Consider the following 108,749-nt stretch of genomic DNA (forward strand, 5'->3'; position numbering starts at 1 on the left):
AACTCTGAAATGCAGGACATATGCTGTGGCACAAAACCATCACTCCTACTAGTTACTAAGTCATACTTTGAGGAGATGATGATTCATTTCCAAATGAGGAAGCAATAAGTGGTATTTCTACGCACAGATGAGCAGTAAGGTGTGATTTCCAGAGTGACTGCAAATTTCTAAGTTCCTTTCAAAGTTCCAGTTGAGGCAATATAGTTGTCATCTGTAGTTCCACATTCATCCCTGGCCACTGGAGCAAGAGGAGGACAAAAACTCAATACTGCTGGTATTATCCTTTAACCCAGATTCCTGCTGGTTTCATGCTTCAGCAGGCAAAAGCTTGGTAACTGCTGTCATATGGAGCGGATGATGGGATGAATGTTTGCCACTGTGCTCACCACTACCTGCCTCTAAGTGGTGACTCCATCACCTGTCACATCTGTTAACTCCTTAATACAGCCACTGGAAGGACAAGGCTCTCACATGCTGAGCTGTGCAGGCCCACTTGGAGTCGCAAACAACCGACGTGCAGCTGAGTAAGTGAAGGCGTGCACTTTGTGTATTGTTACACATGAACAATGTGTTGTTATTCAGTAATCCTGCCTCCTTAACATCATCCCACTTTCTGCCAAAGATTGCTGAGTAAAAACACTCAAGACCCAGTTTGTATCCGACCGTAGCCAAGCAGAAGTAGAAAAGAGAGCCAGTCTATTTAAAGGACTTAAGAACGTCGTCCAGATGCTGAACTTTGTGGTATTCCATTTATTCCCAGTACTCAATGTCCTGGCCAATGATATCTGAGTAACATCCGGTGAGCTGGGGAAATCCTGGGACTCAGTGCTGGCAGTCCTGCCAAGATCAGGCTGGCTGCCATGAACCTTGATGTCAGATAGCAGAAATGAAATGCTGCCTCTTAGACCAGAGACCATAACAACACACTGGATCAATATTCACTTATCTTTACAGTTTTACTGGCGTTTTATTGGGGATTACGTTGACTGGGTGGTATCAGATTTTCAGTGATATGATATTATATGTCATCATGTCACAAATATCTATTGCTGTGTGGCTTCCTCGAGAGAGATGAAAGACACAAACTGTTCTGTGTGGGCATTTAAAAATAACTTGGACTGCACTTATTTTTAAGTATAATCCTTTTCACACACATCTTTTTGGGTCTATTTGTTCTGGTTGTTCTGAGGTTTCAAAAGTTTTTGGATTTTGTAGACATACACTACAGTTCAAAAGTTTGGGGTCACTTAGAAATGTCCTTATTTTTGAAAGAAAAGCATTTTTTTTCAATAAAGATTAAATTAATCAGAAATGCAGTCTAGACATTGTTAATGTGGTAAATGACTATTGTAGCTGGAAACGACAGATTTTTAATGGAATATCTCCATAGGGGTACAGAGGAACATTTCCAGCAACCATCACTCCTGTGTTCTAATGCTACATTGTGTTAGCTAATGGTGTTGAAAAGCTAATTGAGGATTAGAAAACCCTTGTTTATTTATGTTAGCATGAATACAAGTGTGAGTTTTCATGGAAAAAATGAAATTGTCTGGGTGACCCCAAACTTTTGAACGGTAGTGTAGATGTCTATTTTTTTTTCAACTGAATATTGTTTTGCAAATGCTACGGCTTTTATTTATACCTTCAATTTAATGTATCTCAGTCCAAGACTAGAAGGTGTATTGGGTGTAAAAAATATCATGTAGTGAAAAAGTTAGTTTGTATGTAAATAAATTCAAAAATGACTCTGCTGTGAAAACAGTGAAGAAAAACATTTCTCCCTTCCGACACACTAAATTGTGTTTAACATTTCATTCGTGTAACGGTACAATTTGTGGCAAATAACTAAATCCAATCTCATTAAAGTTTGCATTCACATTGTAGTCCACATGGTAGACATTGTTTGAAAAACCTACTGTGATGGTAAAACTGATTTTCCATTTTATCCCTACAACTCAAAACAGCTGGGATTAAAATAAACATGACGTTTGTACTGAAGCCTCTGAGGTTCCCCTTGGCACTATAGCAGAATTTTTCCTGACCACTTTCAAAAATAAGACAAGCCTCTTAAATTCTGCATTTCCTTTTGTTTTATACAATATTCCAATTTTTCAATAAAAAGACTTTGTTTTCTATAATTATGGAACCAAAAAGGGTTACATTGTATAAAAACAAACAGAAAGAACGAGAAATGAATGTATGCTTTACAGAGAGGAAAAAATGCCTGCAGCAGTGAAAGTAAATGCATCATATACATATAATGTTCTTTCCTCCAGGCACACAGGAGGCCTTTACATACACCCACATTTCCCAGAGAGAACCCCACCTTTACATCAAATTTCATAGACATTTGTGTTATTATACTGTATAAATTACATGGCTCTTTAAATAACCTGCAGGCGGACCTCTGCTGGAGCTCGCCTGGTGCCTTTGAGATCATCGAGATGGGACTAAAGCGCCTCTCAGGACAGCAAGGTCTGAACCTGCTGAGGGGATCTGGGTAACAGGTTTTCAGGGTCCTTGTAGGTGTTTGCTGGGCTGGTCAGAGCAGTGTAAACCTCCCCATATGCTCTGCAAACCAGCTCTGTCGACTGACGGAAAATCTGCTCCCTGTACAAACAGACAAAACCCTTTAAAATTCATGCTTGCTAAAGAAAGTCGCAGTGATGAATAAGCCTTTAAAACATTTCTAAATCAGACAAGTAGAGTTTTTTTTTGGTAATTAATCACTAATCAAGAGCTGAAATGCCTTGAGTGAGAATTCACTTATTTTTGCTCAGTGACCACTGTGTGCCCCTGCAGTATGAAAACAAAGAATGACAGTATGTGGTGCACACTGCCATCTATGGATACATATTACAGCAATGAGGCAAAAGAATGAGCAAATTTCCACAACACCACATACTGATAGTGTAAAAAAATATGACTCAAATAAGAGAAGTTTACTCCCTTTAATCACATTAGCAATGATTTTTAAACTATCTTTATAAAAAGCGCCTGTGTATACTGAATTTTATGGGTTTCTGTGATGGGTTATAGATGTTTTCACTCCATAATCAAGATAAGTCTTTGTCTTTTATCAGCATTTCTGTAGCTTTCTTTGAGAGCAGCCACAATTTATTGATTTATAGACTAGTCAATTGAAAGGAAATATACTAGGTACTAATTTGGTAATTGTTTAAGTGACACATGGTAATTTGCTGCCTTGCTTGGTCTTACAATTCAGTAAACAAAATTTTGGACTGTTGGTTAAATGGCACATGATGTCTGAAGATGCAAATTGGACTCTAGGATATTGTGATGGTCACTTTTATGGCGTTTTTAGACCAAACTATTAGTCAATTAAAAGAAAAAAATGCTCAGATTTTCTTTTAGAAGCAACATAATTTTCTTGTTTACATCTCTCTATATAACTATCTTAATATGCATTGATATATATGTACTATGAGTAAAGTGAAGAACATAATGTGACTATTTCCTGCAGTGGAGTACAAGTGGAGGATACATCACTTGGACTGAAGAGCCCAGTGAGAGGCCTCGAGGACACAGTGGGAGCACCTCAGTTGTATCCCACTCAGGCTCTTGAGAATCCATATTTTTAATTGGCCCGCAGAGAACATGGTACCTCCGTGCCGTGTACAACACCTTACTCCACACCAAGTGCACTAACACGAAATGTGAAACGAAGGGAGTCTAAAATCACATTCCCATTATTTGTGTGCACCAGGAGTGTTTTCAGAGTGCTGGAGGGTGTTTTTGTGTATTTAGGTGAGCAGAGATGCAGACGTGGGAGACAGCGGGAGAGAGAGGGAGAAAGACAAAGAGGAGGAATGATTTCAGGGAAAGAGTGTGAGTGAGAAATGGACCAGAAGCTAATTAATGGCGTCCTGCCCATCAGTCCTCCCATGTCCATTAATAGAGAACATTAACCTGAGGTACAAAGTGCTCCTCAAGCCTGCTGCACTTCCCAGTAAACGTAACTCATAGAAAGAGCCCTCCGCTGTAGCTGCAGGATTTAGCTAAAAGCATGTGCATTTTCTGATCAGTAAGACAAATACAGGCAGTCGTGCAGAGCTGACCGTGCTCTCAATGTGTTGGTGGGCTTGGCAATTTAGCATCCAAACTCCTCGCGCATTTAGTCGAGTGTTTTGTTTAGAATGCGGTAATGATCACATTACATCTGGGAAACTAATTAATGTCAGACATTATTGGGTGGATGTTCCAGTGCTATTTTTAATCACTCTGAATACGCTCTCAAGCCCGTTATTACACCCACAATAAGGTAAACATTTAGCTACAAGCCTGAGTATTGCATGTATCCTGATCTTCACATGAACAGAAAACACCACAGTCAACTCACTTGATGGCTGCACTCAGCAGGAAGTTGAGCTGCGGCATCACAAGTGCGTCAGGTGACGACAAGTATCGATCAAACTGGACCTGTTGTTTGTGTGAGAGGGACAACAGCAGCATTAGTCAGGTATCTGCAGATAAATTAGCTCTATTAATACCAGTACTGTAACTCACCATTGCTGCTTTCACAGAGGAGCTGTCCATGCTGGGGAGGAGCGACAGAGGACCCTGAGAAAAGAAAAGAGAACATCAGTTTAGATTACAACTCAAGGCCACAGCATCTGAACAGCAGTGATGTTGAATATCAGGTGGTTAATTCATGTCGCCATATAGCATGGAAAAGTTTATTCCTTCTTTTTGTCCACATTTCCTCAAGCAGCTGCTAAAAATAGATGCAGGTAGGGACAAACTGATGCCTGATTGAATGACATTACCTCTGGACAAAACTCTAAAGCTTTAAGAAAAAAAAAAGGTATCTTAATTGTGCATGTCTCTCTTACTTCTTCCAGTTCTTAAAAGAAAACAGATGATTTACACTCTGGCTATACGATATAATCTAAGCTCTGTATCATAATAAAATGTCACATTTATCTAACTAGATATAACTATCGCATGATAGCCTATTTTTAAATGACTAATTGGGTTGTTGTGGCTATTCTATGTTTAAAATAAGATTCAGACAAGTCATGTACTGAAAACAAACCAAATTTAAGTCAATACGACCTAAATTTGATAAGTCTGGTTCACCATTTAGTGCTAATTTATAGCACTAAAGTGATTTATTGACAAAATATATCAATGTAATCCACCTTTTTGAGAATAGCTGAACTTAGACGTGCGTTTCGGTTTGTGAATAAGAGAAATCTCCTCCCTAAATCCTGCCGTTAACTTGACAGAGTAAATACACGTCTGACTTTGTGTACACAACAGCATGTACCTTTAAGGCAATTAGCTGTCACTGATTATCCAGAATGGTAACATTAAGACAAGCTTAAATGCCTAAATTGCCAACATTAAAACCAGCAAATAGAAGGCAGTGCAAGGTTCAACGCAGCAGTGCAGCACCTTGAGTGGTTTTATAGGGATATGGGCACATTAACAAACATACTATGAGGCAACAAACTCATCTGCAAGCTACTAACACTGTGAACAGCATCATTTTAATGCCTGTTTTCTTGGTCATCTAACAGAAAAATACAGAATGAAATGTTACACAAATAGTGGACGTAAACTGAAAAAGTCTTAGACAAACTCCAGAATTTTTGTCAGTCACTGACATCTGGGATGCCGTCAAGCGTAGAAGGATAGACTTAATCTTTTCAAATAGACACAGCCATTTCAAGAAAACCAAAGACAGGCCACCCGGGGAGAGAGTCAGTCTGCAGAAAAATGACAGTTTGTGATTGAGCTTTGTGTTGAGCTGCAGCAGCAGGGTGTGGTGTGTCCTGACATGAACCAGAGTCAAGACTCGCATGCTAAACCACAACTATGGGTCTCAGTCAGCCCAGTGGCAAAGTGTGTTATAAAGAGGGAGGAAGGCTCTGGGGCATCAGCTCTTATCTGCACAGGACAATTCTGCTGAAGCCAATATATTTTAATAGAGCATGATACAATCTGTCTTTCTCTGTCCCTTTCTCATCTGAAAATCTGATAGAAATGCTATTATGCCCTAACAAAGACATTGGTCATGTGGTAACCATAGCAATAGTAGAGCCTACAAATACTGGTCAAAGCCCAAAGAGGTAGTGTAAACAATACTGTTAGGGCCTGGATGATCTAAAAAAGAACAGCATTAACAGGAGAGATGTGGGAAAAAAAAAAACAAAACACACAGTTTTTCAACTTCATGAGTGAGTGCATGCGAACATGTGTTTAAGTGCTCCATGTGAGACCTGTTCAGCACTGTGCTGCTGGACACAGCTGTAAATGTAACTCAGTCCGGCTCTGGTCAGCACGTAGGACGCCTGTTCGTTGATTAGGGTGTCAAGGTGAGCCTCGATCTGAAAAATGTGGGAGAGAGGGGCTTAAAATGGAGTCCAAGCCTGCATTGTGAACCAGTGGTACTTGTGGCTAATGGATGATCACTGTGCTTTTGATAATGAAACTTCTACAGGAGCTCTTGTGGTGCTCAATTACAAAAGACGAGCTAAAAATAGAGGGATAGATGGTGCGTTACAGCATGAACAACAATATATGACGCACACCCTTTTCATTAGAGAGCAAATTAAATATTTTTAATAAAAGATTTGGGCTCTATGGGTTTCAATAGAAGGGGCAAGAACAATTCACTATTATTAATGAACAATTCAGACAATGTGGTGACTAAATTGAGCCTTTAAGTGTTTCATTATGTAATCTGTCTTGTTCTACTATGGTTTATTTATTATTTCATAGCTTTGACTAATTATTCAAATGTAAATAGATGCCTGAAAATAAAAAAAGAATGCTTTATTCGCTATTAATTTGTTGATAATTATGTATAATTAGTGCAGACCTGGAACTCGAGCATCTCAAGCCTCTTGTCAGTGAACTCAAAGAGAGCCAGCGTAGTTTTCATGACATACAGCGAGTTGACCATGTAGGTAGCCATGTCAGCTGTGCCGAGGTTGCTAGCAGACACAGTACACAGCTGTAGGAGGGGATCCAAGATGCAAGAGAGAACCTGGGAGAGAGACAGAGCCTTAAGCGATGAGTGAAATAGCATTGGGTTGTATGAACAGATAGAAACATCCTGCGTGTTCTCATCTTCCATTATTTGATAGAAAAGTGTGTTTACCTGAGCAAAGTCAGCCTGGCGGGCATCCAGAGGAACGACGGAAGAGTCATGGGAAGCCAGCACCTCCCTGAGGAGAGACAGGGTCTGAGTGAGGGAGGCTGTAGGTCCCAGATCTGCAGGTGGCAGCTCCACCTGCCAGACAGACAAGGCCACAAGATGAGATATAGGAGGCCATGCAAACAAGGAAAGTTTCACAGAAGTTAGTTGTGTGTGACAGCATCATCAAAGCAAACATCCCTAACAAGCAGCATGATGAACCAAGTACTCAACTACTACCTGCTGTTACTCTGAGCCTCGGTCAGTGGAGCTTTTGTAATGAAGAGAGTTTTGATTTCATTGGCCTCTGGACACACAATGCAGAACTGAGCACGGACACCTTTGTCCACCTAATAGAGCAAATTATGAGAAGGCTGTGTTCCTGACATTAGCTGGAATTGACACCAAAACCCCGAGGGCCTCCAATCTGATTAACACTGAGCTACAGGGATAATTCTTGTAACTGCTATTGATCGGGACACAGCCAGCCTGTAATGTGGAAGAGCTCGTGCTCGTGCTGATGTATATTTGGATGCCAATTTAACTAAATGGTAACAAGTCTGGTGTTTGTTGGCAGCTAGCGCCATTTTGATGCTGTGGCCAGCAGGCCGAAACTGTTTACAAGAGTAAGGGCTTCAGAAATAGCCTTGTTGTCTTTGAGGGTTTAGACGTAGAGCTGAAATACACAATGTGTGTCCACAGGGAGCAACACCGAACTATGCTGCACTGTCATTTAAGCATTTTTATGAAAGAACATTGCGAACTGTCCGTGCTATAAAAGCAGGCTTCTTACTTTTATCGCTTTCTTTAGACAAGTATGTTGTTTTTAGCAGTCACTTTCTCACATTCACACAAGAGAAAACAATATGGTGAAGTATACAAATAAAAAGCATCCTGGTCACACGCACCTTGTCCATGAGTCTACTTGCATGAAGGCTCAGGCTGTTGAAGAACATCTTTTTGCTGAGGAAGTGCATTTCCTCAATAGTGACGAGCAAGGAGGCGACACTGGTCCCAATGACAGAGCTGAACAAAGATCAGATACATATATAAGTCAACTAAGGACTTATTCATTACTACGGGATCAATTATCTTAGTTCACAATCCATCAAGAAATGCATAAAACTTAAAAATGTAAACAAAAAGTTTATACTAGCTTATATTACTTTATACCAGCAGCAAATTCCAACATTTGCAAAGATAGAACAAAACCATATTTTGTTCTAGAAATGACTTATATGATTATTCAGTTCTCAAAACTGTTGTTTATTAACCCTCTGAAAACCCAAAGTCTGTCAGTAAGTTTGAAAGGCAATTATTTAAAAAAATCCCATTTATCAGAGCCAGAAAGTGTAAAAACAGACTTTAGGCTTCAATGTCCTTGAACTAATCATCTATGATGATTAGAAAATTTATCAAACCTAAGTCTAAAATGACTATATTTCATCAAAATCCATTTATTCTATACCTTCACCAAAAACAAAAAAATCCTGCACTGCTTGTTGTAACAATAAAGCCATTAGTGACTAAGCTATGCTGAACAGTTGTGACAGAGATTGAGGGATTGAGCTGCAAGCTGTGTTTAGACAGAGCAGAGAGCATGGAACCAAAAAAATAACATCTGTGGGCACTTGGAAAAACCTTGTACAAGTTGTTTCAAGGATTTTTCAGTTTATCTAAAATAAATAATCAAACAAATTAAACTTTTGTGCTTTCTTTTTTTGTGATTATGGCATTATATATTTATAACTTTATTATACTGCACGATAGACATTTTTGATTTCTCTCTACCATTGTTGTGCTGTTTACAATGAGGTGCAGGACTTTCATGCAGTGAAAAATAAGCCCACAGTGACTAAACATGTGACAGAAGCAAAAACCACCCCAAAACTGCTTATGTTTCAGAGGGTTAAGTTTTTGTTTATGATTAAACAATCAGTTATTTCGGATCTAAAGTCACTGGTGAATTATTATGTGGAGTAAAATCTGAAATACCTGATGGTGTGGTGGTAGAACTTCAGCAGGTTGGACAGCTTGTACAGTAGGACGGCACCTGGTTCTGCCACAATGACCTGTTCTATCCGAACCTGAGGAACACACAGAGTGAGTCCATGAAATAGCTATTCAGTCTTACATAGTTTTTAAAAATAAATTTGGTAGCTTACTTTCAGCGGCCTGCAGACTCCCTCAGTGATGTGTCCGACAACTTCCTGCATGTTCTCCTCCACACCTAATGTAAGTGGAAGAGCCACAAAGAGCACAGTCAGGGTTATTTGAAATTAAAATCATTATCTATTTGTCTGAGGACATTAAGTGTATAAGCACGATACTAACACATACAGACAAACAAGTACAAATTTATCCAGATAAACATCGATCAACAGTAGCACATTCACTGACTATAGCTTAGAGATGTATGATTCCTAATACATTCCTGTAAGGTAGGTGACAGTATTGGCATGAAAATTGAATTGTGAATCTGCATGAAACACAATACAACCATACAATTACATCCCTAAAAATGCAGGGATTTTCCACATGATTTGTAAGTAGTGAGATGACAATGAAAATAAATTTAAAAAAACACTGAACCAGATGATGATGGACAAATGTGTGTAATGCATCACACCTTGTAGAGTGACTTGTCTCAGCAGAGCTTCTAGATGCTCCTTCTCTGATGCAGTAGCTTGGTGCAGCCAGGCTAACATGTCCCCAACATACCTGACAGAGCAGCAAAACAGCCTGTAGTAAACAGTATGTCATTCTGGGGCCAAGCCGAGGGGCTCATCTCACCATGCTGCGCCCACAGGGACATCGAGGCATTGGTTGTTGTGTTTAATTCCCCTCACACACAAACATACACATGACTTTAGCCATTACATAATGGTGGAAAACAGCAAGGTTAAACTGAAATTATTGTGTGTCAGCGTGTGTGTGTCAGCGTGTGTGTGTTTGTGAGTGAGTGCGAGGATACGGGGAGGTGAGAAAGAACTTGATGTTCTCAGAACTGCTGATGCCTTCTATAAAAGTGGAGGTGATTTTGTGTTAAACACATGGCTGGTATTCTGAGAAAATCTCCCATTTGGCTCCTGGGCACAGGAGGAAGAGGGAGGGCGGTACAACAGGAAACACAGGCAACACTCTGGACACTGTGATGAGTAGACATTTAACATCTTCCTGAATTGGATTTTAAAGTTAAAACTCTGTGGCGATGGGAACAAATCGGATCTATTTATACACCAGGGACAAAGCACAATCATAGATAAAAGAGATACAATTGAAAACGCATGCAACTTTAATACTAATTACTTGTGTTTTTAAGGAACAGCAGTGCATTTCCTGCAACATATCCAATTATACAACCCAAATGTGTCTGTGTAAACTGAATGCGTGGGTAATAGTTACTTTAGTCGAGGGAAACTCTTTCTCATGATCATAAAGTAGGATTTCGATTAGAATTGTTTTCTCAAGATCAAACTAAATTACAATAGCAGCAAAACAGCCTGGCACTTCTTTTTATTTACATTTTTTTTGTACAGTGTATACCATATTGTGCAAATGTTTTAGTAGCATTAGACTGATGGCTATTATGTAATTAAACCAGGGAGCATGACAGCAGGCCCAAAACATACAGCCAGAGTGATGAAGCACCAACTCCTGTGACAAGAACAACAAGGAGTTCTGCAGCATATGGTATCGTCCCCAAAGAACCTTAAACATCATCAGTCAGACACTAAGACAGTCTAAATCCACAGAACTGAAGCAAGGTCTGAGATTTATGAAACATACTGGCTGCCTAATACTGTGAAAAATGTGTGCAAGTGTACCTGTGTATGAGAATTTGTTTTAAAAACAAAGGGTGGTCCCAGCCAATACTGATTTTTTTTTTAAAATCTTGGAATTCTTTTCAAAAGCATTCTTTTAGTGGCTTAAACATTTACATTCTACTCTATACTATGTATTCACTGGCTGTTGTTGTGCACACATGTAAAGAGGAAACAATTTTAAGGCTTGATATAATCTAGTTTCTTTGAAAATAATTGCAATAATGACTGTATAATTACATGTATTTGTGTTTAGGTATATAGAAGGTACTATTTTTAACAGCGAGTTTTCTTTATATTTTACAGCCATCGGTTTGTTGAGCTAAGTTATACTAACCTCGTTATTCAGTACTCTTTCACATCTAATGCACAGACACAAAAGAAATGTCCATGAGTTTATCCAGCTCTAAATATGTGCAAAAATAGCTACAAGTTTTCTTTTGGCACTGCATGATTCAGCTCTTACATGAGGTCCAAGAACAGAGAAATGTCATTACAATGGGATTAGAGATGTACCTCATAGGGTCATGTGAATGCATCTCTATGGGGCGTGGGGTTCCTCCTGGCCCACCTCGAGTGAGGGCGTCGATGAAGCCTCGTACCACAGCACACCTGCGTGCCGTCCCAAACTCATCCAGGGTGTACCTAACCAGACAAAGGAGAAACACGGCAATGTTCAACACCCAAACCTCATGAGAAAAGCCAGCGGCTACAGTGTTGCTGTGTGGACTGTGTGTTGTGGTCAGTTGCTATGTTCAACACTGTAGGCAGCTTTTCCAAATGGAAAGAGTTTGAGGTTGTTCTGATGACTTGGCGGTGGCAGGCACTGTGACAGACTAAACAAAAGATAGTGCTGAATTAAGATTCCAAGAACGGTGGCATCCACTCTCCCAGCCTCAACATACCCAGCCAGAGCCAGAACATGACCTTGGACGATTTTGTCGGCACAGAAACAGGTGCATTTCCGAGAATGCAGGACAGACAGAGGGAAACATATCAGCGTGTGAAACTTTCATTTGTGTTGAAAACCTGAGTCCTGTGTAATTATTTGTTCTATTTTAGAATGAATTACCTTCTCCTGTACAAAAAGCTACAGATTATTTATAGAGACAGACACTGGCATTCAGTGCTTTTGAAATTCTGTTTATCCATTTTCTTTGCATTTCCTGTTTCAGTCTGTACCTCAAAATAACTGTGAGTAATGGGCATTAGTGTTATTGACTCATACAGTCTGGATCATAAGTGTTTGGGCAGTTACACTAGTTTTCGCACTCCAGCCTTTGTGCTTTAAGGCATTCAATTTGAAATGAAATAATCAGTGTATGTAAAAATACTAAGGACTTAGCTTTAATTTCATTTTTATCAACTGTGTGGGAGACAGTGTTCAAAGTTTAGGGGTTTTAATTTATTTGGACATACACATGTAGAAAAATCGTATTCAATATTTTGTTAAAAATCCCTGCAGTCAACTATTACCCAAGGTCTTTGACTCAGACATCACCAGATGCCTTGTATGTATTTGGTTTAATCTGAGCACACAGAATGCTGCTGTTGCATCAATCCTGTTGTTTCTGTCAGCAGCAAAGTCCTCAATAAATCCCTCTGTGCCAGTTCTATTGGCAGTCTTACAGATGAAAATGTGTAAATGTCTAAAAATGTCAGTCTCAACTATGTATTTCAGAAATCTGAAAGCACTTCAACACTTTCAAGACTCGGTAGAACATAATGTATGTCATGATTGTCAGAATGATTAGTTTATCAACAAAAACTTTGAATTAAAAGAGGCAAATGAGAATTCCAAATAGACGAGGTAAATTCAGGATAAAATCACCCACGCAAAGCTTCACAATAAGCTAATTCTGTTACCTAAATATGAATATGGAGAGTAATACTTTGACCAGTGTGCTCACATGTTATTTGTAGCTTGTGCTCCACCAGCATGTCACAGGCATGAAGTATTAATGTTACACTGACTTCAACAAGGAGCAATGAAAGAGAAGCAGCAAAATCCAATGCAGTTTTGATAAGCTTCAAGAATACATACAATGAACTCCGGAGAGGGGCACTGAGTGTAAACAAAACTGTGTGGGTACCATGTAAATAAGTAAATAATAAAACATACTACACAACGGCTTTACTTAATGTAATCATAATTATTTGAATCTTTTTGAATGTTGCTTTTTTTTAAACCTAAAAGTGACTAGATTGGTAATAATTCATGTAACATATCCACTTGATTTGTATGACTAATACAAGGTTTATGAGAAATGTATAAACACTAGATAGTGTTTTTTTTCCCCTTTACCACATCTGCTCTTTTCTCCTCTACTGGCTGTATAGTGGTGACATTTTCTGTTGCTTCAGGCTGTTTGCTCTGTTGTTTTATAACCAAGAACCTCTTTGCTTCTCTCTCCAAGAACACAGGGACAAGAATGCCCCCAGCTCTCACTGTTCACCTGTGAAAGCCCAAAGAGGACTGTGGCACAGTGAAACAGGGGAGCCTCGCAATAACTGGATAAACAACAACTTCGTTTCAAATTTATCACACATCTGCTCCTGTAATGAATGCTTGTAGCTATTTGGAAAAGGCGTAACAAAGCAAATAGTTCAAAAACATTTTAGGACCTGTGTACCTGCTATTAAATTCCCACAATATCTCAGCCACATTGATCCTTTGTTTCTGCACGCATAAAAACATTCATCACTACAAACAAGTCGACATAAAGAAAAAACGAAATAAAGAGGCAGACAAAATGATAAAAGGGAGCCAGTGTTTTGTTCAGATAAATATGTTTGTGTTTGTGCGTTGATATGTTACTTGTAAAGGACGGGTCGGTCCTGTAAGGCTTCCATGGCTTCAGTCAACACAGGGCTGATATCACATGTCTCCTGGGTCAGTCCTCTGCATTCATCTAAGCAGGAAGAAGGAAAACAGGAACCAAAATTTATCTCAAGGAGCATCATCCGACTGATTTAATAGCTTGAGCCTTTCTAGTAACTATGCCTGTGTTATTCTGAATGTTTTGGACCATGATAACGGTGTTGGCGACAAGCAAATCAGAGCGCCAAGGATGTCTTACAATCACATTTTCCCATGAGCTTTCACCAAGAAGTCAGTCAGTTTGCTTATGTTTCGTACAACACAAACAATGGATACAGTGAGGCCAATCTTCCAGACAGTGGCGAAAATGGATAAACACACTTCGCTGTTGGCATTCTTACCTAATGCTGGAAATAAATGTCTACTTTAAAAGATGTGCAATGCTATTTTTGAAAATTCAGTTGTCCCTTTTAAACAACTGCCAGATTCATAAAATAAAGACCCTCCGCAATGTGCATTAACTTTCACTACATGAAAAGAAATGATCAAACACTATAACTTACAACTCTTCTATTTTTCCATTACAAAATTTTCACTTGAAAATGTCTGGACTTCTGTCTTTGGGTAAATCTAAACTACAGCAAAACCAGTGTCTGTAGAGCAACTCATATTTTAGTAAATGGTTTAGAGTTTGGTATTGCATAATTACCCAGATGAGGTTTCTGTGATCTAAATGGTTTATTTCCATTTTGATTTCAATGACAAAAACCATGTCTAAGCTGTGGAAAAGTTTGTTTTCTGGCATTCTTTTGGCAAAAACAGTCAGAGGATGTGAGTCACATGAGTGCTTAAATGTGTCCTATACACGCAATTACTCTCACTTGAAATAACAAAGCTTTGTATTTAAATGAAAAAAAATTAAAACAACTAACAAATCATCATCAGAGACAAAACTGGAAACTGACTCAGAGCCCACAGGAGGAAAGTACAGTTTTCATTCATTTTTGACAAGATGCAGTGTTTTGTCCAGAGACTCACAGTGGGTCTGCAGTGTGCTGGTGATTGTAAATCTGTGTATGGTACTCACTCTGAGCCCAGCGGTAGAGCTGCTCATATGATGTCTCCTGTAACACTGCCATCTGCTCCATGATCTCTAACCTGAAACAAGCACACAAGCCAAGACCACACATTACATACTCATGACCTGCAGAATAGCGTCAGATCCCCGACATGAATACTAATCCTGGATGTTATTTTCCATTTGTCTCCTCCACCTTTTCGGCTCCCAATAAATGGCATGAATTTAGGAAAGAGAATACAATTGCTGTTAGAGAGACTCTCCCACTTTCGCTGGAAGTGGAGCGCAGAGTAACACTTACCCTGCAGTTTGCTGGTTGGTTCGCAGGAGGATTTTTACATCCTCGTGGATGTGTTTCACCCGGCTGAGAGCTTTGAAGAAATCCTGGGAAATTTAACAAAACACAAATTACTATTTTACATGCAAAACTGGTAGCAAAATTGCAGAAGCCAATGTAATTTTTTCCAGAAATCCAAATAAAGTTACAGCATCAGTAAGACAATGTTTTTAAATCGATTATATGCAGATGTAAAACATAACCTTGATTTGAAGGTGAGAGATGTGTGTCACTTTACCTGCCAAATTTCTCACCATAAATATTCACGAAGTTCAAGATGATAGATATTTATATTTGCACACTGACAAATGTATAGTATCTATAAGCATACAAGTATAAAGTAATGGGAAAGATGGCATGAAGAAGCAATTTCAACACTGATTTTAACATTTAATTAATAGACTTAACAGGAATGAACTGCAGGTTGTTTACATAGAGCAGAAAGAAGACAAATATAAAACAAATAAAAATATAAGTAGTAAAATATTTATACATGGTAGAGTCACAACCTGCTGTACATTCCAGGGTTTTTCAGTTAGTGTAAAATGAATCATCAAAGAAATTCAGCTTTTGTTTATGATGCTTATACATCACAAAATGCATTTCTGGGTTCTCTTTACTTCTAGTCATGGTTTTGCTATTTCAAAGAGGTGCAGGACTTTATATTTCAGTAAAAACAACACCCGGAAACTGCTCGGACTTCAAAGGGTTAATATCCTGATGCTAAAACACATTAAATGTAATAGAAGCTGTGGTGGAGTTGTGATCACTGAGGGTTTGTCAGAAAATTGTAGATAAATGATACCTATTGATCAGCAAAGCAATTATCCGTGCTTGATACTGTATCCTCCCATTCTGTGGGCACCAATAGGAGGATTCTTCACATGATTGACTTCATTAATATACATGCTAATAGAGATTACCTCAGAAATGGGTGCATCCCGAGTCCCTCGCAGCGTGGCCATCTCCTCATTAGACAGCTGGAACTTGGCAAGGAAAGCCTGAGCTACCTGAGCTCTCACCTCCAGGCGTTGACTGAGGAGGAAGAGATTAATGTTACACAACGCTTGTCCTTGTTGCACTTTAATACATTTTCTAAAGAGCTATTTTCTCCTTTTACTGCTTTTTAATTTAGTTTGTGTTCAGTTAGGCAGTTCTTGTCATCATGATTTGTTCTCTCTTGAAAACCCTTGTGGATCTTTAACTCAGAAAAAGTATATTTTCTTCAGTCTTCCATCATTAAGTTTTATCACTGTAAGTGTGAAGCCTTGCATGGTTTCATTTAACAAAAAAAAATAGTGCAGGCTGTCAACAAGATGTAATGTTCAAATATCTACAGCAGATGGCAATCATACTCCTCACACACACACACTGAGCGAGCTGAGAATGAGACAACAGGGTGGGACACAGAGTGAAGATATCGTGTGCTGCAGTCAGAAAATTAATATCAGAGGAAGACAAGGGAGACAAAAAGAAAACAGAGCCAGATACTGGCCAGGTTTTGTCACTATCAATAACAGCCGAGCGATCATTATCCATGTCACTATAAGTGTCTCAGCACAATAGTGACCATGGCAACCGCCCCAGTCAAACAGGGAACTCTGTCACGGGATAGCAGAACAACAGCGAGTCCTCCCTCCGTTCCCTTCATTCCATCCAAACCACCTCGCCGATATTCTCTTCCTCACAGCGAAGGCGAGGCATGGATCAGTAAATCACTAGGTTATTTTGGTAGAGCAGAAGAACTCAACATTACACAACCATTGTCTCTCACATGGCTATTACCAGTGCTCAGCCAGCTGAAAGTAAGGGGTTGTAAAACTGTTACAGGAGCCTGTGATTCAGTATTTCTCTGTACGACTCACACACACAGGACCTCAAGGTTTCTTTGCCCTTTTGCGATTTCATGTGTTGAGATTTTGCTCCACACACAAAGATGCTTGCGGAGCATATTTCAAAAGATGACTTCATTACAGTTACCTAGCTACAGCATCAAAATTGTAAGAGGTGACAATAATGGCAGTATCTTATCACCGCCCAACCCTGCACATGTGTAAAATCTTCAAAAACACAAATGAAAAAATGGAATCAGAACTGATTGGAGTCGGTGGGAAACCATCACGCTACGGCGAGATGACAAATTAAAACAAGAGGCACTCAAACATCCCGATATCCCACCACAACTACAATGATATATAAAAAACAACACGCTATACTAATGAGGTCATTAATTTAACTGAACAATGAATAAATTTAAGAAACTATTTCCATGTGAACATGCTTGTCTTCACACAATACATGAGCAATATTAATACGAAATCTGCAAACTCCTGTCGAGTGCCGTCTGAAGAAAAGCAATTTTATCACTAATATGCAAATTTATGCAGCAAGCATTTACCGACAACTAATTGAATCATCTGTTCCATAGTCTAGAATAAACATGGAATTTGCATCATTAAAGGTTGTTGAGTTATTATCTTCACAAGAGGAGAAAAGAAAGAGAAAAAAAGATGCACACATGGCATCTGGGACAAGCAAATACAAAAAAAGCAAACAAACTCATTAGCAAATTATGGAAAGAAAACAAGGAAACTTCCATGTTTATTGTCACTCATCTTGCAATGTAGTTCTTATGGGTAAACCACTAAGTGTATGATTTACTCAATTTGACATGTCAAATACAATCTAGCTTAATGCATCTCATTTTAAGACAGCACTCGCTCCCAGTTGTTCCTAGTTTATTTTCTGTGTATGGACACGTTCGACTTCAGAGACCTGGGAGAAACTGGCAGAGAAAGCGCTGCTCGCACGTCGAACTTGCAACAGATTCACCTCTAGAAGAAAAGAAATACTATTTCTATTCTCACATCCAGGCCAAGAGTGACAGACCTGTTCCTCCAGGATATAAATCACAACAAAGAGACAGGCTGCACACGCCTGTACAAGGTGAGGAGAGGGGGATTGTGGGAGCTTCCCTTGCAGAACAAGCAAGAGCAACAGCAACGGTGGAGCAGCAGGATCATTTCCTACAGCGCTGTCAGGACATGACACATTCTACTCCACACTGCAATCACTGAATACCAGAGAGAGGCAACATACTTGAGTGAATCTGCAACATCACACTGGAAAACGGCAACATTTAGAGACAGTGAACTAGTGGTTCAGAGAAACAATGAAGTCAATGATGTAAGATTTTCTCGAAGTGTCCCCAGCAAGTGCAGAAGTTAATTTAGATCCGGGTTACATGACGGGGTAAAAACAAGTCACAGAGTGTGTTAACAGTCTGTTTCTTAGTGTGTGTGTGTCTGTGCTCAGATTTCTCAAGTAGGCCAATTGATTTTGTCTGTTCAAGCACAGAAATCGTTTCAGCAATATAACACAGCACAAGCTCATAAACAGCTCTGTCAAAGTGAAACACTGAAATTACCAGCGCCTACTTAATTATCTACCAGAGCCAAGCTGATAAATCAACACCAACTTTATAAAAACCGAAAGCTTTATTACAGAGTAGCATTTATTGACCTCGCTAGCTTTTAAACAAAGTGACTTAATACTTCTATGAAAAGATTTCACAGGACTTTTACTTTGGTTTCTTGTTCGACTGATTAGCATGCAGAAGTAACAGTGAGCAACTGCACCTAATGCTCAAATGTCCAATGGTCTCAGGAGTTGTAAACCATATGGGTCGATTATCCATTAGAATCTATCAGGGGGGCCCTTTCAAAGAACTGCATGGAGATTTGGCATTCACAAAGCTGCTGGTTAGCCACGCGTCACTGATCATAGAGTGCATGCAGTTCCATCAGACTGCACAAAAGGCACACTCACAGCCATATCCTCATTAGCCGCTAGCTGATAACGCTCAAGTGTAATTTTACACAGGTTGTCATTCACACTCCCTGATTGTTCTCTCAAGGGTTTCAGCACGCTTGATTTATTAATGACCTACACAGAAGTCATACTATCCATCCATCCATTATCTATACACCGCTTATTCCTCACTAGGGTCGCGGGGGGTGCTGGAGCCTATCCCAGCTGACTCGGGCGAAGGCAGGGGACACCCTGGACAGGTCGCCAGTCTGTCGCAGGGCTACATATATAGACAAACAATCACTCACACATTCACACCTACGGGCAATTTAGAGTAATCAATTAACCTCAGCATATTTTTGGACTGTGGGAGGAAGCCGGAGTACCCGGAGAGAACCCACGCATGCACAGGGAGAACATGCAAACTCCATGCAGAAAGATCCCGGGAAAGCCGGGACGCGAACCAGGGATCTTCTCGCTGCAAGGCGAAAGTGCTAACCACGCCACTGTGCAGCCCAGAAGTCATACTAAAATAACTTTATTTTCATCAAAAAAATAGTCTCCATGACGCACTGGGCTCCATGTGCACTGATTCATTACCTGCTGTAAGAATTTCTGTGGGAAACATGTAGCTACCACAGACCAAATGCAGCTAAATCTTAGTTGTGGTTACTAAATTTATCTGAATCGCACTTTGGCAGGCAGCCAAGTAGGCCTACTATAGCTGCATGAGTGATTTAGTAATAAGTGGAAAACCAGTCCAACAGTCCCTCCCCTTCAGCTTTTATGCAGTCAACAGAAGCATCCGTTTGTGAGGTGTCTCAACATGTTCAACATGATGTCATGTCACGCTAATGCACAGATTACACAGATGAGAACAGGTGGGCTGCACTACATTTCATTATGAAACAATGCACAACACCAATTTAGTGCTGTTGTTGACAGTGTCTTTGAACAGGACAAGCCCAACACAAAGGAACAGCACGTCTGAAAGCCAGCGGACAAACACAGGTCGCCTGCACCCAGCGGCTCACCTCTTCTCCCTTTGCTTCTGCAAACTGTAAGTAATCTGCTGCTACTTTCCGATTCATTAGAGGTGACAAATGACAGTGCCGCTGGCAGATAAGACAACAAACAGTTGCGGACAGGCCTCCTCTGCCAGGTAAATACAAATCAGGAGCATCTGCAGAGCTTTGAAAAGCTCAGAGTGTCCTCTCTCAGCAGAGCTGCCCTATAAACACAACTTGTGAGATTATGCTGTAAATGTTGCACTGCTATAATAAGTGTCAACAGGACAAAAACGTTAAAAAAAAAAAAAAAAAAAAAAAAAAAGAGTGTCTTGGGACTGCAGAGGCTTGTGTGACCTGAAATAGATGTAACCAAGAGGACTGGAGTGGGGAGGTGCAGCGGCCGAACTGGTGGGCGGCTGAAAGAGGACAGCTTGACTGCACACTTCCACTGGCAGCTCTTCTGAGACAAAAATCGCTAAAGACAAGGTCAAAGCCCAGTGTGCACACACCATCCAATCTGGCTGTGGGGTCATTGTGGTTCTGTGCATGAAAATGTCACACAGACGGACAGCAGGTCCCAGTGGGACCACTATGCAAAGAAAGAGACAAGGCAAGAGGGCCACTCAGAAGGGCATTCGTGTAAAACCTCTGACCGCCTCTCTTCAGCGAGACCTCCTTTCACAAAGCGATACATTGTTTTAATTCATTGCCTGCATGCACTCACTGGTGGTTTTATTCCCACTGCTGTCTTTCAGATTCAGAACTCATCTCCTTCCTCTTCAATCTCCCTGCCTCCCCTCTGATGTCACCTTTTAGTCAAGGAGGTCCTGAAGCTCTGCCAGTGGAGCATGGAATTGCGGCTGTACATCACAGCTGTCAGCAATGTCTTTTGCCAGAAATCTACATTATGTGTACCCGTGGCCCTGCCTCCATGTCAACTCACAAGGTCGCTAAGCACTGAGGTCACATCTGCCACAAATGCTAATGAACCCCACCCCGACCTCGAGCTGTCAGCAAACACGAGCAGGTGTTTTATTTTCATATTGCTGTCAACACTCTGGTGGACAAATTCATACATTAATGATACCCAGATTAATTTTATTGGAAGGCTTTCAACCAAAAAATATCAGTAGTCTCAGCGATGTGGATGGATGAGTACCCAAGATACACTGTCTGTCTGCACTTTGACTCAGTGTCATGATGAGCTGAATATATCAAATCTGCATATCCGATGGCGCTTAATATGTGTTGTCAGCAAATCTCAATGCACACGCTCACATACAAGAACGTACTCTTGAGCTGCTCTCCAGCTGCAATAGTCGGGCTTCAATAAGACCAGGGAGTGGTGCTGTGTAAACAGAAACTACTTTGATGTATAACTCAAGGCCAAACATCACAGGACAAGACTAATAAAATAAATAAAGCTCTATTAATGATGATTGCTGCCCTCCTTATGCAAATAGACAACTGCAGAAGAAATATTAATCAACCTCGTGAATCATTTATTCCTCCTCATCAAAAATAAAGGCATGCTTGCCAGGATCTCCTGCCCTGAACTAAAACTCTTCAACTTTAACAGATTGGACTGCAGCCTTGAGCTAATAAGTGTTTTAACCTTAAGTGTCATATCCATTTGTAAAAACATTTTATATGATCAATACATATTTTTTATTTTCCCTAATTATCTGATTCTATTAAATATGAAAATCCCCTTTGATAGATAAAAGGTCGAGGCGAATCCTGGAAAACAAGGAAGTGTGAGCACATTCAGCCAAGTCTTTTCTTTCAAACAACATGTGAGCAATAAAAGCTTATCACTTTCAAAGTGGACCATGATATTCCTGCTGCGGAGTTTGACTCAAGTGCTACTTATCTGGAAACTTGCCCAAATGGAAACTTGACTAAATGGAGTCTCATTTCTGTCAAAATGAGACTCAGGCGAGAGTGAAATGATGGTGTCTCGCTTTGGACTGATGAAGATGCCTATCAGCGATAAATGCGACATGTTTCCAAAATGACTTTGCTTCAGGGAAGATAAGAGGAGAAATAACGGGTTGAGATTTCTTTGAAATTTCTGCAGATAATTTAGAATAAATTGGCAATCCTATCTCCATGATTTCCCCTGGCAGAAATTTCTGTCTGAAATGTCAGTTTAAAAGCTGACAATAATCGACAATTGCCGTATGGTCCTATTTTATATTTTAGTCAGACCTCAGTTACAATCACATCCTGATTAATTTTCATCCCAACACTTTTACGAGAGCCACCAATGCTGAATTCAACATGTGTTCAATGTGATCCATAACAAAACCCTTACAACAAACAACACCTGATGTAAAAGGTTTGCCGTGCATTATGTGTACATGTAGTAAGTGTGAATTTTGTTCCCCTTATATATGGAGCCAAATAAAAGAAACGATTATTATATTTTGTTATTTATTGTACCTTAAATAATGTAATCCAATACAAAAATACCAAATTTCAACCTCAAAGGTTACAGTAGAGCTGAATTAACTTGTAAGTGAAAGATTGCATGCTGCTGTTACCCAATTCAAATATTAAGTTTCCTATGGCAGATAATAATTACTGCACACTGAATTAAATTAGATTGTCCAAGACTTTCTACCTTCCTACACATTCATGTAATTGCAAACCACCGTTATAAAACATATACCATGAAATGTAAAATACATTTATTGTGGAAATGTCTGCGATAATATAAAGACTGTCAGTCAGCAGAATTTTTGGACTATAGCTGCAAAGGTAACTGGATTTACTATTTTATCCTTAAAAGCATTTTCCCATTGATTGCTGACTGCAATCTTATTCGAAACATAAATGTATACATCAAGTAACAAAGTTAACATCCACACACATCCAGCCACACACCCATCTGGAATCAACTTACTTTTCTCCCTGCAGCTTGTTGGTTTTTACAATGAGGTCCTGAGTTTGCTCTTTGGCAGCCTGTTAAGGAGAAGTTATCACATTTTTAAAAGATGGTTTTCAAACAATATATTTTCAAAATAAACTCTATAAATCATCCAACTCAAATGATACACCTCCTATTTGATTCAAGTGTTTGATGCAACCCTCGACTGAATACTCGGCATGGCTCAAGTAATCCATTGCAGGATAATTTTCCAACGATACGTGCAGCTGAATTCTTTACCTTTAATCTACTGGTCATTTCTTCACAACATGTACTCATTGCCTGGACATCTTCATGAACACTTTCAAGCTCCTGTGGAGAATGTAAAACACAGTTACAACAGCAGTGATGCAAATGTATTCCTGTCTAAACAAACAAAATCAACAAGAGGTGTAGCAGCCAGTCTTAATCTTGTGTGTGTTTGTAGATTTGATATAATATTAATAATAATAATGACTATGTTTATGAATAATAATGGCATCGCATGTAACTGGAACTTTGTCATGAATGAACATGTGGTTGTAGTACACTATTAATGTTCAAATAAATATTCACAGTCTGCTCGAATCCCAAGTCGTCGGGTTCTCCTGTACACCCTTTGGTCTTGTGACTATTGCTGTTAACAAATTCTCAAAAAGTTTATGTGGCAGGTGACAAAAAAAACAGGGTGGTGCATCAGTTGGTGAGGATTTGCAAATATCAGGCTACCAGCAGAAGGAGCATAGAGCGAGATGTTCCTGGCCAGTGCATTGAGGCAGATGCACACCTCATTCTACACTACTGTGTAGTGGAATGTAATTGACGTATTTCTGACCTGTTTTTGTGTGGGGTTTAAGCCAGCTGGTAGTCAGTAAGAGGCAGTTTTTATCATGCAATCTGTATGTATTTTAATCAGATGTTTTAAGATTGTTAACAATTTCTTCTGCAGAATATCTCTGGTTCATTTACTGCTCTTGCCGTGGAACCGCTTTTTGTTTTTTGGGAGGGGTAATTCTTTTGTCTAGTCGCCCCAAACAAGTGAGCTGATGGTGGGCAAACATATGTGGGCATTGTCTTGGAGGCTGACTAGTTTTCTTTGCTTTATTTATGCTTCTTTGTTTTTGATGGTAATCTGCTTCCTCCACTAATTACTGTCTGTGCCATGTCGAATCCCAGTCAGGCTGTTAGGGGAAGCTCAAGAGGGTGATTGTTACTGGCTGTGACAGTAATTATGTGTGGAATTTTAGAGTTCAAATTTTGTGGGTAAGGTTTAGAGATCAGAGTGTGCACTGGTGTGATGGTTGGACTTATCCCATGCTGTGTTAGCAAGAGCTGGTATGTAGAAAATTGGCATTAAGGTGGGTGACTATACATTTCTTCAAGAACTATCTATTCCTTACTGCTACCTGCTAGTGACTGGGGAGTTATACATCCATGTGGACATTAAAATACTGAGTGTTTCGGTTAATCTAGTAAGAAAAGACTTGGGTACCACTTTGTAAAATACAATTCAAAAGTGAACCGACAACAATAACTGCACAGATGTGTTGCCTTGTTATACAGAGACAGGTCTGAGTGCTGCTTGTGGGTAACAAACACTACTTTAATTCAAAACTGTGCATTACCTCTTTTACTTCTTTAAATATTCGTGCAAACTCTTCGTTGATGGCCAGACTTCGCCTCTCTATGTCACCACGAAGATTTCTCCTGGTGCGCAAACTGTTCTCAGTGAAGAACACTGACAGCGCCTTGAGAGCCTCCAGCATCTCCTGGAAGAACAAAAAGAACAGCACGATGACAGTGAATGGGGTTGTTGTGACAAGTACAGCATCGCAGAGAAATTAGTCCCTTTGCACACAAGCCACTGCACTCCACACTTAATGGGAAATGAAACTGAGGCATGCTATCTTTCCCATTTGCATCACATGCTTCCTTTTATTAACGTGAGTGACAATACCGGTGTCAGGGGACACTCCAGAGACCTAATACCCCATTACACACAAAGCACAAGGAAAGGCTGCAGCAACATGCTAACCGCTAACCTGCTAAATATCGGGCATTTTTGACATTATTCTTATTATCGGGTTTTAGCACAGCCAATGCGGACCCCTTGACTTCTCTAAAGGATTACCTCTGTCTAAGTTACAGTGCTACAATTACAATAACGCACAGCTGAAACGCGATTTACAGCTTCCAGGTGTAGCGACTGTTAGCCTGCTAGCATCAAGCTAACCTCCTCCGGCTTACTTTGTCGTTGTCAAGCCTCGTCTCCAGTATTTTGTTAAGTTTCCTTGAAAGCGGATTATTGGGCTGAGATGATGCATTTGAATTCTGTATTACTGTGGAGCTGTCAGTTGAAATTTCTACTTTAGTGTCAGCCATTGTACACAATTTGGCGTCCACGTCAACTTTCGGAAAGATGTTTTGGTCCGTTTGGAAATAAGGTCCGGGCGGAGTCGAGATTCCTGGATGAAAACGATACATAGTTCCGCTAAGTAGTTAATTATTTCTCTTTAGGGAAGTTGTTGCTTTTATTGAATGGGAGGGAACCACAGATGACTGATGGTAAATGATAATAGTAATAAGACAGTAATGATACTACAAAAACATAGCATTCCTTTTCTCGTTGGGCTCCTCAGTCCTTCAAACAGATGCCAAGACCTTGATAACATAGAATTTTTGGGATTTATTGGGTTTCTTCTAATAAAATAATATTGTTAGGTCTTGATCTTATATTATGAAGTACCCCGTGGTCACCTATATTGTGAACTGGTGCTATTTATTTAACATTTAATGTAATTTAATTGAAAAACATTAACATTGTGTTACTCCATTTAGTTCTTATAATTGTCCTACTGTGTGTCACTGAATAACAAGAGTCTTGAAATATTCATAAGTTTAAAGGATATATGATTTACAAGGAGGAGAAAACTGGCTCAAGTAGTTCCTATATTTCCATTTTACTGGGTCAAAATCTGTGTCAGATTAACTTTTTAAAAGAGCGACAAGACAAAATTTTAATGAGATCTTCAAATCAAAGCTTCCTCAGTACAGTCTGAAGAACTTTCTCCATCTTGTTCTGCCTTCCCACACTCACACAGACAGGAAACATATCAGGAATAACTCTGATAACAACGCTGCATTCAAGTACTGCGGGTAATATTGTGCATTTAAAGTGTCCCAGCAGTAACTTGAAGCATGTCTTAGAAATCAGTGCTAAATAAATTAAAACAAGCAAAAAACAACAATGCACACGATTAGTCGCAGTAAAGCAGCAACTTTCCATCTGCAACTTTTTTCCCGTCTAAAATTAGAATTGCCTTTTTCTGTATCATTGAATGAAGCAGTTTTTGTGTGATCCTTCAGTTCTGCACAAACAAGAGGGTGGGATAATCTTGTGGCTTACTTGGTGGTTTCACAGCTGGACTAAGCTGAGCTAAGAATCCATATGGCTATAAATTACCTGTCTGAGCATTAAAGATAAACAACTAACCCACTGACTGTGCACACCAAAAAAAAAGGTGCATATGGAGAAACTGAAATCCAATTAACTTGATTTTTTTTCTAAAAACTTCAGAAACGTTTTTAGAACGCTTTTCACCCAACATTCAGGTTTGCTAAATTAAGAATATGATGAATACAATCACAAATACACAGATTATAGTGGGTTTTTGGATCTGTTAGCTTCAGTTTTTCAAATGCAGAAACAATGACAACTTTTAGAATTAACACTATAACACATTAAGACCACAAATAACTGATAATGTATCCAAGTTCAGCTAAAGAAAACTAATACATTTACTTAAATACTGTATTGTTGTAAATCACAAATATTCAGCCAATTTCTGACTATTTCTTATTTTCCTGCAGTTGTAGCAACTTCTGTTTCACTAATATTTGCCACAACCACCATTTCTCATGCCATTTCACAGTACTAGGTTGTTCATTTAATTAACATTTTGTGCAGGGTTTTGTCTGGACAGTATACATAATAATACACTGGGGTATGCAGAGTGGTTAAAGTATTTGGTTGCACCGTACAGTCAACAGATCCTTTAATTGTGGTTATTTGTAATTGCACAAAACAAACCTAATCCAAGAGATGTCATATTATTTCCAGATGAGATGTTCAAAACAAATGCAGTTAACATACACAGATAAGTGCATGATCATAAACCATGGAAATGCAACAATACAACCATTCCAACACCTTTTTTTGTGTGAAATAAACTAATTAATATAGTTTAATGGTGTGGCATATAAGAGATCTCTTAAAATTAAAAAATATAAAGCACAACATAGAGCTGAAAATTCCATTTTTTAAATTTGAATGTGAGTGAGACTAATTTTTTCAGCCAGTCAAGTAACACATTCAAGTCCCTGATACTTTTTTATACACATTCTTTATTTAAAATTTATTCAATAATAATAATAATAAGATGAAGAAGAATTAGTAGTAGTAATAAAAATACTTTATTTAAATAGCACAGTTGTAAACATTAGGAGACAAGGCAGAGCAGCCAAATAAAATGCATAGTAAAAATAATAAGTTAAATGAATAATTAGCTTGATTAGCATGCACATCAAACAAGGGAATGAGGCAATTTAAAAAATTGAAGAATACGATTGAAGATTAAAAGTGAGAAATTAAAAATAAAAAAATAGAGCAACAGGGAATTAAAGATCACCTCAAAGAACGAGGCAGCTAAAATTAAAATAAAGCAAAAGAAGACATAAAATAAACAGGAAACTAGTACATAAATACAGAAGCGAATGCTTAAACTAATTAAAGCTAAAACCAAACTTCACATAAAAGCAAGTCTATAAAAGTGGCTTAAAAGAAGTTACTGACTCTGCAAGCCTCATCTCCTCAGGCAGGTCGTATTTACTTTTAAATATGTTTTTCATATCTTGCTTGTATGTTGATTTCTTTTTAATTAGTATTTTTAATATGATTGTGACTAAATGGGCTGCTGCATCCTGAGAGTTTCATCACTTGTCGGCTACACAGCTGGTTTCTCGGTTGTCGGAGGCGTCCGTGAACGCAGCAGCAGCTTGTAGGAATGATAGTAGCTGTGAGTCCAGCCCCTGGGTGGGGATTTGTGTGATTGATGGTCACCTCCCGAGAGTGCTTCACGGACCCTCCTCTCCTCTCCTCTCCCCGCCTCTCTCTCTCTCTCTCTCTCTCTCTCTCTCTCCTCTCTCTCTCTCTCTCTCTCTCAGAGCAGGAATGTGGAAACCGAAGTCCAGTCAGTCAGAGCCGCACGTTTCTGCACCGCACCGGAGTGAATAATTGATCAGTGCCTCGCTTTAAATGCACTGATGAGGAGGAAGTGATTTGTGAGCGGAGATCCTGCAGTGACTTTTTGTTAGGATTATTTTTTCACATTCTCAGGTCGAAGGTATTGCTTCTTTTTTTTTTTTTTTTTTTTTTTTACTCTGTGTTTTCCTCGACTGAAGGAGAAAAGTTTGCTTTGAGAGCCAACACAGCTGGAGTCCGCGGATGGAAATACCCTCTGAGTGCACACCGAGCGCACCTCTCCCAACATGTAAGCTGCCTTCTCTGCGCTTCTTTGCCTTGTTTTCCATTATTTTCATTCCGACAGTGTAGCACTGCGATAATAGGCTGTAGTGTTGCTCCTTGAGGTCACCCCTAACGAAAAGAGGGGGGGAAAAAAATCCCTGTATATTCCTGAAGTGGCTGCTCCTACAGAGTAAGTCTTCTCAATTTCCTCCTCAATTTCCACTGGTTTTGTAGGCAGTTTTTTTTTTAGTCATTTCAAAGTTCATTATATGCATGATATTGCTGTTTTTGTGAAGGAGTTAATATTGTCATTAAAATAAAATGAAAATCCTCAGCAACTATGCTCAATTACAACTAATTGTTCCAATAACAGGGCACCTAATGGGAATGGTTATTATGCATATCCACTGCTGCCTCAAGTGTGAACTAATAATTGGGATTTTTTTTCTTTTTTCAGTTCTTTCTCAACATTTTTATGTCATAATCAAAAGAAAAGCCTTCAAAAATAATGGAAGATGGAGAAAAGAAGTTGCTCTTCCAGCTTGAATTGATTATTTTCTGGCCTTAGTTTGTGGTTATAATTAAAATTTATTCATAACATAATTACAGTGAATCTATATTGGAATGCTTTGTCATTCTGGAATGCTTTTTACAGAAAACAAAACAGGACTAACTAATCAATAATCTGCCCCAAAACTTGATTAAGCCATATTTAACTGATGGATCTCTATTTTCACATCTGTGCTTCTTGTTATTGTGGGTTTTTTGTCTGTGTTAATCATGCATTTATAATGACTAGGGAACAGATTTCTTGTTTTCAACCCACCAAACTGATTTTTCTTGCCATTTCCAAAGCCAACAACTTGTTTGCACAGATGATGTGTCTGTCAATGCTCAGTCTGGATGTTTCTCTTCCTCCTGACAGGGACCCGGAGTCACTGACAAGGTGAAGACTGCTGGTGTTAAATGCTCACTGCGAGGCTTCCTGCAACACAGCAACTGCTCGTATAACTGCTGTTAGTTCAGTGACTGTGCGAACCGTTCTCCAGGCTGTTTACTATGGCGTCTAGTCTGACATGTACGGGTGTTATCTGGGCCCTGCTGTCCCTGCTGTGCGCCGCTGCTTCCTGCGTTGGCTTCTTCATGCCCTATTGGCTGCTGGGAACGCAGATGGACAAGCCAGTGTCCTTTGGCACGTTTCGCCGCTGCTCCTACCCGGTGAGGGACGAGGAGAGGCAGGCCACGGTGATGCTGGAGCAGTGCGGCCGCTACGCCTCCTTCCACGGCATCCCGAGTCTGGAGTGGAGGATCTGCACCGTGGTGACGGGCGTGGGATGTGGCCTCCTCCTGCTGGTGGCGCTCACAGCTCTCATGGGCTGCTGCATCTCCGACCTCATCTCGCGTACCATCGGTCGCGTGGCCGGCGGCATCCAGTTTGTCGGAGGTGAGTTTTCTTCTCCCAACTTCAGAATGTGGTGCTTCTGTTCTGATTGTGCAGTGCAGAAGCCCTGGTTGCAATTACAGTAAAAAAGATGTGGGAGTTAACAGTCAGATCACTCATTCATTATGGTTTGCTTTTCATCTACACACTACAGATTCTCTGTAACTCCAGAGATATAGATGTTTAAACAGATTATGGGGGATTTAATAGCTGTAATCATCCTCTCATCAAATTTGTTCACTGAAACAAGATGTGAAACAAAATCACACTGCCGAGAAAACAAGGATGTGCAGAAATCTTGACACTTCTCTTGGCCGACAAACCTTCCACCAGCCGCTGTTTCCACAGATACTCACTGCACAGGAAATGAAAAGTCTCCCAGGGAGATACTGGTGTTCTCTTAATGAAGTCGGGTCATTTTTACATTGTTCACTGTAAAGTTTAAGAGCAACATTCACTCTATTGCTCATTGCTGGATGGAAGTGAATTGATGTGTTTTATAAGGTGGTTTTAAAAAGTTGAACATAACAAACCGGATTGTTAATTTCACATAAAGTGTGTTGGCGCATGAGCTGTTTGTCAACATTATGTGCTCATTCTGAGGGGGTTTTTGCTGTGTGCGACTGTAGTCCCATTTGAGAGAGCTTGGAATGGGCTCGCATATTGTAAATATGGTGGAACGTATAATTTGATGAAGGAAAAAAAAATCTTCAGAGCTTGGTTGAGTTTTATAATACTTTCCTGTGTTTTACTCGGACCAATCGTTTTCCCTTCGCTCCCTCTTGGATGCAGCAGATGTTTGGCATCAATTCAAATCTTTTGTTTGTAGTTTGACTGCTGAAATGATGAAAAATCATTTGTGCTGTAAACATGCCCACAAAATGTCAGTGCGACTCTCTGCTGTGCGTTTGATGCAGAATTCACCCTGTAGTTTCAACGAATCTCGCAGCCTTTTGTCGTTGTTTTGATAAGCCCGGTCAGAGCTGCAGCTTCGGCCCCTGAAAACGCCCTTTTATTTGCTTGTTTGCGTACAGTAAGTGGACACAGTTCCGCACAGCAGCTTTTGTTTATGTGTCCTGTTAGTTTTGCACATGTGCATCTCCCGGGACGTGAGGTCTCAGGGAAGACTTCCATTGAAGCTGCAAATTTTCTGTGCCCTAGTTTAAGAAGCTGCGGCGCTCCAGCCCTCTCATTAACTGAGAAACATTCGCTCGCATACTGTGGCTCACCACTCGGGCTGTTTACAATCCCCCATCACTTGAGTTTGGCTTTAAAAAGTGATGTGACAGAAAAGCAGGTTGCAGGCAGATTTGACGGAGCTGCCAGGTTTTCCAGAAGGATAAATCTACAGAGAACCACCACAACGCACCATGTCCTAGTTCTAAAAGGCTTAGCTACTTATGAACATCGATATTAATGATGTATAATATGGGGGATGATTAAGGTGAAGCCTGGCTGGTTTATTCAGAAATGTGCACTTTTATGTAAGGAAAGCCTCCTTTTAAGCTCACACAGCAGCAGCAGCAGCAGCAGCAGCAGAAGCAGCAGCAGCCCCGTACATGCAGTGTTACAGCAAGCTGCTATTTTTGGTTATAGGATTAAAAAAATTCCTGTCTGTCTTTCTTGCGATTCCTCTCTTTCTTGAACTCATAAATCCGGACACGCATGACTTTAGATGGTGGGACAGTAAAGGAGGGCAGCGAACAACACAAAAGGACGCCGTTCAGATCTTTTTAAGTTGAATGCTGGTGAGCCAAAGGGCAGAGATGTCTGAGGAGGGCTAATTGGAAGTGACACAACTGGGAAGCTCAGTGGGCTGTTCCTTGTTTTGTCTTCTGTCACTTTGAAAAAGCGTGAGCCAAAATGTCGAGGAAGGCAGGGGAAGAAGTTCAGAGAGAGAGAGAGAGAGAGAGGATAAAAGAATACCTGATGAGGGAAACAATCACGTCTTGTTAACTGAGCTGCTTGCTGAGAAATAAAGATGTGCTGCGGAACAAGTGAAATGGATGCTGAGAAGTGTGATCAAATCTGAGTAATTAGCAGGAACAGGGAGAGGAAGTAAATGCGGCGATGGCGAGGTGAGCCTCACTGTTCAACGTCTGCTCTCGGTGTCATCCTCCTTTTGTGTTTTCGCTGCTCCTATTGTGGGCCACTAATGAAGAGCATCTTGCCAGAGAGGCCGGGGTCTCTGGGCTGCCACAAGTAAAACATCCACTTCACATCGTCCTGTAATTTATCTCACTCCCATGAAACAGATTAGAGCTGAAAGGATTTATCAGTGCTTTATCTCGTCACCAGCAACCCCGGCTCCAAAAGATTTGTAACAGTAACTATTATTGTGGCTCGTGTTGTTGTTGTTTACCTCTTGTAATGCAGTTTTCTTCCCAATTCACAAAAGGTGAGGTTGTTCCAAAGCTTGTTAATTGCTAATGGCACAGGCCCAGATTTCCTCTAGGACACAGAGTTGGAGTCGGAGTATGAGCGTGTTCTGGCACAATAATCAAAGGTCTGAGAGCTGCAGACTCGCATGAAACAAATGCCTTCGCTGGAGTTTCTTGTGTTGGTTATGCAGCGGTGCGGACTCTAAACGACTGTTGCGCAGATGAGAGGCTCAGACATTTAAAGATTCTTGACTTGGATTTGGTTGTTAGGGATTTTGTGTCTCCCTCCTGCTGAGCGTTGCCTTGTCTTTTTGGGTGCCTCAAGCAGAGATGCTCACAGCGGGAAGAAAGCTATTTAATGTTTGTTTTCAACATCCACGCTTTAAGCGCTCCTTTTACCTTCTTATATACCTCGTATTTAGCCTCAGCGCAGTAACCTCCATTTAAATCGTGCTTTTGTATCCAAGCTGTGATTGGATAACTGCTCTGCTCCATTGGCATTTAAATATTAGGGAGAGTGATGGGAGCCTGGGGCCAGGTCAGCTTCTAATGAGCTTTTTCATAATGAGATGCCCCTTTCCCTGCTTAATACTTTTGATTGGCAGGGCTTTATAAAACTGACACCTGATTTTTCTCATGGGATGGGTCGGGAGGTCTCCGGGATATCTGTTAAGACAAATCGCTGCGGTGGAGTTGCGGCTTGAAAAACAAGACTAGATCACTCCCAGGAGCTGAGAAGGAGACAATAAGGGCTCCATGTCACATTTGAAAGAGAGAGTGGCTGGGAAATGCAGATTGCAGTGGCCAGAGATAAATTATAAAGCCCCTCTAAGATAGCTATAACTAGACTGTGCTCTGTTTGATGCTCTCATTATATATATTTTATGGCAGAGTTAAAACTATCCCATAACCTTGAATCTGCTTACATGAAGTTTTTACCTTTTTCTTTGATGGATTTTCTTGCCCTCTCATCAGATGCGTTGGTTATTGTTCTCCAAACCTGCCTTATGTGTCAATGTCACGCTACACAAGCGCTGCAGGGTCCAAACTGAAGAATATGTTTGAAAATCTGCAGATGTCTGAAAGTTCTCTATCCCCGGCTCAGGCTTTCTCTCAGAAACAGATTGAACTTTGAGATTTCAGTGACCGCCATGTGCTCTGAATTGGCCTCCGACGTCAAGGATTTTGTCTCAGATCTCCAACCCTTGTCTGAGACGGTTTAATTCACGCATTGTGTGACTGGCTTTAAGGGATTAATGGGCTTGTGATATATCCAGATGCCAGACCCGACCATAGCTATAAAAAAAAAAAAAAAACTCCAAATCATTTCAAAACTGGGAGGAAAACATTGCAAAGTTGCCAAAAGTAGAGTAGCGTGACCCAATTTTCAGCACACCTGATGAAAAATCACGGCGTTCTATTTTCAAAGAAAACAAAAGACTAATTAGTGTTTTTGTTGTTTGCAAAGCAAGAAAAGATCAAGGAAGCTGTTTCTGCACCACCACATACAGAAGAGACAAGTTTTAGAAGTACCTTTGTTGTAGAATAAATGTTAGAAAATGTCAAAGACAAAGAATGTTGTTTTGGGAATCAGCTTTTCAGGTCAAAACATGGTTTGCTGATGTCCATTTAAATAGCCTAAAATGCAAATGTGGACCCACTGTGTGTCACAGAAAACCCTGTAGGTATTTTTTGATCCAAAAAACTAAAGGTTTTGATTTTCACCATTGAACTTTGCCGGTCATATTAGAAGAGGCAGTGATAAATTATTGTTCCAAACCACCGTTCCCAAAAACCTCTCCCAATATTGCCTTGACCTGCAGAGAATGTCAGCTGGATTGAAATCATTTGAACTCTTGATAAAAATGTCAAGAGATATAACTGCTTCAGGCTGGAGGGTGTTGAAGCTATATTTTATTGAGAAAAGTGTTGAGTCCTTAAAACTCAAGGTGAAATAACAAGACAAACAATGCGATGCGTGACGGGCTGCACTTGTCCTTTTTTTGAGAGTTTGCTGGGGCGGTATGTATGTAGGGTACAAGACTTCAGATGGGCTTCTGCTGTTTCAGAGGAGGTGCAGGCCTGTGAGGTGTAACGTCCCCCAGGGAGGTAAAACAAGTTTGAAATAGCTCAACGCAGCATTTTCACCGCGATAAGAGAAGGTAGTGGTCAGCAAGGAATCCATAGTCTGATTTTGCAGAAGTGCAGAGCGCTCTTCGCAGTTTTTTGTAGGAAAATCCAATGTCATCCACGTGGGACAAGCTAAAAGCATTCATTATTGATTAGAGACATTTAATGTCGATTCCATTAAATATTAGCTCTGCGTTCTGACAGATCTTTGATGAAATGAGATCATAAAAATGTGAGTTTTCACATGCCTCTCTGCTTTGTGCTCCCCTGTGAGGCCTCTGAGAGTTGGATGACAGACTTGTAATTTATTTGACGTATATTTATCTTTTGACCGCTTACTTTGAGGCTGGATGTTTTATTTCTTCAAAGTAGATTTAAAAGAAGCGCCTCCAAATAGACTGAAAGTACAGACAGAATTTAATACAAGTGGATGAAACCATATTAGGCCGATTTGTCTGAGCAAAAGGACGTTTGAGGGGGGGAAACAAAGCGGCGCTCTGGATCTCGCCTCGGCGGTTTGCACAGGCTTTGTGGCCGCGCTGGTTGAATACTTCCCACAGCAGCCTCCACTGAAGCTGCAGTTGATCTGAAATATCAAATAATTGGCTGTGTTGCCGTCCGGGAAAGCTTCTCCATTTCGTTTTCTGGTTGATTGACTGTGTTTACACCTCTGTGCCAGCAACTTGTTCGCCCACACTGGTGTGGAATGTTAGTAAATGAACGATATGAAGCCGCACCAGGGATGAAATTTGCTTGTTTCTGCTAAGTTTGCCAACAACAGTGTATCACTTCCTTGAGTAGCTTCGTTGTTCCTTTGCAGAGGTGACCGGTCGCACACAACATGTAATACAGTATCCCGGTCATGTTTCGCTTAGCCCAGATGAAATTAATTTCAACACGTCTGTCAGCACTACCTCTCAGCTCAAAGGGTACTTGAAGGGCACGAGCACGAGCGAGAAATTTAAAGACATGTAAATAAATTACAGATGGGCGGCCCTTGTGGCTTCCATAATGTTGCCAAGGGCTATTTGGCACAGTCTTGTGTTGTCCTGTTTCAGAGCCATACCAGCGCAGCCAGGAGCTTTGTCCTTGTGTCGGCTTTGTGAGTTCTTGCCAGCTGGATCGGGCCCAGTCCCAGAATGTGCGCTTCCACTCCCCTCTCAGCACTAGCACTCATTTTCAAGAGGTACAACAAAATGAAATCACAGCCATATGAGGGTGGCTTCTGGATGAAGAGCTCATCTTTCTAAGGGAGGGGGATGGACGTACTGTCTGGAACAGAGTCTCTTGACAGTCATTGTTTAATGGTGTCGGATCACGAGACATTTCCGGGGCAATGGGTAAATACATCCTGACGTGCCGTGTTATCCTTTTACTTCCAAAACTGATCTGTATTCCTTGCTCCTCATAGGCCTGCCAGTTGGGTGTGATGATGATGGACTACACTGTCTCACGTGTCATGTAGGCATTGCATAAAACTAATGAGATAGCACCAGCGCATATGTTTGAGAGGAGAAAGCCAGGAGTTCTCACCGTGGACAGGAACCTTGTGTAATGGTGTTTAGAGCGCTGCCTTGCTCTTCATTGCTTACGTTTCCGGCCTCTGATGGTTATAAAGTGGATGCATCTTCCTGCGGGCTGATTGATCACCTAAAGTACAGACCGCTGTAATACTGTAAGATGCTCGTTCGGCCCAGCAGCTATTTTTTTTTCTCAACGTGCACTTCCTTTAAACCCACCACCAACCCCACCGAGAGGGAGTCAGAAAGCAGCGAAATGTAGCCCGAGCGCCACAGGCAGTCTATTCTCGCCAGCACTCGGGTCTATCTTTCTCCTTCACCCTTCGCTCTTTCCCACTCCTCCCTCCCTGCCCTTCCCCTTACGGGTTACTCCAGTATTATTTCCAGTGCTCTCTGTCTTTAACTCTCTATTTCAGGCTTGTTTCACCTTTCCCCTATTTCTGCTTTCTGTCCACCCATCTGAGTCCTTCCCCTCTTTTTTCCTCCATCTCTCTTTCTCTCGCTCTCCTCCTCCTCCTCCTCCTCCTCCTCCTCCTCCTCCTCCTCCTCCTCCTCTTCGCAGTGGTTGAGCAGATTTCTGTGAGCTGCAAACAGGAAAAAAAAATGGATTGGGCCAGTACCTAGTGACCCGAAGAGCGGACCTGGGCTCAGCCAGAAAGACAGATAGAGAGAACGAATGCAAAAAAAAAAGAAAACAAGAGTGAGACAGAAACAGAGAGAGAATAGGGCGGAAAGCCCAGCATCAACAGGGATTTAGTTTTGTCAAACAGGAAGTCTGGGGAACCAAAGGACAGACAGAAGGGTTATTTCTGTCTATTCCTCTGTTAAGTCATTGTTTTCGCTGCTATAGGAGCAGACATGCTGCATATCAGGTTGCTTTGTGTCACTGGGAACAGAACTGTTCCAGAAAACGTGCCTGGTGTGTCTGCAGTCGTGTCTGGCATTAATGTAGCTGTGAAAACAGGCAGCAGGGGAGCCTGGCTGTACAGGGGAATGAATGGATTCAGGCAATGAATTTGGTAGTGATTAAACTATTAGTTGAATGAATGACTTTTTTTGTGATCAGTTATTTCATTAATTTATCAGAAATGTACTAAGCAAACAATCAAAAACTGTCCGAGCTACTCAAAGCTCTGCTTTTTGCTAATTGCAAATTAAGTGGATTTAGGATTTAGGCTGTTGATTGGACAAAGCAAGTAATTTGGCTGTGGCCTGTAGGAATTTGAGATGAGCATTTTCTTACCGTTTTATAGATGAACTAATTAATTAATTATACAGACTAACTCAGGCACAGCAGTGCTTTGAGTCACCATCCTGACATGCTCATAAGGACGATATAATAAGATACTTGGCACGTGAAAGGTTTGCCAGCTTCATTATCCTACTTCAGTGCAGTAACATGTTAACATTTGCTTGTTAGCACAAACATACCAGGGATATACAATGATATGGGCACATAAAGGCCTAAAAATGAACATTGACAGGCAGGAAAGATGGTGCTGGCAAACACTGTGTAGCTGAAGTTGACAGTTTTGTCTGAAAAAGTCACCTAAAAATAAATATGGCATCTTGAAGTAGTTTTTTGTTTCTATGTTGCCCAGTGAATGTGTATATTGACTTGACGTTATCTGCATTTTGGTGGATATGTGCTGTCGCTGGCAGTGAGTCAGAAAGTAGTGACAAATTGGATTTTGGTGAAAATCCAATATTGCGCATCCCATCTAAACACAGCATAAATATAGCTAAATTGATGGGATGGTCATTAGTTATGCAGTTAGTGACCAAACCAAAGTATTGAACAAGTTAAAAATTTGCCCTAATGATGGCATTTGATAAAAAGTCAAGAGATAACTGAAGTCATACATCTTCTTCAGAATATTTCATGGAAATTCATTCAGTATTTCAGTCTGGACCAAAGTGGCTGGCCGACCTACCAACTCTGCCTCCCTTGACCCATATAACAGACATATTCATCGCTAATGTATATAGATTATGTAATAATTGTGAGGTGTGTACAAGAATTCAAGAACCTTATTGGTGTCTTTGTGAAGTTTTCTGGGATTTTCTCCTCTGCTTTACCAGAAAAAGGGCAAAGCAGACAGAGAGGTAATTGTTAACACACATCACATCTTTGCCACTGACACTTAAAACAGTGAATATGTGTGATTGGATGAGTCATTGGTTAGACAGATGTTTAACAGATGGTGGAGGCTTCGCTTCTGGTGACACACACCGAGGAGGGCATGTTTGATGTCAGTGCCGCGGCCTGCACCTACAGTGAGCAACACTTTAGTCACAAGAATAAACTGCTTTCATTGGAAACGCAAATGGAGAGCACGGGAAAGAAGAAAAAAAAAACTACCTGTATCACCACATGTTATGTCTGATTAGGTTTGAAGAAGACGGAAAGCCCATGTTGGACCCGTTAGACATCTCGTAGGGAGTCTGAGGCCATGAGTTAGCTGAATAAATGAATAAGTATGGATTGCATGGATTGGGTTTGAGCCCTGTGGGATAAAACAGTTTGCTCAGTATTCATACCCTGTTTTACAGTCTCAGAGGCACCGTGCCTTTAACACTACAGTTAATTATACCCTGTTTCTCCTAGTGAGGGGAATGTGGGGTCAATACTTCTTTTGTGCTGCCCTCTTGTAGGTCAAATAGCAGGCCAGTTGAAAAAATAGAATATGAGCTGGATGTATGGAGGCAGATCCTCGACTAAAATGGCAGCAGAGAAAAGAGAGAAGTCTGCTTTTGGTAAAGAGATATCTCTGTAATGCGTTTCTTTAGTGCCTTTTCCGTGAAACTGCAGACACATATATGCATTGTATTGCAAAGTTCCATTATCCTAAAAGGCATTGCGAACACCCACTCAGGAGTGAGTCATTTTCTCCTTTGACTTGTGGACGTCTCATTTAAATTGTGTCCAAGTATCTCTCGCATCTCAGCCCCTGAAAGGCCAGGAATAGCATTAGGAGCGTGGAGGGCTGGAGCTCTCGTGGTAGGTAATGTGTGGAAGAGAGTCTCCTCTGTCTCCGGGAGAATTAGATCAGGGTCGGTGTACAGCTCGGGGAGAGAGAGGCCCTGCGAGCTCAGTGGGTCACACGTGTGGCCGAGCCGCCAGACGCCGAGGACAGGTGAAGACGGCATAAAAGACGGCAGCTGAAGATCAGATCAGAGCAGCACCGAGATCAGCTGTGCCTGGACATTCGTCTGTCAAGTGGGGCCTCCGCTCTGTTAAAGACCCGCTGACAGTATCTGCATGTGTGAAAGGGACATGTGCTCTTTTTAGGTGTGAATTTGCAGCTTCTTGTACCTCTATGTTTTCCAGCGAGTGCCTGCAGATTAGTTTTTTGCGTGTGGCTGAGTGTATTAATGTCCTGTCTGCTGACGCCTGGGCCTGCACATTGCTGTCTGCCTTGAGGAATGCTGGGAATTTAGGGTAAATATATTCTGCTGCCCACCCCACCCCACCCCACTACGATTTTAATTTTACAGGCTATTAATGAACGCACTTGCAGAAGGGAAAGCGTTGGCTAAAATTCACAACTCTCCTTTCGTGGTCTGTTATTATTAACGATAACAGAGTCAAGAATTGTGCCATTAAAAATTAAGCTTATATAAATTAGAGATGCAAGACCCTCAAGACTGTTTGTGTGTGTTTACTGATCAACACAAATAATTCTGAAGGAGCGAAATGTGCATTTTTTTCAGAAGCCTTGCAGAAAAGAAACACCAAAGGCACCTTGGTGTCGTAATAAGCAAAATGTCACTCCCATCATTATCATAAAATGACAACCCTGTAATTGTGCCGCATGAAATTATGTCTCAGGGAAAAAAAAAAAGTGCATGCCTCAGTTTTTCAGAAGGCTGACACAAGCTGGAGAATAATCTGCATTTTGTGGCCCACAGCTTCACTTGTTGGGAGGTTTGTGCAAGTCTGAGTGGAAGTTCGTTTTGTTTTGCTTCCCAGACTCTCATTCCAAGCTGGTCAGCAGTAGTTGGGTGGGCCTTCTTCCCATTACGGGATCTGGTTTCCACAGCAGCAGGGGGTGCAGACCCAGAGGAAAGACAGCGAGAGGGTCAACATTTGGAGAAATCCCCAGAGTCTCGTCGTTAGGGGTCTGCTGGTTAAGATAAACAAGGTGAAGCTACAAGTCGCCTTCAGATTCGTGAAGCAACACTCCACCATATCTGCTAATCGTCGGCTCCCAAAGTCTATTTTTACCCTCCGCGGGCAGATTGTTACCAAGCCTCAACAGTTAAATGGCACCTTGTTGACTGGCCTTCAGGTGAACCCGATAGAGAGAGGGAAAAAAAATCAGCAACAACAGCGAGGAATAAACAAAACCCAGCATGAAAGAGTCGAAGTCAGGCATTTATCCTCTCTGGCTAATAGACAAAAGGCGGTGAGAGTGCTGCGGAATAAGAGGCCCCAAGACGGGACTCCCATTCAGTTGAGAGTGGCTGGTTGTATTTTGAGCCACCCGGTCCAAAATGCAGCCTTGAGAAAGGATAACACAAGATCTCTGGAATGCACAAAGTAAGCTTCATCTCAAGGAGAGCTAGAGGAGGCTATAAACAGGGCAGAAGATGTCGGCTCTACCCATATTTGTATGTTTATGAAGATCAGCCAGAGCAGATGGCCATATATAGGATTGCTATGGAAAAAACAGCTTTGAAGAAGAGCTGTATGGAGCTCTTAGAAGGCTATTATATAAAGTGTCATAGAGAAACAGTTGTTATAATAAATAAACCAGCATTAGAAGCTAAATCAAGCACCTGACGTGTTGGGTCAGGTGCAGCTTACAAATAGCTGTGTGGTTGGTGGGGGAGATACTGATATCAGCAGCGATACCTTATCTCATTCCTCACCTGTTATATGAGCAGAGAACATTAGCAAGACTGTCTGCCCTCCATGCCCACTCCGCCTCCTCCTGCCACTTGCATGCACTTTTATTACCATTACTCACTTATTCTCTTTTCCACTTACTTCTTTTGCTTCACTCATGTCTGTGTTCCTCTCGCTTGAACAGAAACAAAATGTCACGGAAAGTGAAAGCTGAGAGTTCTGCTCCTTTCCAAAGGGGGAAACAGGGGAACAAAGGTAGTCTTTGATCCGGCAGAGCGACTTTGCCGTCTGCTCTCTAATTCTGGGACCGGACCAGTCTGATTCCCCTGTTGGTGTTGCGCTCCCATTACTGCCAGCCAACTACACCCGGTTCCTGGCCCACTGGCTCTCTGTTGGGTTCCCCATAGCAACAGCGACCTGGCTCCAGTTACATCAGAATACTACAGAAAGTTTTTCCTGGGTGTGATTTAGAATCGTACTGTGACTGAACCCAACGTTTTTTTAATCACGTATTCCCGCTATTGCGCGAGCTGGCGCGTGACTTGACGTCTCTAGTGGGAGATGGTGTGGATGAATCGAAATGATTTAGTAGGAGTTATTCTCGGGCTTTATAGACTGGCCAACATAATGAAAACACCAATCTTCACTGAATAGCTCCAAGATAATACAAACACTGACCACTGTCGTTTATCTCCTTTGTGTTGCGCCTTTCATTTTAAATAAAGCCTCACAAGGCGGAGTAATCTAAATCCATTCTAAAGCGAAAATAGGATCAAAGTTTTTATTTTATTTCTGGCAGTGTCTGCTCTGTTCTAGTAGTGAACATATGCACCAAGTATAGATTTTCCTTAAATGAAACACATGAACCCCATTACACCCCGACTGTACCTGTGTGTAACCACCGTTACAGCACCAAATTAGAAGGAAACCAGAAAGCTTTTAACAGAGACAACTAAAGACAAGGGTGTCAGCTGTTAAGGTGAAGCAGAATGGAGTGTTTGTAATTATAGAGTCATTATATGTGGAACCAAGCCTTTGGGAGTGGAACAGCATTGCTCCACTGCCAGTGATATCCCTCACATCTCCTTATCTCCTGCACCACCAGCTAAGACTTGATCATTGCTGAATGTGTCGCTATCACGACTGTCCTGATAGTGCTACTCTAAAGCCCCTTTCAGATGTGTGCTGGTTTCTGTGAATCTGATGGCATCTGAACTTTTGAATGAGCTCCCTGGTAACTTTTCTATAAAATTCAAGATAGCAGTCTTACTAGGCTCGACCTTGTAACATTTCTGCAACACTTTCAACACAGCACAAGTGTGAACATTAGTGGATTGGCACACACCAGCGATGTACTCCCAAGTTGTGTGAAGCAATTTCAGGAAGGCTATTTCCACATTTCAGAACCAATATTGGTCCAAAAACATCACAGTGAGACCACTAAAAGTAAAATTTGTATGCCAGAATCACAAAGCATCATCCTTGTTCACAGTTACAAACAGAAATGTCCACTGAATATACGATTTTACTGCGATGAAGACAGAACAAATCAGATTAATGAGACCCACCAAACATATATGTAATCCAGGTTTTGATGAAACCTTAACAGCAGCTGAAGTTAAGTTTATTGCTTCCGGCTGTTAATCTGACAACATGAGTGTTTGAATGAGCACCCTGGTAACTTTTCTGTAAAAGTCAAGACTGCAATCTTACTAGCTCAGATCTTGAAACATTTCTGCAACACTTTCAACACAGTTTAAGTCTGAACATTAGCAGATAGGCACACACCTGAGATGTACACTATAATGCCAAAAGTATTCACTCACCTGCTTTGACTCACATATGAACGTAAGTGACATCCCATTCCTAATCCATAGGGTTCAATATGACGTCAGTCCACCCTTTGCAGCTATAACAGCTTCAAGTCTTCTGGGAAGGCTGTCCACAAGGTTTAGGAGTGTATTTATGGGAATTTTTGACCATTCTTCCAGAAGTGCATTTGTGAGGTCACACACTGATGTTGGACGAGAAGGCCTGGCTCTCAGTCTCCGCTCTAATTCATCCCAAAGGTGTTCTATCGGGTTGAGGTCAGGACTCTGTGCAGGCCAGTCAAGTTCATCCACACCAGACTCTGTCATCCATGTCTTTATGGACCTTGCTTTGTGCACTGGTGCACAGTCATGTTGGAAGAGGAAGGGACCAGCTCCAAACTGTTCCCACAAAGTTGGGAGCATGGAATTGTCCAAAATGTCTTGATATGCTGAAGCATTCAGAGTTCCTTTCACTGGAACTAAGGGGCCAAGCCCAGCTCCTGAAAAACAACCCCACACCATAATCCCCCCTCCACCAAACTTTACACTTGGCACAATGCAGTCCGACAAGTATGGTTCTCCTGGCAACCGCCAAACCCAGACTGGTCCATCAGATTGCCAGATGGAGAAGCGCGATTCGTCACTCCAGAGAACACATCTCCACTGCTCTAGAGTCCAGTGGTGGCTGCTTTACACCACTGCATCCGACGCTTTGCATTGCACTTGGTGATGTATGGCTTGGATGCAGCTGCTCGGCCATGGAAACTCATTCCATGAAGCTCTCTGCTGAAGCACTGTTCTTGAGCTAATCTGAAGGCCACATGAAGTTTGAAGGTCTGTAGTGATTGACTCTGCAGAAAGTTGGTGACCTCTTGGCACTATGCACCTCAGCATCCGCTGACCCCACTCCGTCAGTTTACGTGGCCTACCACTTGGTGGCTGAGTTGCTGTTGTTCCCACACACTTCCACTTTGTTATAATACAGCTGACAGTTGACTGTGGAATATTTAGGAGCGAGGAAATGTCACGACTGGATTTGTTGCACAGGTGGCATCCTATCACAGTTCCACACTGGAATTCACTGAGCTCCTGAGAGCGACCCATTCTTTCACAAATGTTTGTAAAAGCAGTCTGCATGCCTAGGTGCTTGATTTTATACACCTGTGCCCATGGAAGTGATTGGAACACCTGATTCTGATGATTTGGATGGGTGAGCAAATACTTTTGGCAATATAGTGTAGTTTCAGGTTATGTGAAGCAATTTTGAGAAAGGGTTTTTCCACATTTCAGCACCAATATTGGTCCAAAAACATCACGAAGAGACCACTAAAGACAACATTTGTATGCCAAATCACAAAACACCTCCCATGTTCACTTGGCTGTACAATTTCACATCCGTTACAAACTGAAATGTCTATGAAAATGAAACTTTACTGCAGTAAAGACAAGTTAGATTAGAGACTTGCCAATAGCAAATGTAATTAAGGTTTTGGTAAAAAGTAACAGCAGCTGAAGTTTGGTTTGTTGCTTCCAGTTGTTTGTAGGAATCTTTCCTCTAAGTTTTAGTCTGCAGCAGCAGGATCCATGAGAGAGCTGTGTGCATTTACACACATGAAACAACAGTAGAATAATTATTAATATTATAAATCTAAATTATTCCCAACATACAGACGATCAGACAGGAAATATTGGTATCAGCTGCAGTTGAATCATTCGTTACATAGCAGTTGTCCTCGGATTAAATCACAAGCTCCATCCCAGCTGTCGTGATATTTTTATTTTACTGTCGGCAAAGTTAGATTATTATCATATTCAGGAAATCATACACAAGCTGTTATTTATTTGGACAGTTTAATAAGCTTGCCGTTAGTTTAGATTTAGTCTTATTATTGCATTATTATGCATTATACATGACTTGATGTGTTCTCTAATCTGGCATGAATCACAAATACCCATCACTGTGGTGAGTACTTCTGAATAAAACCATTAAGAACATTAATGTAAAAGTGACTTATGTCTGAATGACAGAATGTCTTCATTTTAACAGATCGATGAAGCAACAATGTTACATATCCCATGTCTAAAAAGACTGTAATGCTATCCCTTTATTAGCATTCCTCTCAGGACATCTCACATTTCTTCCTTCTGCTGCCTCCTTTCTTTGCTAGACAATGTCATTTGCAGGAAAACTTAAGATATGTTCTAAAATGAAATTCACCTCATTCACAAGGCACACGTCTGATTGGATTATTTCAGGGTTAAATTACACAAATAAAAGATTCAGATGCTTGTTTGTCTTCACAAGACAGTTACAGCGACCTGCTAAACTGTTCCTACAAAGGGATAGCAGGTGAGAAGTCAATGTTATTTTTCCTAACATCGCTGAATCTTTGTGAGAGCTGCTGGATCAGGGATTGAAATCCTCCAAAGCCGTTCTGCTCAACATGTTTCAGCTTGACCGTGATGTGCTTCACCATCTGACATTTGAAGATAACCACAGAGTAAGCGGCTGGACAGAGCGTGGGTGTTTTTTTTTTTTTTGTTTTTTTCCCTCCTCCCTCAACAGAGCACTCAGCCTCACTCACGATGGATGCCGAACAGCTCGTCATGTGCAAAAAGGGAGATAATAGGAGCTGAGGAGTCACAGGCGCTTTGGCCTGCTGATAACACAGTGCAGGCTGCCAATCACACACTGGAGTGGACAAAGTGTAGGTTGTACTGTTTTGATTGCCAGCTTGATATCTGGTTTTTGATCTGGTGCTACACCGACATCTTTCTCTCACTCGGCCGGAAATGAGATGTTGCTTTGTGTTGTCTTTTCTGCCTCTGTATTTGCATAAACTCTCCAAAGTGGCAAAGTGGTGGGTCTCATCAAGGTTGGCGAGTGTGACATCAGTCATTCTGTAGTGACATTGAACATCGCCAGTGGACAGCGGTGACATTGAGGTAATTCTCTAAGACATCTGGTAAACTGACTCGGGCTGCATGCACAAAATGTCAATAAAAGCGGAGGCAGCCGTGTGGTACAGAGAGACCCTGCAATATCCCGCTGGGTCCTAGCTAGTAAGTGTCCATTATTATCTCAGCATCTTCTCCTGCAGCCTCCGATGTGTCTGGAGCTCTGCGATCGTTTAGCTTCCACATTCCCAGGCGCTGCAGTTGGAGGCGAGTTAGACGTCGTTTTGGCCGTTAAAAAGCAGAGAAGCAGCTGAAAAGCATATGGACTCTCTGGCTGCTGATCTGTGTTGGAAATGTCCTCTAGGATATGAGCAAGACTTTATTATGTATCTTGGCAGATGCTTCCTGTATGATTAGACCAACTTTTGGATCAGACTGCACAGGGCTGCAATTCTTGATGAAAATCAGGTGGCTTGACAGACTGCTTTGTTGAAGAAGCTGGGATGCCTGTCTGTCTGATTGTTAACGTGGGTGCAAAATGTAGAGATACAAACCCTTGATCTTACTTTTTTGCCTGCAACAAAGACTCAATGTTTGCTACGGATGCAAACACTACAGAAGACGTTTCATCGCAGCACTGGATATATCTTGACATGTGGCTGGCCGGTTATCTGCAGAAATTAAAAGATGCACCACCTGAACTGACCTGAAGATAGTGGAGTTTCTCTTTTAAAGTTGCCAGCATGCTTATAGCTGTGTGAAGTATTAATGTGACTACTTTTATCATGAATTTCGGGGGTTTTAAAAAATGTGGTTTAACATGACAGGAAAAACTGTAGAGACAAACGGTGTGGAATGAAATGTCAAAGGTTTCTAAGGAAATCTGACGGCTTATTATTTTAAAGGATTGCGTTCCCGTGGGTTCGGAGCTTTCATGTGCTGGTGTGAATCTCACACTCCCTGCCTCTTCTTCACACTTTCAACCCAAAGGGAAAAAAGCTCGTACTAAAGGAAAAGCTGGCAAATATATGGTTGCTGGTCAATCCACAGCTTTGTTCTCTATCCTTTAGAGACGCTCACTGGGAAAGACTCAAGAGTAGCTGAGCACTTTTTCTTGGGCAGTTGTTGAATGGCTACTGGCAACTGGTGCGTGCAGATCTCCCCCAGCGGCATGCATTCACTTTGAAGAGACACATTCATACTACACATACGCCACTCCAAACGTCAAACGGAAAAGGCACTGGAGTTTTACAATTACACTGAGTGCAGTTGCTGTGCATTTTCATTTGCTGGAATGTGATGCTAGTCAAAGTTAAAAAAAAAAAAAAAAACTGTGTGGTTTCATAAAACAAGAAAACAGATACACAAGTGGGACAAACTAACTTGGGTGTGGTTGCGATAAACTTCTTTGGGTTGTTTGATTTCCTATCTGAAATCTAGTCTGAAGCTCCCGTGGGTTTTCACAAGCATCCTCTTTTTCTTGGAAGCCAACTGAACAAAACAACAATTCAAAGCAGACAGCTTGTATGCACGTATCAGAGGTTTAAAGAGTTTGTTGTCATTGAAGGCGCAGCATTCACACAGTCATTCTTCCCACTGCTTATTGATGGGCTCTCAGCAGGGTGTTTGCTGACTCAGGAAGACACCTGCCCTGAACCACAGCAATCTGTAATCATGATCAAAGCTCAGTTCTGTCAGCTGGGAACCCACTAGTGTCCTTGCTCTAAGCTTTGTTGTTCTGAGCTCGCTCTGCTCCCCTCGGCAAGCCCCGTGGGCAGCTACACAGGAGGTGAATGGGAGTTGTGGGAACAGTGGAGGGTGGAGACACGAGCAGGAGCCAGGCCCGAGCATGTGACAGCCAGGACTTATTGATCTGTGAAAAGAGGGCTACATCCTCTCCTGAGCTATCAGCACGCCACTACTTGACATTTTGTGGTGGTGAGCAACTCCTTGCCGCCTCGCTCTGCCCTCCAGATGTGCTTTACATTGCTTTCTCGCAGTGCTTTTTCCAGGCAATCTCGATTCCTCACGTGCAGGATTCCGTTGATCTCTTCCTCTGCTCTCCAGCTATCAAGCTTCTTTTGTATTCCGTCTTAAAAACCCACCAAATGATTGATCCTGTGCTGCACATCTGGCAATTAAGGAGCCTCCATTCACACCTCGGTTAAACATATCATCCTCTAACACGCTCCTCTGTCTCAGCTCTTTGTGATAATTACCCCGTTGTTAGACCTTGAGCTTGAGAAGTAACACCTATCCAAGGGCAATGTGTCGTGTGCAGAGCGGGCCCTTGATTCATTGGCATGTATATGGCTGGCTATATATCTTCTCGGGGGAAGTAATAGGTGGGGGTGGTGGAGGGAACATGGAAAAATGGGCTTCTGTCACTTGAGTGGCTGCTAATGTGGTCTTTCCCGTGATAATATGAAGCGGTTGGGAAGGCGATCTGTTATTATTATGTTCTAATGGCCTAAACAATACAAATGAAACGCCTACAGCTCTGCATCGGTTTCTCATGATCGGTATTGATATGTGCAGGGATGAAACTCATTTCCCCTACACAAGGTGATGTCCAACAGTCCATTACCAGAAGAGATTCCATTTACAGTGATATGAAGCAGACAAACATCCTTGCAATGAAATAGCTCCTTAATAACCTCAACAATTTATTTTAAATCATCTGTTGATTGAGTGATTGATTATTTGCCCAGCAGTCGATAAGTTTATCCTTGACAGAATGGATATAAACATCTCAAACATAGAGTCACATGGCGGCTGTGTAAAAAGTAGTGGAGGAAAATGCATCACTCTCTCTCTCCACCATCCTCCAATTGCTCTCTGCTGTGGCATGTCAGCTGCGATCCAGACCTAATCTACCAACCCAATAGTGAGGCACCTACAGGGAGCCCGGGGGCCCCCAGGCCCTGCACCACTGCCTCATTCGTCTTCAAGACAGGCTACAGGCAGAAAACAGTCTCACGCCTCTCCTGTTGTGCCTGCATATGCAGAACTACGTGGGGACGCTGAACCCCGAAGCCTTCATCTGGTCACCAGGTGTGCACCGGAGCAGTGGCCTGTCTCTTCCCCTACACGCTCTGTCAGTGAGCATGGATATGAAAATCAGTGAAGATGGCCTTTTTTTCTGCCCGTGGGGAGCGTCCAGCCGCCTCAGAGGCAACCAGCAGGCGTGACCGAGCTTGCACACTGAGGTGACGATGTGCAAACAGCATGGAAAAGTTTGACTTGCCGTGCTGTTTGTGCAGTTTCCTGTTTTTTGGTTGGTTTTTTTTCCCACATCCGTCTGGTTTGTTTGGGAAGCTGCTCACGTATCACCCATAAATGTTTGCTGAAACAGCATTTAATATTTTTGTTTTCTTCCTGTTGTAAATGTCAGTCAAAAGCTCTGTCACGTTGGCGGGTTCCGAGCAAACAGTCGGTGTTGCGGTTATACAAACACATGCACATGGTGCAGCAGCCAAAGATGCTCAGCATCAGTGTGTTTACTCTCCATTACGCAAAGTTTTAGGAAGACAAAGAACTGTTTGCAAGTCATTTGTGTGCTTGTTTGCTTGTGTTTTGTCACACAATGCACTTATTGGACTTTAGTTTAGAGGCATTACAGTCTGTTTTAGCAGCATTGTGTGAATCTAAATCTATGCAAAGCGGTAGATGAACAATTTTGCATGGAGTCCAACCACATTCAAATTAAACAGCTCTTTTTTTCAAATTCACATTTCGAAGAAATCCAAATGTTAGAAATGGAGTCAAAACCAAACCCAATCCTGCCCAAACTGTGCATAATACAACAATAAAGTTTACTGCAGCAGACAGACAGTCAGCCTTATGTTGAGTTGTTTACTCTGGCAAGTACACTCAGAAAGTCTTGCAATTGTGGCAAAATGAATGACATGTCGCGCCTGACAAAGCTGCTCGAGGCTCTGCTCTTTGTTTGTTCCTTTCGAGAGGAAGTCAAACACAGCTTCAGCAAACTCCATCCCTAAATGCTGCAGTGAAGGAGTCAAACAGCCGGTCAGAGCTGAGGCCAGATGCCGATTAAATATCAGATTAGAAATGATCCAATTTGAGCTTTTTTTCTGCAGAAAAATAACCCATGAAATGAGGCATTTGTGATAGTAGCTCAACTTCAACCATGCCTTCCCTCATCTCTCTCCCCACTTCTCTCTGCACCAGCACACTGAGTAAAGAATACATTAGAGGGTAATGAAATAAGGACATTTAAAGATTTGAATTGAGTGTCAGTCATGGGTAGACGATCACATTACCAGTTGTCCATTGCAATGACTTTCCTTCCCATTAAGAGGTATTATGATCTCCTCTAAAATGTAATTATCGTGGAAATGGGCTCATGTCTGTGCATCAGGAGTGGTCAGAGAATTTTATTTTTCTGTTCTTTTTCCTGTTTTTGGTGCATGTGTGTCTGTATTTGGAGATTATGTCAGGAAATGATCTTTTCGCAGCTCAATTTTCCCATCCTATGAATTTTAGTGCATTTGCATGAAGGAAATTACTCGTTCTTGGGTACAAATCCTTGAAAACCACGCTGCACATTTTATTATTGAGCTAACTGGAGATTCAGATGTTGAAGTCAGAGGGTAAAGATGGTTTTTAATGTGCTGCTTCCTCTTCTACGCCCCAAACCTCAGCTCTGTTACCTCCACTCGTTTCCCCCTCCCCGTTCAGGGGCTTGCTGAAGGTTGATGGGAGCTGAAGCTGGGGGAGGGTTGCGCTGTGCAAGAAGGAAGGGGCTGTGGAGGCCGCCTGTGGAATCTTTGCATACCACCAGAGAAAGTGGGAGTTTTTTTTTTTTTTAACCCCCCTCCCTATTTTTTTTTCTAGCAACCGGCATCATAAACTGTGCAGCAGCAGCTGGTGTCAGGGAGAAAGACGGAAAGAGAGGAGCGACGCCCTGCTATCTCACTTACCATCTTCTTTAAATAAAAGCCAGTAAGCATAGAAGTGGTGGTGGGGGGTGGGGAGGGGTGGGGAGATTACACAGAAGAGACGGAAGATGTGGCACCCATCCTACAGCAAATCACCAGATGGAGCAGATCTAAATCAAGTTTCCCCCCTGCTATAAATACAATGGAAAACAAGCAGACACGGGGAATAATAAGCAGCGGCATATGCCGTGGTCAACCTCTGTGGGTAGAAACGAGTGCTGTTCTTCCATGCTTTGCATTTCTCCTCTGAATTCATCCATGAAGGCATTCAGTTTAGCACAGCACTGGCAGCAGGACATGCCAGTCAGACCAGTGGCCCCTTTTACGTTAACTGCACAGAGGAAAAACAAGTTATACCCAATGAAAATTAACTTCAGCAATATAACGCTGCATTCACCTTTATGGTCCAGCGACTGCTCAATATTACAACCGGGCCTTATATTTCTGTAATTAAATGTTGAACAAGAGGCCTGGTTGGGTTAAAAGCTGCTGTGGTGAGGTTTTTTTTTTTCTTTCCGCGTTCCTATTGGGTGTCATAATCCTTGAATGGGTGGAGGAGGGTTTCGTTTGTTGGCCCACAAGGATCAATTAAGCCATCAGGAGGCCGAGATGGTAATAAGATCTGTAATGGAAGGTCCTCCTTCCTTGGGGAACACTGTTAAATTCATCACCACCTCATGTTCACACATTTATCACTGGCACATTACAACTTGTAATCAGTCACAGATGTCAGGGTTGGTGCTGATTCTCGATCACTCCTTCACACTAGTATTAGTTACTACATAATGCATTTAATATGTGTTCCCTCAAGCTGTGGAGTCCTATAGGAGGATCTCACACGGGCAGATTGAATTAATTAGATAGTGTTGCAACGTGTAATTTTCTAATAATAAGGTTGTCACAACAAACTGGAGAAAACATCAGTTCTGTTTCCCGACAGCACACCTGTGCAGAGGAGAAACGCAGCGGTGACACCTTTCCATTTGAACCGAGCTTCCAGTCGAGAGCACACTCGACGCATGAAGTGTGATCGCGGGGCAAAAAATGTTTCATCTTCACATTATAACACATATTCCACATGCCTGTCTGGCCAGCAGGGTTGGGTAAATCTATTTGCAGCAGAGTTGGTTTCACACTTCCTTCCTTCCTCAAGCTGGTTTCATTCCTACGGCTGCTGGTACCAAAATGGCACAAAGCTATTTGTCAGAATAAGCTTAAGGGCAAAAATATACATTTATTAACTGGGAATGTTTGATGTTCCTTCCAGCTAATCTTAAGTCAGCTCAGCTCCCCAACCTGAAGACATGACGAGCAACTGTTGTGTTGCTAAGGTGAAGTGCCAAAAAACAGTTTGAGTCCAGCAGTTCAATACGTACTGACCAAAAATACTGCACCTTGTAATTTCTGTGTTTTGGAATAAATGGTTTTGCAGCCACTGCCAAGCCACAGCTTTCAGTTTGCTCATTGTGGCCTGGCAGCTCTTTCAAACACAACGTACAAGAGCTGACTGACAGTCACTCGTATATCAGTACAAAAGCTGCATGCACCTGACTGGACGAACACACCACTCAGCTGGCTGTCATTAGTGTCTCTCTACCTGATTTCCAACTGAACTTAAAACCGGGAAAAACACACTGCAATTATTGTGCAGCGTTGTCAGCTCTGTCTTACATTTGCCTGCAAAGCTGGACAGAAATGAGATATACGGCTGCAGGTTCACTCTTCATTTTATATCCATAACGCTGAAGAAGTTATTCACCAGATTCGAAAGTTATGAGTTACGTCATCTAAACTTCTCCCCGTAGTTCAGAGATGGGTTTGCCAGCTGTCAGTTTATAAGCGGTGTAGTAGCGTGTAAGGGAAGGAGGTAGTAGCCTTTCAGGGAAACTTTTACCTCTTAAAAACCAAAAGATCTTTAAAGATGACTTCATTATACTATATAGAATCACAAAGCAAGCCCACCTTTGGAATCCATGTCTTCAAAATAAGTCATACTTTGGTATATTTTTTCCAACTCATACAACATATTTTTTTCAGCAGAAAGCAAAAATTTTGTGAAAATTGGGCTCAATATAGGCATATATTTAATTTTTCATCTAATATGCACATTTTCTAAAGCATGCTTGTGTAATTTTAGAAGGATTTTACAGAGTGTGCCAAGACTTAAGAGACGCTCTTACCTGCAAACCCTCCTGAGGTTATAGAAGCTGAGACCAACATCACATGTGCACACCTTATCTAATAAGTGTATATAAATTCTCATCTCTTCTTACAAGTCCCTGCCTTGCTGTGGTCAGATATCTGTATTTGTGATGCACAGTCATAAGTCCCACTGTACTGGAATCTTGGAAAAATAATAATAATAAAAAAAACACACATGGGGAATGGAGACGCTGTTAGAGCCCTGCCTGCCTAGTTGGCCTTGCCATATGGTGCTGGTGGAGGAGCCAGCGCCTGGGGAGGATGCAGCCGTATGGGAGCAGGAAATACACAAACACAGCAGTAAAGGAAAACAAGACAGTGGAGGAGAGCAGGTCTCCTTTCTGCAATTCACCCAGCAGACATAACATGAGTACATGCAGCATGACAGAGACGAATGAACGAGAAGATGGGAATGGAAAGGGTCAACAATGACCTTCAAACCGAATTAAAATGTGCACAGGCATTCGTTTGTTCTCTGTGAGAATTGATGTCTTTTATGCATCCCTCCGCATCTGCATCTTTTTTCCCTTCTTGTTAAGCATCTTAACAAAGGAGCTCTGATAAAATCTGTTTTCCTCTGAAGTGCCACGCGCTTCTCACCGAATTCAGCCTTTGCCACGATCTCATCAATGACACTGCGAGCCAGGGCCGGCGTCGTTTGACATTTTAAAGGCATTTCTGTTCCTGTCTCTGTTCCACACTTGAAAAGAGTGATTGTGGAGCATTCAGAGGATTGATGAGGGACTAAAAGCCCAAGCACAAGGCAGCCTGAGGAATCTGTTAGTAGCGGTGAATGGGTGGGTGAGTAGATGGGGGTGGCTCTCTTGTGTTTTGTGCGACCTTTTCAGAACGGCTCGGAGGATTTTGGTGCCATCTGTGCCCTCCGGGTACCACTAATCCCATTGCTGCTACACTCAGCAGTAATGGGTACCTTAAACCTTTGCAACATGCCCCTGATCTCACTCACACACTCTCACAGGAACACACACTTCTCTTTGTGCAGCTTCAACTGAATCTCATATCTCAGCTGCAGAATTCTTTTACTTCTTGCTTTTGTGAGTGATGGTTAATGCCTGACCTCTGATCTGCAGTTATTCTGTCAGAACAGGGTTTTTTTTTTTTCATGAAAGGATTTGCAATAAATGAGACAAATTACTTTTCTATTCAGTTATGCTCGCTGGTGGAAATTCACTACCACAATTTTGACATTTCAACAGCTTTTTCCTCATTTTGACCCGAGCTTGAATGCACTACAGATGTGTTTATTGTTGCTATTGTTGCCCCCGTATCACTTTCTCGCCATCTCGAAATACATTTTCAGTCAGCGCAGGCTCCTCTTTATTCCTCTGTATTTTTACTTGACCACGCAGGCTGAACTTTGAAGTCCTCCCTCCTTCCTAAATGAAAGTGCGCTGCCTGGGTATGTTTATTGACTTGCTTGCGCTGTCACGTTTGTGCTTATGTGTCTTTCATGCCTGGGTCTCTGCAAGAAAAAAGGCATCTTTGGAGACAGAATACTCTGGTCCCTGCTGAGAGGAAGTCTATTTTAGCTTTGGCTCGGTAACAAAAACTGAACACGTTACACAAAAGAATTTCAATCCTATTCTGAACAAAGGAGCCACAAATAATGATTTATGAATTAATTTTCACTTGTGAAGTGATACCTCGTAAGCACACACACCACTCCAAAGTCAGCATTATTCTTGATGTCGGTGATCTATCCTTGGCATTCTCTCTCTCTGTGGCAACTTAATTTCCACTCATGTCATGACAATCCACAGACCGTGTGGTGTGTCAGAAGGATTTTTAGCAATTTGTTTTGTTTGACACTTGCTTCAGAGCTTTACTTTCCTGTCAAGGGGGTTGCAGCTTGCCGGAGGTTCACCGCTTCTCTTTTCATGACTGTTCACCTCATTTTCTTCTACTCTGCATTCCCCTGTGTGGAAAACCCAACTCTTATGCCCAGACTCTGTTTTCCTCTCCTCCTGTTAAGTGAGATACAGTGGATGATCAAAGCTTTTCTTCCTCGTTGTAGTGCAAAAAAAAAAAAAAAAACAAATGGAAAGAAGCTTCGGGATATGACACAGATTTCTCTCTGGGATCCATAAATTGTGGCCTTCCACAACACTACTTCATAATATTCTGTGTTTTTTTTTAATGGTAATTAGTTTTACTGTGAACACGTTCAAGTTGGTGCAGGCTAAAAAATCTTTAGTCAGCCATCAAGAGACCACTTGAAGTGAAACACAGAAGCACAAATTGTGATATTAAGCCCTGGGGATATGTTTGTGCCTTGTGTTTGATAATTCTCTTATAATTTGAAATCATTTTCTGAGATAAGAGGTGATGACGACGAGATATGTGCTGCGAGTCGAAATGGTAACAACGGGATGAAAGAAACACGAGATTGACAGTCCGGCAGTGAGCGGAGAGCCGAGCCAAAACGCTACTGGATTTGTGCAGCGTGGCTGTATGCAGCGCCTGTGATTTATTATTGTGAAGCTTTCATGCGGGACAGGATTTTTGGGTGTTTTTTATTAAACTGGCTCAAGTGTGTAAGTGCTTCCCTGAGGAATGATTCATCACTGGGTTGCCAGGATGCAACCAAAGCTCGCCTCCCTAATGTATGAGCCATTGGAGCAGCCGGAAGAGTTTGTCTACCCGGTGTCCCCCTGCTTCCTGCTGTTCATTCATCTTTACATTGATTTTAATAGTCAGGAAAATGGGGGTGGGGGTGCAGCTTTGAGGGATGGATGGTGTGCAAGTTACAGAGTCTGATCTCATTTATATTTTGTTGTAGCTTACAAAAGGGAAACACTGTATTATAACTAGAACACTCCCTCCTGCATGATGAATCGTCGTCCACTTTGGGGACAATCAAGCCAAAAGACTCACACTTACCTTTTTTTTTTTTCAGCTAGCGCAGATGTTTGCATGCAGGCAACAACACAGCATGTGCAAATAAAGATCTTAACGCCGAACCTCCCTAACTGCTGTGGGACTCTGATCATCAGATCTCTGGTGGAGTGAGGACGTGGTGACCTTCAGGCTTGGGGGATGGGGTGGGTTTTCCGCTCTGTAGGGACTTACCCAGTGAGCTGAACTCAACCTCTCCTCCATCAAGAGTTCCCATGTTCCCAGACACCAGCGATTGTGTCTTAATGAATTCACTGAATACTAATCAGGTAGCCAAAGTCCAGGGGGTGGGGCAGGGGCTTGACACAGACAAGGTCTTGTATAAATATGCAGAGGAATTTTTTTTCTTCTTCTCCCGCCGTTGTTGCATTCATTTAGAAAAAAAGCAGAAATGAAATTGGTGGTTGCCTTTGAGATGTCTTCTAGCTCACTCTATGTTGCCCCGTCCTACTTCATCTGTCTGTTAATACACTTGTTTGTGCCATAATGGAGCTGCGACAATTCTATTTAGATTTAGCTCGTGTCCTGGGGATACCCGATGATTGTTTCGTCCTCACCGACTTCAAATCACTCCAATTTCGGCGTGCGTACATTTCGCTGCCGAGACCCTGTTTATATAAATCTCTCAGCCCTACTGGCCAGGAGGTTATATCCTCTAACATTAATCAACACTCAACAGACTCCTAATCTTTTATCCGAGTCCTGTTAGCCCCACGGACAAACTCTTTATGGCTCAATCAATCAGCCTGACTAGCTCTGAAATGTCCAGTGGTACATTCCCAACAGTCTCTTGGCAGCCCATTCAGTCACTGCGTGGCTGCCATAACAGTGCTACAGTAATCAACGTCCAAGAAGAAAAAAACAAATCATCCCCAGAAAAATAGAGTTTGCACATGCGCTGACCTGTGATCTCGGACAATTCAGACGTAATTTGTGAGCAAGCCCCCACTCTTAGATTCAAAGGCACTCAAATCGATTCAATCAGCGGCTGCTTTGTGGATGAGCTCTTCTGGCAGCCAACGGGAGCCTTTGTGGACACATGACATCGGAGGGGCCAACTTTTCTGCCTCATCATCGGGAAGCCCTATAATGACACCAAGTTATTTTTTTGCTATGGACTTTCACAGTTTCATTCCGCAAAGCTGATCTCTAATGCGTCGTCAGTGTAGCAGACCCAAGTTTTATCTGCGGTTTTAAGCCTCTGAAGACAGTCGCTCATGTTCATGAATACTGATGGAACTTTATAATGGAACTTCGCAAAGCTCTGTTTGTACGGAGCTAATATGAGCTGAGGTTGGGAAGTAATTTGTATAATTGAGAGATCAGTGATGATTTTAAATCTGAATATGGTTATAATTTAACACTTTCCATCCAGCGGACCCATCATCGGGCCATATCCTGACCCGCTGCTGGTATTTTGAGATGCTTGCTGAGCTCCAGAACTCTTCAAATGACTAAAATGGAGAGAAGGATGAGTACTAAGATGACAAAAGGGAAATACTGTTGCACTTTATTTCTGCTGCATCAAGCTTGATAGAGCTGCAGTTCAGAATTTAAATAGCATCTGTGTCTACTGACTCATTGTTATAAGGCTGCTACTCTCTAATTTGGAAGTGGGATTAGCCAGACGAGAGCATCTCAATTTTTGCATTGTATTATTGTATCTCTTCATTCTCCCAAGTGTCTCTTATCCTCAGAGCCCAAGGTTGTTCATTTTCACCACACAGCCAGACAAAAACCTAACCATCCCTTCTTCTATTACATGCCAAGTTTTGCTTTTCGCTATGAAATTGCAGGGAATAGTGGAAACCATACAAGAGGACTGCAGTTTTTTCTAGGAGGGACATTTAAATTTCAATCTGTTTAATGACAAGCTATTACAAAAAGAATTTTCTTGTCCGAATGTTTTTCAGAAAACACAGAGGTAGTAGACGTACTTCACCCGCCTTTAGCTCGTTAATTGCATAGGAGACATTGGGACAGTCAAAATGCACAGCCAGTGTGACTGTTGGAGGAACCCGCCGGTGCTTGAGCGGCATGGTTCCCACCTCTTACTGCATGTGTTTGTATTGTGATTTTTATTTTTTTTCTCTCTCTCTTTGAAATAACTCGATGAAAGGCAATTTTGGAAGGACTCCGGGAACTATTGATTTTCATTCGTCCTTGCGCCTCCGCTATAATCTGTGGATTCATATGATCCACTGACTTACAGCATGAATGCCTGCTGCTTGATTGAAGCCATGTGTTTGTGGGAGGCAGAGGTGTAATAGAGGTTTTAAGTCTGTACTATCCAAGGCGCTGCAAAAAAAGAAACTTGGCCCGGGACGCCATCCTGTTTTAAAAGTTCTCATTTTTTTAAGAAAGCGTCATGCTGAATAACTGCTCCATTGTTCATTCTGCATTACGTCATGCTTTTTCACATTTTCCTAAATGGCTGCAAGAGCAAGAAAAAGGAAAGCGGCCGATTTAATTCACGTAATTGTGTGTGTTTCTTGAATTTTATATAATTACCCATGTGCACTTCTTCATTTTCAGCCTTCCGACTGGTGTGCAGCCCTTTGGGTTTTTAGTTTGTCAGAGTTCATACTCATCCAGCTGGTTTCATTTCTTTACCTTAAGTGTTTTTGAATTAGTTCGCCCGAGGGCTCAACTGACAGACTGTTTATCAAGATGAACATTTTAATGAATGGGCCTGTCAAAACAAAAATCAAGTCATCACATTTAGCCCGTTCTCTGACCAAGAAAGCAAAAAATAATCGCTGGTTTGGGAAAAGCCCTCAGTTGCTCTGTATATTTCATCATTGTTTACCATATCAGACATTTTAACACCAAAGTGTTTCCAACCAGCATCACTGTCAAGTCTATTTTCCTCACGCTCAGTGTTTAGAAACTGAGGTTATAAATTTTCTGTTATTATCGATGGCTCCAAAGGACTCTGCTGTCAAGAAGACAAGTCTTAACAGGACTCTGTAGTTTCATCTGTAGCATTTACCTCAACAAAAACAACATCCGCTTCAGTTTACTCCAGTACATTTCACTATCCTGTCATAGATGGCATAACAACAGATAAAAAAAAGCATGATAATCGTTAATCTTCATATAAAATAGAATCGGTAGCCTTTTCTTGACATCTGTTTGGTTTCAATCTGTGGAATCATTGGGGCAGAAATGGCTTTTCATCCTTGAGCGGACAGGATAAACCAGATATTATATGATTATAGGATCGCAGTACCAATTCAATATCAAACAAAATGCCATGAGCGCACACACAATCCGCCTCGACCTGATCTCTGCCTCTCCATTGTACTGCCCTATTGTATTGCTCACAGATTACTTGACATGTTACATAATGTGTTCCCATTTGTGCCATTCTCTGCCTTAAAGGCTCTCAAATGTCATGATAACAGCATGAAAGAGGAGCCACTCGAGGTTCGTCGTGTAACCTTTGCAGTCAGTGCAGAAGTTATCATTTTGAAAAGGTAACTTCCGCAGGGTTAAATGAGCTTTTACTGTTTGCCGCTTTTTTCCACTTCTGCCCGAAGCTAAGCTAACTAGTTTCTGGCTGAAATTTTGTATTAGAACAGATATAAGAGTGGGAATAAACTGGATTTCTTCAAGAGAATCATACGTTTTACATCAAGTCGGTCAGTCTTCCTTCCAGCTTTTAGTATCTAACGAACATTCTCGAATAAAATGGTGTTTTCTCACTGTAAAAATGTATTCCTCTAAAAATGGCAGCTTTATGCTTTGTACTGAATGTGCTGTGTGTTCTGCTGTTATTTGTAGGTTATGCCCTTCCAAGGCTTAAGAAATGGCCTCATGCCCTAATGAGATTTCCACTCTTTACTGAACGGTTTTCATATTACATCCACACAATAAAAATCCTGGGACTAAGAGTTGACCTGTTAGTTCAGGGAATATTTGGCTTTTTTGGGAGTAGCGTAAGACTGCTTAAACTCAATCCAACTCAATCCCCAGGGGTAATAAGCCGGCCTGGTGTGTGTCCCAGAAGACGGCGTGAATGCAGTGGGCCGGGACTTTAAACACAGGCTATGGAGTACTTTGTACACTTGGCAGTGGGAGTCAGTTTTTCCTCAATCCCTGAAGCGTTGCATTGTCTTTTGAAAGGAGGCTCTTTGTGTTTGCGGTATGGAGCCGCTCACATGATGAGCCCCAGTACTGTCGGAGAGACAGTTTTGATGTCTGCCTGTGTCTATGTGGAGGATACTAAAACATTCATTGCATATTTGAATGCTATTAACGTGAATATTACAGCGTTAGATTGCAGCGTCTTTGATTTCCCCACTCCCCAGAAGGCTCTGCGTTAGCATGCTTACTGCTCATTATAAAGGGTAATTACGACAGGAAAGCACCGCTGTAGGTATTCGCCGACTTTTGGACACGTGGCCCACTGTCATGCTTTTCTGTCAGGCTCTGTCAGTGGGAGGAGGGTGCTGCTCAACACATCAGACATGACCCAGTTAGAGCAGCTACACTTGTAGCACCCTATAAAGTGGATCCTACCTTGAGGAGGATTTCCATAGGCTACCCTTTGGCTTTGTTGTTCTCATCACACCTTTTCTTCCCCTCACTTGCCTCTCTGATGGATGGAACAGCTACCACTTTTTAAATTGAAATTCCAAACTGCCAAGCTGACAGTGTTACAGTTTGTTGAAGATATGTATATATTCCAGGCTTTTTTTTTTTTTTTGCATGCCTTCCGTTTTATTTGTCTTTTTAAATTGCTGAAATTTAATCTCAATGAGGCTGGAAAATGTTGCTCAGATCTATTATGAGCTGGCTTTGATTCCATTTTTGTCATGTGCAAGCAAAGTAGCTTATTGTCGCCAGCCTGCCACCACGCCTCATCGTGATAATAAGTCATTAAAATTTGGTGAGATATTGCAGAAGCTAATCTTTCTGTGGACTGTGGTGAAATAAAATGAGGCAGTCAATTGATACAGTGCAGTAAAGTAGCAGTCAGGTGATCCTGGCGCTTGTTTTTTTTTGAGATACTAGAACACTCTCAACTCACCATTTTTACGGTTTTCATGCTTTTAGCACAGTTTAGCCCACGAGTGACTAGATTTACAAGAGAATGGTCAAACTATGTGATGCATTTTGGAAGGAATTTCTCCCGGATGCTGCTGAATTCTTTTCCTTGTGCTTAGCATGCCCTCTTTTTGGCATTTGACTTCCCCTCCTCACTCGAAGAAGGGGAAAGAATGTCCATTTTGCAATATGAGATCAGAGGAGACATGCTTGAGGTTGCATGGAGGCATGGGGATTGTCGCTGGAAAGAGTGAGACAAACAGAAAAATATCTACGCCCTTGTGCGAAAAGCTCATTCTCCCCACACATCCAGAAGATGTTCCCTTTTCAGAGCTATTTGCTTCATATTTAGGCACACCCCACTTTCAGCTCGTGCACGTTTTCCTGCACTGCTCTCGAGCTGCACAACTAAAGGGCTGTTTTGACTGCTGTCTAATGAAGCAGAAGTTAATTTTGCTCTTGTAATTGGTGTGTTTATTAATTACTGGTTGTAGTCGGAAAGTGTGTGACAAATGAATGGTGTGATTAGATAAGACCAGCTCTTGACAGAACGCCTGTAGGAAAAGCAGTGAAACAGATCAATACAACACAAACTGCTCTTTCCGCCCAGGGCCAGTGTTGGTGACTGATGGGTGGACATGCAGAGAAATGAGAATGTGTTCCAGGAGAGTGGCAAAGGCCAACGAAGCGCATACTGTGTCTCATTTCGGACTCATTCTCAACCTGTTCTTTGGAAATATGTGATCAAAACTGATTGCATTAGTCATTAAGTAGTCTCATTTGACAGTTTTCCATTTAATGCAACCTTTTCACAGCCTGAACTTTCAAGTAATTGATAAATGCTTTGGTACTAAGTTTTTTTTTTTTTTTTCTCTCGCCTTTTCCAAGCTGGGATGGTGGTCAAAAACAGCGCCCAGTGCTCTGCAGCATGCCCCGTTTGGCAGTTTGCTTCGCTGCACAGTGTTTCGCTGTGTAGGAGTGCACTAAACACTCGTAGGCCGCTTTGCATTCACATTTGCTTAACCAACGACAGTTAACAGCACTGCTGGCACCACTTGAAAGTACTGAGATTTAGTATCACCTCCTCAGATAGAAGCTCTCTCCAAAGCGTGGCGAGAACAACTGCAATAAAAGCAGAATACGTGACAACAGCAACATTACGGTTTGTTAAAAGATATCTTGGTTGTTTCAGATATTAAAGTAGTCTCAGTTTTGGTAACAAAGTATAGCAATAATATGTCATTAAATGTGAAATAATGCAAACAAGCCAAACCAAAAGCAGACTGAAATCATAGAAACACTCTATTGATGAACTGGGATGCTACTTATTGGCCTGTTAACAGATGCTTGAAGCACCAGAGTTCAGTTCAGTTCATTTTCAGACAAAGAAGATGAACAAATAAGGAATACACGCTGAAACATTGTAATGTGGCACAAGACCACAACCACACAGCCCTCACATGGACCTGACCTAATGATGTGAGATAAAGGACTGTTTGGATCTGTCTGACCTTTTCATGGGCCGGCGGCAGCAAATACCAGAAGGGGAAGAGGGAGGAAATGTGTCACGGAGATGATGGTCGCACTCGGAGTGAACAGTCAGAGCTTGTTTGTCATAGAGCTCTGAGCTTACTGGCCTGGTCAGTAATGCAATTTCCTGTGTTTGATATTTAAGTTGTAAAGCCAACAAATGATGGAGAAGCAAAACCGAGTGAAATATTGTCAACTCCAACAGCAGGAAACATGTATGTTTCATTTATTATTGGTATTTATCAGGGAAACACGTGGTCCATTTTCATTATAAGCACTGTTCTTGTCTCTGGGAAGACCCACAACATTAGCAAAGTAATACTGAGTTGAAAAAATGAATATTTAACATGATTGATATAGCTTTTTTGTAAAATAAATACCAAGGTGTGGACTTTAGGCTAAATGACGCTGAATGACAGTCATTGGCTGCAGCAAGTGTTTCTATGCTCCACTGTGCACATCGCATATCACACATACTTCACATACTCTGTTTAAATCCCTCCTTTCTCTGCATCCCCCTCATCCTCCATCTCTCCATCTCCTTTCAACAGAATTTCCAGATCCCCACATGAAAAAAAACAACACACACACCAAATGCTCAGAGACGAGTAAGCCCCCTCTGAAAAACGACTGCGTGGATCTCGACTTGAACGAATCAAAAAACGAGATAAGAAAAGCAGACTGCACAAGTTTGCTATGTGCCTTGTGTTTCAAGTGAAGAAGGAGCAGAACGGGCTTCAACATGCAGGGAGAGGTCTGCGGACAGATGAGTCACACGGGCTGTTTAGGCTGATGTGACTCCTGGAACCTGTGGCTGCTTTTGATTAAAGCTCTGAAAAGTAAACCGGCAGAGAATGAGAATGAGGTTCGCCATTAACATGTTAATAATATCATTTTAAGTCGCCGCTTGTTTCCCGCTGAGAAATTGCCCTCTTTATCTGTGTCGCTTTCTCCAATTGTTTAGAGGAAAAAAAACACAATTCTGAAACTGAATAAGACCATCAGGCGTGTAAAGGTAGATATAATTTTGGATGCTGCCCCCCCAGGTGCGGTTGCTCTTACATTTCTGTGCCACTTTTGGATGATCCTCCAAGCCCAAAAGGGAATGTCTTACATTAAGCCAGCTCACTCAGGCATATCCCCACTCCAATTCCCTGCCCACCAAAATTCTCTCCAGCTTTAGCGGCAGCTTTTTTTTTTTTTTTTCTCCCCTCCTCTGTCCTCTTTGGCCTCTTGAATGATAACCTTGAATGGTATTGTCTCGGGGCATGAAGGAGGGTAAAGAAAATTCCTCGGGTCTTGACAGAGAGCAGGAAGGCTTGACAAAAGGCATCAGCTCTCCCTAAATCAGAGAATGTGGGGGGACATGGAAAGGGGGCAGTTTTTCATTCAGGTAAAAAGCGTTGACAGAAAAAGGAACGGGAACAATAGCTCAGTCCTGATGGAATAAAACACGTCTCTCTGTGCTTTTTAAAGCAGCAAAAATGTGATTTCAAAAGTGAAACTCAACTACGATGATGAAATCTGAGGCAAGGAGAGGTAGAAGAGAGATCACTATATTAGAGCAGATTCTATGGATTGAATAGTGATCTGTGGAACTGATTGTATTTGGTTGAGTCCATTTAACCCAACTCTTTCTCAGTCTATAGAGGAGCCTTTCACAGAAGCCATTAGGCCTCAGATAGTCATTCTGATAACGACCACATGGAGATCAATTGAAATTCAATCTGTGAATAAGTTGCCCGGCCTCTTAGATTCTGCTCTGCACACTCCATTCGACCCTCTTCCTCTGCGCCTCCTCCACCGCTGAAGACTTATCAAGCATCGGCCGGCTGCCATGGCAACTGAAACAAAACTCCGAAAGGCGTTAAGGTTTTTGCAAACAACGGTTGTCGGCAAGAAAAGCGGCAAGGTAAACAAACAGACCTCCCAGGTCTGTGTAGATAGAGCAGCACTTGAACCTCCATTCCCAGAAAGCTGAGTGAGGGCATCTTTAAGTTTGGCCTGGAGGCGTGATCGAGGCTGCTAAAGGAAAACAAGTTATTTGGATACTTAATAACCTCTGTGGACGGCGAACACGGCGCCTGTGGATGCTGGTGAGAGCAGACTTTTGCATGTTTATGATCTTTTCTGTACGTCGGTTTTTCAGTGTCGTGTAGCTGCTGCAGAGCTTCTGTAACAACCTTCTGGTGAATTCCACCAACTATCCTCACGGCAGCTGTATGGAGTTCTGCAATGATTTCATCATGAGACGCCCATCTGTTGTTCATACTGTCTGAAAGTGAAGATTTCCTGTCTGTGGTTTGGGGAAAGCTGTAAAATTCACAAAAGACCTTATTAGTAAGAACTGAAAAGACTCCGAATTCAAGATTCTTTGAAAGATTAGAGTTTGCAGCAGAAAGAACATGAAGATTGAAAACTATCTTCTTGTTTTCATGCAGGAAAATGCTTTTTATTAAACATCATGGCATAATTAGCCTGATTGGCTGCTTCTTTCACATAGCATTTTCTCCCTTTGGGCTATCTGTGTGTTTACAGAATCCCCAACCAACCAAAAATGGGACAATTTGGATCACGCAATAAGTGAATTCAGTTCATTTGCATGACAATGTCCCAGCAAAACAATTCCTTCTGTCATTACTTTTGCAGGAACACTGTTGCTGCATCCTGGGCTTAGCTGGTTAAAGAAATACAAACATGCCAAACCATTTTAGTTTTCCTCTGCAGCAGTGTGATAATGAGGTGCAGCCAGACCATTCTACAGAATACAGTATGTTGTAATTAGCGTAGTCCTTTAAGTTTTCTCTTAGGCTTTTGCTAGTGCTTATTCTGCTAGAATGCTCGGATGTTCCCAAGAGAATCATGAGGTTTTATGTTGTTTTATAAAGTCTAGCATGCAGTTTATTGCTTATGTTTGTCCCAGTTTAGTTGTTCCCAAGATGGGTCATGAGATAGCAAATTTTGGTCAAACTGTGGGGGGATTCATGAAATTACTTGCGCAAAAAAGAAAGGAAAGTCTGTGTTTGGGGGGGTCATGAGTAGACTTTACTTTTACTTCAAAGGTCACAAGCTGAAAAGGTTGCTGTAGCTGACAACCACATGCTAAATGACACAAATCCCAGACTGTCTGTTTGTGCAGATCGCGGAGTATCTGTGTCAGCTTAGCAAGTAAGAAGGACAGGAAGTATCTGTCTACAGCAGCATGCATGCAGAATCAGAGCCTGAGGTAGCTGCTTCTCACAACTCCACACTTGTTTCCAACAGCTTACCTCATAAACAACATGTGAAGGAACATTTTCTCATTCTTCCTAATCTTTTTCCCCCATCCCCAGTCACCAGCCTCCCTACCTCTGGTTTTCAATAACCCACATAGTGAGTGTGGAGGATGGGATTTGATGGAATTAAGCATCCTGGGAAAATAAATAAATCAAATAAATAAAAGCCCGAAGAGAAACGTGGGACCACATATGATACAGGAGTGAATTACACCTTAGCTATAGGTGTGTATTTTTGTTCGTCTGCTCCCACAGTGGTTTGTGTTTTGCAGGATCTGTCCTAATAGTGTCACGCCAACATGTGAGCGCTCACGTTGATTTTCACCGACTGCAGGCTCCACGAGTTTATCCCCCAAAAGAACAGAAAACAGTGACAGGAAAACCTTTGATTTTTTTAAAAGTTGCACAGTGGAACTCGGCTTTGTTGTGGCTGTAATTCCTGTCTTGCCTGTAGTCTTAAAGCAATTTTCAGCGATCACTGTCATCATCATAATCTGACCTGATGTGGAAACTATGCACTGACGTCTTTCTTTTCCTATTCTTCTCTCTGGTGCCTGCAACACAACAGAGCAACTGAAGTGTTTTTGATCGTTTTAACAAATGTGTTAATCAAAGCGTGATTGAGAATCCCCATAAATTGTGATTTCTCAAATGGAAATCTTACACTTTTGCTGGATAGAATAACAATGTCTCTGGGAAACAAAGTCACATTTAGTCTCCCTTCTATTTTGCTGCAAGGAAATTCAAATTGATTACATGCTGCTGTATTTCCGCATTACACAACACTTGAAAGAGAATTTTAGATTTTGTTCAATATTAATCATGAATACATTATCATTCTGGCATGCTTTGGTGTCTTTACTGTTACAAATTTGAATCAAAACACATTCAATAACATTATATAACTGGGAATATTTAAATCACTGCATGCATGCATTCACCCTCTGCTTTTTTTATACCTTGTAGAATAGTGGGTTTTTATGTTCATCAGGGGTCCATGGTGACTGCTTGAACAGGGATTTACATCAAATACTCCTGTTTTACTTCTGCTGTACTGCTCTGCTAAAGGTAGTAATTTTATGTCTGAGGCAGAAACTCGTCTGAAGTTCTCTTAAGGGTCTGAGGGAGAAACGGCTGAGTTGTTGCGTATGAAAATCCCCGGATCCCCTCTGATCCTGAGCTGTAATGACACAGACTTGGTCAGAGCCTTTTTATATCCCTTCATTCTCATCAACATGCCAGAGTTTCACTGAATTGATTTTCTACCACAAGTGCCACAGTGAGCGGCTCCATTTTTCTCACAGAACTGCACCAGTGACATTCGTTGTCCTTTTGAAAGGCGACTGGGGAAAACACAGATGTCTTTTTCACTTTGTCTGCACCACCTCAGATGTTAGCCAGTTTGTCTAGCACATCTGCATTAGCATGTGGATTAATTCCAGCTTGTTATCTGGTCTAGATGTAATAAGGCAGTCCTGGATGGCACGAGTAATCAGGTTGGAAGGCAGCGCTTTCTTGCCTTCTCTTCCTCCGCTGCCATCTTCACGTCCCAAAACTGATAGCAGGGCAGACACATCGGAGGGGATTAAGCTAATGTGATGGCGGAGCCACCTACTAGGGGGCCCCACAGGGTAATTTTAAGAGACAGGCCTTGACATCCAGGGAATAACTTGTCAGGACCTGGCTGCAGGCAGATATTGAGGATATTAATCCTTAATGTAATGGCCTTGACTAGATTTTGCTCTTGTCTCTGCGCAGCTTTAAGCACAGTCATAAGTCTCTTTAATCACTGGCATAAAGCAGTCCCTCAAGGATTTTCCAGAGTTTTACAGTAATTATTGTGTACCGAAAAATGCTTGTTTTTTTCACTGTTGCCTGTGTGAGAAATTGCCAAGCTATTTGCATATGTTCGTCGCTTATTTGTAGCGGTTTTATGAGCTGCTGGCAGAGGAGTGCTTTGTTTTGTTGCACTGAAATTGTGATGAAGTGGGTAAAATCACTATCCGTGTCGTTGTGCAAAATATTGCGTGGCTTGTTCCGAACTAAAACTGTTGGAACAGGTCAGAGATGCGTCTGCTGGAAAACGATGATAAGGTGAAAGAAGAAAAAAATCATGTAGGGAAGGTCACGCATTTATCACTCTGTTGGAAAGCAGCTGCTCATTGTCTTTTTGATCATTTTAATTAAAATATAAACCAAAGAATGTGAGAGAATCCGCACAAAAGCTGGGTATAAATTCATTCATTCTCGCTGGATATCTGGATGGAACACAGTAAAGAAACAACGCGCCACTTTGCATTTTGATTCACATTAATGAAAGAGATTCTTAAATTATGAAAACCAACACAGGCGAGGTCTCCCACAAAACAATGCAGACCTTCCAAGGAGCACCGCGGTGATGAGGGTTCGTCCTTGCCGCGGGTCTCCCCACGCAAGCTGTGTCTTGTCAGCCTCCAGCCATGTTTTGTGATGTTTTTTGAACCCCCAGTGATCAGTTATGTTACTGCAATTCCCTCGTCGCCGACTGACTCTCCGTCTCTTCATCTCGTTCTCAGGTCTGCTCATTGGATCGGGCTGCGCTCTCTATCCGCTGGGGTGGGACAGCGAGGAGGTGCAACAGACTTGCAACAACAGCTCAGACCAGTTTAAACTAGGTAAGTCTACAAACACACGCACACACACACACGCACCCAGGCCTCAAATGATACACGGTGCATAAATTAGTTTTGCATTCACTGAAGAATCGATGAAAACATGTGGAGCTGAAAACAGACTTTCATGTCTGACACTTGACATTGTGCCTTTTTCAGAGAGCAGACACAGGACTCTGGTTCTGTCAAATGCTGAAGAGATATGATTTCTTGGTGTTTAAAATGCACGATAGAAAATCAACAGAACCTCCAGTAGCTGGCCATTTCTAAAGCGTTTTATAGCTATAAATATGTGCCGAGAATAAGCAGGAGCTCGATTTTGTGCTCTGTATGCAGCTGGCATTTTAGGACTATCTCACAGACAGTAATGTGCTACTTTATCAGACACTGGGGAGGTGGAAGAGATCTTCATACTGCAGCTGCTCCTCTATTTGATGTTAATCAAATCACATTTGATTCTTTGCTGAAATATTTTGAGGACATAAATTAACATTATTACCAGACATCAGAGCCGTATATTGACAAGTTATGTGATGTCGCTAGGTTAAAAAGATGGAAAACTCTTCCTTAGATTTCCCTTTAGTCTCACTGATTCAGTTGTTCAGAGCTGACATTCTGACCTGACGATGACACATGCAGGAAACTCGTGCAGTGTCAGAAATAAGAAGGCTCATCCTTGTGGAAACATGAATTTAGTCAGCGGCTATCAGTGCAATCTTCCCAACCAATTTTGATATTTGTCACGCACAAATGAACATTTTTGCCATGATGGTGGCGATTCTGTAAGAACAGTAGGATCCAAAAAGACGCTGAGGGCCATGAATATCTACAGCCAACCTCCAGGAAATTCAAATGTTGGTTTTTGTCATGATCTCTGATCCAGCAGAGGCACCACGTCGGCAGTAGACAGCAAATATTTGGATTCCATTTCAGCACAATCTGGTCAGTAGCTGTTAAGATACACTGATAAGCTAGAATAAAACAACCAGACTGATACTGCATAGTTTTCCCTGGTGTAGCCAAAACAACCCTGACATGTCAGGGCACGGACAAAGGACTTCTGCAGGTGTGTCAGTCAGCAAGTATCAATGCAAGAACCAAAGTTTTCCAAACAGAACATTGCATTGTAACAAGATAATCAAGGTTATTCACTACACCTGTCAGTGGTTTTAATGTTGTGGCTCTTTGGTGAATCTCTCAAGCTAAACATCACCATCTTGTCAAACCGTTGGCAACAAATCAATGAATATCAAACAGGCAAACGTGTTAAGAGCTACACAAATACACTGACATTAAAGAAGGAAACTGCAGGAATCACAAGGTTTCGTGCATCTCCTGTTATGTCAGTCATTGATTGCAGCTCCCACTATGTAAGTAGATCCATGCAACTGTTTTTGCAGCATCTAAATCCAAACCATATCCATATAACTCAAACTGGCATTATTACGACTGATTTAAATTCCTAAACATCTCATCCTAAACATTTCAGAGCGTGTCATCAGAAGCAATTATGTAGGATATCCGGTTTTCATTCTTTTCCCCCCCTGGTTTCCCTCTTGGAAAGAATAGACTCTTGTTACATATAAATTATTGTTAACAAGTGCGTTTGCATAAGCGTGTTTTTTTTTTTTTTCCCAGCGCTGCCGGCACATTTAATTTGCTTGTTGAAGACCACAGTTATTTCACCTCACTCTCTCGTCTGCAACACGACAAGATGCTCTCCCGTGCAAATAGTAGATTTCACACAAGTGATGCGTTCCTTCGTTGATTCATCTTGCATCCATTAATCCTGAAGGGAGCAGTGATAAGTTTTCACGTCACTGCAGGACGCATCGGCTGAATGTATGTTCAATCTGGAAACGGTCGCACTTATGTCAACGCATTGAAAGCATGAAAAATCCAAGTCGCTGCTTTGACAGAATGTGTTTTTCAAACGGAATATTCCCGTCATTAATTTTAATTAGCTAATAGATCAACTACATCCACATTTCTGAGAAGAGGCGATGTCAATTTTCATTAAGTGTGACTCACAGAAATAAGTGTTTTCAATTTTGGCTGTTAAATCCAGTTTCCACAGTGACAAGCCTCCTCCTCCTCCCACCCACCTGGTAATTAGATAACTGTATTCAGTCATATTTTATCATCGAAATTGATTGTAATGAGAAGTTTCAATGGTCATCACAACATTTTCTCCAAAATCAGATGTACGTCATTTCCTGTTTAATAATGCAGATTATTGATGATGTGTCTTAAGGAGGTTCTTTATGTTTCCCTTTGAGTTTCAGCATTTTGTGCTACTGGGTTTCTTAACCATCTGTACAGTGTATTTACCAGAATGTTTGCAAATGAATTTAAACTATGTTCTGTGCCTTTGGTTTAACAATGCTAACACTTTTTCACAAGAAGGAGAGAAATGTAGTAGCTCGAGCAAAAATGTTAAACAGTTCACACACTGCGTTTAACACTGATGCGTTAATGTTGGATCTAAGGCACAAGTATAGCGCCGTATTCTCATGATATGTTGCACACAGATAGACAATGTATTTCAAATGAACATTTGTGTTTTAAATGATAACACTTAAATTATGATTCAAGACATGGGCGAGCTGTTGGATCCAATTTTATATCCCCCCGTTGTGCATTTAATCTCAGTGGAGTAAACACTGAAGCTCGAGAAGTGGTGTGAGATTTATAAGCTGTATTCCTATGTCTTCTCTAACATTTTTTCTTGCTATAACAAAAATGAGGGATTCCTTGGTCAGAGGCTTATCTGATCACATTTCATTGAAATCAGTTCATGGGATTTGGAGATACCCTGACATCAGGGGTGTCAATCATGCAGCCCGCGGGTCAATACCGGCCCACCAGAGGGTCCAGTGTGGGCTGAGGATTACTTTGCAAAGCGAAAAAATTACAGAGACGACATTAACTGCAATTTTTCAATAAAAGTAGCTACGATTTTAAATTTGTCCACTGTACTGCCACAAATTTTATGTATTTTTATGTATAAATTTAATACATTTACAAGACAGGGGGATAACTTAACCTTCTTCCTTAATAGTTCTATCTTTAGTTTGTATGGTGTGGTGTCAGGATAACTACACAGATATGGGAATGAATGGGAATTTAAAATAATTTCTGGACCTTGCCAAGTTGTTTTGATCACAAAGTAAACAAGAAAAGCACTCAGAGAGCACAGTACTCCACCAAGGCTGCTCAGTCGTTGTATCATTTCCGACGGCTGAAATCTTGAAAAAAATTGTGGCAGAAATCACGGCAACATAGAATGTGGCCATTTAATATAGATGTACCCACAAACAAAATGACCTTGCGCTCAGCACAGGCATGTGTTATGTATGTGTACGTTATGTACAGATACCGAATCGCGTGACTTAAATATGTAGCGGGAGGCGAGAATTGCTGGGACTCGGAAACACCCCCACAATTTAACCAATTGTTCCTTGTATCATTTCCGACGGATAAGTGCCAATAAGTCCGCAGTGGTGGATTTGTATAAGGATTGCAATCATGTGATAGTCAGCAGGCAGCTGACGTAGCGTTCACTTGTTGTCATAGTTACAGTGACGTCGTGACGCTATCTTATAATGATACAGAAATCTTTAACAAATCCATGGATCCAGACTACAAGATGCATCACTGCCAAAATCTAATCAGTTGGTCCTTGTGTTATTTCTAACCTTCCCTGAAAATTTCATCTAAATCCGTTTAAGTCCATTTTTGAGTAATGTTGCTGACAGACAGACAAACCAACACCAGTCATGACATAACTGTCATGTTCTTTGGCAGAGTAATGATAAACTGAGGCATCATATTGTTGAGATTGAACTTATTGTTCTTAAGAAATTTCATAAGGTTTTGCAAAAAGATAGTTCATTAAATATGAGCAAACAAAGGGAAACATTTGGAGTTGTGGTTATGTATAGGTTATTATGCTGTGATCTTACTAGTCCGTCCCACTTGAGACCAAATTGGTGAACTAAAATGAGTTTGACATCTTCTCTAAATCCTCTGTTTCGTCTACAGGTTCCTGCCAGATCGGCTGGGCGTATTACTGCACAGGAGCAGGGGCGGCGGCCGCCATGCTGCTGTGCACCTGGCTGTCCTGTTTCGCGGGGAAGAAGCAGAAGCAGTATCCATACTGAGCTTCAGAGAGACGAGGAGGAGGGGACGGAGAGAGACCTCGGGCAGTTTACGATAAAAGGGAGAGGACTCTGACTCTGTGGACTCACACCAGTACAGCACATCAGGCACCAAAGACACCAAGTCATTATGGTGCTCTGCACATCATGGGACAACTACTCATCTGATAACTGCAGGGACTCTTTCATAATGCAGTACACACACACACACACACACACACACACACACACATACATGGCTTTGAAAACTGGTACTTCTCTCAACAACCTGTTCTTAAATGAAAAATGTATGGACCAATCCTATTTGTAAAAGTGTTACATAACTATTTCTTTCATGAAAAAGAGTATTCTCTGCTTTTTTTTGTCTTCTTTTTTCTTCCTTCTGTCATTGATGTTTATGTGATAGTGCGCCCTGTGATGAACAGAAAAAAGTAATATTGCCTCATTGTTACGTGAAGTGTTTTGCTCCTCCCTCTTCATGTTTCATTCTTGCCTTAAACACAAACTGAAATGCAATAATCCCTATAACGTACAGTAATCCAACACTGGCTGCCTGCTTCCTCCACTCAGCCTTTTCAGATTCCAAAAACAAATAAAAAATCTACGCATAGTTTATTTAACACATTCATGAGATATGCATTGTGTATGGTAATGTATCTTATCATATTATCACGTTTTTTTATTCACTCGTTATTCTTTTGTCATTATTTTGGTTTTGTAAATAAATGTTTATTGAAATACTGGATTCACAGCGGTTTATTTTCAGTTAGAGACTTTGCCCTGAAGCAAAATGAACCGGCCTGCTCTCACATTCCTAAAACGCTTTTCCCATGACTTCTTGACTTTGTAAATGTTGGCTACATGTGGAAGTCCTTTTCTTTCTCCGATCAATAAAGAAGATAAGGACAGGCAGAGCCGTGAATTTAGCTTTTCCTTGTTATTGATGAGGTAAATCTTATGACCTCTGGTTGGAGTTTTCGCCTTTTGATCCGGATTCTGAACTTCAAAAAGCTTCCTGAGATACAATCACACCCTGGGAAATTGAGCAGCTCTGCATCCATCAGGCCATCAGCTTAATGTCAAGGGGTATCTCGTAGTTCCTCAACCCGCCTTCGTAGTGTGAATAACAATAATGGTAACCTTTTTTTCTTAGCAATTACCACGGGCTGCATGTGTGCCATCAGAGCAGCACTCTGCTTTTCAGTTTTCTATTTTTAGCCGTCAGCTCGTCTCCGCTTTTTCCCTCCTTTGATTAGCAAACAGCACATCCCCAGCCCAGAGTCTACAAAGTCAGCTCATTTACAATGCAGCTGTTCTCGGCGTATTTGGCCCTCATTAGCATGCCCATTTTCTCGCAACGTGCAGCATTCCAGCAGATAATGGCAACGCCCCCTCCTCTCCATCTCACTTGAGAAATATCTCTCGCAGTAGTTGCTCTGTTTAATATGTTAGCGTGGCTTCCTCTGCATTCTGCTCCGTCTCTCTGATCTGCCCGCGCTGATTGATATCAGTGGTGATTGTTACAGAGTGTCAACCAGATGCCTCATCAGTGCAGGCAGACACATTGGGGTCAAGTTGGAGTGCTCCTTTCCTTCATATCAGCAGGCCTATCTCGGAGTGACAGGGTGCACCATTCAATCTGAGCTCTTGTTACATGTAGGCGGATGATTGTCTTAAAACATGCAAAATGTGTGGTAACTGGGACATACAGCAGCTCCCATCAGCAGCTGAATGAAGTGATATTACAACAGTTGTAACTGATGTGAATTCAGCCTGACTGGTGCTGATGTTCACTGGGAGTAGTATGATTATTTAATGTTATATGGGCTGATATGGGCAGAAATCTTCACTGATAAACCTGCAAATGTGGGTGTTAGATGCCAGAATTATAAGGTTTTCAAGAGCAGATTTATAAAAGAATGATCATTTTGAACCCTAATGGAGTCAATAAACAAATACAAGTTAGTTTCAAAGGCAAAATATTGAAAAGATGGAGCAGAGAGATGACCTGCTCTTCAGAGCATTATTATAATTTCATGTTGGAAGGCGAGCTAAAGTTTAGTCCTTAATTCATTTTCTTTAACCTTTAAGGAAAATGCCACAAGAGATGAAAACACGAGGAGAAATCAACAAAGATAATCAAACTTGAATGCTATTGAAATTACAGGAGCTCAGAATGTGCAGCATCTGTTAGAAAAGCCCCTGAGAGTTCAACGCACACCGCCATTTAGGAAGAGCGTAAATCTGTATTGTCATTTTAGCGAAGAGGTTTCCTTGGTTTGCTTGCTTTTTGTCTGCAGCGAGTTGCGCTCTTGGGGCCACTTTAATTATTTAAGGACCAAAACACTGAATCACCTTTGCAGAGTTCAGCTTTGGCAGTCACATAGATTCCAGCCACATCAATTAATTCTTTCTAATTATTATTTTTTTCCACCCTTATAGTTCCCCAGCGAGATAATTGCTGCCCTAAAGAGCAACTTGGCTTGAGAAAGGTTTTGTGCTACTATAACACCAATCTCCATAAAGATACTGCATAATGGATATAGCTGCAGGACAGCAAGATAGTGATCCCTGTCTGCATCCATAGAGAGTCTGCGTGGCAAGATAGTGGTCCGCTGCCCTCAACACAACTCATTAACTGTTATTTTGTTGTGAATATGCAGGCGGAGGCACAAATAGCAGCCATATGAGGGAATTCCAATGCTGAAGTGTGTGCGGAACAATAACAAACACAGCTACATCAGCTCTGTTTTCACAATATTACATTCCTATACAACTAAACAGCATTTACATTTTGTAAGAAATGTGATTTCAATCTGAAACATATTTCTGGACCCGTCACATGATAGGAAAGTCAAGTCACTATTATTTCTATAGCACATATGAAACAAGAGCTAAAGTGCTTTCCAGTAGAGAAAGGTTAAGAACGTGCCAATTTATTCATGATGTGAATTTATGTGAGTAATTTAAACATTCTGACTAAAACTCTACACAATTATATGAAATACAAATTTACCGGAATAAATTACAATAATAGGTTAATATATGATATGTAATAGTTACACACCACTGCTGTGTGTTTGGGTATTTTCACTGTTTTCTTTAAGAATTTTCTGCAGGATTGATAAAGTCTTATCTTACTGAGGACATTTAACTGATTAATTTAAAAATGAAAATCAAGCCTTCTCTACAAAACTGTACATAGAAAGACTATGACTCCAACAAAAACAAATATATTGTGTATGTGTGCGTATAAATTGTGAAGAACAACAACTTCATTTCAACAGGAAGAGATGTCCAACAGAACCAGGCTCAGGGAGGAGAGAGACCTGCCTTGACTGGTTGGAGTGAGGGTAAAGCGGAGAGAGAAAAAAAAGGATATCAGAGACAAAAAAGACAGCAAACAAGAGAACATAAACATAAGCTTTTGGTTTGAAAGATCCACAAAGTCCGAATAAAAAGGCAGGAGGGGTCAGCGACCAGGCTGACCTCTGCCTCCCAGGAGACCAGACCTTAAATTTATTAAGTTAAGCTGGTTTTCTCTCATTGTTTGGTTAGATTTAGGCACCAAAAATACTTTGTTTGGTTGAAGAAAATATCCAGATCTGAGTTAAAATACGACTCTTCCACCACATGCTTATTCTTCATTTTCAAGGGTTAACAAATTGATGAGTCCTGCGCATATTTGTTGATATGAAACATATTTGGGATAGATCACAAAAAAATATGGACTAGGTTTGTCTCAAAACATAGTAAAAAATGCAGTTCATTTGTATAGGATTGTATTTTTGGTGAAATATTAGTAGTTTGAGCATAGATCTGGTTAAATTTTCTGATGGAACAGCAAATCAAGGAGTGCTGGAAAGTTCAAAATCCAACATTCTTTTCATTTTTTACAATTTCTCTCTGATAAATTTTAGAGATAGCATGTCTTTTCACCCTGGTGGAGTGCTTTGGGGTGTGGATGGTTAGATAGTATTATATTTTTTGGTTAAATATGAGGAGTTTAAGTGTAGATTTGGTTAATTTTCCAGATGGAACAGCAAATTCACAAATGAATTGTTCAAAGACTGTTGGAAATTTCCTTGTCCTGCTTTTGCAATTTCTAGCTGATAAATGGTATCATTCTGGTGTGTTTTTTTTTAAGGGATAGCATGCTTTTTCAACCTGCCGGAATGTTTTGGGGTGTAGAAGATTAAATAGGATTATTTTTTTTGGGAGACTGGGTTGGCTTCTCCCATTAATTACAATATAAGCCAATAGGGCGACCCGATGGCTTATCAGCAGCGATCCCTTGGTTTGAAACTTGGCACCATGACAGCCTGGTCTCTTTTCCCACATTTGTTGTCTTTCTTTGTTGTTTGTTTAATTTTTAAAAGGGCAAAAGGGCCAACAAAATGCAAGAAAGATCTGAATATAGACAAACAAAGCAAGTGTTTTTGAAGTGGCTCCACCCTGTTGATTTAAAATACAATCAATCACATTCTCTGTCACCTGCTACGCTTCACATGTCCCTCCTCCACTTAAATGAAACTGCCAATTACCGGTAGATGTGAATGTTTGGAGATCTGGCAATTACCGTGTTAATATGGACAGAGGAGTGAAGGGAATTCATGATAAAATACACACCAGACGAACCGCATCAGCAAAGAGGATCAGAGGCTGTTACTCAAAGCTCACAGACAGGGATAGATGGATTACAGCTCAAGGTTCACTGGTTCACCCCCAGGGATGCAGGGAGGCAGTGGTTAGCAGGCTTTCTAAATTACCAGTTTGTTTGTACTCAGAAAAAGGTAAAGCCCATACTGGGAGGGCATATTTGAGCAAGCGAGAGTGTCTGCTCAGTATTAATCGTGCCGCTGTTTACCTTTTAAAGACCATGTATGTGCACATGCACACAGGTGTTTCCAGTTCTGGCTGATTTCACCTTTGCTCAGGTTCAGAGTAGGTGTGGTTTTGCTGCTCATTATATGAGGTCACCGAACTCCAGCAGATATTTTGTCTTCTATTAGGAAAAGCCAAAGCACAGGTGATGCTAATAACATTAGCGATGGCTCATTTGCATTCGAGTGTCCCGGGAAGCAATACGAATTAGACATCTGTGCTTTTCCTGCCACAAGATCTTCAGCAGAGAAGATTGTGTTTGTCCAACATGCTCATATGTGAAACAAACAGAAGGCAGGAGAGTCTGGGAGATGTTACACAGTCCTGAGAACAGGTCTAATCAGCCACAGTAATTAAAATCACGTGTGGTTTTAACCCTCCAATCTCCAAGTGGTTTCTGGGCATTTTTATTTGCTCCTGTCACACTTTTTACTTGCTGTGGGCTCATTTTTCACTGCGATATAACATCCTGCACCTCTATGGAAACAGTACAACCATGGCCAGAAGCAGAGAGAACTCAAACATCTCTTTTGTCCAGTACGACACGCTTAAATGTCAAAAAAGATTTTTTAAAAAGTTGAATTTTTTAGGTTATTCATTTTACAAAAATCCCCTCCAAAAAAGGTGACTCTACATCCAATGTCTGTGTAGATTCTCAGTCATCCAGGTCACGATAATCATAGGAGCTTCAGTAGAAATCAGCTGGACTTCTTAGATTCTTGAAGACGTTGAATGGAAGAAGCCTCTTAGATGAGAGGTGACGCATCTTCAAGAATCTACGAGAGGAGTCTAGTTGATTTCTACTGAAGCGCCTAAAATCTCCACATACAGTCTTAATTTTTCTACATTTTTACATCCTCTACAAATGAGGTATTTGTCACACTATGCTAGAATTTCACTATGCTGAATGTATCTTCCAACAACTTGAGACTGCTGAGCCGCTCATGGCGTCTCAGTTGTCAACAACTTTTGTTTTTTTACAGAATCTGGTTGAAGCAAACGGTTTATTTTTGTCCAAGTTTTCAATGATACATGTAGAATAAAGTGTTTCTGGTGAAATATTAGGAGTTTAAGTTCACATTTCGTTCATTTTCCTGATGGAACTGCAAATCACAGGTGAGTAGCTCAAGGACCGTTGAATTGGAAAGTTAAAAATCGAACAGTTTTACAGTTTCTAGTTGATAAATGGTGTCATTTTGGGGATTTTTTTTTGAGATAACATGCCCTTTCGACCTCCTGGCAGGATTAAAATGAGTGTACTTGGCCAAAATGTGATCATCAGGCCTCAGTCTGATGAGATTTAGCTGCATGCAGGATGATCGCTCCTCTCTGATATCCATTTTATGCCTTTTTCCCCTATTTATTTACTACAAGCAGTAAATCCCACAGGACAGAGAACAACTTCAGCTCTGCCCTCTATAAAGTTGCACCTCTTGCCTCGCTCAATTCAATGCCTCAGTCGCTGTTTTCTGTTTGCTTTCAGAAGAAATGCGACTTGCTTTCTCTGACAGCAGTCATAAAATCAACCTGTCGGCTATATGTCGCCACCACTTCATCAATAATATGTCAATTTCTCATTATGAGATAAACATCCAAATCTCAGATGACCTCCATGTTGCCTTATTCCTCCTCTTCCCTGCTTCATTTCATCCTCTCCTAATTATTTCCCAGTAAGAAGAAGACTGGCACTGAATGATGGGAGGAGAGGAGGAGGAGTGAGAAAGCTTTGGTTTCCTCTGACAGATGTCTTCCTTGTGTGCCGTATCAATGACAAAGTGTAGGATTCAGGTTGGCATCGCCTTTCAAGTGCCTTCAATTGAAGCTCAAACTCTGGCAGTGTTTCCAAACCCATCAACGGTAACTTTATAGCTCCTAAAGACCAAAAGTGCTGCTTCACAAATTACCAGAGATCTGAAATTATATCTGTAGGCACAAAGAAACAGCACTGTGGGCTTTTTAAAGCTGGCAGAAATGGTGGCTTTTTCTGCTGAGTGAAGTTCTGTTGTACTATTTGAATTTTTTTAGCCTTTCTTTTCTCTGAACACAACCACCAATAGAGAGTGAACACAACCGACAGCCAACAGAGTGCAAATATTCCAGGGTCATATGGAAAAGCTGCTTTAATGAGTGCTATACACGGAGAAGATGCAAGAGCAGCGTTCTCCGAGCGCCTATCTGCAAATTGTCACAACACTGAAGTTGCGTTCGGTGTAATCAACTCTGCTATCAACACTCTGCAGTACACAAGCTTCCCGGGAGGAACACGCTGATTCTTTTATCCGTCACCAAACGCTCGCGAGCAACGGATTCCAAATATGCTGCTGATTTGATGCTGCTTTAAATTGCTTTAAACCTATTTTCCTATCATGTATTTTTAAAGATGCTAGTCATGTGAAGTGCTCCACCTGTCCCCCAACATGCCGTCCCAGCTGAGCTCTTCCACGAGGCTTTTTGATGAAGTGAGTCCCCGCATGTTTTCAGTCATAAACAGCCTCCCCTCTGGCCACGGTGGATTTTCAGTTTCAGGAAAACAGCAGCTTGTTTAGAATGCAGCCTTGATTCTTTAATCGTCAATGCTTGTTTTTTTTTTTTGTTAGGAAGGGTTGTGGTGAAAAGATTGAGATAAACTCACAAAGCTTTGTTACAAAGTCTGCAAACAGTTCCTAATAAGCACGTAGTTCTCCACCTGACCGGCAGTAAATGTCAGACCACAAAATTAGTGACTGTCTGCAGAGAAAAAGTTGGAAATGAAGCAGCTAAAGAGCATGATAGTTGTCAAGGGCAAGTGAGGACTGAAACACTCTCATGAGTCAACTTCCTGCAATATCTTTTATGTTCCTGTAAAGTTTTTCTCTGGCATTTTTGTGGTACTATAGGAGACGTCTGTGGTACAATCCTGTGGTCAAGGTCCCAAAATACAGCACAAGTCCCTGAGGACAGGAATTGTACCAAAGGACATTGTCACATGTGTGTACACGGGGCACCAGTTTCACAAAACATATCGTCTTTTTTCGTATATTTTTTGGTATTAAATTGATATTTCAGTTCCCAAATGTGATTAATGCAGCTTCAAAGTAATTCTATCTTTAAAAGTATGAAAAAAAATTGCAAAATATCAGAAAACTTGTAAAGTCTGTGATCATTCTATATAATCTGAACTGCTGTAACTCTCTTTACACGCTGTCAAAAACCAATCTTGCTTCAATATACTGTTTTCTGTTTTCGTTGAGTATTTGTTCAAATTATGCTCATTCCTCCAATCATATGTCTATATTATGAACCTCATTTTCACAGCAGTCGAACATTTGACATTTCCATCATTATCCCTGAAATGATCAGAGTCTTTCCTCCTTGTGGAGAAAACACAGGTCTAGACTTTGATGCACTCCAGGGTTTGACTTGATTAGGTAGTGATTAGTATTCTTACTCTGTGGCTTATTTGTGTTGTTAAGGTTCCTGAAACTGCTGCAGAAGTTTTCCACAACTGAAGTCTATGAAGTCCATCCTAAATGATGCGCTGGTGCATAACGCATCCAGGCACGTACCCCAAGTGTTTCTGTTTTATACTACTTTTTAGTTTGAAGTAAATGTTATTTGTTTTGTTTTCATATGTCTCAACATTTCAACTCTGGCCAACCTTCATTTGTTTGTCATTACTGCCTAATCAACCAGCAGTGATGTCTTCCAAAACCATATCACAGAAAAATAATCTAGATTTATTACAGTCAAACGCATTTTGGGGCTCTAAGAACCTGAAAACATTCCCAAATATTTCCCCTTGCATACTTCGCTTTCCTTTCCTTTCCTTTCCTTTCCTTTCCTTTCCTTTCCTTTCCTTTCCTTTCCTTTCCTTTCCTTTCCTTTCCTTTCCTTTCCTTTCCTTTCCTTTCCTTTCCTTTCCTTTTTCTTCTTTCCTTTCCTTTCCTTTCCTTTCCCTTTCCCTTTTCTCATTTCCTTTCCTTTCCTTTCCTTTCCTTTCCTTTCCTTTCCTTTCCTTTCCTTTCCTTTCCTTTCCTTTCCTCTCATTTCCTTTCCTTTCCTTTCCTTTCCTTTCCTTTCCTTTCCTTTCCTTTCCTTTCCTTTCCTTTCCTTTCCTTTCCTTTCCTTTCCCTTTTCTCATTTCCTTTCCTTTCCTTTCCTTTCCTTTCCTTTCCTTTCCCTTTTCTCAATTCCTTTCCTTTCCTTTCCTTTCCTTTCCTTTCCTTTCCTTTCCCTTTTCTCATTTCCTTTCCTTTCCTTTCCTTTTTCTTCTTTCCTTTCCTTTCCTTTCCTTTCCTTTCCTTTCCCTTTTCTCATTTCCTTTCCTTTCCGTTCCTTTCCTTTCCTTTCCTTTCCTTTCCTTTCCTTTCCTTTCCTTTCCTTTCCTTTCCTTTCCTTTCCTTTCCTTTCCTTTCCTTGCTTTTCCTTTCCTTTTTCTTCTTTCCTTTCCTTTCCTTTCCTTTCCTTTCCTTTCCCTTTTCTCGTTTCCTTTCCTTTCCTTTTTCTTCTTTCCTTTCCTTTCCTTTCCTTTCCCTTGTTTCCTTTCCTTGCCCTTTTCTCATTTCCTTTCCTTTCCTTTCCTTTCCTTTCCTTTCCTTTTCGTTTCCTTTTTCTTCTTTCTTTTCCTTTTTCTCATTTCCATTCCTTTCCTTTCTTTTACTATTTTAGTCTTGTGTAATTTAACATAAACACTTGATCTGATAGTCAACTTTTTCTCATGAACCTATACTGTATTGTATTCTTGACTTTGAACAATATCTTATTTGAGGAAAAAACATATTCTGTAGTCTATCTGTTTCCTTTTAAATGACTGAAAAATGTCTGACAGAGCAATACTTTTAATTAAAACCTCAGTCAAATGAATTCAGAAAATACTTTCATCTATTAAAACTGCATATGAAGAATTGAGTGTCTTTCACAGAGTTCCACTGGGGCCTCAGTATATTGGTATTTTTAAAAGACACTAATTAAAACAGAAAAAGAAAACAATCTCATGAAGTCATTATGAACAAAATGACTGAATAAGCAAATAAAAATTGGAAGAATAAAGCACCTGAACATGCATAACTATTAATCTAGCAGCCACAGGGGCCATTTTTATGCAGATCCGGTACTTAGAATTTTTGTATTTGTATTATTTTTTGCTGATTATACGTGTGTTCTTTACTTCTGTGGGATTTTGAATGCAGGAGCTTTTGCTGGAGTATTATTACATCACTGTAAGGATGTGAGTTTGGGATGTGCTGCCTCAGCAGAAAAGACAGCCCGATCTAAATTCAAACCCTGTGAAGGATAAACCGATAAACAACAGTGAAGACAATGAACAGAGAAAGAGGGACAAGGTGACAACATCCAGGATAATTATCTGAGGATCAGCATCATGGTGTGAGGGTAAGGACAGTGATAAAAATCTTTGTTTATGATGCTCAAATGGACCTTAAAATTCGGATAAACTTTGAATGTGACCTTCACTGCCCCAAACAGCAGATTCACCCCAACAAATGTAGTTACTTTGATGCCTGAATTATCAGATCCAGTTCATTCATTTCATTTCAAATTCATTCTGTTTGAACAACTTAACAGTTTTCAGATCTGGGCTGTGATCCAGTGGATTTGGAGCCAGGCTATGTCTTTAATGTTTCCTCCATGAACTGGCTTATATCAATGAACATCAAAAAGTTCTTCATAGCTTAGCTGTTTTAATTATCTCATTTCTTACAGCAAGAAGATTTACAGTTACTGTCTCAGTTTGTCTTATGCACTAAAAAGTGTCACGCAATGTTGTTACAGTGTATTGCAACACTCTTTCATAAACCTACACATTATTTTTTTATATTTAAGTATTAGGTATTATGTCTTTCTCTTGTTTTTAATGGCTCTCTAATGGACAGTGGTTCTCCAATCGTCCCCATTTGATGGCTTTCAATATAATGTACGTCTCGCTTAGAAATTAGATTGGCTGGGCATCAAGATTTTTTATGTTAAAAGAGATGCATTTCACTTATAAAATATGGCATAAAAATTTAAATGAGGCTTAAAACTGACAGATTTTGACACGGGGGACTTTCTTTTAAAATAAATTCCATTTAAAGAAAGTCATTCATGCAGGATTTATGTGCTTTTTTTGGCCATTGACCGTTATTCAGCTGCCATGTACAGAACATCAATGAAGTTTTGCGGTATTATTAACTACAGATGTCTTTAAAACAAATAAAAATCAATAAATAGGTCTTTGAGATGTCTGTATATTATAGAGGCCCATGGAGGATTGAGAAACTTCTACCTTGGACGATATTACTGTCATTTATTTTCTGCGTTTATTGCCTCACAGCTGCTTCACGTCTGTCAACTGTCATTTATGTAGCAGCACAAACTAGAAGAGTCACAGAGTCTGACTCACACCATATGTTATGAGTCTGCATTTCAGTGTGTTCTCAACTCCACAAACATCTACATCGGTGCCCGTTCTTGTAGAAACATGATCCTCATCTCACCCCTATCACCTCACAAATTAAATACGAAATCTATGGTTGAATCCTTGGTGGACAGACATACACACACTTGCACTGCTTGGTTCTTTAGTAGCACAAAAATCCTATTTTTTTTTTTTTTGCCTCTTTACTTATTATTTTACCACATACAAATCACTAACTAGGGCTTCTTCTTCTATGATGATGTGAAATTTCATAATGGAAAATAAGAAGCCCTTGTTCCTATCTTGCCTTAAGAAATAGTTCACCCAAACTGCGTGCAGCTCCCAATTCCTTTATCAGTAGTAGCTCCGCTGAGGGTTTGTGCAGGGCTTCTTTCCAAACTAAACGAGGCACTCCAAGAAGAGCACAAAAATTGTCCACCACATTTCCCCAAACAGCTTGTGCAGCATAATCCAGGAGCTGTAAACAATCTGTTGTACCGTGCCCAATATTTACCTCATTATTGCCTTTATTTTCCTCCTGTTGACGAGTATTCGCCGATAGGTCCAACCAGAGCACTGCCAAGGAACACAAAAAAACAGAAGGTAATGAGGCAAATATTAGTAAACACGCAGATTGGTTTTAAAATGTCACCGTTATCTTATAATTTGATCTTTATAGTTTATAGATATGGACAAAATGAGTGAAAGAATAGATAGCATTTGAGGTAAACTGTCTAATAAGTAGATTTAGATCATATCCTCTGTTCTGTCACAGTGAGAATATGGGGATATAAATAATCTTCAGTAATATATGTATAAATAAATAAGTTACATTCACTCAGGTAAAACGTGATCATTTGTTTATTTACTTTAAGACACCTTTGCGTCCCCTTGGAGTAGTTTTACACTGTGTTTACATGTGCCAAACCAGGAAACCATTCGTTATTTCCACTCCATACTGTGCCCTGTGGTCTAGAAGCGCATTAACCTCCATTCAAGTCTAACCACAACACGATGTAAAATTGCACTCGCCTGAACAGGGACTTGAACCCTGGACCCTCAGATTAAAAGTCTGATGCTCTACCGACTGAGCTATCCAGGCTCTGTTCAAACTCCCTGGTGAGGTCACTTTCTTTCAGCCAATGACATCACTTTATTTCCATTTTTGCCTTAATTGACAACCAATCACTTTGGCTTGTGTTTGAAGGTCACCAACCTTTTGAACCAATTAGTGTTAAATGTCACCATTTTTGACAGCGTGACCAGTGACAGGCTAAGGGGCCCTTAGTGCAGAAGTGTGGAAGATTCAGCCACCCCTCATTACTTTTTCTGTCATGGCTATCACATTACCTTTTCCGCTGTGTAGTAGTTCTGTGAGAAGAAAAGCTTCTCTCAGCCCATCTCAATAACAGTATTTAACCAAATCACCAGTGCTGCTGACCTAGATCACTCTGGGATCTTTGTTTTATTATTTTTAATTCAGTTTCTCTGGCAGTAGATTAGGTCACGATGTAGCGGAGGTTACCAGAACTATGGCCTGTTCAATAAAGCACTTTAAGAAAAGTAGAGATTAAAGTCCAACACCTGACTGGAATGAATCAGATCAGTCAGGGCTAAACTGGTGCCATAAAACGTCAGTTCATGCAATCAGACTCATTTAATACATACTCAAGTAGTCAAAATAATTGTATGTGCACACTATTCATAAGTTGATTTTTCTGTCAATTTAAATTTTTGGACTGATACTGAGTAAAGAAACACAAGCTATATGACAGCAAACCAGAGAGTCAGTGGTGAAATCTTGTTTTTCTGGTCAGGTCAGTGTTAAAGGATATTCAGTCTGACTCGGTGATGTGGATTGCGGTTATAAATTTGCCAATGGCCACACATTTTACGTGGTTTTCTCCTTCCCCTCCTCTATCTACATGTTACCATTTTTGAAATCCCCTGCACTATGGGAAACAACAACAGCAACCTCCAGGCAGCAACCTACACGCTGAAAATTTCAAGTTTTCCCGAGGATTTGGATCTTGCTGTAAGGCGGCCCTGCTATTTTTTTTTTTTTTGGTGGATTTGCCCTTTCAATGACAGTGCTCACCTCCCTGCATGTAAATGTTCCACCAGAACAATTCCCTCGTCACTAGTTTGAGGGGATGCCGTTGCTGTATCCTTGGCTTTGCAGCGTCTAATACAGTTGTGACTGGAGTTTATACATACAGGCCAGAGTGTTTTTTCCCCTGTAGAAAGATGAATCTTCATGTTTACATCCAAACATACTTTTGATTTATATACTGAACCTACACATATGTTAAAATACAACTGCACCTTGTATGTATATGTTGCACTGCTCTACAACACTACATTTCTGTTAATGTTAAACAATATGCAGAATCCAATAGTGCTGTATTTATAGCGATACTAATAACCAATAAGTTACAAAAACAAAGCCAGCTATATCACTGTTTTAATAGTTTACATGTGTATGTATTATTATTTTTTTTAATATATTTTCATATTTGCACATTTGTTCTGCTTTTTTCACTGTTGTCTGATTGTGTGGATGCACTGACAGGATAGCTGACTTAATTTCATTTTACTCTGAGCAATGACAATAAAATAATTCTATTTTATGATAATATGATAATGCATGACTACAGGAACTCCAATTGAACATCAATTCTGGGCGGGCCTGACAGTTAGTCTGCCCTGGACTAGATTAGATTACCAGCATGAATTGCCCACAGTAAAAGAGCTTGAACAATGTTAAATTTGGTTTATGGAACCAAAATCACCTCTACTAAGTGAGACTTTATGAAATAAGCCTGGCTTAGTTGGTAAACTTACCCCTGATTTGTATCGTATACACAGTCTGTATGAACCTGATAGTGTTATTTTTTAAAATAATATCAATATTAGATGAAATCTGTGCTGTCCAAACTGTTTTAATACAATCAAAATTTAACTTCTGAACAGGTTACTCAAGAAGGAAAGGCAAAAAAAACATAATATTATTAACATATAATGAACTGAAAATATAATGCAAATTAGAAAGTGAGCTGCTACATTTCTAATAATACTATTATAATATATCACCATGAAACCATTACACGCCTAAAGTAAATTATTCTAACATTATTACGGTCAGCGGGGAACTTTCATGACGAGACTTAATCCAGTATTCAGATATTGGGATCTGCCGCCATCTTCCGGTCGCAATGCTCACTGCGGCTGCGCCTCGCCCCACGTCATACAATAATAAGGAAGTAGCGGGCAAACAAACAACACCGGTACAGGTGGAGGATATTTAGGTACATTTCTCTAATGTACGCTTTGTAAATGTGTCAGTGTGAGCACGGAAGAATAAACAAGAATGTAAAGTGACACCTCCACCTGCTTATTTCTTTGTAGCTCGTTGTTTTTGATCCTTTCTGGTCTGCCTTTGTGCTTCATAAAGAGGCACAATGGAGAAATATTCACTCCTCAAAGTTATCGGGGAAGGCTCTTTCGGTCGGGCTGTGTTAGTCCGATGTAAAAGCAGTCAGGAACAATATGTGGTGAAAGAAATCCAGCTGCCAAAGGTACGTGATATAGTGTCCATACTGCAACTTTGTCTTTGGGATAGAACTCGAAGTGGATCCCCTCACTGCAGCAAGATAATCATGATAATAAAAATGCAGAAATATTAAAATAAACATTAAAATATGTTGATTTTCGCTACTACACGTGGAGAAACAAATAATCCACTGACTATATATTCGGATCCAAATTGTGATGCTATAGCCTGAGGATGGATATGAAATATAGATATGGAAATGTTATTTGTGTTGTGCTGATAACCTACCAGATTACTGCCCACGTCGAGGCATGGATGCTGTTTGTTTTTCAGAATAGATAATACATTCATGCTCGTATTTGCATTTTTATAGAATCAGTCCAAATTGGAGAACTCAAGGAGAGAAGCCATCCTGCTGTCCAGAATGAAACATGCTCATATTGTGGCTTTCAGGGAGGCATTCGAAGGTAATCACATGGGCAGCACACCCTTTAAAACTTATTACAAGATATTTTGGGACATGTTATTATAATTGTTTGCATTGCATAATAGGGAATGTGATTGTGTTTGTTCAGCTGATGACCTCCTTTGCATTGTTATGGAGTACTGCAGTGGAGGAGATCTGCTACAGAGGATTCGGCAACAGAAAACTACCCAGTTCGGTGTCGATAATGTAGGCCTTGATGACCTTTTCTACCACTGTCATGAAGCTTTGTTCCTTATTTTTTCAAAATTATTTTCACTGAAATCAGTTTTTCTTTTCCCAGATTTTGAAGTGGTTTGCTCAAATGTGTGCAGGTGCAAAGCATATCCATGATAAGCGAGTTTTGCACAGAGATTTGAAGTCCAAGGTATAGTGGAGTCTTGGTATTATGATTTAGAATTATTCATGGATTTCATGTAATAGAGTGCAAACACCGTATTTTAATTAGTGTATCTTCTGTTTAATTTAGGCTTCTTTATGTTTGTCCTCTGAGTCAGAACAAGAAGTCAATTATTTAGTTTATTGGTTGGTTGCATGTTGATAGAATCTCATCAGTGTGAGTGCTGTGGAAAGAAATGAACAATGATGAAATTGCTGATCGAGATAAGATCACATTATCTCCCATTTCTGCATAATATCATCATTTTGCCATAGTTGGCTGCTCTTATTTTTTTGCTTCGTGTTAAATCATCACTTCTCTCTCATTTCCTTAACCAGAACATTTTCCTGACAGATAATGGGACAATCAAGCTCGGAGACTTTGGCTCAGCGTGTATTCTGAACAGGTAGAGGAAGAGAAAAAGATTTGCAATTTTAAATTTAATGCTTGGCGCTTCAATTACGGCTGTTATATTTGAACGCTAAAAATAAATTTGTTGCAGCTCGAAGGCATATGCTCACACATATGTTGGGACACCATATTATGTGGCACCAGAAATTTGGGACAACAAGCCATATAACAACAAGAGGTATGTTACTGGTTCCTTCATTTAATATTAAACAATATGGGGATTAAATTCTTATTAACTAATGATCATTGTCATTGTGGGGAAATATTTGTCACTGCAACGGGAAATGGTAATAGCTAAGGCAAAACGTGTGAGAGCAGAAAAATGCAAATACATGAATCATGTTATTCTTACAATGCACTACCAAGGAACACAATACATGTTGTGAGTAGATTAATATTTACTTTGCAAATATGTACAAAGGAATAAACCGACTGTGCATGTTTGCATCCACAAGAAACAGACCAGAGAGATGTGCAGATTATTACAAAAAGTCTATTTTAAAAAGTAAAAGTCAGACCTCTCTATATTATACTACTCTAGACTAGTGTGCATACAGATAATGTGCAAGATCCAGCCATGTAGTTCTATATATCAGAAGATACATTGAAAATATTTATAATAGTGAGAGTATCTCTTTTGAATGTCAAGAGCACCTGCAGACAATGTGCCGCTTTAATTACATGCAGAAATACTGTGTATATTCTTTTTTATTTCTCACTGTGCTTAAACACTTTTCAAAACTCCATTCATTCGTGCTTTAGGGAATCACTATGCACACATTTTATTCCAAAAAGTTACAAAAATGGCTCGACTTATACTCACATGTTTCAATCGAGTGTCTCTTCAGGCTTGATTTTCTGACAGCATACATGAACACAAGGCTCTTCAGTGGCCAACTGTTCAGTTCTGGATGTTGAAGTGTCAGTAAATGTGTCAACAACATGCAGTTTTTAAGACAGCTTGAGTTCTCAGCTCAGCAGTGGTTATGTAACTCATGCGTGGGTTAACCCGTCTTGTATCTCCTTCACTGTGCCAGTATGTGACAAATGTCTGGTGTGAATGAATAACCACTTCTATCTTTCTGTGTTCTCCAGTGATGTGTGGGCTTTGGGCTGTGTTCTCTACGAGCTCTGCACCCTGCGACACCCGGTACTTCCCCTCCCTCCACACTCCCATGCACCCAGGGTTTGACTGTAGGCCTCTCGCCAAATGCTGTCAATGAATCATTGTGTAAAATACTGCTGCTGTCATCTTCAAGCACAGTGAGATACTGCAAAGCATTGTTATGGAATGATGGAGGCCCAGTGTCTTCAGCCGAGTTAGATTATGCGCTGTGTATTTTTTGTGGCTCAGATGTTGCAGCGCTGTTTGTTGTCTCAGAGATTCTCACAGCTCACTTTATGTGTTCAGTTCCAGGCTTCGAGCTGGAAGAGCCTGATTCTTAAGGTGTGTCGGGGCGCTTACCCTCCCCTCCCCAACCACCTGCCCTACGAGCTGCAGTACCTGGTCAAGCAGATGTTCAAGACCAACCCAAAGGACCGGCCGTCCCTGCACACCATCCTGACCTCTCACCGGGTTTCCAGACTCCTACGCACACATCTGCCCTCCCAAGTAAAAACATGAGCTTCCTGCATGGCGACTGTTACTCAATCAAGTGAACTTGAAGTGATTTTATGGCTGCCCGTTCATCAGAACGACAAACTGACAAGATACAATGTCGGTGTGAGAATTTAAGCTCTTACACAACTTTCCCAGCTGTGGTAACCCTATGTGGAATCTGACCTTTGACAAGCTGCTGTTAGTTCAGATGGCTGCGGAGCTCATGTTATGTATTTGATTTGCTGCAGTGCTTTGAATCCTTTACAGGCCATAGAGACGGAAGAGCATGGGAGGCGTAGGGGTCGATGGAACATGGATGAGGGGGAGAAGGTGGCTAATCTTCTGGGAGAGAAGAGTTTAATAAAAACATCAACATTTGAAGGTAGTTAAAGTTAATAATGTTGTCACGAAAAAGGACACACAGCTGTGGTTCTGGGAGAGGCACCTCAGTGAAATTCATGTGAACTTACATGTCTGTGAGAAAATAATTTTCAGTGTTTCTATCACCAAAACTAAAAATGCACGGAATACCTCTTCACCACAGGTGCTGAATTACCTGCAGGGTGCTGTGAAAGCAGAGAATCTGGCCCTCGAAAGCAGTGGGCTGTTGGGCCGCCAGACACAGTGATGCAGGTGTTGGCCAATGCCAGCCTGATTTCATCTGACTGCACGGCATCAACCGGACAGAACCTTGCCGGTTCCACTCATGGAAGTATGGCAGGCAGCGGCATTTTAATTTCCTGAACTGTACAAAAGTAAACTTCAGAGAATGAAGTGTCGCGTCCCTATTTTTCCAGGTGTGTCTGAGCAGCCGGAGGACGGCAGTCAGAGGAGACGATGGGAGAAGGATCCTCCCGAGAGGATTCTGAGTCTGCTGGGAAAGGCACCGCTGAGGAGATCCTTCAGCACCTTTTTAATAAAGAGAGGAGGTCTGTTGATCTCTGCTGTCTTAGTATAAGCTGTAGAGAAAGATATACTAACTGAAATTAGAGTTTTTTTTTCATAAGCATCCTAAAAGAGTAACTTCTGTCTCAATAGAAGTAGATGGTATTAAAGGCTTTTTGGTGTGATGTGATTTCTATTTTCAGATGATGATCCTCTGGTTGGACCACTCTCCCAGCCACAGGGTGACGACACTGACGGTCCCGAGCCGGAAGTGATCGTAGACGAGTATCGACTGCAGCCGCGCTCTGATGATGAAGACACGTAAGTAACTCTTGCTTATTCCTGCTTTTACCATGAACAACATATAACATAGTATGTCAGCAGGACAAAAAGGGAAATAACTGTAGGCTGGTGGTGTTAAATTGCTTTTTAATGCAGCTTCAGTGGTGGTCCTGCTTGCTTTCAGCCTCCATGTAAAGCCATTGAAAGATGCAATTTTACAATTTTTTACAAAATATGCATGAGGTTGGAATAAAAGGAATAAAATGTAAACAAGACAGTCCTTTGAAACTGTTTTTGGGCTCAAAAATCCAACAGTATGGGCTGCTAAGCAAAGTATGAAAAAAATAAACACTGTTCACATTGAAATTCATATTAAATATTAATGTTAACAGAGAGCGCTTTATGAATATGTGTTAGAGCGCTGCTGAGCATGCGGAATGCGCCGCATTTGTATGATTTGTATATGTGACCTGTGATATGAAAACATAGTTAAAATGCCTTGTATTGTGTGTTCTGTCTTCACAGGGACTTTGAAGAAGAATCTCCTTGTGACTGGATGGATGAAGTTGAGAGAATGTTTTCGGAACATTGAGGCTTCATTCCTTCTGAGCCTACACAGTCACAAGGCTGTCATTGCTCATGTTTACATTTGATAAAAAACACTAGCTCACTGTGTTAAAATGATTTCACTAAATGTGTAAAAGATCATGTTTTGATCTTGTTTACAAAACTCCAGTTAAGCTCACTCAGCACCAGCGAGGAAGTTTTTATCATAAATGTGTCAAATTTTGCACTATTTTTGAGTTTTGACTGCATTGTAAACTATTAATTGCTTCAACAAGACACTAAGATTTCAATTGATTATTGTTCAGCTTGTTTTCAATAAAGCTTTTCTTACATAAAGATGTCTGAGATGTCTGTGTGTGCTTTTGGCATTTGATTGGAACATCTGCTGTGTGCTGTTCAGGTTAACAGTGATAACATTCTCAGCAGATTGAGGCTGTCTGGAAGCTGCTGTTTGGCTTGTCGGGGGAAGCAGGAAATATTAGACACAGAAGCCGGGTCTTCACGGGGTCGCGCTGTTTCGAGCCCGCCTGCACCTTTTGAAGCCCGTTTCCTCTGCAATATCAAAACTAGACTAAACAGTCTTTGGTATTCTTTATTCTCCTGACGAGACACTAACAAAAGCGTACATCTGGCCTCCTTTAGCTGTTGTGGTGTTGTGAATTTGCTGTAAAAGTGATGCAGACACTGAGAAGTGACTGTAGATGTTGATCACGTACCACTAGGTGGAGTTTGAAATCACTGATGTGAACCCTTTGAGAGTGGGGATGGTTGGGAAAAGTTGTGTTCTGGTTGAGACATAATTAAAGTGTCCTGATGTTAAATACTACATGCAGTCAGATAAATCTAAGAAACCAGATCTGCTTATATGTGAATTTAACAGACTGTGTTCTCATTTGTTGGCACCCCAAAGAGAAAAAAACCTTTTAATATAAGGGAACAAGTAAAACCTGTTACTTTCTTTGTTTTGCCAAATTAAAAGCTTAGAATAAAAGCAAACAATAGCAAAACCACATGCTTGGCAACAGGAATAAAAGCCAAGCCTCGCCCAAGACCGTTTGGGCTCAACAGGATGTAGATACTACAGACCCTTGAGACAACAAAACCATGCTGATGCTGATTCACCAACAGTCACGCCAGGGATGGATTATCCAGCTGCCAAAGTTCCTCCAGCGACTGAAGCCTCCCATTGGCTGACAGGAGAGCTATGAGAGTCTTTGGGCCAAATATCTGCCCATCATGTATTTTATTGAGGAAGGTCAGGGCTGCAGTTCAGCGCTTATCTTAAAGCCACAATGAAACCCCATCCAGGGCTCACAGTCCAGCCCCCAGCCTTTTGAAATTATTTTTAATTCCCCTCGTACCTCCAAAGATGTCCATGTTCAGCAAACATACAGATAAAGTGTCGTAGCGTTACAACGTCATCGTGGTCTGTGTCCTGCAGATATGAGGGTCTCCCATTAGAGTCCATGATGGACCAGATGATGACTTTACAGCTTAGTCTATTTTAAGCCGAGGAATTGGGGGTGCTTTGGGTAATTCAGTTGTACAGCTGTGTAGTTGTATCAACTATTGTAGCCTTAAGCATCAGAAAGTGTTATGATTCTTATTTTTTTTAAATGCTGATCAGATTTTTCTTCATCAAATTCGATTATTTTTTTACACTTTTAGATGTTTCTTCAACTAAATGAAGATTTTTTTTTAATGACGAGTATTTTTGTATAGTGAAAGTCCTTATTAGACATTAATATTAAGTATTTTGCCTCATTATAGATGTTTCTACAACTAAATTTGGAATTTTTTAATGGCCTTAGACATTTTTTCTCTCATTAAAGTTCTTTATTAGACACTGATATTGAGTATTTTGTCACATTTTAAATGCTCCTTCAATTAAATAAAATTTTTTTTTAATGCTCTGACATTTTTTTTTCGCTAATTTAATTTCGTTATTAGTATTCCACATTTTAGGTGTTTCTTTATGCAAATCAGGATTTTTTTTTATGAATCTAGACAATTTTTCTCTAAAGTTTTTTATTAAACATTGATACATTGAGCATTTTGCTTTATTTTGTTTAAAACCTGAGTTATGTTTATGTTCTATAGACTAAGGTTTCAGAAAACTACTATTATTTGGTACTTTAGTATGAAATCAACACATATCGAATAGGGTAACAGGTTAATTACAACTTTTTACCATGAGGAGTCTGGTTTAAATGTATAAATAGGCTTCAAAAGATTGTTCTAATAATTGTCTTGCAATAAGCAATTTAAATCAGCGAACATGCACTACAGATGCACAGTGGCTGAAAATGAAACAAGTTTTTATTTTATGTTCTGTGTGCTGCATTCTAAATTTATTATCAATGATCTGCTTTTTTTAATTTGTCTCCCTTCTCTTTATTGTTCATCACCATAAAACCTCAAACAGAAACCTCAAAGTCAGTGCAACAAGGCGCTGCTGGTTTGTGCAGGTGTCTCCATTATTTTGTCCACCTCCTTTGACTGCTGACATAAAAGTGCATGACCTGGCTTGAAAGTAAATCCTGACCGAGCAGTTATTGTACTACATAAAATATTAGCGTCGAGCAGCAGATGAACAGAGGCTTCCTCTTGCAGGAAGGATGTGAAGTTCTGTCTGTTGTATCTCAGTGGCTATAAATGGGGCTAAAAAAGCAATGTCTATTTGAATGAAGTGCATCTGTGCAACCCTCCTCCACTTAGCATCAGGTCTGCGAGGTCAAAGAGGAGATGCATTCATATTTTGACTCATGTTCGACATTTGAACACTGTGCTCTGACCTCAGCAGACACTTGGACTTAATATGTTCCACAATAACTTCACGTCAACTTCTGATTTGAAACCTGTCGCCACGCAGCTGTGTCTTTGTTGACAAGCCAACCTAAACCGCAATATTCTAGTTTTGATGCTCACATGTGAGCTAAGTAGCACACACGTGAAAAAAAAAAAAAATCAGTGGAACTGAGGCATGCATGGTGATGTAGCATTTCCTTTATTGCTTTCTGCTTGGGACATTTTGAAACATGGTACATCCTGTCTTGCAACATGTACGCGGAGTCACTGTAAAGCTGCATTTTCTGGTTACTGCTTCTAATCTGAGGCGCTTCATCCTGCTCATCCTGGCGACCTGATAGCAAACAATCAAGCAACATCCCCTCTTATCGAACAACACACAAAAGACCTTTCATTTTATCTTTTTAGGACGTTGTCCGCACACCTCGACCCTCGGCTGCTGTCATCGCCCCTCATGAAATATTGTCTGCCACAATCTCAATTCCCCTTTTGTTTCCCTGCCTCCCTGTTTTCGTGGCCTGCTTTCTGAGCGCCCCAGTTTCACTCAGGAAGAGCTCTGCAGATGCAAGATGACCCAGTGATCTCTGTCTGGCTACTGATGCTTAGAAAGCCTTTTTTTAAAAAAACCAAAATTCTCTTTTCTAATTCAAAGCAAAGCAGTTTGTTGGATATTTGCAGCATCTCCACTGCTTTTTGGACTGTTTTCCATTTAGACAAACGTTAGTTTCTGTTCTGTATTTGAGTCTTTAAGCGAACATGTATAGACTCCCTGGTGTCCGTAGTAGCAGACCGTGAAACCTGCTACCATGACTCACCCAGTAAAGAGAAGTGCTGTTTATTCTTCATGTGGAGCAGCTCTTCCTGTTAATAACAAAGCACTTGGTCTCTGCAGTTGGGAGTCTCTTTGCAACTATAAATATGAGAGCTGTCATTGTTATGATTATTTCAAGCCCTCTGCAGTGACCCTCCATTGTCTGCTGTCAGTGTTTTGATGCTCTGTATCAGACAATAGAGGCTGGCGTGGCCTAGCAGGGTTTTTGTCGTGGAACTGCACAATTCATCAGCAGCTCAAAGTAGAAAAAGGTCAGGAACAGTTAAATTTAGGATCCTCGATTATGTGAAGTGGGACACTGCTGGCTCCTCGCAGGTCGTAGGGGCCTTTAGCAAGTTTTAAATGCTGCTATTGTTTGAAGCTCACATGCCTGCTGACTCCAGATTAGGTGGTCCACCTTTAGGAAGAGTTGCAGACTGCTGCAGTGTCTCTTTGCCATTGTTCCATTTGGGCAAATAATAGATCAGAAGCTTAACTGCAGGTCACTGAAAACGTCTTTCACAACTTTCTGAATGAAGCAAGAATGTGCATTTGAAAGATTTGTGATCTTTTCAGTGACAACAGTAATCTGATGGTGTAAAATGTTTCACAATTTTACTGGAAATCTTGAACTTTTAGTTTCATTTCCCTCATGTTGTGACAGCGGTAAGAGTGAATTTGAGCTCTTGCGTCCTTTTCACCTCGCTGATCGCACACAATCCACCCCCCCCACCAGAAACTTCAGCTGCGCCTCCGCTTGTTGTGTAAAACATCTCACCCCCGCCATCTTCTCGCTGCTTATATTCTGTTAAAAGACACCCTGTGCATTGTGGTATGGAAATGAGCATGAGATTTTACACTGGCTGCAAATGCAGCAAAGAAAATTCTGACATGAATACACCCACAGAGTACAGCGCTTTTTAATTAGAAAAAGAACAGCAAGGAAAGATTTTTTGCAAAAATAACTTAGGACCTTTTAAGTTTTTAGCGAGGCATTTAATTTTATCTAAATAGCTGAATTTGCCTTTAAATAAGCTCTTGCATTGGATTACACATGAAAAGTTTCAGGAAAATAAAGCTTCATTCAGTCAGAGATTCACTGAAGCATGAAAATTCAGGCTCCAGCATCAGTCACATCATTCAGTCTTGTGATTCTGCGTAGTGGCACGAGTCGAGTTTATATCCCACTGATCACTAATAGTACAAGCTACTGCACAAGTTCGCACAACAAAGAAGTGATCAATGGCGGGTTAATGGTTAAAGTCTTTATCAGTCAGACCACTTCGACTTTCCAGAACATCAGCTCTGTTTGCATCAGTGTGAAGGTTTCACACAGTGAAGAGCAGAGAATGTGCTGTTGATGGACCATGATTGTGATTTTTTACGTTCTAGCTCATTTATTAAATTACCCATACTTCATGTTATTATTTGCAAACTATTCTCCAGAATCTGAGGTTCCATAGGATGGTTTATAGTTAATTATTTTTGGCTAAGCACCTAAAACTTGCAATTTTCCCCTCTAATGTGGCTATAATGTAAAATAAGTGAAATAGCCCATTTAATATATGATTATAGGACCTCTCTTATGGACCATCAGGCTGCTTGATGGTACCTCTAGTCCACTGGAATTATCTAGGACCTATTTGTCTGCTACATGGGGCTAATTGTGTGGTTTGTTTTGGAGCAATGCAGATAACCTCAGGGGTATCAATGAGCCATGTTCTTCCCACCGTGAGGCATCAATTCATTGTCTCTGCAGGATCCTTCTTCAAAAAGGATGTATTTCAAGCATGTGATGTGTAAATTTGACTCTTGCTGCGCTCTTTTGGGGGCGACAGATCACTGTTTAAAAACAGGAACTTAAAGAATAAACAATGAATGTGATTAAATCTTACTCAAAACCGTGGCTTCCAGACAAATGTGGGTTGAGCGAATTAAACTGTGATTTTCTGTGGCTCCAGGAGACTGAATTCTGCTGAGGAACTGAGGGAAAGTATTGTGTGGTCTCTGAGGCTCGGTGAAAATTCCTTACGGGGAACACGCTGACCTGAAGGCTGACCTGTAAGCGTCAGCTTTTATGTGTGGTTGTGCTGTGGAGTGTGCTATGGGCATTTGTTTATGAGTGTGTGCTGCAGCATTAGTGGGGCTCGGCCATCACTAATCCTGCCATGTGCTTTAGTGTGGTAAAATTTGATGGGTGGATTTCAGTTTAGCACAAGTTTCGATGATCTGCTCCTTAGCTATTGCGCAATTCAATTTTTATTTCACCATTTATTTATATTTCTTGTACATTTTTCCACAAATATGTGCAGTAAACAGGCAGATAAGTCATCAGCAAAGCTCACAGACTTTAGTAATAACTATCAGGTGTAGCAGCTTTTAAAAATGTGACAATATGCCCTTTAAATTGGTCAAAAATTAAATAAATCTGTTCGTGCAAATTATTTTAAATGAAATTATAGACATTTTAAATTGTGATATTGCAATACTGCAGTGTAATGAGGAGCTTACTGTGACAAATCTCTTTTTTACAGGGACATTTTACAACATTTTTGCCAGTTTTACATCATTTGCTGCATGCAGGTTTTTACTGGAGAGGAAGGACATGTGGCTCTTGTGGGGTTCGACCTGGCAACCTTTCCTTTCTCTCAGGAGGCTGTCAGTTGCACCAGTGGGCTGTTCTCTCTGATTAGCGACTGTAACTACAGGAGAGGATTAATGTCTTCACATTGGCTGGTCAGACATTGTTTAAACCCTCAGGAGTGTCCACAGGAATGACTTCCAGCTAAAGAAACCCCGGCTTGTCCCATCAAGCAGAACACACCCAATCTTTGTGTGTGTGTTTTTTTTCCAATAGCCTATGATGCCATGCTTAGTCAGGCTTCAGACAAAGGAACATTTGGATGTGCTGTTATATGTCACATGTACGGGAGACAACCTTTAGTGTCTTAATGAAAGGGGCGTTTCCATAAAATAAATCAAAAAATGAAGAGTAACAGCATGTGTCAGTGCACGTGAATTCCCAGCAGGTTCCAGATTTAGTCAGAACTGTTGACACCTTTTCCCCTTATTACCTCTCGTCATGCTGGGACTTGCAGCTTCTGAGTTTACTCAAACTGCGGCTGATGTATTTCAACATTTTTTTTTAATGCCACCACATGTAGAAAGTGAAAAGATGCATTTGCAAACTGTAAAATCAGAAGTGCCGTTTCAGTTTGAGCAACTGAACAGTTTTCCTCTATGAATAATCTCTAGTCATGGGAAGTGGTTGGCTGTTGTAATAATGCCACACATGCAGGCTGTAACAGGCTTAATTCTTGCCTGTGAAGTGAAGAATTATATGAATCACACACACATATTTCTGTCAAATTTGGTTGAAATATAACAATTTAATTTCCTTGTTGCTGAACTATATGGAAGGCCAGGTTTGTCTTTCCTCCTTTTAACAGGCTGGACACTTTGTGCTGCACTCATGTTTTCATAGACACCTCAGTATCCTGATGAAGGGAGTGCTTTAACAACACGCTGCTCCTGCTTTCTGTTTCATTCCTGAGATATTCTGCAACCGAGACCCGATGCGGTCGCATAACTCCTGCGGGGATTGATAAGACCTGTTTATGGTCGGAGGCGACGGGGGAGTTTAGGAAGATTACATGTGACTGTTTGGTCAGTTATTTAGCCTACCTACCTCCTCGCAGACGCTGAGCCCATTCCAGAGCTTGTTATTAGTTCAGTGCTGCCTCTGAGTTCAGAATGACTGCGTCTGTTGTGCCAGCACAAGCAAGAACCTTCTATTTTTTTTGTCCAACCACATCCTGACAACTGATTACCTAAAGTAATGCTTTGTGTGTTTTTATTGCCTTCTCGGTCAGGAAAGTTATTTGGCGAGCAAGTAGTCTGCTTCCTACCCTCTCTACCCCCCATGCCCCCCTCTTGAGGGTGAAAAACTCTCTATATAATAACACCCACATTCCATAAAACCAAGGTGGAACTATCAGAGATGCTGAAGGAGGATTCTGGTGGGAAAACAGTGCAGATATCTGAGTGGGCACTTGAAATATCAGGGTAATAACAGTCATTTCCTACTTAATTTATCCTCTAAGACATGCAGGGAAAATGGCTGATTATCCCATGCAGAGACCCCCCCATCCCCCAGATCCATTTAGAGGGATCGGCGCTTCCTTTGTCATGTGATCCAGAGCTGTGGATTGAATCGGATGAGGACCTCACCACCTACCAGACCCTGCCACTTCTTCCCCGAAAGCACAAACAAACTTAGGTTTTTGTCAGTGTACCAGTTGAAATTACTCCTGACACGCACTGACAGGACTTCAAAGTAGTCATTAAGAGGTTCACTGGAGAAAATATGCTGGATTTATCACAGGAGAATACGAACCTGAGGCTGTAAGTCTGAATCCAGACTTGTTTTTGTCTCCACTAAGACATGCAGGATGACACTAAACTGTGATGACCCTGATGAAGGCGGCTTCTCAGCCCAAACAATATTCTTCTTCTTCTATGTGACCTTGGATTCCAGGCATGATTAATTACTTATTTAAAGGATGACATCTCTATGGAGTGTTTTCTAACAAAACTTAGCCAACTTTTGGGAGTCAAACCTACTTTAAATGTCAAAATCTTAGTCGCAGAAATGTTTACGGGTGGGAAATGTATCACATGACAAATTTCACAGATCCTGAGTCCATCTCACACTGTACGGGAACGCTTTGATGAAAGCTCCCGTCTGAAATTACAAGAGCAACGCAAAACAGAATGTATGCGATGACAAGCAGTGCAGCGTCTGTGTTTTCTCATCCTGCAGCCTGCTGGGAAGGAGAGGTCAGGCTGATTAGATAACTGTTGTGTATGCAGAGGAGCCTGCTGGGTTCACGTGAGAGGCCCAATCCATGATACAGTCACATTATGCAAGCATTAAACTTTAGCGTGAACACAGCTTCATGTCTGGTTTTTTTTTTTTTAATACATACATATATATATATTGAGCAACATGCTTATTAATAGATGGGAACCAGTACTAGAAGTTGAATCAGTTTCTGTTTATGAGGAAGGTACAAAACATGATGAAAATAATTAGAGGACCCAAATTCACTTCCCTTCTTTCTCTGCTTTTTGTCCAAAATGACAGTGGAAAGGGTTTAGAGAATCGCAGTGGTTATCCTGGCTGCATTCAAAATGTGACTTCTGTTCTGTTGTTTGTCTCTATCTGTTCCTGCTCTGACCTTTGGCTGAGATGTCAACAGCCGCAAACACCTGGTGGGCAGACGGAATACACAACCGAACTCATTTATACAATCGTGCATAGTGATGAGTCAGTGATGTGTGGTTATCCTCTTGACACTTAACACGGTTCATGAGGCTCAGTGAGCATGAGGTCTCGTTGTAGCTAGTCAGATGAAGACGGCCTTCTGTGCAGATATTTGTTTGTTTTCATAACAACCCAGGTCTTTAACCGCGTCCTTGACTCGCTCACCTGGCTTCAGAACTGGAGTTATAGGTGGGGTGTGAATAAAGTGCCGCTGACTGACCTTCAGGCTATGTCAATAAGCCTCCATGTGCTTTCTGTTACTCTCTCACATGCTGTGTTGACTCCTCATATCGCTGGTAAATTTGTCCACAGTGTGACAAATATTTCACACAGGTCTTATTTAATAAAAGTTCTATGCTGCACGGCTTAGAAATGTAATCCGACGTGGATCAAAGGCCTCCCGATTTATCAGGGCGCTGCACAGACTGTTCTATTCTCGGGCAGAGGAACAGTTAAATTTTAAAAACATCGCGTCCTTGTGAAGGAGTCAAACAAAACGTTACAGGATGATAAAGCTGAATTCCTATCTAGGTTCAGAAAAACACACGCTGCACTGCTTTAACGCCATACTAGATGATCCACTCCAGCTCCACCCTATGTTTCAGTTCTGCTTTTTGACTTTTTAGGGTTTACAGCACATCTATAAACCCATATATGTGATGTTTTCCTAAAAATATGAATAGCCTGTTGTTGTTGTTAGATGCCAGTAATATAGACTTCCTCTCTCTTTAACTACTGGTTGCCACACAGGAAGTTGGCACTCCTCGGTAGGAGTCACACCAGCTCCATCAGACTGTCTACTTCCACTTCTTTTTCTCCCCATTTCAAGCAGGACAAATATTAGAGAAGTTGAATAATGTGAAGTCACACTTGTTTACTTCAATCTTCACTGGATTTGTTCAAAGCAAATTTAGAAGAGTGGTCTCATGAGGTTTAATTTAGTAAATAAATAGATATTCAGAATCTCAGTGCACTATGTTGTGCTGGAGGTTAAACACTTGTCAGAAGTTTTAATTTAAATGACAAAAGGTTTCACTTGTTTTAGACAGTTCAAGACTTTTATTCATTTCTGTGGCATGAGTGCAGTATGAAGAACTCTGTCAGTGCATTTAATAGTCAATAAAGACGAAGAGTCTACAATGAAATGCTGCCAGAACAAAAAAAAAAGAAGGCACAGTTTTAAAAAAAGCCCTGTACATCTGTAGCTTGATATAACTTCATGTTAATTTAATAGATAATACTCTAAAGTTAGCACCAAAACTTACCATGGCAATGTACAGATATACAGGCACATGAAGCAGTCAATATCATAACTGTCCCGCTGTTCAGTGATCACATTCCCTTCCAGGTCACTGGTGGAGTAATTGTGCTTAACACAATTACAGTATATTCCACAGGAAAGGGGAAATTAGTAAGTAGTAATAATAAATCCACAGATGTGAACAAAGGGTCATGTATTAACACTGAGAAGCTGAGGCTGCCAAGGACACATCCAGTCATTTGCCCTGAGACTTAGAAAAGATAAAGCAAAAAAAAAAAAATCCATTGTCTTTTTCTGGATGGATGGATTTTACCTTTTATGCCGAGCGCAGCAGCCCCACTGTCACACTGAAGACTCGCTGTGGAACACTTTAGCTTTGAGATTCCTCAGGCTGCACTGCAGATTGGAGCTGCTTTCCGACTGCAGGGCCTCCGAGAACTTGACGTCATACGTATGGCTGACCTGAGACTTCCTCTTCATGGAGTTCTGGATGGTCTCCGAGGTGAAGTAGTAAACAATGGGATCAAAGCAACAGTTGGATACAGCGATGCAGAGAGCTATGGGGTAGATGGTTCGAACCACCGACTCCACAAAACAGCCCTTTAAAGTCTTCGTGCGGACCAGAGCGTAGAACACCAAGTTTACGTTGTAGGGGATGAAGCAAAAGCAAAAAATAAAAAGGTGCACAATTATCATGCGCAGGATCTTTGTTTTGTTAATCTTCCCTCCGCGGCTGATGGTTTGGGGACGACGCAGAGTCTGCAGCACCATGATGGAGCAACAAACGTTCAGCAGCAGAGGGATGATGAAGCCCACCGTCTCAATGAAGATCACCACTTTAGACAGGTGAGACTTCCACTGATTGGACGAAAAGTTCTCGAAGCAGAAAGTGGCGTTTCCCTTGTTTTCGTTGGAGGTGGTCTGCAACAAGAACCCAGTGGGGAGACTCCCTGACAGCACCAGCACCCACACAGCAGAACACACTATTTTGGCATTGCGCTTGGTTCGGAGCATCCTCGAGCGAAAGGGGTGCACGATGGCCAAGAAGCGGTCCACACTGATGCAAGTGAGGAAGAGGATGCTGCCATACATGTTGGTGTAGAAGAGCGAGACAGAGACCTTGCAGAGCGTCGCCCCGAAAGGCCAGTTCTGGTTGATGAAGTAGAAAACCCTAAGCGGCAGGGTGCAGACGAACAGCAGGTCCGACACCACCAGGTTCATCATGTAGGTCGTGGTCTCGTTCCTCAGCTTCAGGGAGCAGGTGAAGATGTAAATGGCCACCACATTAGTGATGAGTCCAATCACAAACACAATGCTGAAGACTGTGCTGTACAGCGGGTACTTGAACATATCATTTTTGCTGCAGTTTCCATTTGCTGAGATACTTGCAGACGTTTGCGAGGTGAAATTGTCCATCAGGGTGGTAGTGTTGTGCATTATGAGAGACAAAGAGTGGAGGGATGAGGGGTGTCTGTTATGTAATAGCTATATAATGAAAGGGCTGCCCTCCACAATGAAGTGACCATGAATAGAAAGCGAAGAACAGAACAGTCCAACCCTAGGATGCACTGAAACACAGCTGTCCATGTTAGAGAGGACTGCTGCACATGGTCATTCTCTGCCCTGTCCTGATGGAGTTATTTTGGGGGCTCCTTCACGTTGAAAAGACCCCTCCCCGAGGACAGAGATCCAGGCTGGAGCGTCTTCCCCTCCCCCTGCCCTGTCTCCCAACCGGGCTGCACCCCACAAGTTTAAAGTTTTTTACTCACTCAGATAAATCAGTCACTCAAACGTGCTTCCTTTTCACTCAAAAATGTCCAATCTTGTCAGTCCACAGAGCGAACAATGACATATCCACACTTAGGTCCGTTAGAGAGGTGTCCTCATGGCAAGATTCCTTCTCTTTGTCAAATCCGAATGCTGTGTTTTTGTCCTTTTTCAGCTCCAAAACAGCAAAGTTGCCAAAAGCTTTCCACCTCTCACAAGGTCCTGACCACAAACCACCATGCTGCTTCTTCCCCAACTGGAGCCTTGAGTGGATCCTCTGCTCTGTGGGACAATGTGAGTGTGTTTCAACTGTCTGTCCTCTGCTTCCTGTTGCCTCTCTCTCTGTCTGCTGCAAGCTGAGTGGGTAACTCAGGGGTTTTCTCTGAGTCTCCCTCTAACAGCCTCAAGGGCTTTCTGCTCAGCACTCATCACACTCAGAGTCTCCACTTCTTTGTGCCGGTACCACAGGCAGTTTTTGTACTTTGAGTAGCTGTAGTAACTCCTCCCACCGCCTCCCGTCCAACTCCTCCTACCCCTTTGTCTGCTCTTTACAGTTAAAGAATCAGCCAGAACAACACTGCATTGAGGGGGAACTCATCAAAAGTTTACAAGTGCTCAGGATTTACTCAAGTGTGGTTGCACAGCTTAATTCATGGATGCACATTTGAAATAAATATTTTGAGCTATTTTTACTTGGCTAGGGAGTGAGGAGAAGTTAACAATGCGATGAAAATTGGGGTAATTTTAAAATAAATGTAAAATTAAACACCAGCATTCATTAAGAGCAAGAATCTCAGGTTAAAAAATATTATTTTTCACATATGCATTGTTAGAGATTATGCTATAACAGGCACTTAGTAGTGTTATGAGTTGAAACATGACTCTGTGGTGGAATGTAACTATGGTAACTGACTCAAATACTGTATTTCTTTTCCACTATGTTGCTTATAGACAACGTTGTACATTTTCCACTTTATTTTATGTAGTTAGCAGCTATAGTTTGTACTTACTTAGCAAATGAAGGCATATTTACATATACAACACATGATGAGCTTAAAAAAATACAACATATTACTGTAAAGGAATCTGTTAAGTTTAACTCCAAATCAACTAAATGCTACATAAACTACTGCATTATGCTTGATTAATACTTATCCAATAGCATAAGATTTAAAATATATGTAAAATTTTCATTTTTCAGTGTAAAAAGAAATTTACTGGTACAATTTTAACTACAGGACATACTCAATACTTCTTCCACCACTGTGCAGCATGACAGACGTCAAAAAAAAATCTGAGAGAAATAAACTGTCAGATTGTGTTTTGATGTGTTTTTCTTCATCAGTCAAACTGCTAATAAAGACGAGAGGTCAAAAATGCCTGAGAAGTTCTCTGAGGCCCTGGAAGTGCCTGAGGTGACAGCCTCCGCAGGTCTGATGAAAACTCAACTGCCTCCTTGTTGCTTTTGACAGCTTGTGTGGGCCGCAAAAGAAGAACAGCTTTTTTCCTTTTTCTTTTTTTTGCCAGGCGACATTAGAAATGAGGCAGAACAGAAAACATAAAGCTCTCTCTGTTCAGTGGTTTTACCCTTGTCAGTCCGTGGTCACAACTTTCTCTCTCCTCAGCGCGAATTGTAAAACTACCATTCAAGTTCTCCTTCAGCCGAAACTCTCCTCTTGGCAGTCGCTAAAAAAACTTTGAAGCATTTGTTGGGAGTGAAGTAGCTTAGCAGGGAGGAATGTGAAGTTTATAGATAATTAGTCTCACACAAGTTGAAAGAGCTTCTTGATCAGGCCTGTAGTGAGCGAACACTGTAAATTGTTTGAGTCTATTTGTGTTGGTGGTTGTTACTGTGTCCAGTAGGACGTGCACTACCTGGTCGGGTTTCCTGTCAGTAAACGAATGCCTGTGTGGCAGATCAAACACTTGCTTTTCCACCAAATCCGCTCTTTGTAGCTGATTAAAATCACGCAAACATAAAGATGACTTCAGCTGCTTGTTATTGGTTACAACAATATTTTCCTGACTCCAGTGATAGAAACATGACACTAATCCGCAGATGCTTCAGAGTTACCACCACTAGGCAAACAAATGAAGGGAAATCTCACAGAGAATCAAAGAGGCTGAGGGTGTTTTATAGCCAGCGCGCCTTTCTTTGTCAGTCGCAACAAAATAAACATCATCAAGGCTGGAGTGAAATGTTCACGAAAGTAGAAAAACCTGTACTATTGTCTTTCTCTCGCAAAACAGTTCCATCCAGCACATAAAAACAAGCTCTTCACATGCAAGTATGTGGTCGCTAAACAAAAACATGTGCCTGAAATCCCTGGACTGTTAAATTTCTCACAATGCCAGGAAACAGTCTGGCACCCCCAAGGCCAAGACTGAAGCCTTCAAATAAAAGCAACGGTTCGTGACATAACATTGTTGTGTAATGATCATCAGCGGCGGGTAGAAGTGTGGTCAGACACAGACTACTAATTGAATGACAGCCCTTAACTGAGCTTACAGAGCTGGAATATGCCTTCAACTTTAACACTAGAAGCTCATATTACTTGTGTAGTATGATTAAATCCAGAGCTGTTGCTGTATATTGAACATATCTAGAGAAACATCCAATTAATTGTTGATTAAATGTCATAAAAACCAAAATATAACCAAACAGATGCTCTGTAAAGGTGCAGAATTTATTTCCGTTTCAGGTTTAAAAATCTAGATTGGTCTGTTCAGTCATTTAGTGAACTTCAGAGGTGCAGGCAAGCGGATTTTATTACATTTATTCAGAGATGGGAGACCTGCTATGCTAAGCTAACTGGATATATTTTCCTAAATGTCAAATATCAATTTAAATCAAAATAAAGCATCTCATTTCATTGGCTAAGGAAACCGAGTTGGTGGAATTTGCTTTGAAGCTTGGATTCAGCAACACAACATATTTAATCTACATCATTTCTGTTAGCTGAATTATAATAAACTGGTGTATCATACATTGAAATATCATTAAATTTGATGCGATATACAGTTGTTCAGGACCCAAACAAGCCGAGACTCAGGACACACCTTTTAGGACTTCAGTTTTAAGATTTTAAGACTCGTAAGACTGTCAAAATAAGAGGTAATCTTAAAGAAATATCTAAAATAACACATCATACAGCACCAGAAGCAACTGTGTTTGACCACTGCAAGGTGAAACACAAGCAGCCCCAAATGAAAACTGCCGAACTTGGAAGGTCGAACTTGGCAAAAAGGACATACTGGACGTTCAAACCGCGACTCAAAAGGCTTTCAGCTCGTGCTCTCCTGCTCACCTTGGAAACGGGCTTTGCACAAATGTTGTACTGGCATCCGCAGACAAACAACCCAACAGAAGTGCAGTCCGAACACAAACCACCGAGGCCTGGGAGGCTTTCCAGAAGAGCAAAGCAGAGCGGAGCCTTGACACCAACCTCATGCATCTTTCTGTCACACTAACAAGTAAAAACAAAAGAAATTATGTTTAAAAATTAAACGAAAAGTCCTAAATGACTCATGCAATTGGGTTTTTGGATCGTGGAAACATGTCTGAAGCCACTTTCCCTTGAAACCAAACATACCTGAACAGGATATGACACATATAGCAATTAGGCAGAAGAAAAACGTTATCTTCATCTTCTTTGAAATATTATGTCATAAATGAAAACTAAACCTCAGTTTCGACTTTAGGTAAAAGAAAAAAGCGTGCTGAGGACATCTGAGCTCCCCCACACTGCCTTATCAACTAAAGCTTTTGACTGCTTTGAAAAACAAACACTCCCCACTCACAAGAACATCATCTTCCCCCTACTGCAGCCACTGACTTCATATACTGTACTGAAAAAAGCAACGAAGTGTCAGCTTGTGGTCACTTTTTTTTTTAAACTGAGAGTGTCTGCAGTGCAAACTTCAACACTTGAAGTGAAGTGGGTGAAATGTCACAGTTTGTGTGTATACTAGTGCAAGTGTCTCTGCACCAGAAAACAATATGTTTTACGTAACAGGCACCAATGACTGAAAAACATGCATGCACCAGATTTTAGCTCCTTTGCAGCTTATTGTAAAATACCTAAGTGTCCGTAAATGTGTCCCCCATTGCATGTATGTTAAACCTAAAGTCTTAACTTAAGCTCTCCTCTATTGAAAAGCAGCATTAACGAGGTTTCTTGGCATTACAGACCCAAACACCATGTTTGGAATTTGAAAGCTTTAACTTTTGTACCGTTTCTCAGGCTAGAGTCTCATGGTTTATATAAACTGAAATACACCCTCTCCACTGACCAGAAATGGCCCGACAGATAGTCTTGTTTTTCTGCTTCACCTTTCATTTACATGTCTCAGGGCATCAGAGTGTCACCCAGAGTGAGCCGACTGTTAAACCACACATTTTCATTTTGTCTCAGGGGTAAATAAAGCTATACGAGATGCCCCTATGCTATGTAGAGAGATATGTAGGTTCTTTCTGCAGGAAAGACAAACCTTGTTTACGGATTTCACACAAAACTCAGAAAAGTGAACAAGCACGTTGCAGACAGAAATGAGAGTGAAACAGGACATGGTTGTATCATTTAGTACTGATCTATGAGGGTTGAGGAAACAACCACACAGCAGCCGCAAACTGGTATCAAGACAAGTCACAGCAGCAGTGAGAAAGAAACCAAAGTGCAGCTCTTTTCTATCAAACCGACCAACTTTGGCATATTAAAAGATCTACACAGAGGTGGCTGGTCTTTTACCCCAGACAAACCCACATGGCAAAAATACTGCAGGTTATTCTTTGCTATGAATGAAAGATGGTAAGTGGTGAAAAAAATATAGTAAGCACATGTACTGAGTTTTCCATCCCATGCTACTTCAGACTTCTCCACTGGAGGCCTTTTTTTTCCTCTGCGCCACTCTCTAATTTAAAGGATTTATTGTGACTAAATAATACATAATTTGGATCACATTTTGTAACAGTGCAGGAGAATTTGTTAAGTGGCAGAGGGCCAGTTACCATTAGCAGCTGCGTGCACTTCCTCATTTGCCATGTAAACCGTATAACATGTGTGTCTGCCACGTTGAG

General features: G+C 41.0%; 4 protein-coding genes, 1 long non-coding RNA gene and 1 other non-coding gene across 7 annotated transcripts; 3 read left to right on the forward strand and 3 right to left on the reverse strand.

The window, feature by feature from the left end:
• Positions 1–1,788: 1,788 nt before the first annotated feature.
• On the reverse strand, positions 1,789–25,396 carry cog6 (component of oligomeric golgi complex 6). The gene is made up of 19 exons (XM_023262765.3): positions 25,204–25,396; positions 24,582–24,725; positions 23,218–23,289; positions 22,954–23,012; positions 16,149–16,260; positions 15,190–15,272; positions 14,898–14,968; positions 13,808–13,901; positions 11,506–11,634; positions 9,795–9,886; positions 9,331–9,395; positions 9,161–9,252; positions 8,074–8,191; positions 7,130–7,261; positions 6,848–7,015; positions 6,246–6,353; positions 4,528–4,581; positions 4,361–4,440; positions 1,789–2,610 (listed from the first exon to the last, which is right to left on the reverse strand). The coding sequence occupies exons 1-19, from the start codon at positions 25,336–25,338 to the stop codon at positions 2,463–2,465; spliced, it is 1,956 nt and encodes a 651-aa protein (XP_023118533.2). The 5' UTR covers positions 25,339–25,396; the 3' UTR covers positions 1,789–2,462.
• LOC118469773 (uncharacterized) lies at positions 19,897–23,544 on the forward strand. The gene is made up of 2 exons (XR_008602347.1): positions 19,897–20,095; positions 20,801–23,544. It is a non-coding gene; the product is annotated as an uncharacterized LOC118469773 (long non-coding RNA).
• A 2,784-nt stretch (positions 25,397–28,180) lies between the features above and the next one.
• Positions 28,181–73,005, forward strand: LOC111563624 (LHFPL tetraspan subfamily member 6 protein). 2 transcript variants are annotated; one of them, XM_023262777.3, is made up of 4 exons: positions 28,181–28,505; positions 29,406–29,924; positions 68,005–68,103; positions 72,145–73,005. In XM_023262777.3, exons 2-4 carry the CDS (start codon positions 29,540–29,542, stop codon positions 72,261–72,263), a joined length of 603 nt encoding a protein of 200 aa, XP_023118545.1. In that variant the 5' UTR covers positions 28,181–28,505; positions 29,406–29,539; the 3' UTR covers positions 72,264–73,005. The 2 variants fall into 2 exon arrangements, with proteins under 2 accessions (XP_023118545.1, XP_023118546.1); XM_023262778.3 differs by lacking the exon at positions 28,181–28,505 and adding an exon at positions 28,518–28,670.
• An 11,562-nt stretch (positions 73,006–84,567) lies between these two features.
• On the reverse strand, positions 84,568–84,640 carry trnak-uuu (transfer RNA lysine (anticodon UUU)). The gene has a single exon. It is a non-coding gene; the product is annotated as a tRNA-Lys (tRNA).
• Positions 84,641–86,793: 2,153 nt separating this feature from the next.
• Positions 86,794–92,035, forward strand: nek3 (NIMA related kinase 3). Its single transcript, XM_023262781.3, has 13 exons — positions 86,794–87,116; positions 87,465–87,558; positions 87,667–87,764; positions 87,859–87,942; positions 88,293–88,360; positions 88,457–88,543; positions 89,461–89,515; positions 89,777–89,977; positions 90,233–90,347; positions 90,510–90,677; positions 90,763–90,894; positions 91,054–91,171; positions 91,658–92,035. The coding sequence occupies exons 1-13, from the start codon at positions 87,000–87,002 to the stop codon at positions 91,722–91,724; spliced, it is 1,404 nt and encodes a 467-aa protein (XP_023118549.2). The 5' UTR covers positions 86,794–86,999; the 3' UTR covers positions 91,725–92,035.
• A 9,645-nt stretch (positions 92,036–101,680) lies between these two features.
• Positions 101,681–104,154, reverse strand: lpar6a (lysophosphatidic acid receptor 6a). The gene has a single exon (XM_023262763.3). The coding sequence runs from the start codon at positions 103,340–103,342 to the stop codon at positions 102,248–102,250; it is 1,095 nt and encodes a 364-aa protein (XP_023118531.1). The 5' UTR covers positions 103,343–104,154; the 3' UTR covers positions 101,681–102,247.
• Between the last annotated feature and the right edge of the window lie 4,595 nt (positions 104,155–108,749).

The sequence above is a fragment of the Amphiprion ocellaris genome, chromosome 7, assembly GCF_022539595.1.
Source record: "Amphiprion ocellaris isolate individual 3 ecotype Okinawa chromosome 7, ASM2253959v1, whole genome shotgun sequence".
Lineage (NCBI taxonomy): Eukaryota > Metazoa > Chordata > Actinopteri > Pomacentridae > Amphiprion > Amphiprion ocellaris.

Coding starts and splice junctions, on each gene's coding strand:
- nek3 (XM_023262781.3), top strand. CDS start 87,000: ATGGAGAAATATTCACTCCTCAAAGTTATCGGGGAAGGCTCTTTCGGT. Junction 87,117..87,464: donor AAGAAATCCAGCTGCCAAAG/GTACGTGATATA, acceptor GCATTTTTATAG/AATCAGTCCAAATTGGAGAA. Junction 90,348..90,509: donor AAAAACATCAACATTTGAAG/GTAGTTAAAGTT, acceptor TCTTCACCACAG/GTGCTGAATTACCTGCAGGG.
- LOC111563624 (XM_023262777.3), top strand. CDS start 29,540: ATGGCGTCTAGTCTGACATGTACGGGTGTTATCTGGGCCCTGCTGTCC. Junction 29,925..68,004: donor CGGCATCCAGTTTGTCGGAG/GTGAGTTTTCTT, acceptor TCTCGTTCTCAG/GTCTGCTCATTGGATCGGGC. Junction 68,104..72,144: donor CTCAGACCAGTTTAAACTAG/GTAAGTCTACAA, acceptor TTTCGTCTACAG/GTTCCTGCCAGATCGGCTGG.
- cog6 (XM_023262765.3), bottom strand. CDS start 25,338: ATGGCTGACACTAAAGTAGAAATTTCAACTGACAGCTCCACAGTAATA. Junction 16,261..22,953: donor AACAAGCTGCAGGGAGAAAA/GTAAGTTGATTC, acceptor CTTCCTCCTCAG/TCAACGCCTGGAGGTGAGAG. Junction 9,253..9,330: donor GAGTCTGCAGGCCGCTGAAA/GTAAGCTACCAA, acceptor TGTGTTCCTCAG/GTTCGGATAGAACAGGTCAT.
- lpar6a (XM_023262763.3), bottom strand. CDS start 103,342: ATGCACAACACTACCACCCTGATGGACAATTTCACCTCGCAAACGTCT.